Raw genomic sequence first — 139290 nt, 5'->3', positions numbered from 1 at the left:
TTTACTACTGCTTCTTCTCATTCAATATTCTTCTCTGAAATCAATTTTTATTTCTAATTCTTTCCCAAGTTCCGTGATTTCATTTCTGAGTTTTTCTTATTCTGATTTTCTGCTTCATGTCTTATATCGTTTTATTAATATCTCTCCAGTTTTGATATGATTTTTTTCAATGCTGACACTACAAGTTTTGCATCTGTGGTTTGACCCCACCCTCTTTTATTTGGGGTTTGTGAAGTTATGTGTCATCTACTTTTGTTGTAAATGTTGTTGCATGCATTTTTGGTTTCTTTAGCTACTCTGTTGTTATGTGGGGATTCATGGAGATTCAAAATTCGTGTACTGCCATCTTTCCAGAATCCATTTATATTTTTGACTCATGAATACTCTTTACATCCCTGAGATTTCAATCCTTAGCTGAGTGTGATGGGAAGGGGCTAGGGTTGATCAGTATGTTATTTGGATTGGCAATGGTGCATTATACCACATCCTCATTGTGTGATGATTCACTTGGTTATAACATTCTAGGTTGTCAATAGTTTCTCCACAGTACTACATATATTCCAATATTTTCAGCATATATTTTTATTTTTGCAAATTTAGCTTCCAGTCTAAATGTCATTGCTTTGTTGGTAGGTTATGTTTTAACGGCTCCTATTAAGATCATTAATTTTTTCTCTTTATTTACATTCATCATGATGTATGTTATTTTCTCAAGACTTGATGTGCTTCTTCAATCTAAAGAGTCCTCTTTCTTCAAGTCTAGAAAATTATTGGCCATTATTTCTCTGAACTTTGTCTCTCTTCTCTTTTTTGAAATGCCTATTAGATACCTATTGTTGAACCTTCTTATATAAGGTAGAACCTCTGAACTTGGTTACATAAGGCAAAAATTTTTTTTCTTGCTTAAGCCAGTTAGAATTAAGTTTTTCATCACTGAGACAGAAATACTCTTACTTTTCTCTAAAGCAAGGTCAGAGAAAGAGAAGTGATCCCTGAAGCTATCATTTGATTATATGTAATCAGATATCCTTGAAACCTAAACTAGTCCTGCACTTTTTAGTTAGGCAAGTCAATAAATTCACTTACTTTTATCTCCGTTAAATCAGCTGCAATCGGATTTCTGACAATTGCAACCAAAAGAGTACTGATTAATCTAAATGTCTACTATGTGGATGGCACTGTGCCAGATGCAATATAATCAAGTGTTATTCAAAACAAAGTCCATGTCTCCAATAACAACAGTATTTCACACTCATTCACGCCACCTTCATTTCTTTCTTCCTGCTTCTCCGGCCTCCGCCACCCAAACTTGGAATACTTGTTAGTTTAAAGATTAAAACTTCTTACCAGTTGATTTTAAAAAATCTTTTAATAATTTTTAATTGGGTAATATTGGGGAACAGTGTGTTTTTCCAGGACCCATCAGCTCCAAGTCAAGAGTTTTTTGTTTTTTTTTTTCAATCTTGTTGTGGAGGGTGCACCTCACTGGCCCATGTGGGAATCGAACCTGAGACCTTGGTGTTATGAGCACTGCGCTCTAACCCACTGAGACAACGGGCCTGCCTCCCAGTTGATTTTAAAACCAAATTTGTAAGGGTAACCTTTCTAGCTATAGGCCACCGTGACCTTTCCCTTATTTTGGATTTATATTATCCTCATATTGGTTTAAATAGGTCTTCAAGTGTTTCGTCAAAGTATTTCCCTTTAACCAAATCATTAGTTTTTTTAAGGCTAAAGTTACACTTTTTACATCTCCCAGAGCAAAGTCAATAAAGATGCAAGCTTATTGCATCCTTATTAACAAGTATTCATACGGTACGTACTTGGCCTCTGCAGGTCTTCTGTATGATACTGGGGATACATATTCCTGTCACTTAATCAACTCAAGGACATAGGAAAGTATATTAAAATATAAATATGTAAGAAGTCATATGTAGTTCAGAAAAAGGGGAAATCATGCCTGGGCTTGGGTACGCAGAGAAGGCTCCAAAGTCCTGGGAGATGAACCAGACTTGCCTTAACACAAAATAAATAAAAAGGCACCAAAGGTTGAGACACTGAGTTTGAGAAAAGGCAGTTTTGCTGGAGCAGTAGGCTTGTGTCTACAGCAGTGTAAAGATTTTATGGACACAGGTCTTAGTTCTAAAATTTGGACAGTCTAGCTCGCAAATCAGCATAGTCCCTCCTCCTCTCTTACAATGAAAATCTTCAGCTGAGCCATACTCTCTTATGTCCCCGTTTAGTTTGGTTATTAATTTCTTAACCTCTTAAGGGGATATGTCTTGTATCATCTTCTTGAGTACAAATGGCCAAGGACTAGTTAATTATAATGAACGCAGGCGGAAATAAGCAACAAGCCCTGTGCCCAGGGAGCAAAACAATCGCGGCTCGGTAATAGAAAAGGTGGCGCTGACTCCTGGAACCTTTCTAGGAAACCCTCTTCCACCATTAGCCTTTCTCCCGGTACAGCCTGAGTCCATATCCCATGGGATTATCTGGAGCAGCCTCCGGCCTTAAACTGCATTAAAACCAGGTGAGGACTGGGTAGACCGTGACGGTCTGGGCCCAACGATCTACAACCCAAGGACTTCGAGCAGACTGGCGAGCAGTCCCCCAGGCGGACGCCAAGGCGCACAGCCCCTTCCCTCTGCCCGCCCCCACCACGTCCCACTTCTCCCCTGCCCCCCCTCGCTTCACTTACAGGCCCCCCCCCACGCCCCGCCACGCTCCGCCTAGCCCCGCGAGGCGGGGCTTCCGCTTCCGGTGGTGGATTGTTGACGCCTGTGGATGCTGCGGTGGCGACGGGGCCGTTGGGGAGGGGCCAGTGAGGCTGGTAGACGGTGCAGTGACAAGACAGCAGAGTGGGGCTGAGACGACGATGGCAGAGGGGCCGGATGAGGCCCAAGGCCGCCCTCCCGGGCAGGGCGACGGTGGAGGGGACCAAGAGCCCGTCGCTTCTCTGACAGGCCCTCCTGCCGCCGCACCGCATCCCTGGGACGAGCCGCAGGCCGAACCACAGTCCCCGGGCCAGCCCCCAGCCGCGGGCCTCGCCTCCACCGCGGCCGCCGCCGAGGAGTCGGAGCCACAGCGCGAGCCTGTGAAGCGCGGGGACGCGATATGCAACTCCGGTGCAGGGCTGCCCGAGCCGGCGGGCTGCGAGTCGCCGGAGGCCGCGGCGCCGCGGGAGAAACCCGCGCGGCTGAGCGCCCGCGAGTACTCCCGGCAGGTGCACGAGTGGTTGTGGCAGTCTTACTGCGGCTACCTCACCTGGCACAGCGGCCTGGCCGCCTTCCCAGCTTACTGTGGCCCCCAGCCGTCCCCGCTCAGCTACCCCTTAGGTGGCGGCACCAACGCCCCCCAGACGGCGGCGCCGTCGCCCCTCCAGCTGGGCTATTACAACCCCTTCTACTTCCTGAGCGCCGCGGCCGCGGGACCTGACCCAGGAGCGGCTCCAGGCATCTCCACCCCTTCTGCAGTCACGGGCCTGGGACCCCGGGCTCCTCACGTGCAGGGATCCGTCCGGGCAACCCCGGTGACGAGGGTAGGATCCGCCGCCCCTTCGCGAACCCCGAGCGAGAATGGGCGCCAGGCAGGTGAGAAGCGCGATCGGGAGGTGGGGCGGAGCAGAAGGGTCTTCAGGGAACTAACTACCTGGAGGGGGTAGAGCAGGCACGCTTTTTTACGCGTGTAACTGCTGCCGCTGCCACTGTTCCGACTGCTGTGTCTCCGTGTGCTTCAGCTATGGTTTGCCCAGGCCTTAAATTCACACAAAAGTGTATACAGAAAGGCTATACAGTTTCTTCTTCCTTTAGACCTGGCATTCCAAACTGATTCCCGTACTCCTCAGACTAATCATTTCCGCATGTAAAGAAATCTCTGCCCTTCAAACCATCCTCATGATTTCCACGCTCCCAAATGGCAAACCTACATGGTGGGGTGGGGGGGAGGGTGGTTGACTGGTAATGCTGGAAATAATCCAGACGTGGATTTATTATATATTGTCTACATATTGTAGGATATATAATATAGATAACAGAATATAATTATATATTACCCATACATTAGGAACAGTGAAACTGATGGATATTTACATGAATACAAATGGAGTTTTGAACTTTTGTCTGGACCGTGGTTGAATGATCCTTGTGTATTTTGTTTACTTCTCTATGGGAATTAGAATATTTTGCATTACACTTATTATTTAGAATTTTTGTTTATTCAGCCAGATGTGGGGAACAGGAATTAGTTGTTCCTGAATTTGATCCCACTCAGAATTTAGGATGACAGATTTATTCAATAGAAAGCAAGAGAAACTAAATAGGAGGTAAAATGAGTAATGGGGATATGCTTTGTACTGATTGTTTATACTTAACCTTGATTTTTACTAAACGTTTAATTTTGTGTCACAGGCTTTTGATCACCTGGATTCTCATGAGTCCCTAGTGAAATGCATTGAGTACCTTAATTAAATTTATCATTGAAATTATTTTTTAAACATTAAGGTGAAAGCAAACTTTAAACTCTTTGTAAATAGTGTAGTATATTTTAATAACATACTGTTGGTGGAGTCAATGCCAGTGATTGTTGCAAAATTATAAATTTTTTTCGTATTAGCATCTTGTACCTTGACTTTACATTCCCCATTAATTTACTTAGCTTGGGTTCTCAAGCCTATGTGAAATGATTAGTGTTCCTAACCTTTTTTTTTTAATTTACAGGCAGAGAGTATGTTATTCCATCCTTGGTCCACAGATTTATGGCAGAGATGGTGGATTTCTTTATCCTCTTTTTTATAAAAGCAACCATTGTCTTAAGCATTATGCACCTCAGTGGAATAAAGTAAGTAAAGGCCATTTGCGGAGAGGTTTTAATGTCTAATGTCTACATATCTTGTGTTTCGTTCTCTTTATGCCTGCAAGTTACTATATGAATAATTGATGGCCAGTCTCATGATTTCTTTATAGGAGCTTTGTCAGTTTTTTTTTCCTTGTTGGTAAGAGAAAAAAGTTAATAAATACTGCAAAATCTGTGGGAATCTCACCTATTAAAAATAGGTAAAAGGAGCCTCCAAACCTAGTTTGATTTTTTTCAACTATTAAGCCAGGAATTCACTTCCCTCTTGCTAGGAATAAAGAGCTTTTGGTAGATGAACTATTAATAATCAGCTAGATGGCATTTCCAAATGGGATTACTTATATTATCAAGGAAGTCCCAAATGAACTGCAAGGTGACCCATTTATTTGAATAATCCTTTCAGATTAATAATCATAATAGCAATTGTCACTTGCTAAGTACTTTCTACATGCTAGGCATTGAGCTCACCTCTTTACATGGATTCTTATTCAGTATTACCACTACTATGAGCTGTAGAGGTTAATACCTCCATTTTACAAAGATTGAAATTTGGATTTACAAGAAATTAAGCCCAGAATTTACGAAGTTACAAAGGTTATAAGTGAAATACAAGATAGTCAAGATACAAACCCTTGTAGTCAAATTTCAGGGCCCTTGCCAGGAACCAGAGTGTTCCTGTGATCCTTTCCTGTCCTCCTTTTCCTACCCCTACATTTCCAATCAAGTACCAATTTCTTTCTGTTGAATATGGTGTATAGCCTTCAACCCAGACCATTTCCTCTTCACTGTCAGATCATTTTTCATCATCGTTTCTCCTTAGTCCAACTACTGTCATCTCTTGCCTGGATTATAGCAAAACTCTTCTAACTGGTATTTCAGTCTCCTGTCTTATCTCAGTCCAGTCTCTGATATAAAACTAGAGATCATAAATTGACTCTGCTCCTCTCCTGCCTTGAATCCCTTCAGTGGTTTCTTATTGCTATCAGGATAGTCTTGTCTTCATGAGGTTGAACAGATGCCTCTATTTCTTAATCATGGTCACCTGTCATACTATTTGAGCCATACCAAACTGCTTACAGCTTCCATCGTACTCTTTCTCTCATTAGTCCCTCCAAGGCTTTCTCTCGTTAGTCCCTCTCTGAAACTTCTCCCTTAACTAGTCTGGCCAACTTCTCTTCATCCTTTAAATCTAAGCTTAAATATCATTTCTGGGAAGCCTTCACAAGTTAAATGTACCTGGTGTGTGTTTGCTTAGTATACTATGGTTTCCTGTCACATACCCCAGTCTCCTATTTCATATCCCACTTTATTACTTATTGTTCTGCTTTCCCTGATTAGTTATAATCTCCATGAAAGCAGAGACCATGTTGAATTCACTCACCATTATATCTATCTCCAGGGCTCTAGAAGAGTGCTTGCTTATGATAGTGCTACTTATTTGTTGCATAAGCTGGTGAATGTTTTATGAAATTAGATGATTGGAAACCTAAAGATCAGTTTAGAATTTCAATTAAAGTTATGACTTACACTAATGGAAAAAAAAAAAATCAATGCAATTGCTCTGATAACTAATTCTTTATAACCCCGGACTATTCTTTTGTGTAGGGATATCTCTAAGTTTGCTATGCATTATATAATAGAAGAAATAGATGAAGATACATCAATGGAAGACTTGCAAAAAATGATGGTTGTGGCTCTTATATACAGATTATTAGTTTGTTTCTATGAGGTAAGCTACTGACTTCAGCAAATATTAATATTTAATTATCTAATTTTAGATTATCAGCCCAAGATAAAAAGTTAACAGAAATTTATTTTTCAAATATTTGTCAAATGTCTGTTTTACTAGTTTTTTCCAAATTTTCTTTAATTAACAATACTTTTCAAGTTAAAAAAAACTTTCCAAGTTGAGATGTTATAATTTCTTTGTAATATATTTCAGTCTTGTCCAAAAATATACTTGTAAATTGGTTGTGGAACTTGAAATGTATTTTTCCATAGAAACAACTTGCTAAATAATATAATGGGTCATAGAAAAATATTACAGTAGACATTTGGTGGTGTTAGAAACTTGCAGAAATGCATTAAACCATTAACTTTTGAATATTTTGTAAAATTCTTTCAACTTGAAATGTTTAAAACATGAATAATATGGCAGGAAAACTTACCTTTACAATTGGCATAGTTGAGCTAGTAAGTTATTTCTAAATTATCCACTTTCTTTAGATAATTTGCATTTGGGGAGCAGGCGGAGCTACCCCAGGGAAGTTCCTGCTGGGGCTTCGAGTTGTGACGTGTGATACATCAGTGCTTATTGCACCAAGTCGGGTTTTAGTAATTCCTTCCTCAAATGTTAGCATCACAACGTAAGTTCTTTTCTTAGCTTAAATCCACTATGTACTTAAGAAAATAATAAATTTTAAGTAATCAATATAATTCATGTTATATATACCATTTGACATTGTATTTTTAGAATGTTGGTATTTTTTTCTTCATGGCATATAGTGAATAGGCTTACATTTATTAAGTTTAAAATAAAGTTTATTACTGTTTTTCAATTATTATGATTGTAGACCCCTTTCCAGTATACATTTTCAAGAGAATGACTATGAAATATGAGTCACGATAATGAGTGATTTGGGTGTTGATGCTGTCTATCTACGTCAGTGCTCCATGCCTGGCTTTACTAATTCTCTAGATCTGTGGATATCAGTTCCTGATCTGCTGTGAGCCTCCATTTGTTAGTACCTGTCATTATCCCATCTTGATTGGCAATAAGGGTTTTAATAACTATGCATGCATGCATCCTGCTGTCTCCTCCCCGCCCCCCACCCCCCCCAATACAGCTTGTAATACTCCCACTACTTATGGCTAGCTGTTGGCATCTGGCTCTGGGGGAAGGTACAAATAGGGGCAATGGATGTTGTAGAGGTGACTAAGTGATAATTAGTTGAGCCATATTAAGATACTGGTAGAATTGCTGCAACAAGAATGATTCAGAGCTATATTATTAATAAAGAAATATGAACAAGAGATTCTAGAAGCCTTGATTTTGCTGACATCCTTAAAATTTCCTTACAATTTTGTGCTTATAATAATCCTGGCTACTACTTTTAATGAGTTCATAATGGCTAATGTTTATTGACCACCTCTTATAAACTATTAAAAACACTGCAAGTGTATTTACCAATTAAATCCTAACCTTTAAAGATAGGTACTGTAGGTACCATTCATTCCCTTTTCACAGTTGTGGAATACAACTAGTGATTGATAGGAAATGGTTCTAAAATCAACTAGTCTGGATTTGTTGTCCACACTTTTAGCCACTGTGCTTTTTCTATAGCCTCTCAGTGCACTAAAAGGCAGAAATCTAACATTAGTAGGATAATTCTCCATTTTAAGCTATTGTTGAAAGCTTTTTTAAAAGCTTTTTTAAATCACAGGATCCCGCAAAGAAAGAGAGATAAAAGAATATATAGTAATTTACAATGCTAGTGCTTCATGAAAGGTAGAAAATGGTAGTGCAATAAACATACTCAGTTTAGATACTTAAAACACAGGAATGAGTGACTGTAGAAAAGGTAAGAGAATATTTTCTCATGGTAAAATACTAGAAAATACTGTAAACTTTAGTTCACATATTACAGCTTTTCACATGAAAGTTCCAGTCTTACTTTTATGTTCATGAAGTCTTTAGAGCTAGCTGAGATGGTTTGATCATATTTGAAAATAACTCAGCTATCAAAGGTAAAACAATCTCTCAAGTATACCTTGAATGTTTTAAATACATGTTTTGAACTTGATAGAATACGATTCATCTATATGTGGTTGGCATACAATTTATCTCATACTTTTTGCTTTTTTATTTTTAGGTCCACTATCCGAGCTTTGATCAAGAATTTTTCTATTGCTTCTTTTTTCCCTGCTTTCATCACACTGCTGTTTTTTCAGCATAATCGAACAGCCTATGACATTGTAGCAGGAACCATTGTGGTAAAAAGAAATGGGGTCAGATGATGCCCTCAAAATCCTGAATTCCATACTCTCTGGAATAATGACAAGACTATATGTATCAAGGCCATCAGTATCCCTGGGTTACATTAATTGATGATTTAGAAATTAAAGCAGTCTCTCCAGTGTGATACAGGTGACTATTCTGAAAGTATTGATTTTACTTGAATGCCAAAGAACTTTTCAAGAAAAACCTGTTAAATTCAAGTGTTAAAGTTTTAGATCAAAAAGAAGGCAAGTGGTTTCATAATCAACAATGGACAATATTATGCTAAGGTCTAAGGCATTAGAATTTGCTGAAAGCATTTTCAGCTTTGAAATCTCCAAATGAAACTTTAAAAATTTATTTTGGTTTACCCAAAATGATGGAAAATGTCCAGTTGTGTTTTGTAAACACATTATTCATCTTTTAGTTAACACATCTTGTGAAAATTCTTGTGTTTGCTTTTTGGGGGAATGGGGACACAAATTTAATAATCAGCTTATCTCTCATCCCAGGAGCTAGTGAGTTAGCTGCTAGAGAAAAGGGGCAAGTGAGACAGGCCTGGCAATTCCCTTACCTGAAGTTTTAAAATCTGTATTGCAGTTTACTGGGGGAATGATGTAACTTTACAACTGTTCTTAATGCTTAATATGTATTTTGGGGCAAGTATTGCATGATGATAAGGTATTGTCATTGCTATATTAACATTGATTTTCTTAAAGAAATGGTAAGTTAGTGTTTGCTTTTCATATGGGGGGGAAGTAAATTTTCATTGTAAATTTAACTTAAAATTTATGTGCAAGTATTTTCAGTGCCCTAAATCAAACTATAAATATGTGGGGGGAAATTATTTCCATCAAACTGTTGCATATTTACTGTAAAACAATATTCCCAGTATGTGTGTGCATGAAGAAAAGTATTAGTGCTTTTCAGTGTTCTGAATATTCTTTTTATACACAGGATATTCACATACTAGTTTCCTTTTATATTTTAGTTCCATAACTTGAAACATCAAGGCATTAAATAATCTTAGTATTTCATGATTAAATACTACTGGTAGCCTGTGAAATATTAGGAATTTTTCCAGTATGAACTGTTCTCTCTAAAACAAGAAAGAGTAGCATTTCCAGACATTATTCTAAGTTCTTTGGTTCTGTGGGCCAAAAGCTTATATTTGGGGCCTGCCAAGGATGTTTTGAGGGAAACATTAAGCAAAGTTAACACTTTATGTATTGCTACTTTAATTCTTTTATGAAGCAAAGTTGTGGTGTTTCAAGTGTGTGCGTGCTTTTGTTAAATGGCCCAGTTAGCTGTGTTGAGATATACCCGAACTAAACGTTTTGTTTCTTAGGCATTTTCTCCAACTCTGATATTAATTTCCAAAAAAACAAACAACACTAAATTGTGTTGGAAAGTTCATAATTACATTGCTTAAAGGATCAATCTAGGCTTTACTTTTGGTCTTAAGTTTATTAGCAAATGCAAGACACAGCTGTTATCACTGTATTAATTTTTAAAGTGGGTTTTTCTTTGATATTTTAAAACTGAAAATATTCACATTTGATGGTTATAGAGACCTTAACAGTGTCCTTATTAATTCAAAATAATTTTATATTAAATCTAACATCACAGAAAGCCTGTTGAGAGTGTCAAAGGATTAAACATATCATTCACTTGTAGCCTCTGGGAAGACATTTGAAGTGTTACGATCCTTCAAAGTCAAAATAAATAAAACTAAATTTTTATTAGACTAGAAATTAGGAAATGTTACATAAGCTTACCACTTAGTAGTATATACATTAATGTATACATTATTTTCGCCACTGATTGGGAATTCAAGTTGAAATGTCCGTTAGTCATTTCATTCTGAAATTTATCTTTAATGTATAATTTCGTCTGAGATAATTGGATGGTTTACCATTTAGGCTATTTTTATTTATATACTAAAACAAAAGCAAACAAGTCATCTAGTTTAATGTTATACTTAAAATAATGTAAATTTTCTATAATAAGTCATTCAGATTAATACCTATGTAGGTTCATTGAGATCCATCTCAGGATTCAAGTTATACTATATTGCTCTGTAAAACAAACATTAAGTATTATTAATTTGTCTGCTTTTATAACAGAAAATCGAAGTCTTATTTATGAATTCAGCCCTAGGAAGATTTTAATTCCAAAATTATTGGGGGGAAAAATGACATATCAACAGGGAAGAAAATGGAGCCATATTTTTTTCTCTTGAGGTTGTGGGGAATAGAGAGAGAATCCCTCTCTTCATATCACTTTTCTATTTAGTATATGTCATTTACAGAAATGCTCATTTTCTGTGTCAAAGTATAATTCTATGTTGAAGCTCTAGCCTAAAAATTTAGGCAAAAAGAAAGTTGTCTTCATAGTACAAACATTATTCATCACTTTTACAACATCAGGGAACACAAATTAGGAATCAAGCTAAGTGAGAATACTATTTCAATGAACAAGCCCTAAATAAAACCACAAAACAAGCAGTTAACTTAGGCATGTAGAAAATCTCAGTACCCATTACTAAAGGGCCTGAGTGGCAGTGCACCTTGAGAAAGTCTGACATACTAATATTCCTGTTGGGCCTAGGGTCGGTAAGTGTCGGTAAGCGTAAGTGATGGCAAGGCAAACCTTGCTTTTAGACTAATCTGTGACTACAGAAATCAAGCCAACACTTTTTGGGATAGTAAGCCTTTACTTTAAAATACTGCCCAACTGATACTTGCGTTAGACTGGTTCAGAAGTTACTTCTACCTAAACAGTTACCTTCCAGTTTTACCCAAATGTTTAAGATTTTGGGAAAAAAGTATTAGAGGACCACTTTGTCTAAATTGTATTTTATTATCTCAAATGGTAGTAAAAATTGTTTTGACGCTAAGATTTGTTCCCTTAAAGTGACTTGTTTGGGTGTTTCATTTATGCGTATTTCCAGCAAAAATAAGGTAGAAATGAGTTGAAAATTAAACTATTTGCTACTTAGGAAGAAAGGGCTTTTTAAGAGAATAGCATTAAATATTTTCATTCCATACGTATCCCTATTAAAACAGGCTATTGTTTATTTTAAAGAATATTTCTAAATAACAGTATTCCTAAAATCTGACCAGTACCATTTCACTTACTTGCCATTCCCCACCCCTCCATACGTAAGGTCAAAATCTTTACAATATGTACTTGCCTAGGTGAAGTTCCTCATTTCAAACTGTACATGTGTATTTCCTTGCAGTTCATTATAGTAGGGCTTGACCCACAAACAGTATTTGATGGCCTGCCTATAAATAAATTCAGCATTCTATTTTTAGTAATTTGTATGCCACCAATTTGTATTTGTCTCAAATAAATACTTGGTCACCAAGGATTTTGTGTTTTGCTCGTTTCTTTAAGAAAGTTTGCTCTAGAATTTCCTAAAGGAAACCTTGCTTCTGAATATAGCTTTTCTAGCATTCTCTGCCTTCAGGAGAATGGCTAAAGCAGTCAACTCGAGTGCTTTCAGAAACAGAGGTCCACCAAAACAATCATCCACTTTTTGAGATATGTTCTTTTAGCAAGTCACTCAAAATTTACCCATGATGACTAAGCTTATGTTAAACTAATCCTGTCCTTAAAGTTGTTAACCCATCACAACTATCATGCAAGCTATCAAGGACTTGAATTATACACAAGGAATCAGAAATTCAAAGTCTCATAACTAGTAAATGACTCAACTGGACAATTTAAACCTAGTTCTGATCTTTGAAGCTTTTCCTATTCTAACTTTTACAGACAAATACAGAGGAGTGGATACAACACAGGCCCTCAAAAAGGACAAAGATAATACTTAAATGTGGTTAAACGATGGCCTGGTCTGAGTCTTGCAGACGATGTGCTATTAGGAGCCCAGCCACAAACTACACATTGTGGAACTACAGTGGACTTTTGAGATAAGTTTATAATGGAAATAAAGGATCTGACAATGTCATACAGCTGATATGTATAGCTAGACCCAACACACCCATTTCCTCTATAACAAATTAGTTTCCATTAAACACACAGACTAACCTTTGTAAAATTTCCATTGAGTTTCAAACAGGCCCAGGAAATGACACAGTCATGTGTTGCAGAATGATGTTAAAGTCAACAATGGACCACATATACAAGGATGGTCCCATAAGATTATAATGGAGCTTAAAAATTCCTGTCACCTTAGTGACGTCCTAGCCGTTGTAATGTCATAGCACGATGCATTACAATTTTCTACATATTCAGTACAGTAATAGGCCATACAGGCTTGTAGCCTCGGAGCAACAGGCTACACCATACAGCCTAGGTGTGTAGTAGGCTACACCATCTTGGCTTGTGTAAGGGCACTATGATTGCATGACGATGAAACTGCCTAACGACACACTGCTCAGTACCACCATCAAGCGACGCATGACTGTACTAATACAATTAAAGCAAATACAAATTCTTTCTAGACTAAATCAGGAAGTTCAAGGACTGGTTATAAATGGTTAAAATTAGTCCAACACTTTTATTTGAAATAATAAAATCCTAATTACATAAACAATTTCAGGAGAGAATTTACGACAACTGTGTTTCCCTGAAACTAAGATCGGGGGAATATTAATTTTTGCTCCAAAAGATGCATTAGGGCTTATTTTTTATTATGAGCATCCTGAAAAATCATGCAAGGGCTTCTTTTCTGGTTAGGTCTTATTTTCAGGGAAATACAGAAGTATTAGTAAGCAGCTAGCTTAAAAACAAATTTCTCCATGGCCAGAATTGTACTTTATCTTTCTTAATGCCTGGAATCATAAATTACTCAAAACAACCTAGCACTTAGTGGCAAGTTCTCCAGATGCTTATTTACAGGTGCAGATTTTCTGAACCCTATCCAGGCCCAGTGAATGAATCTCAAATGAAGTCCTAGAATATACATTTGACATATCTCACTAAGTTATATTGCTGTACATTCAGTGATGACTACTGACCCTCTTGTCTATTGGACCAAATTATATAAACATACCTATTATTCAATAGTTCTGCATATGGCTTTCTTCCCTTCAGAGCTTTTCAGTTAAAAACAATTCCTCATCAGTCCATTATGAGAAGTAGGCTTTGACTGTTTTCCCCTCATGTTTCCCCTTCTTCCACGAAGAGCCCTCAATTTTCACTTGCGTATAGAGCATATAACCCTGGTCTGCCCAAGCCTGCTATCACAGCTACAGGGAGATCAGAAGTGGGTCTGTAGCCTCTGCCAGTCCAATAAGAAGATACCTCTGACAGGTTTCAGTAGGGACAGGTTGGATGTTAGAGCTGCTACTGTACGTGTATTCTAGCATTGCCATGTGCAGCCTGAGAATTACAGCCATTGAGATGGAAAAAACAAGTCCGACCTCCTGAATACAACCCTATTGACTTCAGTTTTTGGGGCCAGAAGATTTCATTTTTCGGAATAGCCACCTTAAAGAAGGAAGTCACTCGTTAGGGGGGAAAAAAAAAGTACTAAATAGTTAAAACATTTCTAGCATATTTCTTATGAAGAATCTTTCCCAGAGTATAAAGGCCTGCTATTTCCACCCATATGGGCCTAGAGAATAGCTCAGAATGAACAAACCTGCATTTAGGTAGGCATTGACTTCACAGCATTAAAACATTTTCCACAGGAAATCCAAGATGGTGGAGTAGATAAACACTGAGACTGTTTCCTTCGGTAAACAAAATTACAACTAAATTATAGAACACTCAACCTGGAGAGAACCATCTGGCTGAACAGAAGTTTTATAACTTTAGAATATAAAGAAGCCATGTCGAGACTGGTAGGAGGGGCAGAGATGAGGAACTGCATAACCCCAAACCTCCATGTGGCGGTTGATAACCAAGGGATATCTTAGCCATGGAGTTTCCCCCCGAGGACTGAGGGACCCCATCCCCACACACCAGGCTCTCCAGCCTGGAGTACTAGTGATGGCGAAGAGGAGCCCCATAACCTGGTTGTGAAAAACAGTGGTACAGAAGATGGCAGGAAACCCAAGCATCCTCTTAAAAGGGCCTGCACAGACTCTCTCACTCCCAGGCACTTACTATGGGCTCCAGTGGAGGGACAGTAAGTCAGGGTGTGTCAGAGTCATAAGGGGGACAGACTGAGTTGTGTGGCTATGGGAGGAGGGTTGGAGGACTGTCGGTGTTATCCTTGCAAGGGGTCCTGCTCCTGTGCAGCCTGTAGGCTGGCGCCATCTGTCCTATGTTGAGCCCTCCCCCTATGTTTACAGCCGCATCTGACTCTGATTGGTCTGGTGAGCTTTGCTGCTCCACTCTGCTGACTCACTGAGACCCTGCCCAACCCAACTCCCCCAATGCAGGAGGCACTTTTTCTAAGAGCAGCTAGCCCCACCCAAATGGCACTCTTTCTTGGAAAACTATAAGAGTCCCAGGGTCCCAAATGGGTGGCGACTGGCCTGTGTGCTCTGGGACTTTAGGTGAATGAATAGCTCAGCACTGGCACCAAACCAGAATTTACATTAACCTGGTGACCACAATACTTCCTACTCTAGTGACTCCCTGCGGCCCTGCCTTACCCAACTTGCATATTGCACGAGGCTTTATCAGTGGTTGAACCTTGAGGGTGCTGGCACGTGGCAACAAGCCTGGTAGTGTCCTGGCATTTTGCAGAGCTCCCCCAGGCCTTGGCAGGTGTCCTTGTAGCATGGCTTCTCCTACGTGCCTCCAGGGTTAGCACAGCCAGAGAACAATGGTGGATTGTCTTGTAGCTCTTAACAGGTAGTCCCTGGCCGGTCACAGGCAGCGGGTGACCTGGGCCTGCACTGGAACCCCTGGCAAGAGGCCCCAGAACCAACATACTTGAATGTTGGCTTCAGACCACAGCAGAGTACCATCTAATTAGCCCCACAAGTGGCACACCCAAAGGGGAGTCTCAACAAGCACCAGAGCCCGCTGGGGCAAATCCCGCTCGGTGGGGTAAGGCCCCGCACAGCAGGCTGTAAGCTGTGGACGTGGCAAAATCCCATAGCAAATCAATCAGAGGGTCAATTCCACCCACTGAAGTGCCAACAACAACCAAGGCTCAACTATAACAGAAGGGAAAATACAATCCACACAAGGGACACTCCTGGAGCACCTGGTACAGGTGACCAGGGAGACTGCGCCACTAGACAGCACAGGACACCTATTACATAGGCCACCTGCCAAGCTTAGGGGGTGTAGCAGATTTACCTAATACAACGAAACAGAGAGGCAGCAAAATGAGGAAACAAAGAACTACATCCCAAATGAAAACACAGGAGAAAACTCCAGAAAAGGAACTAAACAAAATGGAAGCAGGCAACCTACCAGATACAGAGTTCAAAACAATGGTTATAAGGATGCTCAGGGTACTTAGAACTTCAACAAAGAAATAGCAAGCATAAAAAAAGACATAGAAACCATAAAAAAGAATCAGTCAGAAGTGAAGAATAACTGAAATGAATAATCCACTAGAAGAAATCACCAGCAGACTAGATCAAGCAAAAGATCGAATAAATGATTTGGAAGCCAATGTAACAGAAAACACCTAATCAGAACAGCAAAAAGAAAACAGACTCCAAAAAAAAAATGAGGACAGCTTAACACACCTCTGGGACAACATCAAGTGTAACAACATTTGCATCACAGGGGTACCAGAAGGAGAAGAGAGAAAGCAAGGGATTGAGAACCTATTTGAAGAAATAATGACTGAAAAGTTTCCTAACCTGGTGAAGGAAATAGCCATACAAATCCAGGAAGCACAGAGAGTCTCAAACAAGATGAACGCAAACAGGCCCACACCAAGATACATTATAATTAAAATGGCAAAGGTTAAAGAAAAACAAGAGAATTCTAAAAGCAGCAATAGAAAAGCAATTAGTCACCTACAAGGGAGCTCTCCTAAGTCTATCAGCTGATTTCTCAACAGAAACTTTGCAGGCCAGGAGGAACTGGCACAAAATATTCAACCTACAACCAAGACTGCTCTGCCCAGCAAAATTATGAATAAAATGGCATTAGCTACATATTTATCCATAATTGCTTTCAATGTAAGTTGATTAAATGCTCCAATCAAGACATAGGAGGTCTGAATAGATAAGAAAACAAGAGCCTTACTGCCTACAAGAGAATCACTTCAGATTGGAAGACACACCAATTGAAAGTGAGGGGATGGAAAAACGTATTTCATGAAAATGGGGGAAAAAAAAAAAAAAAAAGCTAGGGTAGCAATACTTATACCAGACAAAACAGACTTTAAAACAAAGGGTATAATAAACAAGAGACAAAGAGGAACTCAGTAATCCCACTTTGGGGTATTTATCTGAAGAAACCGAAACACTACTTCAAGGGGACGTGTGCATCCTTATGTTTGTTGCAGCATTATTTACAATGGCCAAAATGTGGAAGCAGCCTAGCGTTGATGGAAGAATGGATAAAGAGGTGGTATGTATATACAATAGAATATTGCTTGGCCGGGGAAGGGATTGGGTTCTTGCCATCTACGGTGGCATGGATGGACCAGGAGGGAACTGTACTAGTGGAGTATGTTAGACAGAGAAAGACAGTGAGATTTTGCTTGTATGTGAATCTAAGGAAATAAACAAACAAAACAGAAACAGACTAAAAGATACAGAGAACATTTTGATGCTTGCCAGATGGGAGGGGGGTTCGGGATGGGTAAAAAATGGGAAGAGATTAAGAAGTACAAATTGGTTGTTACACAGTAATCATGTGGATGTAGGGTATGGCATAAGGAATATAGTCAATAATGTTGTAATAACTATGTATGGTATCAAGTGGGTACTAGATTTGTTGGGGTGATAGATGGGAGGGGGTTGGGGACAGGGTGTAAAAGGTAAAGGGAGTAAGAACTACAAACTGATAGTTACAAAATAGTCATGGGGATGTAAAGCACAGGGAATATAGTCAATAACATGGTAGCAACTATGCATAGTGCCAGGTGGGTACTACAGTCATCAGAGGGATCACTTCTTAAATTATATAAATGTCTAATCACTATGCTGTACACCTGAAATAAACACAAAATAATACTGAATGTCAACTGTAATTGAAAAACTAAAAAGGGGGGGGGGAGGTTAAGGGGAATAAGAGGTTTAAACTCCTGGTATAAAACAAAGAAATTATGGGGATGTAATGTACAGCATGGGGAATACAGTTAGTAATACTGTGATAACGTGGAATGGTATCAGATGTTGCTGGACTTATCATGTTAATCACATCTTTAAGTATATAAATGTTGAATAACTATGGTGTACACCTGAAACAAATGTAATGTTGCATTTTAACTATACTTTTAATAAAAATCTTAAAAAACAAATAAAACCACAAATTTCCAGTTTACTTCTAACATTCACCATCACGGTTTGCCCCTCAACAGATCCATGTGCTATGTGTCTTATTAATAAAGTCTTACGAATACAAAATTTTTACCCGAAAACCATCATTTTATAATGGCCCAAAATATTTTTAATAAGAAAAATATCTTTTCATTGTAAACACACAAAACAGCTCCTAAACACATAAAAGTTCTGAATTTAAACTCCAACCAGAAGAAGTTTAGTGAAAGAAAAGTCAGCACAACATTATTACGCCTTCAAACTGAGGAATAAAACTACCACCTCTGATCCCACAAGAGCTCTTTTACGGACCAAAGTAAATCTAGTTTATCAAAAACTTGGTAGAATAATCTAAAAGAAATTACACAAAGGAACACTGATGTTTTTGTGAGCTACTCTGGGCACGTGTCTCCAAGAACTTGATCAACAACCAGTGTCTAGTCTCCTATCAAGGAAGATACAAGTACAAACCAAAATGGTTGTGTGTATTTAGTCTCAACTTTTAAAAAGGTCTGTCAATTTATACGCGAAGTAGGCATGATTCCTAGCACCAGACAAAAGCAGGGTACCTTCTGTATGTTGTATATTCAGCCACTTTCCCCTTCTCTTAGGAGCCATCCAAATCACTTAAAAGCATTCTTTGGAATTTCTCTTCTAACTGACCATTATTAACCTTTATAAAAAGATTCCTTTCCACAGTTAACTAGAACCAAAAGTATTTCATAATTTTTTATTGATGGCATTTATCCCATGGTTTAACATGTTAATTATACTGTAATAAACATGGCTTAATATTAAACTTTTCCTTATTATCCAAAGTCACCACAGTCCATTTCAGTAAATATAAAAATATATGCTTAATACTTTGTACAATACTGGTTTTTGGTCCAAACAAAACTGGATCAGAAAAGCCAATAAATTCACTTTAAGAATCTCCAATTTTTTTTTAAAGATTTCCAAATGGATTTAGGTAACTTTGAATAATGGGATTTACATAAAATCTGAGACAAGACTAAACAAACAAAAAAAAAATCTAACACAAAATTAAAATTTCAAGTTCACAGATTTATATGTTATGCCAAAAAGGTACAGAAACAAAATTGTATTTACACACGTTTCGTAATAAAATAATGAAAAAGGCAAGACAGGTGATAGTCAGAAGAATGAAAATATAGAAATAGCATAGAATTATTAAATGGAGAAGGAACTAGATCTAACAAGTCCTTAGCATGGATCATTCTTTAATCAGGCTTCCTCTATCAGAAAATTTTACTGCACAATACACCCAACTCACTCACTTCACACATACACCAGCACAAGCTTGGCATGGAAATCATTCATTTCAGTATCCTCTAATCTATACAGAATTCCTCAGCTATAATTACAATTCCAATGCGTTCCATAAACGCATACCAACGCACATAGTGGTGCAGACGAAGAGGTTCTATACAAAGCCATTCGCTGAGCAGGCTCTATTCCTAGAATCAGCCAGCCTAAGCCAAATCAGTAAATAATTTGCTGGATCATAAAATATTTTTGCTGAAGAATCAGTCATCAGTCTAGCTATTGTTTTTTAAAAGGAGGCTGGCGGGAGGTGAGGGTGGGGCTTCCGCAAAGAAAGAAAAAGGAGTAAAATTCCAAAATCAAAGAAGTTCTTAGACTTCAGATAACCCCAGGATGTAGTACAATCCAGTATCTGAAAGCAGGACACCAACTATTAAAACTGTTGTGTATAACACCATTGTGATCTTTATTTCCTGCGTCTAACAGCAGTCTTTATCTTGCGACCAGGAACTGAAGTTCCAGGAGAAGAGAACATATTTTTCCCATTTGACCTGTGAAAAATAAAAACTTCAAAATGTGACATGATGATAAGACAAAATTTTAGAATCACAATATAATGCTAAATGTGACCAGTGATGGGGTGGGGGCAGAGGGACACTGTTAAACGCATTTTCTATTGTCACACACACACACACAACACACCCTCTGCTATTTTTCTCAGGCTAAGATCCTCTAAAATTGTAACATGGTAACTGATATTGGAGAATATACTTGATTTTACCTGAACTATACCATACCTTGGTGATCTTAAAACAAAACACATACACACATTCATGCACCTTCAAGCCCCCTTACCCTGTTAAACTCTCCATTTTAACAAGAAGAGTGCTTACCCCACTGTAAATGCTGCTGATGGCTGATTGAATGGAAAGCCCCCTGAACTGGAAGGCTGGGCCGAGGCTGCAGGTGTGCTAGGATTTGCACCAAATGTGAATACTCCTGATGGATTGTTGTTGGTGAAGTTAAAATTTGTAGTGCTGCTGCCAAACTGGAAAACTGAACCTATAATAGTTGAAGCAGAAAAACTTCATTAAGGCGAAAAAAAACGATAGCTTTTCCAGAAATGACTCTGACCCTTTACATACAAAACATAGTCAAGAGTTAAGCTCTCTTATGGTCACTTAATTTAAAGAAAATTACAAGTAAGTATTTTCTCTTTTGACACACAGAACATACTTGACACCCTCCAAGAAATGACCCAACTTACCCATGACCAAAGGAAAAAGGGCACAGTGGACTTGTGGTTAGACAGTGGAATCAACAAACACATTTAGCTTCATCTTCTTCAAAAAATACATTAAAATACCAGTACAGGGATTTTTACAAAGACGGGGAGAGGAGACAACAGCAACAAAATGTAGAGGCTGGAAGGCTGACTGACTACTGACTACTGAACTAGCAGCAGGGAAAGGACAGAAGCAGCTCCATGTACACTGAACATACCGAAAAGGTTTAGGTTGCAGATATCTCTGACAGTGAAAATGAAGGTGTGACTTAAAAAAAAGAAGGATGGTAGAATATCTGCTTAAGAAGCGGATGTCCAGCTCAATCCCTCCTCAACACCAAACAAGACAGTCATTCTCCTCCAGGGGTACCCAGCAGAAAAACAGTTTTATTCTCTGGAGAGGTCTCTGGATTGGGGTGCCATCAAGAACAGTTAAAGACAAGGACATTATATTGAAAATAGAAGGATTAAGAAAGAACAGGCTGATATAATGAATATTAAGAACTGCAGCCGTCCTCTCTGACTCAGCTCCCACAAAACTTGTAATTAGGAAAAAAACACCCTCCAGGAAAGAACTTAGGAAGAATTTTCTCTTAGGAATCTGAAAAGACCTAAAGATACTAAAGTCCAGGTCATCCCAAGTAAACAGGACAGTCAGATAAATCTGCAATGAAATTAAAGATCTCATACATGTCATATCCATGTACCACAAATTATACAGTGGTATTTAGGTGTCCAACACTCATGAAATGAGAGAAATTATTTGCAAACCAAGTATCTGATAAGAGGTTGATATCCAAAATAAATAAGGAACTGCTATAACTCAACAGTCAAAAAAACCCAAATAACCAAATTTAAAAATAAGCAAAGAACTTGAATAGACTTCTCTTCAAAGATGACATACAAATGGCCAACGGGTATAAGAAATGATGATCAACATCACTAATCATCTGGGAAATGCAAATAAAAACCACCAAATATCAACTCTTACACCTGTTAGAATGACTATTATCAAAAAGATAAGAAATAACAAGTGTTGGCGAGGATGGAGAAAGGGAACCCTGGGACACTGTTGGTGGGAATGTAAACTGATATAGAATTATGGAAAACAGTATGGACGCTCCTCAAAAAGTGAAAAATAAGAACTGCCACATAATTCAGCAATCACATTCTGGTTATATATTCAAAAGATTTGAAGTCAGAATCAAAGAGATATTTGGACTTTCATGTTAACTGCAGCATTATTCGTAATACCAAAATAGCCAAGATGTAAAAACAAACTAAATGTCTATTGGCAGGTGAACAGATAATGAAAACGATACACACACACACAAACACACACACAAAATGAAATAATATTCAACATTTGAAAAAGGAAATCTTGCAATATGCAAAAACATGGATGAATCTGGAGGACATTATGCTAAGTAAAATAAGCCAGTTACAGGAAGATTAAGTTACTTCACAATTTTACTATATAAGGTACCTAAGATAGCCAAACTCATAGAAACAGAGAGAAGAATAGTGGCAGCTGGAAGTGGGGGCGGTGAGGGACGGGGAATTGATATTCAATGGGTATAAACTTTCAGTTATGCAAGGTAAGTTCTAGAGATCTACTGTACGTTATCCCTAAGTTAAAAAATGCTATACATTTAATTTGTTGAAAGGGTAGAGCTAGTGTTAAATATTCTTACTACAATTTTAAAAAACTCGAATAATTATGAGTAGACAGATAAGAAGCACCATTCATCTGAGCAAAGTATTTCATAAGAAACACTAACACTAAAATAAGAGATAAACAATTTGAAGAAAACTGACTAAGCAAAAGCTTTAAGGAAACAAAACACCCTCATCAATAATGACTTCAAGAGATTATTATTATATAACCCTTCCGAAAGGAAGACAGAGGATATAAAAAGGAAACAACCACAGAACAAAAGGAACGCTTGCAAATTAAAAAGTAATACTAGTGGAAATAAAATCCCAACAGGTAGTGAAAGATAAATTTAAGAAATCTTCCCAGGAAGTACAACAAAGATAAAAAGTGGAAAAAAAGGGAAGAGAAGTTTTAAAAAAATAAGGGACAAAATATTCAAAAGAATTATTCAAGAATATTCCCCCAAATAGAAGTTCACAAAAAGGGACACACTAAATTCCTTACACAATCAATGGATAAAAGTGGATCCAGACCAAGGAACATCCTTCTAGTAAGTCAGGAAAGTGTCAAAAAGAAGAGATTCTAATGAGATTCCAGAAGGAAGAAATAGATCCAAAAACAAAGATCGAGAAAGGTTTCTAGAGCAACTCTGGGTGCCATTAAGTCCACAATGAAGAAATGCCTTCAAAATCTTGAAACTAATTTCCAATCCAAATCTATATTCAACCAAACATGGGGGCAAAATAAAGATCCTGTGATGAAGGACTGACTTTGGGTGGTGAACACACATTGTGATACATAGATGATGTATTACAGAATTGTACACTTGAAACCTATGTAACTTTACTAAACACTGTCAACCCAATAAACTTAAAAAAAAAAAAAAAAAATCCTTCCAGAAATGAAAGGTCTCAAAATTTTCTTCCCTAAGTCCTTAAGAAATCATGGGAAGAGTGGCTCTATCAAACCAAGGAAGTAAGAGGAAAGAAGAAATGACATCCAGGAAAGAGAGATTTCTTTAAGAGGAAGCTAAAAAATAATCTCCAAGATAAATGGTAAAAAGAGACCCCAAGATCCCAGTTAAACAACAGGTCTCTGAACAAAGCCTGGTGGGAGGAGCAGTTTAGAAGATTCTGTGAGAAACTTCAGATACTGAAAAATAAACCACCGATGTATTAGAAAATATTGAGATCTATGCAAATGGAAGAAGTCATTATTAAGGATAAATACAAATAAACTGTTAACAAAGAGAGGGAATCAATGCCACAGAAAACAATATTTTGTGTAGGAAAGAAAATCACAGTATACCACACAGCATTTGCATATTCACTATAATGATCTAACTGGACAGTGTCAATATGTTAGGAGAAATGAGAAAAATGTCACCTATGTGAAAGACAGCAAAACTCTCCAATTCATATTGGGAGAAAAAAAAATATTGATAAATTCCTATTTAAAATGGTTAATGTGTCACAAAATTGGACACATTTTCCTACATGGATTGACATGGTACACATACCCAGAATACATAAAGAACTCCTAAAAATCAATAAGCAAAAGGAAAACAACTGAGAAGAAAAATGACTTGAAAAACTTACAAAGGTTCACAAAAAATGAAATCACGCAGAAGCCAAATATGAGAGACCTCATTCATATACAATTCTGGTAAGATATGAACAATAATCAGGAAAAGTTGTGTTCTCTTCTCAAATATGAAATACGTGTGCATAATTTTCAATTCAGCAATTCCTCTCCTAGGTATATATACTGTAGAAAAATATACTATTTGCCTTGCATTTCCTAATAGCTGAAAACAACTCAAACATTCATCAACAGTATTAAAAAAACTGGTATATTCATAAATCAATTTACAGCAATGAAAATGAACAAACTGTATGTAATAACCTGGATGAACCTTACAAATAAAGGTAGTCAAAGAAGCAAGAATCAAAAGACTGAATAAAGACTCCACTTATACCTGGTAATCAATCTATGGTGAATGTTAAAACAAACCAAAAAAAATGTATTACAGTAAAAGACACATTACCCTAAATCCCCCTCAAAATACTCCCCGTCGCTTCGAACACATTTACCCATCATTCTTGCCACTTTATGAAACAGTTCTGGAAGTCCTCTTAAGTGAGTGTGTTTAGTTGCACTGCTGTGAGTGCCTTGATGTCCTCGATGTTCAAAACGTTTACCTTTCGGGGCGCCGGATGGCTCAGTTAGTTAGAGCGCAAGCTCTGAGCAACAGGGTTGCCAGCTTGATTCCCACATGGGCCAGTAAGCTGTGTCCTCCACAATTAGATTGAAGACAATGAGCTGCAGCTGAGCTGCCAGAGAGGAGGCCAGATGGCTCAGTTGGTTAGAGCATAAGCTCTTCAACAACAAGGTTGCTGGTTCAATTCCCACATGGGATGGAGGGCGGTGCCCCCTGCAACTAAAGACTGAAAACAGCGACTGGACTTGGAGCTGGGCTGCGCCCTTCACAACTAGATTGAAGGACGACAACTTGGAACTGATGGGACCTAGAGAAACACACTGTCCCCCAATATCTCACAACACCCCCAAAAAAATTTTTTTTAATGAAAAAAACACACAAAAACAAACCAAACCAAACAAATAAAACATTTACCTTTCATGGTCATTTTGACTTTGGGGAAGAGCCAGAAGTTGTACGGTGCCAGATTTGGTCAATAAGGTGAGTGGGGACACACCATAATGTTTTTATTTGACAAAAATTGCCATATACCAGAAATGTGTGACATGCGGCATTGTCATGGAGTATGATTTACGGCATACTTTAAAACACACCTTCTCTCAACCGTAGCTCACACCAGACTGACTACACTGAACAAGTTGATACTTGTCACATACTGTTACAAGGGAGCCATGTACTGGTTCCCATATTGAAGATCCCTGCCTTTCCACTGGGTGGCACTAGGCAGCAGCAGTCACCGTATTTTGTGATCACAATGAAAAAGGCTCCATGTCACACATCATTTCTGGTACGGCAATTTTTGTCCAATACAAACATTATGGTGCATCCTCCACCTTATTCAACGGATCTGGCACCATGCGACTTCTGGCTCTTCCCCAGTCAAATGACCATGAAAGGTAAACGTTTTCAATCAATTCAGGCCATCAAGGTGGACACAACAGTCCAACTAAAGAAACTCAGGAAAGAAGACTTCCAGCACTGCTTCAGAAAGTGGCAAGAACTATGTGATAAGTGTGTTGGAAGCGAGCGAGAGTATGTTGAAGGGGATTAATGGCAATGCATCTTTTACTGTAACACATTTTTTAAAATTTAAATATTCACTGTATTTTTATCACACCTTGTATGATTAAAAATCAAGCAAAATTTGATTTTCTAAAGATGCATGTATCACTACATTTTCAGTAACACCCAAGAAAAGTGATTACCATAAAAATAAGGAAAGAAAGAAATGTGACTAAAAAGGGATACAGGAGGGGCTCCTGGGTGGTGGTTAAATAAGCACTTGCTTCAACACTGTACTTTTCATTTGTTTCATGCTCTTCTATATGAGATTATAACTCACAATTAGAAATATTTAAACAGTAAAATTTTGAGGAAATATGTCATTATAGCAATGTGACTGACCATGTTAAAAAACACACACAGAAACATTTGTTTAAATATGCAGGTCAGATGAAAAGGCTAGTATCATCAAATAGAAGAAAAGTGTCATGATAAAACGCGGCTGGACTGTCCCAGCACGAGAACTAGAACTGGGGTGTAAATTCCACAGGTAAATCCAAGCACAGAAAGGAACAGAAAACACGACGGTTGAAATCTAGGCTAGAGTACCCCTCAAGTCAGGTGGGAAAAATGGGATGAAATAAATCCAGGACCTAAACCAGAGTTAAGAAATAACTACATTTTAATGAAATGCTTTAATACCTTAAAAATGCTTAAAATTGTGTCAAACTTGGGATTGTGGTTTACAGGTAAGACTAAACACATAGCTCTCTTTTCTGCCAAGTACAAGACAATAAAAAAAAGGACATGAATGGTTTCAAAATTCAAAGAAAAAGATTGTATTTAAGACATACAGAACCTGAGTATGGCTACAAACCACATCACTACTACACACTCACTGGAATTAGGAGCTGCTCCGGAGCCAAATGCAGACTGACCAGGCTGTTGTCCAAACACGGGAGGGTGGCTACTGCTAGACACTGTCCCAAAAGTAGGTGGTGCGGGCTGAGAACCAGCAGAAAACAATGCTCCAGAAGATGATAGAGATCCAAAGCCTGGGGGATTTGGCTGGCTGGCACCTTGACTTTGTCCAAATGTTGGAGTCTGGTTCACACCAAATGATGGACTAGCAGATGGTGCTGAAGGTCCAGTGCCAAATACAAAGGAGGATCCTAGAGAACAAAAGAAACACTTAAATCACCATGACAGCTAAAGGGAGATAATCCTCAAGAAATCTCCATAAATTCAAAAGCAAATTATAAGCTTCTTTTCAGACACTTACCTTGTGGAACAAATGCCCCAAGCTTTGAATGATGATTCTAAGAATTGTAGGACTACAACTGTCTCTACCACTGTTAAGTAAAACTACATAGAATCCATAGAAAAAAAAAAACTTTCTATTAACAAGACTCCTGACTTTCGCAGTCAAAATTTTTCAGTGAAGGCAATATATCTAAGAAAATAGCTGACCTCTTACAGAAATTTAACACGTAGCAGGAATCAGCTAATGCTGTAATCATGACTATACTGCATAATGAGATCAAATGTCTAATAAAATAAACCCCAGTGTCTTGTTCCTTAGACTTACATCTCAGAAAGAACTCTTGGAAAAATGAAAGGTAACATTTTTGCTGAGGTTAGAAAAACTGCTTCCAACAGTTAATTATATTAAACTTGAACAAAAATGTACATTGTACCACATGGCAAATAACTCCAACATCGTGGGTATGGATGACTTAAGGGCATCCATGCTGCTTTGTGATAACTTGCTGCATTATTTCCTAGAGTTGATATAATTAAAGGCAATCCAAACACAACATGCATGAGTTTGTTTTTTCTTTTGTAAAAGTACCTGCTGCGCTAGATGTGGTTGTAGCTCCAAAGTTGAAACCAGACGTTGGTGTATTATTACTACTGGCTCCAGGACCAAAGACAAATGGGGTAACAGTAGTAGTACCCGTGCTGGATGTGGTTGCTGGTTTGCTCTCTTCAGAGAACAGCAAAGACTGAGACGTACTGGATCCGGCAGAGTTACCAAAGGCCGAGCTGCTCACAGTGCTGGCCTGTCCGTACACAGTGGGAGCGACAGCTGCCCTGGAGGAGGACGTGGAACTGCCAAATAGGCTGCCAGTAGCTGAAGTGGCTGGTGGACCTGAATTAGTGGAACTGTTGTTCAAGAAACTAAAAACGGGCTTTGCAGAACCTTGATCTGGATGACAGAAATTAAGAAACAACAAAAATCTTTAAGAAGAAGTAATCAGAGAAAGCATTTTTTCTTACCCTACAATTGAAGAATTCATTAGAAAACAGAATTGTTTTTCATACAGATTCATCAAATGGTCATCTGTTCTATTCAATGTGGGTGTAATCACACACATCCATCTCTTCATTTATTGTTTAAGGATTCTCTGTTCTACAAAGGAAAACCTTCAGCTTTCAGATTAATAAAAATAAACATATGCCTTAAGTGCAAACCTAACTGGATACTGTGTTTGGATAACAAGTTCACATAGTGGGAGATAGTTGCACTTTAGTCAACCTGATTTTGCAATTTCTGCTGGCAGACTCATGAGTTCAACTGGTCCAAATGAGAGCCAATTTTCTCTGCAGCATTCAGTGACAGCTGCATCCTCTGCTCTCTAATTAGTAACTCTACCTTCAGGACATACTAAATTTCTAAATATATGTGCATGTATTTCCTCTACAGTTATTGTTACTGAACTATTTTAATTATTGTAGCGTTATAGTATGGTTTGCTACTTACTAACGCAAATCGGTCTGTGTGCCTGCCCTTTCCCCAAGATTTCCTGTACATTTTCCCTTCCATATGAATTTTAGAAGTAGCTCTGCTTGCCAAGCTTCATAAAAATCCTAAAAACTGAAATTATATTGGGGGAGGGCCTGGGAGGCAGAAGAATGTTCTCACTCAGGAACAAGTGTTAAATATGTCTTTTATGTTAGCATGTAACAGGCGCTATCGTTATTACAAAATAGCAATGAAAAATGATAGAAAATACAAATGGGAATTGTTGCCTAACTCTACTGCCGATTTGCAGGAAAGCTACTGATTGTTATATGATGATCCTGTATCCATCCGCCTACTTGAAGACTTTTTAAAAAGCTCTTCCATAATGTCTGAGTTCCAGTATGGTCACATTATGGTGTGGGTCACAATGACATGACTGACAGAAAACGGAGCACGCTGGCTCACTCGCAAGTCACTATATGGGAGGTGAAGAGCATCTGTTACAATGGAAACAGCATAGAGAGACCGTGGTTAAATTTATCAAGTTACTACCTCACTTTTATTCCTTTCCAAATTATACAGTTTTCATTTTCTTTCAAGTAAAGTTCAATAGATTAAAAACTACTCATACCTATTTGCTGAATTCATACTATTCTTTCTTCAGGTGTATTCATTTCTTTGTGTTTATACATTGTTATTTACCAGTGATCATGGGTGTTCAACTTTTGATTCTTCGCCTGTCTGAAAACATCTGTATTTTGCCCTTATGATGGATGAAATTTGGCTAGTGATAGAATTCTAGCTTCAAAGCCATTTTCATTTTGAGGACACTGCTCTACTGTTTTGAGCATTTGATGTTGCAAACTAAAAGTCGGGATGTAATCTAATCACTGTTCATGTGTGGCCAACAGCTCTTCTCTCTCTGAAAGCGTTCCGATTTTGGCTTTGGTGCCCTAAAATTTCAGTAATCTTTAGCAATGACTGCACTACTTCTATGTTTAAGACCAATGTCTTTCTGTACCTCTAGAAAATTTTCTGCTGTCACTTCTGTGACATTTCCTCCATAGTGCTCTCATCTTCTAAACACTCTTAGCCCAATGGAACTTGTGGATCTAGCTTAGATCAACCTCTCTGTACTTTTGCAGTGTGTTCTGCAAACTTCCTGTTCACTAATCTGATCATCAGCTATGGTTTTTCTGCTACTTGGTCCACAGACTGCTTTTGTTTCAGCAACCAGGTTTTTAACTTTGAAATGTGCTATTTCATTTTTTCTTCTGGATTTCAGTTTTCAAAACCACCTCTAGTTCTCAGGGATTAATTATATTTGTTGTCTAAGTTCCTTAAATGTCTGATGACTACTGTTTATCTCTATTTGTGAATGAAGACCTGTACATAAAGATTCATTAGTTAGCAAATATTTCATGAAGACTCCTATTTTCCCGAATGATATATGCCAATTCTAATAATAAAACCCTGAACAAAAGGGACTAGGACACAGACAAATGCCCAATATTATGGACTGTCCATTAGCGCTGTATTTCTCAAAATGAGATCTGGAGATAACTTCCTCAAAATCATGGGGATTTGGAGCAGTTAAAACTGACAATAATTCCAGATAATCCCAGGCTCCTCCTAGAAAGTTCTGTTACTGGTCTCTCGCAATTATGTTCAGTGTAAACCAATCCTAGATTTGCTGCATTTGTCAAGATAGCAAAGATGCCTTGTAAAAAAAATGTTTAATACTTACCAGCTGTAGTAGTGGTTTGAGCTCCAAAAGCGAAAATGGCCTGTGTTGGTTGTTCAGATTCCTTTTCAGATGGTTTTGCCGCATTGAAACTAAAGGTCGACTTTGAAGAACTCTCATCTTTGGTTTGCTCTGAATTCCCAAAGGAAAACACTGGTTGACTCTTTGGTTCTTCATTGTCAGCCTTCTTCCCAAACACTACAGAAGTAGAAGTGACAGGCTCTGGCTGTTTCTCTTCTGTCCTTCCCAAAACAAAGAATGAAGCCGATGGTACAGGGGCAGGGTCCACATTGCCAAAAGGGAACCGTCCTTTGGCAGTAGGCATTTCTTCCTTTTTTGCTTCTGACGTCTTACATGGGAAAGGAGCCACTGAGGCACCCTTGGTTTCTGTGGTTCCAAAGTTGAAGCTGCCCTTGTCCTCAGAGGTCACTGCAGAGCAGGTAGCAGCAGGGGTGGGGTTAATAACTCCCGTACCAAAGCTAAAGCCTACAGATGAAGCTTTGGGTCCTTCCTCCTTCTTTTCTTGCTGTCCAAGATTAGACACCCCAAACTGAAATGGAGCTAAAGGAGATGGATGGCTTAAAGCAGAAGAAAGTCCAAACTTAAAATTATTATCATTCTTACTGTCCTTTTTAACTTCTTCAGGTTTAGAATCAGATGAAACTCCAAATTTAAAATCTCCTGTTGGTTTAGAAAACTTAAAGCCTTCACTCACGGGGTTTAAAGACCCAGAATCTGATGACACGTCTATTTTCAAGCCTCCCTGACTTCCAAATTGAACATTTCCAAAACTTGTTAAAGTCTGCGAGGGCGCAGATGAGGATGACGAAATACCAAATTTGAATGATGGGGCTGTTGGGTTTGAAGATGAGGAACTTGTGCCAAAACCTTCAAAAATATGAAAGACAATGAATTAATGTTATCCCCTCAAACAAAATGTTAAACCTTACAAATCAAAGGGGCAGAGGAATAACTCTGAAAAGGCCTACTTTGAGGAATATTAGCAATGGTAGGAAACAAACTAAATTGCCCAATACTCAGCATGAGAACTATACCAATCCTCACAATTGTACAAACATACCACTGTTCATCTGTGAGACTGGGAGAGGTCACACAAGTGTGATAAACTTGTTGGACGATGAGACTAGGCATCACAGACACTTTATACATAACAGGTGGGTGTGTAAAATTAGCACAAAATGCCAGAAGGCATTTTGTCAATATATATAAAAAATTACAAACATATATACCCTCTGAGCAATTCTACCACTGAATCTTTTCTTTTCGGGATAAACTGGGACGGTCCGGTGGCTCAGGTGGTTGGAGTACTGCGCTCCTAACAATGAGGTCGCTGGTTCGATTCCCACATGGGCCACTGAGCTGCGCTCTCTACAGCTGAGACTGTGAACAATGGCTCTCCCTGGAGCTGGGCTCCGATTAGTAGCCGGAGGTTGGCGTGAGCTGCCAGTGGGCTACTGTGTGCTGCCATAAGCGGCCAGTAGCCGGCGAGAACGGCCATGAGCTGCTGTGAGCAGCCAACCAACAATGGGCAACTGACTGCGGGGGGGGGGGGGGGAGGTAAACTGGGAGACATGGAAAATGCCATATACCATCCAGGTAGCCATAAGTGAAGACTGAAGAATATGTGTCCACGGTAATCCATGATAAAACCAAGGGATAGAAAGGCAACAATATACACAACCTTCACTCACAAGGTAGAGGGAAATAACAATATACAGAGTAAGAGCATATTTGCTTATGATGTCCACAGAGAAACTTTGAAACAGTTGTGAGAAAATCACCACAGCTATGGCTGTTGTTTGATAGGGGAGGAAGGAGGGAAAATGAGCCAATGGGGACAAGAGGTAGACTTTTCACTATGAATCTTCTCATAATTTGATTTTTATGTCTTGTGAATGTGTTATTTACCCAAGCATTTTAAAAAAAATCTATTTTAGTGTCAAAGAACCAAAGAAGTACAGGAGTGGAAGGAATGCTTAAAAAGATAAAGAACACTATACTGATAAGACAAAAGTCTTGGTTTCATGCTTTTCTATAGCTCATTGAATAGAAATAAAGCACTTGACTGAGTGCCTCAAAACAGAAATTATTAAAGGGTCCACGATATTCATCCTGAGCTCTGCTAACCTGTGTATAAATAAAGACAAATGACAGACAAGCTTTCCAAGCCCTCATCTTCAGAAATCCCTCTTTAATGATTACACACCCTACTTTCTTACCCTAAGAAAATTAATTGAAAACCTGCATCAGATTTTCAGGAACTAATGACAATCCACCTGGACTCTAAAATACCTCAGGTGATATTACACAGAAAGGTACAAATACAGGTGCCAAAGACACCTCTGCCACAAAGGGACACATTTAAAGGTATGGCAATTACTGTGCTACAGGTACAGAATATGGGAACGGGACCATGAGGTAACAGCTACAGAAAGAATTACAATGGACCAAAAAGCAGTGATCTTCCGAAAGACTTTCAAAATTTTGACTGTGGAGTGTGTCTCATATGAAATATGAAGTAATTCATACAGGAATAAGAACACGTGAATATTCTGGCCTCCAGATACTTTAGAATGAATTACTTTGAGAGGTTCTTCCTATATGTTTATATAATAAAATAATAAGAAAATTATTATTCTGGGACATACTCTGGGAAATGAAAGCCCAAGTCTAGATTACTTATAATAAAGTTCTAGGGGTATAAATTTCAGTCCCATAAAAGAAAGGAAATCCATCTAGATGCCAAAGGATTGTTAAAAGTTAAAATTAAAAACCTAAAACTCTCTCAGACTCAGTAACAGAAGACACAATAGTTCTTTACCTAGCTGCAGAAAAGATACCTCACTGCTGACCACCAAATAAGGCAATTTCACACCATTTCAGAGGTAAGTATGAACTAAAAGACGAGGACATTGCCCCATTTTACATAACATTTCAATAGAGAATGAATAATTTTAAAACTGAAGCTTTTTGCAAACATGTCACTTTAAAATGGCAATACCAGAAGGCTTTTTACGAACTCCTCACCTTTAAACTCAGAATTTGTGCCTGGCTTTTCACTTTTACAGGTTACACATTCAATTGCATTTGCTTTATTCTGCACTAGGCAAACTTCACAGGACCAGCCTCCCTCGGGTTTCTTGAACTTATCCAATCCTAGGCAGCTTCCCGAGGAGAGAAACGCAGGGACAGTGCTGTTGATTGAAGAACGTACTGAATGGCCTAAAAAACAGTGGGGAAACACAGGAAAATTCTAATTTACTTTATGTCAATATCTTACTGACACCACTAAGTCTAAATGTTCAATTTTTATTAGTGTTTTTGATTAGGATAGAGACAATGCCAGAATATAAACATTACATTGTGAAAAACACCATAGCCATCTTAGAGTTCTTTGAATCTTATGAATCAGCAGCGCACACTCACCTTGCTTCGTGATAAGCACCGTTTTTACCCCAAGTTGGAATAATAGCCACAAATTAGGAAAAAAAATCATATTCACGAATCAGAGTCTAAAAGACAATTTTCTTAAAACATTTTTGTCAAATTTCTTCAAACAGTATAGCATTACAAAACATTAAGATATAAATTGTAGGCACTATCGTTAACACAGAAACTACATAGCCACAGGCCATATTAAGGTCAAGATTTCAAAGAACAGGCCTCTTTGCCTTTGAAACCATCAATTTTGAATTGAAGTGTTCAATTGTCTAGTTTGCAGTTCAATTTGACACCACCTACTGTGTTCGTGGCATTTCTGTTATAAGCTAGCCATTTAACAGACATTTATTAAGCACCAAAACGTACTTAGGCTCTAGGGACTTAAAGATGAATAGTGTCGCTTAACTTTTAAAGGTGTTCATGGCCTAAAAAGGGGAAAGTGAAACAAATGCACAGTAGCACCATCACCCACATGGAAATAAATAAATGATCTAACACAAGAGTACAAGGAAGAAAGAAATGACGAAAGGCAGGAAGAGGATCCACAAAGGTCAGATTTAAATCTTTAAGCAGAACTAGCAAGTAAGTGCGGAAAGGTGGCAGTACAGGAAGAATGGCTCAACAAAGCACATGTATGAAGAAATAGTGTTAAGAGTGGAGCCTTTTGTTCTGGAACCTTCCACTTCTCTAAACAGTCTCCAGTTTATGTCACTTCTCCCAGTGACCTGAGCTCTCTGTTTTATTGATATATTCTCTTCCACCTGGCCAATAAAATTGCTTCTCGAGGTTCCATCTTCAATTCACTACCCATCTCACAAGCTCTCATCCACTCGGATGGTTTTAATCACCAAAAAAACAGTTTCCTGACTTGTACCTGCAATCCACACTTCTGAGCTTCATCCTCATGGTCTGCCCACCATCCACCTGATTCGCTCGCCTAGATGGCTCGTCTTCCCTGACATATTTCTCGAACCTTCTTCATTCTGTTTCCTGACTAGCCATCTGCTGATATTCTAATTCAAACTCCCCTTATTTCTTGAATAAGAGCCTTCTCATTGAGACTTCTGGTCTTGGTCCCTTAAATCCATCCTTCCAAGAAGCAACCACTGCCATGATTTTCCTGTGTGGTTTTTCTTTTAAAAAATGAACTGCTCCGAAGTTTTATTGCTGCCATTTCCTGAAGTTTGCAGACCTCAGTTTTAAGCTGTCTTCTCATTTCACTCTGTTCACTCACTTTCTTTCCCTTTTATTCCAGTGACGTATGTGAAAACTGTTGGATAAAACTCCCAAGTTCGTACATTTAGCCAAGAAAGTCCATTATCAGTATATCCAAAGGCCTCACATGTATCTGAAAGTCAATGTCAGCAGCTTGAATCAACATGTCTTCCACTGCACCTTATTCTACATCCTCACCCTTATGTGATTTCCTTCGAGCACATCACCATTATCGTTGCCTGTATCATCCACACAACTTCCTAAACTGTGCCCTGGTCTCCAAATTTTGTCACCTCCAAATGTGGCCTTCATAAAGCTATCAAGTGATTTATTAAAATACAAGACTGACCATATCTCTCCTCTACTTAAAAAGATGGCTCATCTTTCACAGGATGAGTTCAAAGTTCATTAATACATGTATGAGCTTCCTTTGCTTGTATCTCACAATTCACTGCTTGACTTAAAGTTTTATTCTTCCTTCAACTCACAATTAATTTCAATTCCCTGCATGCATCAGGGTTTCCTTATTATGTTTTATTTTTTAGGGGAAGAGGGTTTCAGGTGGGAAGAAAAAGATAATTCAGAATGAAGATTCTGAAATCTCATTGTAATGGAGATGTCCTGTAGGAATTAGAAATATGCCTCAGCCCTTGTATTTAGATAGGGGTCTAGGTTAATAACGCAAAGAGCTTGTCATTGTAGAGATTAAACTATACATATAAGTCCCGGGATGCTTTCATTTACTATCCATGTCACCATATATTTGTAACAAATAATTATATAACAGTACTACAAAAACAGCACAGTCATTTCCTGATGTGAATCTTTAGTAACTCTAAAATTTGAACAGAGCAACAGGAAAAAAATCAAACCTAACTCCATTTTTCTCGCTACCTAAGTTCACCTCTTTACAGTGATGATTCAGTAACTGACTGTCAAGGCAGGCTCTTTGGCAGATAGCATACAGATACAGGTATCACCATTACTATGCAGCCACAGCCTTTATGTAAAGCAATTTGTCTACCTCTTCATGAAAACCTTCCCTCCAGCCATCCTCAGTTGTACTTAGAGAAAAACAGACAATGTACTAGTTTATTCTGTATAATAGTTTCAGAAAGATTGTCCCGTTCTAAGACTTTCAGCACCTATAGTATCAACTTTGAAAATGATCATGAACAGTAACAAGTTTCCAATAAAAATGCATACAAAGATGAGAGTAAAGCATATACTAGGCTGATTAACACACGGCCTGTCCTAAATTAGCATACACATCTTGCGCCAAGCAAATCATTTTAACCTCAAGAAAGCTTAGAAAACTTAAGATACATGATGTAATGCTCATTCCAAAACATATAAAATATTCACGTTGTTCTTAGTGGTTTGACAGAGAATAAAGTAAAATGTTCTACTGACATAAGCAAAATCCTTCCAAACAGCCATAAACTTACCTGGTTTCTCCGACATACAGGACACACACTTTTTGTCTTCTGCATTATTATACACACAGCATACTGGACACTCCCAAGATCCCACGGGCCTTTTGAATTTATCTCCAAATCCTAAGGCACCAGTGGTCACAGTGCAGCCTGAAGATGAAGAGGCCACGGTTACAGCACTTTCTGAAGCCACTGGCAATGTAAGGACTCGCTTAAAACCAGTTCCAGGTTTTGGTGTTTCACAAGCTACACATTTTATCGCTTCCGGTTTATTTTGCACTAAACAGGTATCACACTCCCAAGTTCCTACTGCTGGTTTAAATTTCTCTCCAAAACCTGTCCCAGATGCACAAAGAGTTGGTCTGCCACTTTTACTTGGTGTTCCAATTCCAGTCTGTTTAGCAGTATCGCTTGGTGGCAATTTTGTTGCTTGACAGGCGACGCACTTGTTGTCTGTAACTTTGTTCAGGAGTAGACAAGTATCACACTGCCATGACGATCCAGCTTTTAAACTTTCCTCACACCCAATTCCACTAGAAGAAAAGCTACTTATTGCTGGTCTTGTGTACACTACTGGGCCTGTGGTGGTAGGCTGAGCCGCGAGAGAATCTGTCTTCAGTGTTGTGAAACCTACCGTGGGGGAAAAGAGGAGTGAAAAGAGTAAGGTAGGAAAGCTTTGCAATCAAAACATTAATGAAATGTGATTACTGGGAGAAAACATATCAACCTTATTGATGAGTTACTACAATCCAAGGTGGACTACTTAAGAGGCGATTTTCACCTGAGCACTATTTATTCACCACAATTAGTGACACTTAGACGTAGTTAAAATCTATGACATAAGTTAAAATAAGTAGTTAAAGACATAAGTAGTTAAAAGACATAAGTTAAACTTAAAAATAACGTTAAAGTTTATTAATAAAGTTATTAATAAAGTTAAAAATAAAGTAGTTAAAAGACATAAGTTAAAGACATAAGTAGTTAAAATCTATGACATAAAATCTTTATTTATAAGATACCACTTTTTCTTCTAGAAGTTGTACTCATTGTAATTCAACCAATATCTATGTTTAGGCTTTAATTTTTAGTAATTTAATGACCTATGCTATTATATATTTTTGCTACACTATGTTTTACCTTCCTGATGTCTGATCTACATACAGTGTATTTATAGGTTTTCCTCTCTCATCTGTCTCTCCTTTCAAGTGTGCCCTTGTCTATACCAAACGACTTTAACGTCTATCTTTGAGTTTCATCCAGTTATAATCCACTATTGTGGTATCCTCTACTTTCAGTCAAAACCAGCTGAGTTGTATACTCACAGCCACTGTACAGATGACCCTCCAAAATACAACAGAGTGAGAAGAATGATTTTAAATTGTACTAAACTCTATAGAGCTTTAAAATAGAAACAGTTTAGTGACAAACATGATAACAAATTCCAATAAACATGTCACAACCCAACTGGTAAATCATAGAAATAGGAGGTGTGACACAAAAATACAGTGAATATTTCAATTAAAAAAAATTATTACAGTAAAACACACTCTGCCATTAATCCACTTCAAAATACTCCCCCTTGCTTCAAACACACTTATCCCATCATTTCTACAACTTTCTGAAGCTGTTCAGAAAGTCCTCTTTAGTGTCTTTATCTTCTATCATGACAAGGCTCCACGTCACACATCGCTTCTGGTAGAGAAATAAAAATATTATGGTATTTCTTCATGTACCTTATTCACCGATGTGAAACTGTACGACTTCTGGCTCTTTCCCGAAGTCAACATTATCATGAAAGGAAAACATTTTCAATCATTTCAGGACATCGAGGCAGCCACGGCGGCATAACTAAAGAAACTCACGATAGAGGACTTCCAGAATGGCTTTCAGAAAGTGGCAAGAACTATGGGATTAAGTGTGTTCAAAGGGAGCAGGAGTATTTTGAGGTAGATTAATGGCAATTTTCTTTTACTGGAATACATTTCTTTTTAATTTAAAAATTCGCTGTATTTTTTAATCACACTTCGCACAAAAATTATTAAGACCTAGTCAATCCTAATGGAGCACAAGCTCACGCTACTCAAATACATTCCTACACACCGTGACAAAACAGTGATTCTAACAAAATTGCCTCAAATGACTCTACAAGTATAATCTCAGAGCCTTTCACATTGTTACACATTTTGTAACCACCGAAGGTGTATTTAGACAAGGTATTCATGTAGAACCATGTAACAGGAGGAAATAACAGGAATAACAGGAGGAAAAAAGTTTATGTCCCACCGAAACCGCTACCATTGAATTGATTCACTGAAATTACATTTTATTTGTGGGAATGACCTTTCAATCCTTTACTTTGGACCAATTAACTTTTATTTTACTCATACCAACAAACTCAGAGATCTGTTTCTCCAGCCTTTAGCATCAAAGGAAAACAAAATCGGAGGGGAAGAAGATATAGAAAGTTGTTAGAGATGCTTTTTTTTTTTTTTTTGGTAATTGTTTATTGGAGTCAAACTAATGACATATGCAGGGGAGCAGGAGCTCAAAGGCTCCTTTTAAGAGAGTTTTTAGTGCTACCAAGAAATAATTCAATCTAGAGCTATATTTAGCACAATGGCAAAACAATTCCACACACCTCAGTTACTCCCAGTGGTCAACAATGTACTATTTTGTTAACGTGTAATTTGAGTACCTAAGGTTAGCAAAATGTTAACAATAACCATCTCAAGGTATAACAAATTTCTATTCTTTCCACTTTTTCAGATTTTCCTAATTTTTAATATTTACAACTCAACCAAATTTTTAACATTTAAAAAAGATAAAATGGGAGAATGGGCATTATGAATGCAAAGTATAACTTATTTGAAGGTAAACTGTATGAATTTGACGGCCTACCTACCACTTGGTTCATTCTGGTATGGTCATTCAGGAGTTCTACAGTATCTGCATAATTTCATCTAAATTACTGAGACTCCTACAGGCAGTATACTCATCTATAAAATGAGAGAGCTAGACCAAAAAAGTCTAATTCTTCTAAATCACATTGTAAAAACCAACTTTACTTTGAAATTCCTGTTCTATTATACATGAACACATCTACTGGGTCTAAATTCTTTCTGAGCTACTAGATTATCTTATAAACACTGGCACAGTTTTATATTATATATCACAATGGAACTTGTGACCAACCTCTTTCATTTCTGGACTGAAAGTTTATTCCTATTTGATGACTTCTAGTCATTACCTTCAAATTGTTCCCTACTAGCCTTTACATCTTGTTTCATGTAAGTACTGTCCCTATTATATGTTTTGGAATTAGCCAATTTTTGTTAGCCTTGATATATACATATAGGTGCATGTGCAAGCGCACACACAAACACACACACACACCACAAACAGAATAATCAGAGTAGAACAAGGCAGTTCATGTCTTTCTCATGAGAAATACACATCTAAGCATATCATCAGGTTATTTACTTTTATTCTATATTAGGTTGTCTCTATTAACAGGTAATTCATTTTCTCATTCTATACTTGCTTCAGATTCTCCTTCTATACTTACCTCTCAGAGATTTCATTATAGTACAAAGTCCTTGATTTCTAAAGAAAAAGTTTCTAAGATATTTCCCCCAAAAGAATTACATCTGACTACATCTACATTCAGAAGTCAATCACCTATCAAATTAGCCATAATTGTTCAAAAGCCTAATGTACACCACAAATGACATTAAAATAAGATCATGAGTTCATAATTAAGATTTCAAACTATCTCAAAGGTAGCCATTATCTTACCAGGGTTTTTCAAAACATCTAGGACACTTCCTTCTTTCAAGATTATAGCAGGTCTCAAAGGGCTCTCACAATCTTCATCTAACTGTTTCTTACAGCTTGAACTCTTCACTGCAGGGGTATCTTGAGCTGTAATTTTTTTCAATTAAAAAAATATATTATGCCAAGAATAAAAATCACTGTACTCCAGTTAAATGAATTAAGAAGATCTTGGAAAAACTCACTGTAATTCAAAGATAGTAAACAAATTTAAAAGTGCAGGGTTAACCTGCCAATTCAAGGAAGTAAAAATACTATTTCCCACACTGTACATCTGTCCTCCAAAAAGGCAAAAAATAGAAACTATAATTATTACACAAATAATTGTATTGGTAATTAAGAAAATCAAGCTGAAACACTGAAGACGGTAAAGCAACCACATAAAACTGATGATACATTTCTTGAAATATATAATCAGTAACAGAAATTTACAGAATTGATCAAAAAACCTTAAAAAGAGTCAAATGATCGAGTCATTTCATTTCTAGTAATTCACCCTGTGACTGAAAATATCTTTTAGTTATATTGATAGCCTAAATGATAAATACTCAATAAGGGGATGGTTATATAAATTACAGAATGCTGACATGATGGAATGCTGTGCAGTACAAAAGTCCTTCTTAAAAGCATGGTTAAGGTGGGTCAAAGATGGCGATTTAGGCAAATAAACGTTATGCCTACTAAATCCCACAATCACACCAAAATTAGAAATACAGAACCATCAACTTCAACATCATCTGAAGACTAGCTGAACAGAAATCCTGTAACTAAGGATATAAAAAGGCCACATTGAGGCTGGTACAAGGAGCGGATACAAGAAATGGGCTGACCCCAAACCCACAGACAATGGTTGAACACTGGAAGAGAAACCTCACTGGACAAGGTCCCCCAGAAAGAGGTCGGTGTCCCAAGCCCACAATAGACTCCCCAGCTGAGGAGTCTTGTGTTGGGAAGAAGAGTTCCCACAATATCTGAAAGTGAAAATCAGCCAGGATTCTTTCTGTCCATCCCAATGAAACGGTAGCAGCTGGAAACCCAGAAGCCCTCTTAAAGGGCTGGCACACAGACTCACTTACTCGGTCTCCGGTGAAGAGACAGCAACTCAAGAGGCGCCAGAGACATACAGGGATGTGGAACAAGGGCTGGAGGGATATCAGCTATATTTTTGAGTGGAGCCTCCCTCACATATAGCCTCCACAAGGACACCATCTTTTCTATGTTGAACCCTTGGCAAAGGACCAAATCTCAGACCACACTGATCTGGTAGAATCCAGCCCCGCCCAGCTACTGCTGTATCACCAAAGGTACTCTCATACCGGGGACACCAACCTGGCCCACACAACACACCTAAGGAGGCTGTCTCAAACGCTGAGCCTTAGGGGCAGCTGGCAGCGGGCAATATGCTTAGGGGACCCTGAGCCTTTTGCTGAGATGCTCCAGGCCCAATACTGGGGCAGCCGACCTTGGCTCACAGCGAGACCATGGCCACATGCCACCAGGTCAGTACAAGTAGGAGCCAATCATATATAGCTTTGTGGCTCTCACCAGGTAACTGCGGGCGGTAACAGGCAAGGCTGAAATTGGCCAACACACGAGGCAATGCCAAGAGACACCACAACAACATACCCTGGGGCCAGCCTCAGACACACCAGAGCACTACCTCGTTAGCCCAACAAGCGGCACACTCTAAAGGGGGGGGGTCCCAAGAGACACAGAGCCCACAGCAACGAATACCCCTTTCAGGGGTCAACTACCACACAGCAGTGGTCATAGCCAATTCTCACAGTCAGCCAACCTGGGAGTCGATCCCACCTACTGAACCACCAAAACAATCCAGGCTAACCTACAACAGGAGAAGATACTCAAGGGAAACCCCTGGAACACACACACACACACACACACACACACACAGGTGATCCGGGAGCTAGTGCCATGGACACACAAGACACACTACATAGGCCATCAGAAAAGACTGAGAGACATAACACATCTACCTAATACACAGCATCAAACAGAGACACAGAGATGCAGCCAGAATGAGGAAGCAAAGAAACATGTCACAAATAAAACAAAAGGAGAAACTTCCAGAAATAGAACTAAATAATATGAAAGAAACCAGAGCAGAGTTTAAAACACTGGTTATAATAATGCTTAAGGGGCTGGCCCAGTGGCTCAGGTGGTTGGAGCTCCGTACTCCAAATTAGGGAACACTGTCGGTTCAATTCCCGCATGGGCCGGTGGGCTCTCAACCACAAGGCTGTTGGTTCAACTCCTCAACTCCCACAAGGGATGGTGGGCTCTGACCCTGCAACTAAGATTGAACACGGCACCTTGAGCTGACCTGCCGTTGAGCTCCCAGATGGCTCAGTTGGTTGGAGTGTGTCCTCTCAACCACAAGGTTGCCGGTTCGACTCTCACAATGGGTGGTGGGCTGCGCCCCCTGCAACAAACAATGGCAACTGGACCTGGAGCTGAACTGCACCCTCTACAACTACGATTGAAAGGACAACTTGACTTGGAAAAAAATCCTGGAAGCACACACTGTTCCCCAGTAAAGTCCTGTTCCCCTTCCCCAATAAAATCTTTTAAAAAAAGGGAATGCTTAAGGAACATAGTGAGAAATTTAACACAAAGATAGTAAGCATAAAGATGGCTATATAAACCATAAAGAAGAACCACTCAGAAATAAAAAACACAGTAAGTGAAGTGAAAAATACACTACTAGGATTCAACACCAGATCAGATGAAGCCGAGGACTGAATCAACAATTTTGAACACAAGGTAGCACAAAACAGCCAATCAGAACAACAACAAAAAGACAGTTTAAGAGACCTGTAGGGTAACACCAAGCATAACAACATTCTCATCATAGGAGTACCAGGAAAAAAAGAGGGAAGAATGGATTGAGAATCTATTTGAAAAAACAATAATGACTAAAACCTTCCCTAAATTGATGAAGGAAATAGACATACAAGCCCAGAAAGCATAGTCCCAAAAAAGATTAACCCAAACAGGCCAACACCAAGACAGATCATAATTAAAAAGGCAAAGGTTAAAGATAAAGAAAGAAATAAAAAGCAGCAAGTGAAAGACAACTAGTTCCTTACAAGGGAGCTCCCACAGGCTGTCAGTTGATTTCTCAACACAAGCTTTGCAGACCAGGAGAGAGTGCAAGGAAATATTCAAAGTAACGATTTTCCAGACAGAAAATCAACAAGGAGACAGAGACTCTCAATGACACCCTAGACCAGTTGGATTTAATTGTTATTTTTAGAGTATTTCAACTCAAAGCAGCAGAATGTACATTCTTTTCAGGTACACATGGAATACTTTCCAAGATAGTCCACAATAGACCATGAAACAATTCTCAGTAAATTTAAGAACACAGAACTCATATCAAGCGTCTTCACTGACCACAATGGTATCCAACTAGACCTCAATTACAAGGAAAAACGAAAAACACACAAACACGTGGAGGCTAAATAACATGCTACTAAACAGTGAATGGGTCAACAATGACATCAAGGAATAAATCAAAAGATACCTTGAGACAAACAAAAACGAAAACTCAACCATACAGCAAAAGCAGTACTAAGAGGAAAATTCATAGCAATGTAGGACTGTGTGAAGAAACAAGAAAAATCACGAAGAAACAGTCTCACCTTACACCTGAAGAAACTAGAAAAGGAACAGCAAATAAAACCCAAAGCGAGAAGGAGGAGGAAATAATAAAGATGAGAGTGGAAATATTAATAAATTGTTGCCACGCAGCAGCCTACCCGTCTGTCTCCTTGTATTTGCCCCCAAAGAAAGGAGAGTCTGTGAGACGGATCCTTTCAGGGACATTGCTTCACCTTTGTGTTTGCACCTTATGTCTCCCTGTTTGGTCCTAAAAAGATGGCTGGTCAGCCAATGACGAGTAAGATTCCCCACAGGGGGGACAACTCAAGCCAGGTGCAGTCAAGTGGGGACCAACAGGAGAACCCACGGTGTTTGTAGAGGTGGGCACAGCCCCCCACCATCCCCAGGCTAAGGAGAGCCTCTGCCTCTGTGGCTGCATTCCTTCCCACAACCTGCAAGGGAAGTGATTCAATGATGTGCTCTCCATTTATTCATATGCATATAGGTTTTGTCCCTTGGGGAAATACAAACATCCTGAGACTTATGGTTCTGTTGCCTGCAGGCAAGGGTGATTGGCTTGAATCAGTTTCCTATTATGATGTGTGGGATTCACAGATCTTGAGATTGACAAGCTTTATATCCTTTGCTTCCCCACCTAAAAAAATAAAAGCTAATTCTTAGGCCCAATTCGGGGCATCCAGTCCTTGAGACTGGGGGTCCCTTGACCCTGCTTTAATCTATTATTGACTACTGTCTTTTCTTAACCCTGCGCCGCCCTCCTCGCTCCCCACAACTCTCGTCGTGTGGGACGTGACAATAAATGAAATAGTCTAAGAAAAATGACAAAAGATCAATGAAACAAGAGCTGTTTTATTGAAAACATAAACAAAATTAACAAACCCTTAACCAGATTCATAAAAAAAAAAGAGAGAGAGTACCCAAATATAAAATCACAAATGAAAGAGGAGAAGTAACGAGACACCATTAAAATACAAAAAGAATTTCAGAAAATACTACGAGCAGCTATATGCCAACAAAGTGGACAATCTGGAAGAAATGGATAAATGCCTACCAGCATACAATCTTCCAAGGCTGAATCAAGAATTAAAAAATCTGAACAGACTGATTACTACCAACAAAATCAAATGAGTAATCAACAAGCTCCCAACAAACAAAATTCCTGGACCAAATATCTTCACAGGTGAATTTCACCAAACATACAAAAAAGAATTAAAACCTATTCTCCTCAAACTACTCCAAAAACTTCAAGAGGATAGAAGGCTCCCCAGGACATTTTAAGATGTCACCATTAACACGATACCAAAACCAGACAAATGCATGACCAAAAAGAAAAAAAAGAAAGAAAGAAAGAAAGAAGAAACAAAAGCAAAACCCACTATAGGTCAATATCCCAAATGAACATAGATGCCAAAATCCTCAACAAAAATTAGCAAACCGAACTGAGAAATACGTTAAAATCGATGATACACCACAATCAAGTGGAATTCATTCCTGGTATGCAAGATTGGTTCAATATCTGCAAATCAACTAACGTTACACGGCACATAAACAAAACGAAAAATAAGAAATCATGTGGTCATATCAATAGGTGCAGAAAAAGCATCTTACAAAATTGAGCATCCATTTACGATAAAAACTTTCAGCAGAGGTGGACTAGAGGGAACTTATCTCAACATAAGAAAGGCCATAGATGGCTAACCCACAGTTCATATCATACTCATTGGGGAAAAGTTAAAAGCATTCTCCTTAAGATCAGGAACAAAACAAGGACTCCCACTTTCACCACTTTTATACAACATAGTACTGGAAGTCCTAGCCAGAGCAGGCAGACAAGAAAAACAAATAAAAGGCATCTAAACAGGAAAGGATGAAGTAAAACTGTCATAATTTGCAGATGACATACCATAGAGAACCCCAAAGATTCCACCAAAAAACTATTAGAACTGATTAATGAATTTAGTAAAGTACCAGGATACAAAATTAACATTCAGAAATTGGTTGCATTTTTATACACGAATTACAAACTATTAAGGAGAAAGTTAGGGGGAAAAAAATCCCATTGGAGTTCCAGTCAAGATAAATGCTGTCCTTACCTTCTCTCACATCAAAATTACAACTAAACTACGAAACAACAAAGCAAACATCATTTAGAATTGCCTAAACTCTTGTTGACCCGAAGTGCTACAACTAAGGACATGCAGAAGAAGCCACCTTGAGACTGGTAGAAGGTGCAGACACGGGGAACAGGCTGGTCCCACACCTGCATGACATCATTAAAAATCGGGAGTGATACCTTAGTTGCGGAGATCCCTCCTGGAGGAGTGAGGGTTCCCAGCTCCTGCCCAGCCCAGGGTTCCAGTGCCAAGGAAAGAAGTCCGCATAATTTCTGGTTGTGAAAACCAGCAGAGATTGTGATTGAGTGAGACGGAGGACAGCTGCACTCCAAGGTACTCTTCTTAAAAGGACTGCACATGGACTTACTCACCAACAAAATCACTGACTCTGAGCTTCAGTGCTGAGGCAGCAGCTGGAGGGATGGCAGGGACATATGGTGGGGAACTCAGTTTTCTGGTCTCGGGACAGGGATTGCAGGGGCAGCTTTCTCTCAGATGAAGATGGTGAAGGTCATTTTTTCTTTGTTGAGACCTTGCCTTTCCCAGCCTGCATTCGCATACTGCAGCCATCTCTGAGTTTCCAGCAAGCTGACTAATGCTGTTCCTTCACCATGCCCTTCTGATTTTGAGACCCCGCCCAATTTTTGAGCACACCCAAACCACTTCCACTGGCTTTTTTGTACAAACCACCTGCCTTGGCTCATGCTGTAGACTTTCCTAGGGTCTCTCAAAGGTTCATGGAATGCAGACAAGCAGCATCTGGCTTCAGCATGTCCCATACCTCTGGCTGAGCAGCCCTAAGCATGGCACTAGCGGCAGTCTGCCTTGGTTCATGGTCTGGCAACTCGAGTTACATCCAAGCACAGCATGGGTGGTGGCCATCTGCAGATTGCTTTGTGGATCCTGCTGGGTGGCCCTGGGTGGAGCATGGATTGCAACTGAGCTAAACTCGACTTGCAGTCGATTCCCCTCCCAGGTGGCCCTGGGGCTGGTGTGCCCAAAGGCCAGCCTCAAAACAAGTATCACCTGGCCTCCTCTAAGGATAACACACACAAGGGGTGGACTGCACAGGCCCCAGAGTCCTGCTGAGGCACATCATGCTCTGTAGGGTCAGTCCCTGCACAACAACTCTCCCACAGTAGTCAGGGCCAGTCCTCACAACCAATCAGCCTGAGGGTCAGTCCCTCCCACTGATGTGCAAACCGCAACCAAAGCTCAACTGCAAGAGGAGGGAACACACAACTCACCCATGAGACACACCTAAAATGCGTGGTTCATGTGACCAGAAAGACTGCACCACTGAGCCCCACAGCACAATGACTACATAAGGCCACTCTACACAGACCGGGAGACATAGAAGCCCTACCTAATAAATAGAAACAAACACGGGGAGGCAGCCAAAATGGGGAGACAAAGAAACATGTCCCAAATAAAACAGAAGAAAGCTCCAGAATAACATGGTAATAGCTTAGTGCGAGGTAGCTGCTAGTCAGGGGCATAACTTCAAAAATTATGTATAGTCACAGGATGTAAAGTACAGCATACGGAATATAGTCAATGTTATTGTCATAGCTATGTATGATATCAGATGATGGTAGACTAGTTGGGGACATCACTTTTTGAGGAGTGTAAATGTCTACTCATTATGGTGTTTTATACACCAGAAAATAATAATAAAAAAAGAACCACAGTTATGGGTAAAAGCAGGTTAAAAAGTATAATTTTGAATGTTTATATATAAAGAGTAATGATAGCTGCTAATGATGAGTGATTTTTAATAGTGCTTTTGCTTATTAGATTTTATATTTTACAAACTTTCCAAAATTAACATATACTTTTACTTGAAAGAAGAAATCTATATTTTGAGTACAATAATGACTTGATGCTCATATTTTGAAAGGGGAAGTTTCTGTTTACAGATTAAAAATATGTGGCATTATTTCAAAATAACCTCATAGGAGTGCCCCTATATGTGAAAAGGAAAGAAGGAAGAAAGGGAGGGAAAGGAGGAGGGACAAGACTGGTCATAAATGGTAAATGTTGAGGCTGAGTAAAGAGTATTGGGGATTCAGTCTATCATGACACTTCTCAGAATGTTTGAAATTGTCTATAATAAAATATAAATAACCTGGTTTTTCTTCCCAAGTGATGCCAATTAAAAAGTAGTTTCAAAAAAATCCTGCCTACCCCTCCACCTCACACCATGAACAAAAGTTAGCTGAAAATGGATAACTGATCTAAATATAAGGGCTAAAGAGTAACACTCTTAAAAGAAAACTTAGGAGGCATATCTTCACGATGATGGATTTTGAATATGGATTCTTAGATACGACACCAAACAGAAAAGGAAAAAAAATTGAACTTCACTAAAATTAAAAACCTTTGTGAATGTAAGGCAATTATCAAGAAAGAATGAAGTATCAAGAAAGTACGAAGACATTATCAAGACAATCCACTGCATTGGAGAAATTACTTACAAGTCATATGTCTGACAAGGATATAGTACCCACACTATCAAAAATGCTTGCATCTCATCAGCAAAGAGACAAACTAATTTAAAAAGGGGCAAAAAACTTGAACACACATTTCTCCCAAGAAGATACATAAAGGGCCAACAAGCACATGGAAAACAGGCTCATCACCACTGATCACTAGGGGAATGAGAATCAAAACCACAATGAAGCATCACTTCACAACCACTAGGAGAGTTATAATCCAAAAAAAATAAATAAATAATGTGGTGAGAAGGTGAAAAAATTAGAACCTGCATATGTTCATAGGGGAATGTAAATAAGCCAGCTGCTGAGAAAACCAGTTTTGTGGTGCCTCAGAGAGTTACATATACAACTACCATCTGACTTTAACTGCATCCCTAGATATACACCCAAAGTACTGGGACCAGTATTCAAACAAACATGTACATGCATATTCACAGCAGCGCTGTCCACAACAGCCCAAAGGTGGAAATAGCCCAAATGTCCATCAATGGATGCACAGAGGAGTTTTAGTATATCCATACAATGGAGTATCGTTTAGCCATAATCGGAATGAAGGACTGATACATAATACAAAGTGGGTGAGCCAGAAGCAAAAAATGACACTGTATACCTCCAAAACAGGCAAATGCACAGAAACAAAACACAGATGGGTGGTTGACAGGATTTGTGGGGAAGGGGAAATGGAAAGCAACTGTTGAATGGATAAAAGTTTCCCCTGGGAAAAGGTTATATGTAAAAAGGTTATAAAAAGGTTTGGATTTAGAGAGGTAGTAGTTGCACAAAATTGAGAACATACTTAACCACACTGAATTGGTCCTTTGAAGTGATTAATTGTATCTTATGTCCATTTCACCTCAATAACAAAAATATTCAAAACACCGAACTTACCTCTTATAACAATGTGAAAGGAAAACACATACTTTTATCACTTTATCATATTCTATCTTCCTTTATAATAAGAATTAAATTGCTTTTTGTAATTTAAGGTAAATTTTAAGGATTTCCTGAAGTGTACTCAAAATGATGGAAGAAGATAATGGAAAATTTAGCTGCTGTCACAAAGTAGTCAATCATGGCTTCCACATTTTCAATCAGCTTCTTAATGACAGAAGTGGTAACAATCAGGGGTTGACATGAGAATATACAATTATCACCATTGTATATATGCCACTCCTAATAAACTCCCTACAAATCTGGGAATTTCTCCAGATGCATTGAAACATAAAACTTGTTTGACAAATTGTTATTCATTAGGTATCATTAGTAAAGCGTTAATAGAAATTGGGGGGTGGCCGGTTGGCTCAATTGGTTAGAGCGTAGTGCTCATAACACCAATGTCGCCAGTTTGATTTCTACATGGACCAGGGAACTGCACCCTCCACAAATAGACTGAAAACAACGACTTGACTTGGATCTGATGGGTCCTGGAAAAACAGACTGTTCCCCAATAGTCCCTAATAGTAAAAAAAAAAAAAAAAAACTGGAAAGGATTTCTAAGGCCTTTTCTCAGAACGAGGCATGAAATAACTGAATACATTCAATCCTCTTGAATTTACAGTAACCCTAAAGAAAAAATCTTTAAGAATTATACCTGAAACGTACTTGTTACTTTCTCTTACACAGGGCAGTTGCATTCCATGAAAAAATAGGATTGCAAACACACCAGTAAAATTCTCACTTTGTGCCACTCTCGGAATCTATGCTATCTTCCACATCATCCAAAGACAAACACCCCACAATTCAACACATAGTCAAATAAAAACTTCTGGGTGAGGCAAAACAACTTACCTGATGTGAAATACAAAGCCTTTAATACCCACTCCCTCACACAACAACACATTGCTGTCACTCCAACTACCTCACACACCATGAAAAATCACTTCATGTTTTCCTACTATATTCAGGTTAACATCCAATTCTTTAGCATAGCATTCAAGAATTTTCAGAATTTAAAGTTACCTTTCAACCTCATGACACACTATTTGCAATTTTCAAACTATGTCATGCTTTTTCTCTTTTCTTTACTGTTGCATTTGCTGTTTATTTTGTGGGAAAAACGCTCAAAAATTCATTACCTGTGTAACTCACCACAGGTGGTTTGTCATTTCCTAAACACCAAACACTTGAAAGAAAACCACTATTACTTTAAAAACTCCTATTATTTCATTATTGGATTATTCATTTATTTCCCTCAACTATGCTCATTTCTTGAGTCCAAAATTCTGAACAGAGGCCTACTTGTAGAGGCCAACATAACTCTGACACCAAAAAACGGTTGTGAACCAAGCAGTAAACCTAGAGATGGAATACCTGCAATTATCAGGTAGACAACCCTTGAGTTTCCTATAATCAGATTTTATTTATAATAAACTGTTACTTTATTTTGACTAGTCAAAGACAATGGATGAATCTGCTGATGTCACTATCCCCCGCACAACCAAACTGTAACACTGACATTTAGGGAGTTAAGAATCTCTGAGGATAATTACTAAAAAGCACTGTCAAAAAGTTGACATTAGCTCCTGTTTGCTTTTCTGAGCTAATTTCATACAAGTAAAGGCATTTGTGGGTATTGCCCAAGGTGAAAAGAACTTGAAATGCTAGTCTAATATATGCAACTATTTTTATGCAAAAGATTATGAGAAATTTTTACTCACCTGAACTATTTGTAATTGGTTCTGAAATAATACTAGAGCCAGAAAATTCTGCTGTTTTTGTAACAGGCAAACTAAATGTAAATCCAATCTGTAAAGAAAAAAAGTGATTCTTTAAGTGTCAAATTAGTGTTAAATAAATCTCTAATATAGAGCTGTTCATTCCAAGTCAAAAAATTACATTTAATTTCATTTATTCTATAAAATTCAGTTTTTCATATTTTACAGTCTCTAAAATTGGGATGCCTCTTATAAAGAATTGCATGTCATAGTTTAACAGCAGTGTTTTTAATTTCTTAGGCATCCACTTCCAAAGTAGTAGACAGAATAAAATAATGTGTTGCTAATGCTCAATTCTGGATTTCGAAATGTCATTTTCTAATAAAAAATATGAGAGATTTTGGACAACAGACAGGTTTCAGGCAGGCAGCGTAGAAACTACAAAATGATCTGTAACATTTAGTGGTGACAGAAAATAAGAACACAGTGAAACACAAAGGATAACATGTCAAACTGATAAACATGCCAAATAACGGTGTGGCAAACTGAACACTAAACTAATTATTTTTACTGGAAATATTTATTTTTTAATTATAAATAAATAAAAAATACATAGTTTATAAAAACCCTAAACTTTTCTAGGTTACAGGCAGTTCAAAAAACATGGTAACTAAATGCATTATGATTGAGTTGATTAGGTCCTTATCTTAATTGGATTGAGGACCAAGAGAAATAAAACAGCAATTAAAGCATAGTATGGCTGCTAAGGAAATACGGAGTATAATTATATCATGTTAAATTTTATGGGTATCATAACGGTATTGTGGGTATGCAAAGGAATGTCCTTTTACTTAGGGGACACATGGCAAAGTACCAGGGGTATTAAGATGTTTGCACTTAACTATCAAATGGCACAGAACAAAATACTTATGCTTACATGTGTTTGTCTATATACATGTATACTCGTATGTACACATGTACATATATATATAGGAAACAGTATATAGGTGTTCACTCATTCAACTTTTCTGTACATATGTTCTTTTTAACTTTAAAGAATAATAATGGTATTTTGTACCACCAATGGTATCTTGGATTTCAAAAAACACAGTATAGCTTTAAAATCAATAAACATGACATATTGCTTGGTTACTACTTACAGATGATGGAGGTAGTACATCCGTCTCAGTAGATTTTACAATTGGAGATGAAAATCTGAATATAGGATGGCCAGTGTTGTTTGAAGAGGTCATTTGTACCTGTGTTTCCAATTTATTAAAGAAATACAAAAAGAGCTTTTTAGAAAAAGAAATTTACTCCCAATTTGGATGCCTTTTATTTCTTTCTCTTGCCTGATTGTTCTGGCTAGGACTTCCAATGCTATGCTGAATAGCAGTGGTGATAGGGTCAGCCCTGTCTCATTCCTGAACGTAGAGCAAAGGGCTTCAGTTTTTCACCGTTAATGAGCGGAGGATTTGTCATATATGGCCTTTATTATGTTCAAGTATTTTCCTTCTATACCCAGTTTATTAAGTGTTTTAATCATAAATGGATATTGTATCTTGTCAAAGGCTTTTTCTGCATCTGTTGATATAATTGTAAGATTTTTGTCTTTTCTTTTGTTTATGTGGTATAGCACATTGATCGATTGGCATATGTTGAACCATCCTTGTGCCCCTGGGATGAACCCCACTTGATAGTGATGTATGATCTTTTTAATGCATTGTTGTATTCGATTTGCTAGAATTTTATCATTTTTGCATCTCTATTAGAGAGATTGGTCTGTAATTTTCTGTTTTTGTATTTTCCTTATCAGGTTTTGGTATCGGGGCAATGTTGGCCTCATAAAATGAATTAGGAAGTATGCCTCTTCAATTTTTTTAAACAGTGAGGAGGACAGGTGTTAGATCCTCTTTGAATGTTTGGTAGAATTTACCAGTGAAGGCATCTGGTCCTGGACTTTTGCTTTTGGGAAGGTTTTGGGTGACTGATTCAATTTAAATTTACAGATTGTTGATTGGTCTATTTATATCCCATAGGGGCAGGGCGACAGTAGAGGGTAAAGGGGGTCAATATATGGTGATGGAAGGAGAACTGACTCTGGGTGGTGAACACACAATGTGATATATAGATGACGTATTACAGAACTGTACACTTGAAACCTATGTAATTACTAACCATTGTCACCCCAATAAAGTTAATTAAAAATAAATTAAAATAAAGAGAGAAAAATCTTTAATACGTACTTTAAAAAAACGAGATTTACGATAAAATAGACCTTAAGTAGATTAATTTTTCCAAAAAACGCTCAAAGCAAATATTTTCCCTTTTAGATTTAAATACCACTTTTTAACTTCTGAAAAATAAGTTCCTGCTATAAAATCTTGGAAGAGGCTTCCTCTTACAAGAGAAGTATACATTCTTTTGGAAATGGATACTTGTCTAAAGGAGAACAATAACATCTATAACCATACAAAAAAAAGTAAAAGCCAAGAAAAAAAGCACAAAAATTTCAGGAGCAGATTAAATCTACTGATTCCACTTGAGAAATAAAAACATGAATCTATTCTTTTAGGAGAAAAAAAAAGTATCTTCATTGAAAACATTGTTTGGGAAAAAATGTACAATCACCACTTTAATGCACTGCATAAGAATTGACAAACATTCCCATTGTAACGTATCCCATAATAATGTACATTAAAGAAAAGGAAAACATCATTTCCATTTTTCTCCTCTTACCCTAAGTTATTGGTTTCCATTAGCGAAAATTTATCACTGCTTTAAACTGAATATTAGATTTTTAAAAATAAACAATAAGAACAAAAATCACCTCTACCGTATAATGGTTTGGTACCTTGCTTGTTAATGACTGTGCAGGACTAATTGGTGATGGTGAAGAAGTCATCACAGATGAACTGAAATTGAAGGAAGGCAGTGAAGAACTGGAGATGGGTAGACTGATTCTCGGTAATACTGGTACTTGCATTTCCTAGAACACAGTATGTTTTATAATGATATAGTTCAGCTTTTCTGTCATTCTTTGATCTTTATAAACATTTTCAGGTAGAATTTATATACTTAGAGGTAAATTTAGAACATGAGAGGGCAGCACCAAGCAGTGTTGATTATAACGTGAGCTCTTGAATCAAAAAAACTAAAAATCTGAATCCCATCTGTGCCACCAGCCAGCCATATGACAGTGACTCTTCACCAATTTCCTAACTGGTGAAAATGTGGGAAAAAATAATATCACCACAGTTATGGACGGAATTAACATGAAATACAAAATTATATGCGGTCTCGGCATAAAGCAAGCAATAAATACATGTCAGTTCTCATGAGTTTGGAGAACTGCCTTGCTTTTCAACCCAATATAGTAAAGGCCACCCCCAAGTATCAAATGACCCAGATTAAGAACAAAAAGAGTTCCACTTCTGCTAATAGTGGGACAGCTCGTATCTGACCAATGCTCTGACATAATAATTACAAACTCTGGCCAAAATATTGAAAACAAACATCTGAAAATGTTAAAGTATAATTCACAACAAGAAGAAACTGGAGGGGAACCATCTGGAAGAAAAGAAAAGCATTGAGTGAGCTTCCTATTCTCTTTATGAGTTGGGGCCACTGGACACTTGAAATGCACAGAGAAAACAGCAAATGTGTTGGTTGAAGAATCAGAGGACACACTAAGTGACCACAGCAGCTAGAAAATGACAGGAGATGCATGACTGAAGAGCCACAGAAGGGGAGTCCCGATCTGCATGGCAGCTGCCCAAATACCTGGCAGACCTGTAACTACATGAGTGGAAGATGGACGGACACCCAACAGCCAACTCAGACTAAAGAGTCTCGGCTGCTGCCCACCACAGAGGAGACAGGGTTTGAGTTCAGGTAAGTTCACTGCCACCAAAGCAATCTGAATAACATCAAATGGATGCAGTTTATTATACATAAACCACACCTCAGTAAAGTCAACCTCCCCTCAAAAAAGGAAAATAAAGACAGTTTCAGATAAAAGAAATCTAAGAGAATCTGTTTCCATGAAACCTGCTCTACGAGGTCTCTGGGGTGAAAGGAAATGATACCAAACAGAAACTCAGATTTCTGGAAAAAGTCAACATGAGAGAAAAACTTTAAAACATTTTATTCTCCTTATTTTTTTTTTTAAAATGTAACTGTATAAAGCAAAAAGTATATGCTGTGGGTTTATAGTCTATCTAAATGTAATACAAATCACAAGTACAGTATTAACTGCAAAGGAAGAAGGGTGGTAAATCAAACTAGAAAGTTGCAAAATTCTTAAATTTATACAAGTGGCACATTATTAACATAAAAAAAAGTATGAAAGTTAAGGACATACATCCTAATCTCAAGGCCTTTATCCAACTATATCAATAATTACATTAATTATAAACATTCCAAATAAAAGGCAGAAATATATAAAAAGGGAAGACTCAACTATATGCTGTATAAAAGAGACTTACTTTAAATATAAAGACACAGGTTGAAAGTAAATGGATGGAAAAGATAGAACCTGCAATTAGTAAGCCTAAGAAGATGAATGCTTGGCTATATAAATACCACATAAAGCAGATTTCAAGAAAAATTATTATTTCAAAAGATTAAAAAAATACATTTAGTAATACTAATGGGCACATCTCTAAGGAGCCACAGTAGATGTTAGGTGCAGGGACTCAAAATACGTGAATTGAAAGTTGATAATATAAGGGGAAAAGAAATTTATACCAAACGAAAATTGACAATTTTAATTCATATCTCAACACTTTTAAGACTAACCAGACACCAATCCTCCAAAAAACAGATTCAGCAAGAACATTTCTTGTGTTGATCTTTCTGATCAAAAAAATACTATCAGTCATATTAACTGACTTTTATAGGACACTACAACACCCAACAACTACAGAATATACCTTCTTCAAAATTCATAAAGCAAACCATACACTGAGCTATAAAACAAGTCTGGATGCATTTTAAAGCATTAAAGTCATGATTAAACAGTGCTAAATAATCCACGTGTCACATGAGAAATCAAAAAGGAAAAACATAAGCACTATTGTAATCTTCTACAAGGTAACAGGATAATTTCTTTGCAACTTGGTAAGAGGCAAAGAGTCTTAGGATACAAAGAACAGTATAAGTAATGGGAAAAATATATCTAAAATTCAGACTGCACAAAATTTAGAACATCTGCTGATCAAAAGTTAATGGTAAGAAAATGAAAGGCAGGCCAGACTAGGAAAAAAATATCTGTAAGGCCTGTATCAGACAAAGTACTTGTGTCCAGAATTTATAAACAGCTCCTATAGTTCTATAATAAAAAGATAACCCAAATTTTTAAAGGGCAAACGTTCTAAAGAGAGACCTCACAATGGAGGACATGCACGTGGCCAAGAAGCACATAAACAAGAACACATTACTAGTCATGAGGGAAACGCACAGTAAAATTACAATGCCACAGCAGCATACACATAGCAGAATGGCTACAGTTTAAAAGAGGACAACCAACTACTGATAAGGATGTAGAGTGACAGAAAGGTTCACATACTGTTGGGGGGACTTTAAACTATTACTCGCACCTTCACTTGCAGGTATTTACCCAAGAGAAATAAACACATATCTACAAACAGATACAAGAATGTTCACAGCAGCTTTTCATAAGAGTCAGGCAGAAAACACGACACACTGAGTAACTGTACTGATATGAACGTTTAGAACAAGCGAACCCAATAGATGGTGAGAAAAATGAGAATACTGACTGCCCTGGGGCAGGAGGCAATAAGTATTGACTGGGAAGGAACATGAATGAATTCTCTGCAGGACTGGAAATATTCCACAGCTCGGCAGGCTTTGGGTTACACAGGTGTAAACATCTGTCCAAGTCATTCAATGGTACACCTAAGAGTTTTACAATTCACTAATGTAAATTCTTCCTTAATTAAAAAACAATGCATATATAACTGTAGTGTGTGCAATGTATGCCTAAGAATTTGGGGATAAAGTATATTCATGTCTTAAATTAAATGTGCAATGCATCCAGAACATAATAAGATGGATATTTATTTGATAAAGCAAATAAAATATTACAATCTTAGTGCTTGGAATATGTGTGTCCATTGCACAATTCTTTCAACATTTCTTCTGTGTGAAACTTATAATCAAATCTGGGAGCTGGGGCAGAAAAACAAAAGACACATTTAGGTATTTCTGTGGGGATGTTTCTTCCCATCTCCAACCTGTAGCCTTATTTTCTTCCCTTTAGACCCTTATAACACCTGGACACATCAACTAAATAATCTCGGACATACTGCTTCTTTATATATTGACCTTGAACCAACTCTAAATTTGATTCCGAGTCTCCATAATTTTAATTGGTTGATCAGAAGTGGGTCCCACAAATCTGGGAAAAAGAAAGTCAAGAATTGTAACTGGATGCTTACAGATACCTCAACTGGAACACAACCACTATCAAATATGGGACTTACTATATATTAACTTTATACCTTTACTTGGGTTATTTCACATGAGGTAAACACTATTGCTGTGGATAAGGAAACTGAGGCATGGAGATATATGGCACAATATCAGATAGCTATTAAATAGCAGGTGTCCTACAGACACAAGGTAAATACATTATTCTTATCTCCACTTTAAAAGAGTAAGAAATTGGGCCGGCCCGGTGGCTTAGGCGGTTGGAGCTCCGAGCTAACTCCGAAGGCTGCTGGTTTGATTCCCACATTGGCCAGTGGGCTCTCAACCACAAGGTTGCTGGTTCAATTCCTCGAGTCCTGCAAGGGATGGTGGGCTCCACGCCCTGGCAACTAAGATTGAACATGGCACCTTGAGCTGAGCTGCCTCCCGGATGGCTCAGTTGGTTGGAGCACATCCTCTCAACCACAAGGTTGCAAGTTCGATTCCTCCACTCCCGCAAGGGATGGTGGGCAGCGCCCCCTGCAACTAAGATTGAACAATGCACCTTGAGCTGACCTCCCGGATGGCTCAGTTGGTTGGAGCGCGTCCTCTCAACCACAAGGTTGCCAGTTCAACTCCCGCAACGGATGGTGGGCTGTGCCCCCTGCAACTAGCAACGGCAACTGGACCTGGAGCTGAGCTGCGCCCTCCACAACTAAGACTGAAAGGACAACTTGAAGCTGAATGGCACCCTCCACAACTAAGATTGAAAGGACAACAACTTGACTTGGAAAAAAGTCCTGGAAGTATACACTGTTCCTCAATAAAATCTAGGGGAAAAAAAAGAGTAAGAAGTTGAAATACAAATAGGTAAACTGTACCTGATATGGTAATATAAAGCAATTAAATTCCCCAAATTCAGTCTTATTATATACTACTTATCTTCTCTGAATCAATGAACTTTTTCATTATGAAAACCAGACTGGTATCACAGCAGAGGCACAATGCCAACATTTAGTGACTACCACTCAATCCTTATAAATTCTGGAATCTAAAATAACGTGATAACTAAAATACACGTTTACTACCTCCTATTTCAAAGGGTTATCTTCAATATAGAATTTTATTCATCTGATACGCGTAGTGAGTCAAAAGTCAATACCTATTAAGTATAAATAAGATCTGAAAGTAGCATAATTTGCTTATATTCCGTTAAAAATATCGTCTATTTGACCTTTCCCTAAAGACCATTAAAATACCCACAAAAATTAGTCTTCGATCTCTTATCAAACATTACCACTAACTATAAATGAATTAAGAAACCAGTGACATAAACATATTTGACATCTGAAACAAATACGCACAAAAAATAGCACTGGGTACAAACTAAGTAAGGAAGTACTATCCAAACCTATTCTATCCAGACAAAACAACACAGGGTAGGCAGAAACATTAGGGTAGCCACCCATTTAGTACCTCTTTCCTCAGAAATGTGGAAAGTGTAACTCCAGGGTGGAACACAGCTAGGTACAGAAGTAGCTGAGGCATCCTGGGAAGCGCAATTGGCAGTTGGCCATAATGGACAGAGGGGAGCCCAGACAAGGGAGGAGGTGAATCAAGGTCTGGGGAGCTAATTTTCATAAAACTCCTAACTCTATACCAGTTAATAAGAGCGTGTATAAACAAACAAAGAATTGTATACTTAACCAAAATCACACCCAAAATGTCTCAATACAGCAAAATCACATGAAACACAAATCTGCGAAAGGGCTAAAATTGAGCTACAGGTGTCAACCTGAGTGTGATTCAGTGAAAGACCTTAGAAATTACATCTTTAAAAACTGACACTGTAGGGAAATAAACAAAATTCACAAATGTGTCATCAGGCAAACACCAAACCAAGCTTATGTTTTTCTCATACAGAGACAAACTTTAAAAATTTACGGCCACTAATTTACTGAGAAATGTATAAACTTGTCTAAACAGCAAGCTCATGCTACATAACTCGATATTAATTTCCATATGTAAAAAAGGCAAGACAAATAACTTGTTTCTTAAATGTAACTATGTCTACACAGAGCTTTAATGACAAAAGAAAAGTGATTTAATAACTACAAAATTTTATACAACTTATAACCAATACCATTCAGACATCTTCTGTCAAGATGTTATAATACATTGATACATTCATTCCCTCCCTTTGCAACACTCCAGCCCAGCAACAAGTAGAAACTAAGGGAAAAAAAGACCCTCAAGACCAGTAACTGAGCCAAGGCCTCCAACATAAATATCACAAGAGGGCCCTATGGTAGAAAGTCCAAACTGCCAAACCAATCATGACTCTGTTCAGTCAGAGTTCCAATGACAAAGGTGCTAAATAGGAAAAGAGGAGATGAAGAAAATAAAAAACAAAGACCTCCAACTAAAAGTAAGCCAGCAAAGGAAAATACCAATAGATATGAAGAAAATCAGTACTAATACATGCCACAATTTGAATCTAAACATGAGTTTACCTTCAACAGAAACTGTTACAAGATTTCCTACTTAAGGTCTAAAAATTTACTTCTAAAAACCTCACACGTTAATGAGGAAGTCACAAATGAAACTTAATTAGACACAAATGACACATAAAAGCACTATGAACCAAAACTTAAATGACCCAGCTAAGCTGAAATTCATTTATAAAAAGACTGAAACGAGACCTGGGTTCACCTGAAATTAGGGAGAAAACAAACACAGCTACCTATAGAAAGAACAATTAAATTAAACAATCTTCAGTTAGTCTGTATCTTTTCCAAACTTTTATGTTCAAAATGTACAAATGACTCTTACCTCATGAGAAAAAAACACATAAAAAGAAAACCGACATGGCTAAGAAACTCACAAAAAGATGTCCCGTTTCCTAGTAAACAACACAACGCAAAATGAAACTCCACTGGTGTGCCGCTTCACTGACATCACAGCGGCAAAAGTTTAGAAATAAACAAAATCAGTACTTTATGGACAAGGAACAGCAGAGCTACGCACCGTCATGTGGAAGTGGGAAGCTGTAAAACTACCTTGAAGAGCAATGAGGCAACACATCACAGATCCGAAGGTGTGTATGACCCCCTATAATCCAACCCCATTCCTAGATAAAGAGCCTACAGAACAGACGGCATTTTTGCCCAGGGAGACGTTCCCCTCACTACGTATTAGGAATGGACCCAAATGTACCCTGCAGAACGAATTGTGGAAATCTTCTTACCGGATAAATATGTAACACTAAAATTCAATAACTTCAAGTTACCTTTCACGACACTGATAAATTTCATAATATAAAGAAAAAGGCAAGTGAGATGAATACACACAATATTAATCCATTTAAAGACATTTCAGAAATAAGCAAAACCTAATTATGTAATAATATTCTGAGGGTCAAATAGTTTCAGTTGCAATTCTGTTTGGACGAATTATGGCTTTTTGATGATACTCATAATTATAGGTGCTAGGTTAGGTTTTCTGTGTTGTCACAGTGAACATGACTTAAAATTTAAAAGCCTGGTAGTTTAAAACACACACACACACACACAATTTGAAGGGACTGTTTCAGTGGCAGGTTAATCTTGTGCTGGGTCACCCCAAAGCCCACCCCTCCACACCTCCCATCCCCACCACAGCGCACCAAGGCCTTTAATAAACATCAACAGTATTGACTATATAACCTACCTCCTCCTCTGGGGGTTTAGTTACCACAATGTGTGTTCTCTCCCATTTCATCTTGCCACCTCCACTATCTACTCCAGAAGATAAACCATTGGTTGCAGATATACTGAAATTTGGGGGAGAAAAACCACTAGGCAAAAAGAAAAATTAAAAAAAAGAAAGGAAAAGAAAAGAAAAGAATAAAGAAAAAAAAGAAAGGAAAGAAAGAAAATTAAAACAGATGATATATTACTCTGGTACATAATTTGTTAACTAACTGATAACTGAAAAATTAGAGAACTGCTAACAATTAAGAAAACAAATATATAGCTGAATGTGATTTTAAAAGTTGACAAGTGGGGGCCGGCCCGGTGGCTCAGGTGGCTAGAGCTCCATGCTCCTAACTCTGAAGGCTGCCAGTTCGATTCCCACATGGGCCAGTGGGCTCTCAAACCAGTGGGTTGCCGGTTCAATTCCTGGAGTCAGGCAAGGGATGGTGGGCTCCGCCCCCTTGAGCTGAGCTGCCCCGCCCCCTTGAGCTGAGCTGCCTGGATGGCTCAGTTGGTTGGAGTGTGTACTCTTAACCACAAGGTTGCTGGTTCGACTCCCGCAAAAGGGATGGTGGCTGTGCCCCCTGCAACTAGCAAGGGCAACTGGACCTGGAGCTGAGCTGCGTCCTCCACAACTAAGACTGAAAGGACAACAACTTGACTTGGAAAAAAGGCCGGGAAGTACACACTGTTCCCCAATAAAGTCCTGTTCCCCTTCCCCAATAAAATCTTTTAAAAAAAAGTTGACAAGTTTTCTCTCTACCTATAACCTCATTGTGTGCCTCCTGGTGTTTCTTGTACCCTCCAGGGACTATATTCAGAGTGTCACAGGGTTAGCCATGGATTGGGTCTCACGTAATTTATACAGGATTGGTTCAGAATTTGATGAAACATAAATTAATGTGGCAGATAGATGGCTCTTTGAAAATAGCTCAATTATCCGTGGAATCAGTAAGCCACAGGGTCTCGCAACTCACCCAGTCAGAGGGAAACTCTACTAGACAAATGGAAACACAAATAACATGGCAAACATGGGTGGCAGTTATGACAGGAGTGTCTTTCAGAATCATACATAACTAGAGATGCTGTACGGATAGACTATGTGGAAAATAAGCTTTATTGGAGCAATTCCCGAAATGGAACCTTAAATACATAAAACCTAGATGGCAGTAATTTTAAGATAATGAAAGAAGAATTAAGCAAGGCTACAGCCCTAACCATAATGGGCATACTTCAAAGATATTCCAGGTTCAGTTTTAGACCACAGCAATAAACCAAATGTTGCAATACAGTGAATCACGCTAATTTTTTGGTTTCTCAGTCTGTATAAAAGTTATATTTACACTATACTATAGCCTATTAAATGTGTAATAGCATGGTCTAAAACAATATACATACCCTAATTTGAAAATGCTTTGTTGCGAAAAAAGGATAACCACGAAAAAAAGGCTAACAGATTATTTTTTGTGTAGTGTTTTTATTTTTCAACCTTCCTAACCTTCAAAAACACTTACGTGAATCAAATACAGGCCTTACAAATTAAATACAAAGTTCAGTTATAAAGATGACATTACCTTTCTTGTTCTCTGTTTTGTCCTGGTGTCATATATTTTTTCATTTCCAGTCTAGAAAAAAATGAACACACCATATTTAAATGCTTGCTTATTTGTTTTCTTTTCCTTCTGTCTGTGAGATTTAATATTTGGAATCAGGAATTTCATGGTTTAAAGTTAACGAATCCTGAAACTTGTAACTTATATGCTACCTTCTGAACAGTAAACAAGACTAAGAATAATTCACATAAACATAAAATATCCATGAGCTAAACTGTGCTTTGAACAAAATGGTAGTATACAAACACAATACCTACTTACCTACCACAAAAATACATTTATTTATCTCTTGCTAGGGCCCATTAAACAAGAAAGCAAATTTAGAAGGATATTCCTTTTGAAATGATTCTCTGAAACTTAAAAATTCCTCCACTTGAAGGAATCAGAATTTCTTGTAGAAATGGCTGTACAAGGTAGGGCCAGAAATTCACAAGAGCCTGGATTACTTTAAAATATCAAAAAGCAACTGCATGTTCAAAATTAATGGGGAAATATCAAAAGGACATGAGAGTCAGTTTGAAGGCCAAATACAGAACAATGTGAGCGTATCAAAGTTATGAATGAAGGAATAAAACCTCTTGAATGTAAGAATTCAAACTGACTTTAAAAATAAATGCATAAATACAGAAAAGGAAATTATTCCTACAGAAGAGAGCCAACTAATAAATGTAGAAGGAACAGTAGAATTAGAAAATGACACTGTGGGAATTGACATAATAGACTCAGGCAAAAATCATCAATAATGCTAACACGAGTGGGTGAAAAGGACATTTATGTGCTCAAAGTTATCTCCCCACAAGAAAGTTACTAATAATAAAAGGTAAAATAGTCACTTCACAGTGGACAAATCCCACTGACACCACCTTCGGTTATGATCACACTGCCGCAAATTGGATGAACTGACAGCATGTGCCTCCTACATGATACACTGAGAAGAGCTCAGCATCCATTCTGGGGTATTACTACCAAAAGTACACAACTGGAATCTAATCAGGAGGAACATCAGCCATCCCCAAATCGCAGGACTAGCTACACCGTAACTTGTACTCTTCAGTAGTATGTATGTTGTGAAATATCAAAATAAAAAACAAACCCCCACAAAATCTCTAAGGGACTGTTGTAGACTAAAACATCATCTTGGATTCTTTGCCTTTTGGCTAACTGGCAACATCTAAATAAAACCTGAAGATTTACTTACAGGTTTACAATGTAAAGTTTATTTACAATGAATATTTACAAAGTTTATTTACTATGTAAAGTTTCTGATTTGATAATTGTTCTATAGTTATATAAAAAATTACCTTGTTTGTAAAAAAAACACAGAAAAACATAAAGCAAATGCAGGAAAAGGTAGAGTTCTTAAAATTTTTCTTAAAAGTCGAAATCCAAAATTATTTTCAAAATACTCTTTAAACTTTGATAAAGCAAATGTGACAAAATGGTAATTACGACAGTTGAATCCAGATAAAAGAGTAAATGGGTAAGCATTGTATTATTCTTTCAACTTTACTTTGAAAAATTTCAAGAAATGTGGTTCTTATGAAGATCAAATCAGATTCACTACATGGAAGTAAAGGCAAAAATAGTAAAATGCTATGTAAAACCAAAAAATATACTATAGTTAATGTCACAAGAAAACCAACAAACCCAGAATATGGAACATTTTATAGGATAACTGGTCTCTTCAAAAACAAATGTGTCTAGTAATTCCACTCCTAGATATAGAACTTAAGGGAAATGAAAGAATATGTCCACAATAAACAAAAACACAACTTGTACACAAAGTTCATACATTACACTGAAAAAGTGAAAATAACCTAAATATTCCTCAAATCATGACTAGAGAAACAAAATTTGGTATATGCAAAAAATGACATTATTCAAGCATAAAAAGGAATGAAGTTCACATACTTGCTATGACATGGATGAACCTTGAAACTATTATGCTAAGTGAAATGAGCCTGTCACAATTAACCCGAAATTTTATGAATCCATTTATATGAAATGTCCAAAATAATCTACAGAGACAGGTCAGTGGTTGCCTAGGGCTGGAGAGATACGAGTGAGGGATCAAGACAAATGGGTATGGGCTTCTGGGGGGTCGGGAAAATGGAGATGGAAATGTTCTAAAACTGATTGTGGTGATGGCTGAACAACTCTGAATACACTAAAACCACAGAACCATATACTTCAAGTAAGTAAATGTTTGGGAATCTGAATCGTATTCCAACAAACCAATTATTTAAAAATACAAACAGTGTGCTGAGGGGTAAGGTTTCAGGTCTAGAAAGGCAAAACCGAAAGTAATGTGCAAAATTTGCTTGGATTTGGTTAAAAAATGCAGCTATAACCACCTTCTGAACGTGCACGAGATATTAGATAATATTAGAAAGGAACTGGCACTAGTTTCTTACATGTGATAATACAGTAGAAATCACTTAGAAAATGCATGCCAAAGCACTCAGAGATGAAAGATGTGATATTGGGAAATTTACTTGAGGATAGTCCAACAACATACACATAATACGCAGAGAAAGCCAATCTGGGGAAATTATTTAGTCTAAACCATGAGTACATACTAGTGCTTACTAGCAAATGCTAATTTGGGATTTGGTTAAGGTGCCAGCCATTTTAAAGCCATACCCATTCGTAATCATCACTAATTCACAAACTGTACGCATTGTCTACTTGGTAGACTGCAATGGTACAGTGCTTGTATTTTACATTATTCTTGTTCATTTTCATCAATACTTGAAGACAAGTGAAAATAAATACATACTCACACTGAGTTTTTTATCTATTCTTTGATTAGTCTTCTTTAATTCACCCGATGGGGTCAGAGATGGTTTAAAATAAATAATTCGATTTGCTGCTATGGAGACTGGCTTTGGGATCATTAGTCTCTGAACAGGAGGATAATGAGAATCCACCTTATAGGTAAAGAGAAATCAAAAATGAACTTTTATGTTCACATATATAAGTGGTGCTCAGCTAAAAATTATTTGACAATAGCGAATGTGACCTAGAGACTGAGTGCTTCCTATAGAAACACTCAGGGGATGCAAAGAAATACTAAGAGGAAAACTGATAGTAAAAGAACCAAGGGGTGTGTGTGTATTTTTATATATATATATATATATACATACACATACATAAAATTCCAGAATGGTTTTATTAGGCTATTTTATTCCATACGTAATAATTTGTGACATGCTTGTGCACATACATAAAATGGGAATAATATTTAAAACGATTCCATAATTCTAATCTTTTCTAGGATGAATTTCAACTATAGAAACTAAATATAGAATCTAAAATTGATTTTCAAACATTTCCCCCCAAATTACTATCTAAATTTTCTGCAGCTGCAAACAGAAAGCTTTACACTAGGTAGGAAAATATTTTAATGGCTAAAAATGTGAGCAAATCTCTCTCCAATTTAATGTTCCTCTGCTGTGATTAAAAACCAAACCAAAAGTCTTACAACTAAAATCTTATTAGTAAAGCAGTGAGAATTCCAAAGCTTAGCATGAATTGGCTTTATTATCTAGGTTCACAAGTGTTTTGTCAACGGTCTCTTGCTACACGGAATCACAATAAAATCCTGTAGGTTTGAGTCTGAAGCCAAGTGCTTCTCCTCTGTCCACAGACTGTAATACTAGGACTATGGGCCTTTCCCTCAGCAGCAGCTGTGAACATCACTGGTTTCAGGGCAAAGACTCTGAGGGTAACTGGCCTTTCCCTAAATCCTCACCACCAGTGTGATCCTACAACTCAGTGACACAGTCTGTTTTGCAGACTCTTCTGATTATATCTGTGAACCATGAACTACAATGTTGTGTTTTGGCTCTAAAACTTCCTAACACCCATTAATAAAATTTTATTGGTACTACATACAAACAATAAAATTTTTATTTAGAAGAACATCTATTATGGCACGATTTTTTAAATTTACTTCTTTTTGAGCAATCTGATATAAAATAGGAGTCTGAGAAAAGCAGCTAATAGGGTTATATTCATCCCATCACAGCACCTAATAATGAATTAATTCCCTATTGCCTGATTACAAACATCCAGATAATTCTAAAAATTGAGAATTATCTCAAGGAAAAAACTCAAATTTTTCTGCTCAGAATTTCAGTAAAAATAATTATAATTCATCAGTTTGTTGAATATGGTCCCCAAATTAATTCAGAGATTTATAATAATTTTATTCAATTACTCCTTAGTGAACTAACTAGGTGTTGTAATAAATGCTTCCACAAGTAGGGATCTGGGAATCTGTTTCCCCTGAAGGACACTTTACTAGCCCCAAATATAACAGACAAAAAATATACCTTTTTAACCCTAGCTATAGAGCATTTTATTTTTTCCCACAAAGATAATTTTAATGAAATAAAATACAATAACAAAAAGTATTATTAAGATTATAATGTATATTCTACTTTTTATTAGCTGTTATGTTGGAACAGTATTTTGAGCTGACTGATGGAAGATAACTATAATACATTCAGCGAGCACTGAACATCTAGTTACAAAACATTTCAAGCTCTGCTCACTCGCTCTTTATCCAAAGGTGACAGTTACTCATAAAGACTGCTGAGATGCTGAAGATGGGAGTGCCAAATACCCCCAAAATACTGAATGAGCATCTACTACATATACAGCAATATGCTAAGTTAGGCGCTCACAAGAGGAACAAAGTCAAGGAAAAAAATCTTATTTTTCATACATGTTCCCTAATGACTATCAAGTAAATTCAATTTGTGTATTTATTGACTTAATAATAAATAATGCAAAATTTCTGATACTTTACATAAATAAATGCTGAAAAAGTCATACCTTTTCCCTTTTGGCCCAAAAGTCTGTGGTGGTAACTATTCCAGTCCTATCAACAGGCTGATAAAACAAAATACTATTAGAATAGATGGCAAGAGTTGAGAAATAAAACTTTCATCACCAATATATAAAAATAAATCTGATTTAAAAAGTTTAAAAATCAACTTACAGAATTCAGTGGAGAAGAAACAGATGGAATTCTTTTTGCATCCTGTAAATATTGAAATGATAACAAAATTAAGATTTTCCACTAAACTCAAATTTTAGAACTGTTGCATTTAATTGTGATTTTAAAAATTTACCGCTAGAGGACTTGACATCTTCTCTAAAGACTGTAATATTCGCCGAGCTGTTGAACTAGTCACACCATAGGACTGTGCATTGAGTTGCTTAGCTTTCATCTGTCTTCTGACTGGTGCCTAGAAAGTAAACTTTGTATTATCTGTTGGAAATGTGAACTCTACGGCACATATTTTAGACTATCAAAATATTTACAACACAGAACGGATGTCTGAAGTGAAATAGGATCAATGTGTTAACAGCAACTTCTCTCGGGGTGGTGTCATTAATCATATAGTCAACCTTTTTTCTTTATGCCTTTACTGAAAATCCATCTGTCTAGCTGAGATATCACTTTTACAATCAGAAAAACGTGGTAAGACAGCATGCACCACTCTACAGATCTGTCAGCTACGAGTATATTAAATGGGAAAAATGAGATAACTGGTAGAACATTCTAGCATTACCTTCATCTGCTTATCCCTGATATTTAAACCAAAGAACACTAAATTAAGGAGAGAGGTATTAAAATATTAGTTATTTCGGGTATTGAATGGTATTGAATTACAGTAAATTCCAAGATAACTAAACAAAGAGACTGTAGACTCTACTGAAATGTAAATTAAAAATTTAAACATATTTCATGTTTCTCCAATTTTAATAGAAGAAAAAATTTAAATACACAGGCTTTCTTAATAAATGGCATTTTAATTTTCTAAAATTTGAGTTAAGGATGCAACCTTGTCAAGAATAGACAAGCACCCTTTAATACAGAAACAATGTTTACAAACTCCAATAGAAACACTTCCTTTTCTCCAGAATGCATTACAACCTTTCAATAACCAAGTGACTACCATGAGTCAAAGTACTTTGGTAATGCTCAATATACAAAAGATATAGTATCATAATCAAATTACAACCCAGTTTCTATAAATAGCTGATAACATCTGAAAAACTGAACCATAACTACTTTAAATAATGTTTCTCTATATGATACCAAACATTCATTATATTTTCAGAGTACCTGCAATATTCTACATCAGTTTTACTAAGAATTTTGTGACCGTTAACAATTTCTGTTTAGGCCAGTGTTTTTAGCAAACACGAAGCAACGTTAAAATTCTCCAGGAAAACCTTCTTCCCAGGTCCCGCGCCCCACCCAGTCAGCTGAGCTGAGGCATTGGACATGGAGCAGCTGAGCACAGCAAACACGAGGTTTGCTCTGGACCTCTTCTACACCTTGGATAAAAACAATTCTACTGGCAACATCGTCTCTCTTATTGGCATTTCATCAGCACTACCCATGATCTTTTTGGGGACCAGAGACGCTACTGCAGCACAGGTGTCCAGATTCTTTATTCTGATACCATTGAGGAGATTCATTCAAGACTTCAGTCTTAATACTGATGTCAACAAGGGTGGAAGCTGTCTATATTCTCAAACTTGCTAATAGGTTATACAGAGAGAAGACCTATAATTTCCTCCCTCAGTTCTTAACTTCAACTCAGAAAAAATATGGTGCTGAAATGGCCAGTGTGGATTTTCAACACACCTCTGAAGATGCAAAAAAGGTGATAAATAAGTGGGTCAAAAGGCAGACAGAAAGGAAAATTCCACAACTGTTGGCTGCAGGTATGGTTGATAACGTGACTAAACTTGTGCTAGTGAATTCTATTTCTAAGGAAATTGGCAAGAGAAATTCATGAAAAAGGTCACAAGCAATGCACCATTCAGACTGAATAGGAAAGACACAAAAATAGTGAAAATGATGTACAGAAAAAGAAATTTCCATATGGCTACATCCAGGACCTGAAGTGCTGTGTGCTAGAACTACCTTACCAAGGCAAGGAGCTCAGTATGATTACTGTGCAGCCAAATGACATTGAGGACGAGTACACAGGTCTAAAGATGGAAGAACAACTGACTTTGGAAAAACCGTGGTGAGTGCACCAAACCTGAGAATCTGGATCTCACTGAAGTCAATGTCTGCTTGCTCAGGTTCAAGCTGTAAGAGAGCTACAACCTTAACTCTCACCTAGCCCACCTGGGATCTCTTTAAGAGCAAAGATGATCTGTCTGGCATGTCAGGAGCTAGAGATCTTTTCATATCAAAAATCATCCACAGATCTTTTGTGGCAGTGAATGAGGACGGCACACAGGCAGCTGCCGCCACAGCAGGCATCACCATTTTCTGCATGCTGATGATGTCAGAAGAAAATTTTGTGGTCGACCATCCATTCATTTTCTTCATTCGACACAATCCCTAAACTAACATCCTGTTATTAGGCAATTTTCTTCCCCTTAGGGACTATAGAAATACAAGGCCAACCTCAGAGCTTTATTACCTACACTTTCGATGATGACCATTTTCATATATCTTTACCAATAAAACTACCTTCTGAAACCAAATCTTTAATTTCCTTTGTAAGGTCAGCTCTGTTGGCTGTTTAAACCCATTAACTTTGGTATGAGTATCTTTTTCCTTTTTTTATATAGAAAAATTTCAGTGATTATTTCTGAATGCATCAATCACATCTACATTCTTGACAATGTAATAATCTGTGGAACTGCTATACTCTGACAGCCTTGAGAAGCATTATAATAATGTAATTTATTTCAAAGATAGATTTTTGGAAGCTACAATAGAGAGACACTGATTGTGGAAGGGAGACTTCAAAAAGATATTCAATTGAAATATAGGATAGGGCCCCAGTTATAAAGACAAATTTGTCTTAGCTAGTGTTTCTGACACTTTGTTTATAGGTTAATATTCTATTACAGCCCTTCAGTTTTAAAACTATCAAAAAGCCATCTAGTGATAACCTGCCTTCCCTTTTTGTATTCTCCTTTATCCTACCAGATCGGCAGTTTGTGTGGGGGCACAAGGAGTCAAGAGGTGGGTATCTTACCATAAAGATGCCAAGAAACTACAAAAGGAAAAATGTAGTAGGAGAAACCATTAAGCAAACAGGGGATGCAAAGATCTCACTGTTAACCAACTTCTTATATGTTTTCTTTTCTTTTTTTTTTTGGCTGTCGGCTGCTCACGCTGGCTGCCAGCCACTCACGGCAGCACGCCACTCACGGCAGCACATGGTAGCCCACAGCAGCTCTCACCAACCTCCAGCTGCTCACAGCAGCCCAGCTCCAGGAAGAGCTGTTGTTCACAATCTTAGCTGTAGAGGGTGCAGCAGTCACTGGCCCATGTGGGAATCGAACCGGCGACCTTGGCGTTAGGAGCACAGCGCCCCAACCACTTGAGCCACGGGCCGGCCCCTTATGTGTTTTCTGATAAAGGCTCCTGACTTCCATCAACTGATACAGGTTGTTATGGTAATGGGACATCTTTATAGAATGCTATCCCATTTAAACAAGCATCAGTGGTGGGAGATTGGGATGAAGGGGAGCTTTTTGATTAATATAAAACTTTGTCAAATATACTTCTTGGTATGGGGCTTAAAATGCTGCATTTTTTTGTTCCCACAAAGCTTGTGGGCTGGATAATAAAGTTTCCTAAGATTTTGACAGCCAAAAACAAAAAAAAATCCTCTAGGCCAATATGACAGTCTTTCCTGTCACTAGATTCTACTGACCACGGGCCTATCAGGGCCTTACTTCACTAATCCATAAAATGGAAATGAATCAGAGTATCTTTCACGTACCTTCCAACTCTCACTCTCTAGGAAAGAAGGAAAAGCAAATAGATTCATCCCAAATGTCAACAATAAACATCTGCAAACTTGTGTTGAGAATGATTCTTATGCTGTCTCAGGACTCAGTATTAGAAAGTCTAGGATTCGATATATGAAACAGAGGAGGAAGTAGCAGGAATAGACTCTGACTTGGGACTAGTCTATGAAACATAGGATTGCATCATCTTATCTTGTACTAACATGCTCAACTATTTTAACTGTAAAAAAATAAAAGTATAATAGTATTACAATCCAGTGTAAGCTTTAGAAAAAGCTACATGTGTGACTCCAAGATCTGTTAACACTTTTTGAAATAAAATACTGCCCTTCATGAACACTCAGAAATAAGACTCAAATTACTGTTAACTATTTATGAAAGTATCCTCTATTCAGGAAAACAAGAAACTACTCTAAGGACAGGACAGATCTTCAAATATACATTTTTCTATGCAATTTCTACATCTGTCATAGATTGTCATCTTCACACGATGACCTTCACAAAAGTCTACATGTTTAACAGCATTAATATTCCTCCAGCTTTAAAATGCCAAACTCTGGAACAAAATAAGCACCATTAACAACATATACACAAAACAGAATTTTTATGAGCTTCAATAAACTCTTAGGACACAACATAGAATGCTACAATTTACCTTAAGTTGGTATTATTTAAAAAGCTAGCAAATCAATTTCCAATTTTTCTCTGCTAATATATATGTAAATGTAATTCATTTTATATATGACCTTGCTAAACTCGTTTATAAGTTTTCTTGTAGTTTCTTCAGATTTTCTATGTAGATAGCATGTTGTCTATGACTAGGAATAATTTCATTTCTTCCTTCCCAATATGTACACCCTGTATTTCTTTTTTCTGGCATTAGCTAGGACCTGCAGTACATTTAACAGCAGCAGTTGAGAGCAGACATTCTTGTTCTCTTCTTAATCTTAGGAATAAGTAGTCAGTTTTTCACCACTAGTATGATACTAGCTGAAGATTTTCTGTAGACACAATTTATCAGGTTCAGAAGGTTCCCATCTGTTCCTAGGTCTGTTGAAAGTTTTTAATCACGAACTGATGTTGGATTTTGTCAAATGTGTTTTATTCATTTATGGAGACATTCATGTAGTTTTTATTCCTTGTTTTAGTTGCATGGTAAATAACGTTAATTTTCAAATGCTGAACCAACCTTACATTCCCACGATGTACCCTGTGTAATTATGATGTAATATCCTTTTAATGTATGCTGTAATCAATTTGCAAATATTTGTGGAGAATGTTTGTTTCTATAAGTCATGAGAAAAACTGGTCAGTACCTTTCTTATAATGTTTTTGGTTTTAGTTACCAGGGTAATGTTGGTTCCTGAATGTGCTGAGAAGTGTATGGTAAAGTTTGTGGAGAATTGGTATTATTTCTGTCCTAAATGTTTGGTAGAATCTCCAGGGAAGTTATCTGGGCCTGAAGTTTTCTTTCCTAAAAGGTATTTTAACTATGAATTCAATTTATTGAATAGGCTACATATAGGTATAAAACTAACAAAATATGTGCAAGGCCTGTGTGATGACTGTTACAAAACACTGATAAAAATTTTAAAAGACCTAAATAAATGGAGAAACATATTGACTTTATGGATTAGAAGACTCAATTTCGTTAAGATGTATATTCTTCCCAAATTGGTCTTCAGATTCAATACAACCCATCAAAATCCCTGTAAACTTTGCAGAAAACTGACAGGGTGATTATAAGATTATGAAAAAGCAAAGGAACTGGGAAAGCCAAAAGAAGCCTGAACAAGAACAAAGTTTAAGGACTCACAGGACCTGATTTCAAGACTTTACTGTAAAGCTATAGTAATCAAGACAGTTCAGAGTTGGTGAAAGGATCAATTCACAGATCAATAGAAAAGAATGGGAAGTCCAGAAATAGAGCCACAATATGGTCGACCGATGTTTTAAAGGTGCAAAGGCAATTCAATGGAGAAAGTATAGTCTTCTCGACAAATGGTACTAGAAAAATTGAACATTCATATGTTAAAAAAATAAATCTGGATCCACACCTCATGCCACTTACAAAAATTATCTCAAAAGAAGCACAGGCCTAAATTAAAACCAAAAATGATAAAGTTTCTACAAGAAAACAGGAGAAAATCTCTGTGACCTTGGGTCAGGCTAAAATGTCTTTGATACTACATTAAAAGCATCAATCATAAAAGGAAAAAAAAAACAATATAATGAATCTTATCAAAGAGTAATTACCTTCAAAAGACACTGTTAACATAAGCCAGAGAAAGGGGTAAAATATTTGCAAAATATTTTATACTTATCTAGTAAAGGACTTATACCCTGAGTATAGAACTCTCAAAACTCAATAAAAGAACAACCCTATTAAAAAATGAGCAAAATATCTGAACAGATATTTCACCAATGAACATCTATGATGACAAATAAGCTCACGAAAATACTTTCATTGTCATTAGGGAAATGCATATAAAAAGAAGAGCAAGTTGGAATGGCTACTCAATACCTATGAGAATGGCTAAAATAACAAACAGAAAACAAAAAACTGACAACCACCCAGTGCTGACCAGAACAATGACATTACCATTGAGAATACAAAGAGGCACCAGCCAGTTTGGAAAACAGTTTGGCAGTTCATTATAAAGGTTAATGTATACTTATCATATGACCCTGCAGTCTAACTTCTAGGTATTTACCCAAATAAATGAACATCAATGTTCACACCAGATGTCAATAGCAGGGCCGGCCCGGTGGCTCAGTTGGTTGGAGCACGGGCTCTCAACCACAAGGTTGCCAGTTCAATTCCTCGAGTCTCGCAAGGGATGGTGGGCAGTGCCCCCTGCAACTAAGATTGAACACGGCACCTTGAGCTGAGCTGCCACTAAGCTCCCGGATGGCTCAGTTGGTTGGAGCGCGTCCTCTCAACCACAAGGTTGCCGGTTTGGCTCCCGCAAAGGAGGGTGGGCTGTGCCCCCTGCACCTAGCAACGGCAACTGGACCTGGAGCTGAGCTGCGCGCTCCACAACTAAGACTGAAAGGACAACAACCTGAAGCTGAACGGCACCCCCCACAACTAAGATTGAAAGGACAACAACTTGACTTGGAAAAAAGTCCTGGAAATACACACTGTTCCCCAATAGAGTCCTGTTCCCCCGCCCCAATAAAATCTTAAAAGAAAAAAAAATGTCAATAGCAGCTTTATTCACAATTGCCAAAAATTAGAAACAACCCAAGTGTTCTTCTCACTGGGAAATGGATAAACAAACTGATTATGGCTCAGCTATAAGAAGGAACTAACTGTTCATATATGCAAAAATATAGATTGATCTCAAATACAGTATACTAAGTAGAATAATCCAGATTCAAAAGACTACAGACTATTATTAAATTTATATGACATTCTGGAAAAACTGAAAATACAGGGAAATACAACACACCAGTGGTTGCCACAGGGTAGATGTAGAAAGAGAGGCTGACTACAGACTGAGATACAGAAGGCAAAATTTGCGGATGATGAAAAAGTTTAATTATTTTGACTGCAAAAGTGGTTAAACAATTATATGTGTTTTGTGAAAATACACTCTAATCAAGAATAAATTTTACTACATGTAATATATACTTCCATTTTTTAAAGGAATTAATCATCACACTTCTTAAACATAAACACACACAAATCTAATGTATAACATGTTCACTTAGGTCTAAAATGATATACATATAGTCTATAAATGAAAACAATATTAGTATTAGGTTGGTGAAAAAGTAATTGTGGTTTAAAAGGTTAAAAATAATTGCAAAAACTGCAATTACTTTTGCACCGACCTATATTACCAACTTTTATCATCATACCACATAACTGAACAAAAATCCTATCTGACTGCCAATAGATACTCATCAGATTTAAAAAAAAAAAAAGCAAAAAACACTTTATCAGTTCCATTCAAACCAACCTGATATGGTGTGTTTCGTACTTTAGGCTGTCTGACAGCTGCAGCTGCCCCACCATACATTGTTTTTCCAGGATAAAAAGGAGAATCTCCAAGCTGACTTGTTTTAAGGATCGAAGAATTCCCAATTGACTGCACAAAAACACAATGGTAAATTATAAGAAATAAATACTCAAAATTGATGTGACTGAATCAACTCGAATTAGTACTCACAGAGGAAAGTGTTCCAAAGGCTGATACGTTAAATGCTGGTTTTTTGGAGCTGGTGGCAGTGTGCTGTGAAAATGAATGAGAACGTTCAGCCTCTGGGGACCACAGATGTGGCACTGAAGTGTTCTTTGAAACAGCTATATCTGAAACAAAAATATGTAATGCATAGTATTAGCACTAATTACAAGACCCTAGATTTTTCAAAATAGAAAATGAAAATTACAGCTAAGTACAGAAATAAGTTATCCCATGAAATTTAATTTTATTACCAAAATTATTTACAACCAAATGCCAAGAATACCTTTATCAGAAGCTCTTGAGGAAAAACCACTGGTAGTTGAGATGTTGTCATCATCATGCTGAGAGGTAGAATCTTTCATTTCCTTTACAAGGGAAAATCCAGAACTGCCAATTGGGAATGCAGAGGATGTGGAGGGCTGACAGTGTAATGCAGGAGATTCCAACAGGGAGAAATTCAGATGGCTCCGATGAAGAGAAGGCCTCGTTAATACATGTGGACAATTTGAAGCAGTACTAGTTGTTGAGGGTTCTTTTAAAAAAAAAAGTATTAATATTATGAATATATAACTTTAAAAAAGCAATACACTATCATGACAAAATGCTGTTTATACTTTGAGAAAACATGCTACACAGTGGATATAGCTTCAATTCAAGTCACTAAGCCTCCCTTAAGGCCAATTTAAGATATTCTTTAGCCAAACTAGGTTTCAACTATCTGAAATTAACTTACCTAACTTAGTGTCAAAATACATTTCCGTGAAAACATAACAACCACAGTTCGTGATTTTCTGTGAATTGGTATCAGTATAACCCATTCATCAAAAACAAAATCAAAGCTAAGTCATAAAACAAAGTCTATCCCTCTAGAAACAACCATAATTAAATTCATATAGCCTCCCCGAGAATTTACGTTAGTCCCCCTTTTATCCTTGAGTCACAAATTCCACGACTCCCTAGTGGACGCCTGAAACTGCAGGTAGTGCCAAACCCAATATATTATGTTTCTTCTTATACATACATACAAACCTATGAAAAAGCTTATTTTATAAATTAGGCACAGAAGAGATGGACAGTGACTAATAAAATAGAACAATTATAACAATATACTGTCATAAAAGATATGTGAATGGGGACCCCTCACTGAACTCTTCCTATAGGCTCAGGGCTTTCTGGGACAAAACGCAGCCGTCACTTGGAACACGGTTTCTGTTCATGTCTTCCACCCACAAAATGAATGATTTTCCATCTTAACTGAGCACTTATCATGCACTGTGGCCGTAACTTTTGCAGTCTGAGGTGCAATAGCACAACTAGCACAAATTTGTTTTTCTTTCTTCACAATTTCATGGGTAGAAATTCCCTCTTACTGTACATCTTATCAACTTCAGTATATGATTTTTTTCTTTCCCTATTAAGTCAAGAAATGTTACCTTTGACCTAAAAAAAAAACCACTTTCCAGCTTCTCTTTGGCATATCCGAACTGCCAGCATCACTGCTCTTGGGCTCTGGGGCCATTATTACGTAAAATTAGTTATGTGGACACTAGGACTGAGATACCAAGACAGTCGATCTGAAAACCAACCTGACACTTAGCGACTAAAGGGCAGGGAGGATCTACAGCCTGGAGACCTTGGACAAAGGGATGATTCAGCTCCCGTCAGGACAGAGCAGCACTGCACGATATTTCATCATGCTACGCAGAACAGTGAGTAATTGAAAACTTAAACATTGTTTATTTCTGGTATTTATCACTTAATATTTTCCCACCACAACTGACTGCAGGTAACTGAAACCACAGAAAGTGAAATTGCGGTTAAGGGGGGAGTACTGTATATGCGTACAAAAATATACGTTTTACCTAATTACATAATCATGCTTATGCATCCTGTTCTCTGGCGTGGTTTTCCATTTACCAATATAATTTTGTTTCTACATACACAGCATTCATTCCCTTTATACCATTCTGTATTTAGCATACTAATTTACTCTACTTTTGGGATAATTTCCCAATACGACATCCAATTCGCATGCACTAATATTTACATACTTCTAAAGGTATTCTTATTGACAAATCCATGATTCTTTAAGTTTGAAATATGAGAGAAATGAGGCGACATTACTAATCAAATATTCCTAAACCACCACAAAAACTCTGATTCTCTAAGTCTAAACTTGTACTCATAAAAAAGCCTAAGTAGTCAGAGGTCTCCAGAGAATCAGTGAGAAAACAATTTTATGTGGAATTGCTCTGACACAGTGGATCAGAGCACAAGCTCATTTTTGCCTATGAGAGATACTGTGATCCAAAGATTTCCTGTCATTATACGCCCACAAAGAGCAAATGACAATGTACACTGCCCCCATGTTCTCACTGCGTATGAACCCTTTCTGATTTCTGTTAATATAATATGACAAATGGCATCACTATATGATTTGCACTTACTTTAACGACAGGGATATTGAGTATCCTTGCCTAAATTCATTGGTCATTCATATTTCTTCTCCTGTTAGTTGTTTATTGATGTAATCTCTCTTAAGATTACTGAGATCTAATTTCTTTTTCAGTAAATCAGTGTGAGATGATCTAAAGTATCGAAACTTTCACTATCAGTTGTATCCCTTCATTTCTTTTGATGGTGTCTTTTGTAATCAGAAAATAACTTCTACCTTGTTTACAGAGACTTGATAGTATTCAAAGACTCTAAAAAATGAAAAATTTTACTCCCTTTACATAGAGATGCTGCTGGACATACAATGGATGGGTTTACCCACAGAAAACACCATTAGGTCGAAAATGCATTTAATACACCTGACCTACCAAACATTGTACCTTTACCCAGCCTATTTTACACCTACTCAGAACACAATATCCAAAAACGTTGGCGACACAGTACACTGCAGAGTATCAGCTGTTTCGTGATCTCATACCTGACTGGGAGCTGTGGCTCATGGCCATGGCCCAGCATCCCAAGAGTATCTTACCACAGGTCACTAGCTTGGGGAAAGATCAAAATTCAAAATTTAAACTACAATTTCTATGTACTGTGTATCACTTTCACACTATAGCAAGGTCAAAAAATCATAAGTTGAATGAATGTTAGTTATGTCGGGGTCCTTCTATGCTAAATTCCAAGAGGCTTCCCCCCCTTCCCACTTTATATATCTGTATATTTCTGTACCAGTTCCATAATGGTTTAAATACTGTAGCTTTAGGACACATTGAATAACTCTAAAAGAGCCTCCAACCTACCCCACATCCCCCTTATTCTTTTTCAGAATTTTTCTATTCATCTTCAGTTGTATTTTCAAGAACTTTAGAATCATTTGACAACTTTCCAAAAGACTCTTCCAGTTAGGGTAAAACAACTGGGCCCCAGATTAGCTTGTCTAATGTAAATAATTATAAAACTGGACAAACTATGTGAAGGACAGCTTTCAGGCAATAAAACACAGCACACAAAAACCTGACACAGTGAGCCCTAGCTCTCTGTCTAGGACATTTCACACCTGTTGCAGAGCTGGAGTCTAAGCAAAGCACAGCAGGCAGAAATCAGAATTAAGGGCATTGGACTAGAAAACTGTGCCAGAAGGGGCCTCCAGGTGGCCCCACGGGAGTATCCAGAGTCTATTTACTGCAGACTCATCCCCAAAACGCACAGGGGGGACAGGGCTTGGAAGCTAAGTCCCACCACTTTACGGGACTTAAGAAACACCCTGGAATTTCCGTAGATACAACTACCAAAGTGTGAAACTAAGTCTATAAAGCTAAAAATGATCATTCAGTAACAACTGCCTGCTAAAACATGAATATCTACCCAAAAAGACAATATTTAGTGAAAAAAATCCCTTGATACACATACATACACACAAAAAAAATGTGATCCGCAGTGGGAAAAAGAAGTAATCAACAGAAACTGAATCCAAGATAGCCAAGGTGCTACACTTAACACAGTCTTTAAAAAGGTATTAAACTATGACCAAAGTTCCTAACACACCTGTTAAAATTACCTGACTGGGATCACGCTCACCGGGGAATTCATTGAGGGATGCAAGGAATCATTCATCATCAGGGAATTGTTAATACCATGTTTCCCCAAAAGTAAGACCTAGCCAGACCATCAGCTCTAATGCATCTTTTGGAGGAAAAATTAATATAGGACCCGGTCTTATTTTAATATAAGACCAGGTCTTATATAACAAAACATAACATAACACCGGATCTTACATTAATTTTTGCTCCAAAAGACGCATCAGAGCTGATGGTCTGGCTGGGTCATATTTTCAGGGAAACCTGGTATAACTGAGCACGTTAATAGATTAAATGGAATAAAATAAACAGCTGAAAAATAAATTCTCTCATCAGTCATCAAATGATCTTCGACATGGGTACCAAGACCACCACTCAATGGGAAAAGGACTCTGTCTTCAACAAAATGGTTTTGGGAAACCTGGATATACACACGCAAAAGAATGAAAGGGGACCCTTACCTTACACAACATGTAATACAAACATTAACTCAAAATGGATTGAAGACCTAAACAGAAGACCCAAAACTATAAAACTCCAAGAAGAAAACAAAGGGGAGAAGCTTTACGACACTGGACTGGACATGACAGGCAACCAAAAAAACAGCAGACATAAGGGATTATATCAAACTTAAGTTTTGTGCACTAAAACACACAATCAACCGAGTGGAAAGCAAATCACAGAATGGTAGAAAATATTTGCAAATCACATGTCTGACAAGGGGTTAATATCAGAAAATATAAAGAACTCTTACTACTCACAAAACAGAAAACTCAAATAGCCTGATTAAATATTGGGCAAAGGACTTGAACAGACATCTCTCGAAAGCTTATACACAAGTGGCCAACAAGCATATAAAAAAATGCTCAACATCACTAATCAGGAGAGAAATGCAAATCGAAACCACAGTGAGATACCACTTCATACCCATTAGGACAGCTATTATCAGAAAAGCAGAAAATAAATGTTGGCAGGATGTGGAGAACCGGGAACCTGTATGCACTCTTGGTAGAAAAAGATGTTCAACATCATGAGTCGTGTAAAATGGCACTGCCTCTGTGCAAAACAGTATGTCAGTTCCTCACAAAGATATTTGTACAACCATGTTCCTAACAGCATTATTCACAATAGCCAAAAAAGTAGAAGCAACTTAATTGTCCACTGACAAACGAATAAATGTGGTATATACATACAGTGCAATATTACACAGCCTTCAAAAAGAAGTAAATTCTGGTACATGCTACAGCATAGATGAGTCTTAAAGACATTAGGCTAAGTGAAAAAGCCAGTCACAAAAGGACAAATACTGTATGACTTCTCCTCATCGATCCAGTCCACTGCTCCTGCAGAACACACTAGACACTCCATGGCTCCCCCTCACTAAGACAGGCAGCACACAGAGGTACATCAGCGGAAAGCTGCAGACAACAGGTTTGAAATGGGCCACAGATTCTGTAACTGTTCTTCCTGCACTATTTGTGCTATTTGAAGACGGTACAGTGCCCTCCAGCTCCAGGTACTGTTAATGGAAAAGCCACACTGGTAAAATTAACCTTCACTAAACAACATTCAGGACTGTTATATCTGAATTATTTTAAGCTTCCAATGATGTGGCGTTATTTTAAGAGCAGACATGTCTAAGTTGTTTTGAGAACGCATCGACAAACTCAAATGTAATAATGGTGAACAGAGGAAACAAATTGCGAAGTGTTATGTGTAGTGAGATCTACATGCAACATATTGGGGAGTTATTAAGTGGTACTTTAAATCAATGTTATGTGGTTACAAGTACTGAATAAACACTGAGAGAGGTCCACACTGACAGTTGAGAGAGAACTCTCTGGAACTTAAAAGTTTAAGACTGGAGCAGGATTCAGACTAAGACAGGGAGTAAACGCTAACAGTCTTTGAAATTAATTATCAAAAAGCTGCTCACAATTCGTTACCAAATAACCAAGGGAATCAGAGTGGGAAGGTGGGTGAATAGGCGTGTGATCAGAGCCAAGGAGATCAACAGCAAGTCGGCTGTCTTTGAAGCTGGAGGATGGGGACAATGGGGTTCACTGCACCATCCTCCTTACTGTTGTGAGAACTTTTTCTAGTTTGACACTTTGCATATTTTAAGTTTAGAAGTTATTCACAAAGGTGTGTATAATATACATACATGCAGCAGAAAAGCTCCTTATAACCTCAGTAATATAATGAATAAAATCCAAGTTGGAATTGACCACGGTGACCACTGAATTAATTCCATTATTTCAAGGAAAATACAAGCACACCTAAATGGAATTTACAGATGTGAAATGACAAACTCTCCGTTCATCTGACACCTACATTAAATTCTTCAAGTTAGTAAATCCTCACAAGCAAGCACACGAGGATGGAAAAGAAGCTGTCAGTCCCTGGGGATACACACTGTTTACATACGAGAAGTCTCTAATCCAGAGAAAGAGAGAGCCTGGGGGCCCATTTGAGGCCCAGGGAAGAAAGTGACAAGGAAGCAGTCAGCTTAGAGGTCTACCAGAGAAAGGCTCAATATATTTCAAAAAAATGGTAATATATTTCAAAAAAATGTCGAAAAGTACCGAGCTGTACACCTTAAATGCATTACCTCAAGCCTATGTGACATGGATCTCAATAGAGGTGTAAAAAGTATTTAATGTGAAATGACAAAGTAGCATTTCCAAATATGCCACATGCATGGGTTACACTGAAGCTATTTACTATTTGTAAACCCCCCACCACCACCACACACACACAAATGCTGGAAGTGGATCCAAAACCGGTCAAGCCTTAACATGCATGGTCACTCAATGACCAAATGAATGAAATGCCCTGTTGGCGCGCTGCAGAGGACAGAAGCCAACTGCAGTTCCGCCATACACAAATTCCTGTGCTGTGGGAGCCAGTACCACAGTGTCAGTGTAAGAGTTGACATCTACACAGCGCTCCTTTAGCGCCAGGGCCTACTCTGAGGGCTTTGCATGTACTACTGTTTTCAAAAGTATTTATGAGGCTACACAAGAGAAAGGAGACTGTCTTCCCCAAGCCACGTGTCTAACGATTGCTGGTGTGAAAATTCAAACCCAAAGTCTAACATCAGAGCTTGCCCTCTTACCTGATATAGTGTATCTGCCTCCCTTAATTATAACCAGAAAGCCGATAAATGAGAAAGTTATCTAATTGGAATCTGATCACTACCCTCCTCCTACTTCCCAGTTAGATTTACCACATCAGACAATATAAAAATATTTAAAATTCAGGCACGAAACCCAGCATTCAGAACATAATACCCACGCCCTATTTACCTTCCGTGTTACTGACTGTTGGCTCAGGAGTGATTCTGCCATCGTGAATATTAGCGCTCTCCTCATCAGCACATATCAGATGGTCATCTTCTCTATTTTCCGGCCCCTGCTGTGCCTCTCTTCTGTCTGTTGAACAGGTGCATACATCTTCATTCCTGCTGAAGTAGCTTTGTAGCCATCTTGGAACAATATTCTTAACAGATTCTGTAAATCTGCTAAGAATGCCCTGTTGGGGGAAAAAGCACATAAGGCAGTTTGAGAAATGTTATCTTTTTAAATAAGTACCAACTTACAGAAAGCCACACCAAGAAAAACACAACTGTTTCCAACAAAGTTTCCTAAATATCAGTTTCTTGAGTTAATGCTGACATACCAGTATTTCACAAATTGTAGAGACATTATGAAATTCCTGCTTTTTTCTTTCTTCCATAGCATGTATTCATGAGCCAATAATTACCCCCAAATGGCCATATTATTCGAATCCTTAAAAATCTCCAATAGTCCTTCCCATGAGACATAAACTTTAAATTTAGTAATGAAGCATGCACTAAAATGTCATAATCCCAGAGAAAAGGCATCCATTTTGATCTCAGCATATTAAAGAAGCAATATAAACAATACCTTCAATAGCTGCCTCAAGCAATTATTTTATTGCAAAGTCTTTTAAAAGAACAAAAATCGAGACAAAACTAGGAGACTTTTTTTTTTAAAGACAAGACAATAGACGACTGACAGCATAATAAATTCAAGAAATAATCTCCCATTTTTTTTTATGGTAAAATTTCGTTATACCAAGTGTTGCCTGAAAATTTGAGGATATAATTTTATTACGGTAACTTGTAATAGGAGTGAAAAAATGTGTCGTAACAACTATCAGTATTAATATTTATTGCAGCTTTCTATGCTCCAGGCACTAACTATTCTAAGCGGTTTATAAATCTTATTCAATTCACTCCTCACAATAATTTTATTAAGTTGGTATTAACTGGGTCACTTTACAGATGGAGACTTAAAATGAACGCCATACTTAACCAAAGGTCACTTCTGGGGCAGCGTTAGATTTCTGTGGAAAATAATCAGCACACAAAACTGAACAGTCAAAATGGACATAATAAAGCTCATTACCTAAAGCTCATGAACTTTGCTTGCAGACCTTCCCTTTACTTAACTAAAATCTAACCAATGTACTGTGTTTCCCTGAAAATAAGATCTAGCCGAACCATCAACTCTAATGCATCTTTTGGTGCAAAACTTAATATATTGGAACCTGATCACTACCCTCCTCCTACTTCCCAATTATATATTATGCAGGTCTTACATAATACAATATAATAATAATATAATATAATATAATGAGTTTTACATTAATTTTTGCACGAAAAGGCGCATTAGAGCTGATGATCCGGCTAGGTCTTATTTTCGAGGAAACACGGTATCAACATCGCCTCAGGCCCTATCCCAGCCCTACCACACTCAGCAGGTAGGCTCACCTGATTTAACAAAAGCCCCCAAGGGATTCTGATGGGTGCTCAAGTTTCAGAACCACCATTCTCGTTAAAGAGATGAGGAAATTAGATACATTTAATGAAATTACAATACATTTATTTCAGGGAAAAAGTCCCTCTACAAGAGGTGAATAAAATTATGTGTACTTACAAGTCTTAACATCCTATTATCTGGAAAACACATAACGTGGAGCACTAGTCAACAGTCGTTAAAATATACAATAAAAAATTCTAAAATGAATGAGAAAAACAAATCGTCCAGTGGACTGTACAGAACACAGTGCGGCTTACAGAACAGTCTCCCCAGTGTTTCTCAAACTTTAGCCATGATTTTCACCTGTACTATTACTTACTGATTTTTCTTTCTATCCACTCACTTCTCTTCATAAATTTAGCTTTTTCTACACAATAAAATCTACCAAATCACAGATTGATGTTGTATTGGGCTTCACGTGCCCATCCTCATTCTATTCTTGAGAAGTTGTCCCACCAAACTGGCTTCTAAAAGGGTTGGCCTATGACAGACACCAGATATTTGAGGATGGGAGGAAAGAGGTCTTTCTTCCTGTGCTCCCTCTGATTAAGTGCCCGCCCCATCTCTAAAACCACAGCTCTAGACAGGTGGTCCCTCCTCCACTCCTGACACCATTTCTTCCCTTTATCCTTCCAGTCTGAGGGATGATGGCAGCTTCTGCTATTGCTAGTCTCTGGGCCTCCTGCCACGCCGTAGTTATTCCTTAACCACCAGCATATCTCTAAGTAGACTCTCTTAAAAGACATCTCCATTCAATCATCCAGAGTGTCTGTTTCTTGATGGGCCCCTAAGGTATTGATATAGCAGTGCTACTTGTCAGAGTTTTTTGTATGATTAAAATGAAAATTAAACAGTCAGTCCATGTATCAGTTTGACTCATCTACTTTATCACCAATGGGACAAATGTACCACGCTTAGGGCAGCACTCATAGTACCCAAAAGTTACATCCAACCTTTATCTCTTAAAGAAGTCCATAAATAGGCCACAGAGAAGCTTTATTTGGGGACTATTTTGGAATCTTATTTAACTCATAGATGTAACAGCAGACATTGCTTTCCTTCACTCAGCTCATTCAGTCAGTACTTACTGGTCGCATGCTACATGTCAGACACAGAACACTGGGAGACGGCAGGGAACGAGTTCCTGCCTTCTTGGAGCTTATATTCTAAGTTAGGGGGACAAATAAATATAATATGTAACATATAACATCATCATTCGGTGATACGGGCAAGAATAAGGCAGGGAAGCCAAATGGGGTAGCTATTTTATATAAGCAAAAACCTGAAAAAGGTGAGGCATGAGCCATGCAAATTTCTAGTGAAGTTTTCTAAACTGAGGGAACAAAAAGTGCCAAGACTCAAATACAGCAGTGTCCTTGGTACATGCTGACGAAGCTTATGGTAACCATTTAATGACTGCAAAATCTAATAAACATTAAATAACTACTGAAGTTCTTCAAAATTCCCCTTTAATCACGTGCATGTGTATGTGTGAGAACCTATGTGTAATCTTTTATTCTATAGCATATATACATATGTACATACATATACAGAGAGACAGTAACTGTAAAAGGACTAACACAGTGGTCCTCATACTGGAGTCTTTAGATCAGCAGCTTTGGTGTCACCCTGACCATGTTAGAAATGGAAATCTGTCTGTTTTAAAAAACTCTTGATATGATTCTTATGCAAATTAAAGTTGGAGAACCAGTGTACTAAAATCCTCTACAAACTCAGTGACTATTATCCCAATTAAGGCCAGAGTAAACATAACCCTGAGTATAAGCTTAACTACAACAAAGTTTTACCTAAATGATCACCCTATTTCCATGAGAATCAAATACATCAGACCATTACACCAACTTTTATAAACAGCTACTTCATAATATCAACTTTGAAATTCACACCACAAGTAAATATAAAAGATTATCTTTGAAACATTTTATTTCTAGTTGTAAAGAATTAACAACTTATAGTAAATAACCAACTACCAAGTATTCAATGTTTTAAAACTGCTGGAAAAAGAAATCTGATTATGCACAGATTTGCGTGGAGACTATAAAGTTGTAAGGGACCCTGTATATCAAATAAATTTGGAGAAGTACTTCCCTGCCTGACAAAGGGGAAAAACCGTTTCGTTATAGAAGTAAAGGTTCCTTTGACTGTATAACCAAAGAACATCTAATCTTTGTCTCCTAAGCAGTGCACACTCATGTCCTGCTTTACCAGATCAGCTTCCTTCCTGCTGTCAGAGGCTTCAGAGGGAAGCATAATGGCCACCATGTAACTCCATGGAAGGTTTCCTACAGAAAACCTTCTCTGATCCTCCAAGTCTGGGCAGTCCCCCCCTTATATGCTCCAACAGTGCCCCGTACTTCTTACAGGACGGCAATTTGTCAAACAGGATGTAATCAGTCTGTCCATCACCTGCACTAACATTGGCTCTGTGAGCGCAGACACCAGGTCTGTTCACGCACAGATTAGCTGGTGCGTGGTTTGAATTTTCCTACGACTGCACTGCTCAACCAACCTCTTATTCCTACACATGAATATTCCATGACACGTTTCGAAAAAGAACATCAGTGATTCTAGAACTTAAAAATAAATAATAAATTTGCTCAGTGTAATAGTTGTACCTCAACCAAATAATATTTCTGTCACTACACTAATAATCCTTTCTTCAAAAAACCAATGTGTGAAGCTATCCAAGACCATGGGAAAATTGAAACCATCCTCTGGAATGATAAATAATACAAAACCAACTAAATGAAAAGAAGCAGAAAGTCAGGCCCCCAAAAAGCTAAATTAATGAAGGGCTTAGAAAAATCAACAAAGAAACGGAGCATTAAAATCTTAAAAATACTCCTTGTAAGCCTAACAACATAATCACAACTAATGAGCTAAATTCAAGGATTAAAGGCGTGAATCTTCAAACTCAGACTGGTTAAACTCATCGAGTCCATTCTTTCCAAGGTTCTGCACTTGGCAAAACACGTTAAAAAATGCCATTGAGATTAGAGTACTCAGTTTAGGGGCCAGAAGTAAAATCAAGTAAATGACTCACATATCAAGCACAATCTATGTCTAAGGTGCGGTGAGGACACTAGCTTTACAAATTCCATTTTACCTGATTTCAAGGATTAAAGAAAGAAGGCTGAGGTGGGGAAAGGCTCTTCTACAATACAAACTCACAACTCGTTTCTAATAAAAAAGGTCTTTTTTTCCTATGTATCTTTTCGCCAATTGGAAATCTCAGAACAACCAGAGACATCTCTTCAACATGACTAATTCCTTCCTTATCACTACTATACAACCTTTGTTCTTCTTACATAGCACTCTATTCCTAGTACTTTTCTTGACTTCAGTTCTGTGCAACTCTCTTCTTACAATATCCTCTATTAAACAGTAGTACTCAGACTATAAAATCTCCTTTACCAAATAACTTCACTCCCTCTCTAACTATACATATCAAACATAATCCATCATCATCTTTCAGGGTCTGGAGCCCCATTCCCCCAGAATACACCGCTGTTTTGATTTCTAGCTGCTCTTTCAGCGGCCGTTATTTCCTAGGGGACTGTCACTACCCTTAGTTCTCGTCCATGGTTCTGTGCACATTCTCCTTACCTACTGAACTCCCATGCCACCAGACTCTCCTTCCCAAACTTTTTTGAAACTCTTATTTCATATAGTCTGTTTAATCAGTGTTTCCCCTTGCTGCCTCCAAGCCCAAGTAAAGAACAAGAACTAAGAACACAAGACTTCACATGAGACTTAAAAAATATCTATTATAAAAACACTAAATTAGAGCGAAAACCTAGATGCCATTGTAATCTACCAGGTATTGCCAGTTTTTCAATATATCCATTCTAACATTACTTGTTTAAAAATATGTCTCTATTCTGACTTTAACACTCAGTTATTTCCATGAGGGAAAAACATAATGAAGTATTCAAATTCTAATACAGTTACATTGAATCTAGTTTAAAGTAGTGTGAATCTACCCTAGGAATCTAAGCTATTAGTTGTCATATTTTACAACCCAGACAGGCAGTCAACAGCCAAGCTTTCCCAGTCTACCCCGTCCAAATCCTTCTAGCCACTAAAAATTCACTTTTCATTTTCCTTCTCAACTTCAAGAGATCAAGCCAAAAAACATGAGCAGAAGATTTACATTACTCTGGCTAAAAAATTAGAAACTACAGTGGGCCACACATTTCCCCTTCCTTCAATACTCTGTCACTAACACATGAAGGAGAAACATGGCCTGGCTTAGTCTCTTATTTTCAGTTATCCATATCACAGAGGTGGTGAATGGATAATTAACAGGAATCAAACAACAAGGACAAGAAAAGGAGTCCCTAAAAGACCTGTAAGCTAGCCACAGGAGACCCACTAAAAGGCCAAAGCAGTGTAACCCAAAGTTCCCTATAAGATATTGCCACTTTTCGTCCACAATCTGTTTGACACAGGATGTAAGAATTTATTTCTGAAATCATACTATGGAAAAGATCAGTGAAATCAAGCAAACTGACACACACACTGGAATATCTCCTCGCACAGACAGAAAAGGCACTGTCCTGTCCTGTTCTGACAGTAAACACAGTAAATTGTACCTGGTGGCGAGACTTTAAACTGGGCTTCCCAACACAGAAGACCCTTCTCAAACTCTGCTACCGCCATGACCATTAACTAAGTAGCTACAAAGAAAACATTTCTGAGAATAAAAGATCAACATATTTTTCCAATAATACACTGTGCCTAATGAAAATGGTTTAAATTAGGGTCATCAGACCAAAGTCTTCATTTTACTTAAAACTAACAGATACCTGCCTCATCAGGGAACTTTCCAGGAAATGGAAACAACACCTGGGCCCTTTTGTCACTCATGAGAAAATGTGGTAAAATCATAAACTACACAAGGGCCTCTCATCATGAACCAAAATATGACCTTTCTTCAAACAACTCAATACTTGGATTTATTTCCCTATATATCTAAATGACTGGCATTTCTACAAAGAAAATATGTTAAAAGTAAGCACTTAGGAGAGTAGCAATAATTTAAGGTTTGGCCTCATCACTCAGCAAACAAGTCCTTAAATCCAATATGAGCCTATAAAAGATTGAGCGTGGGTATATAAAGGAAAAACCACTAGAAAGAGGCAGCAGAATTCATAGGCAGTTAAAACATTTAAATCAAAAGTTTCTAGTTAATCACAGTAATTACAAATGAGTCCTTACTTTATATGCCAGGCCCTGATTTAAGAGCTTTACTTCTGTTATCTCATTTAACTCTCAGAACAATTTCTGCTCTACAAATGTGTAAATTAAGCACAGAGTACTTAAATAACTTGTATTTATTTACAAGTTGATTACAAGTCCTGGCAGACAGGCATTCAAACCCAAGTGCTTGACTTGATTAGAGTACTCTTTCCATTCCTACCGTGTTTCCCCGAAAATAAGACCTAGCCGGACAATCAGCTCTAATGTCTCATTTAGAGCAAACCCCGGTCTTATTTTACTATACTATAAGACCGGGTCTGATACTATACTATACTGTACTGTACTATACTATCCTATAATATCGGGTCTTATATTAATTTTTGCTCCAAAAGATGCATTAAAGCTGATTGTCCAGCTAGGTCTTATTTTTGGGGAAACAGGGTACTACCATGGATAGAATTAAACATCTAGGACAAAGCAAATAAAGATAAAATAAGTCAAAACTTCTTAGTGACTTCTGGAATGAGTTCAGTATTCAACCTCTAAATATCCCTCGTTTTCAAAACTGAGAACACTCTTTAGTCATCAGATACCAAGTAGGACATACTTATTTGGAACAAAGTATTATATAGAAGGTAGCAATACAACAAAACACCACCACCACCAAAAACCCACACTAACATATAAGGGAGTGTTATTTAGGCAACTTATGGTGTGTGGGCCAAATTCGGCCCTTGGCTGGCTTTTACACTGGCCTCAGGCTAAGAATGATTTTACATTTTTTAAAGGGTTGTGAAAACAAAGGAAAGAACTTTCAGCAACAAACCTAAAATATTTACTATCTGGCCCTTTACAGAAAACATTTGCAGACTCCTGGTCTAAGTTACTGAATAGAAATGGAGTTTCCTCCCCTTCTTTTTCAAATAGGCTAATGCAGGAACTGACTTGTAAGACAAACTACAACCAAGGAAGATAAAATTAATGGATTCCCTTAGCTCCAAACCAGAAGATAAAACCTCTGAAGCACACCCCCCAAAAAGCGCAACAATAAGTAGTTCCCTTGCACTAGGAGGTGGCAGTAAGTTCTACCAGAGCCATGGTTCTCGTTTGTCCATGGGCTCAATGAGTTTTTTGGGGTGGCTCCTAAGAAAAGCAGCTTGACCTCTCCAGAGCTGACTTTCTGGGCCTGACAATCTGCACAAAAGGAAATCGGAAAGGGGACTGAACAGGTGACATGAACTAACCACATCCTCTTCAGTGACTGGTTCACTCCCAACTAGAGAAATGACAGCATTTCCTAAATGTATGTGGGCTAAGAATTGGGGGCGGGGGGGGGGGGGGGCAGGGATGTGGGAGAGAAGGCAAGTGAAAATAGTCAACTTACATTATTCGGGGATGTTATTCATTTTTGCCTCTACCATTCTTAAGTTCCTAACCTTCAGTTAATTAAGACAATGGATTTCTGTCGCCACAACTTCAAGATGGCATTTTAATGATCAGAAGTTAAAAAGAAAAAACGTAAACTTCAGATATATCTCAGCAGAGCTAATCCAGAAGAAGTCAAAACAGGAAATTACAAGTCAGTGGAACACATGCAAAAGTCGCAGGTAATGCGTGACAGCACAAGCCAGTTGGCCTGACAGGCAATGGCAAACCTCCATTAGCTAACAGTGCCAGATCTCTCATTCTTATTCCAACCCTCTACTACACAACCAAAAACCCCAGTTTTGCCCAGAAACCCTTGGACACTTAAATCAAATAACATTCGTATAAAACATGCCATGTCATGAAATTGCTTGCTATTCATGATGACTCAGCAGCTGCTGCAAAACAGAGGTGGTAGCCTAGGGTAGTAGACAGCAAGCAGGTAGTCGGTAAGTCCACAAAAGTCCCAGTAAGGAGTAAAGGAAGTCCTTATTTTCAGATTTAAAACTCGATAATATTACATATAATATTCTTTTATATATTCCTGGATACTTTTATGTGCTATTTTCTGCCAATACTAAGTAACACCTAGTGTTGATGTAAAAATCACCAAACATCTTTAAACCTGAATCCAAAGCGAGAAATATATTTTCTTTTCCAATTAAACGGCTGAGGCAAGAAGCTGAAAGTATTTTGGATGAGGGAAATGATAAATTATGAAGCTGTAAAACAGAACTGCACAACCTAAAATCATAGCAGCTCTAAGAGAGTTTGGATCTTAGTGTTATCTTGTTAAGGCATCACCCCCCAAATTTAGATTTTTTACCTAAGAGCATTAAAAAGAAGCTGTGATTATAACTTTTGCCACCCAGAATATATTAGTTCCTTTCTAAAATGCCCAGAGACCATCCAATGATCTGTATTTAAAACACTTCATTTTCTTATGTAGTAACTTTAAGGAGATCTAAAAAAGCAAAGTTTTTCTTCACGAGAAACAAAAAGCATGTGTCTAACTTCCATTCTACAAAAGGATTAGGTTAAATGGCCAGGCTTGTGACCTGAATTCTAATCTTAAATCTGCCTGCAAGTCCCTGTTCCTCAAAAAGAAATCTGAAAACCAAGCACTTTCTTTATATATATCTGAGAGAAAACTGGTGGGATTTCATAGTAATGCCAAGACTTCTAACCATTAGTAGGAAAATACTTAAAATTATAAACCACAATTTTACTATTAAAAATTTCCAAGTCTTTACTTTCAAAATGCTGTTTTTAATGATACAATTTAACACCAGCAAACATATATTCATTATCCAGAATAAAGCAATCTAGGAAGTCTACCTTTAAGATGCAACAAGTTATCAGACCCTTTTGCTCTACTTTTGTTTTTTAACAAGTTTAAGACACACTTACTTCGCACCTTAATATCACTGAGAAGTTTTATAAATAACTTTTATTAGGATAAATTCCTTTTCATAATTTCAAACACCCCTGAGTGTACAAGGTGCTTAAATTATAAGCGCACCAACATTCCTGGAGAGTCAAAAGTACCTAAACTTCTAGAATACGCCCCATAATATTAAAATATTTTGTGCATGAGATCAGAAGTGGCGTCCTGGTCAACTGTGCATAATGGCCAATTCTAACCTCCAAAACATAAGGTGGGGGAGGGGCATAAGGGGCGAGAAAAAGTGTCTCGCAGCGCAGAAAAGACGTAAGGGTGGAGAGGGACTTTCAAAATGCCCCACTACTACCGTAACTATAACCCCGCTAAGAAAAAAAAAAAATCTAAGCTAGTGCTCTCAGACCAGGGAGGGACAAGGGTAGGGGAGAGGGAGAATTAATTACTAGGCTGAGACTAGGTTATTCCACTTTTAGGGTAACAGCACCCCGGTCAATCCCGTGCCCCGGAGGCAGAAGCCTCGCGGCAGGCCCCTTCTACACACTGAAACGCGGGAGACTAAGAAAACAAGTGTAGGGGCCTCCAGTCACATCGTTTTCCTTTCTCCCTCGAAAGGACGTTGAGTAATACCCTCAAACCCCGCAATCCCCGCCAAAAACGAAAGAAACGCGCGCATTATGGGCCTAGAATTTCTGTTCCCGCCCTGTGCCTGTTGGGGGAAGCCCATGGCCGGGAGGGTTGGGAAGAGGCGGCCGGAACCACACGTGTTTGCTGCAAGGATCGGCCTGTCTTAGACCACTTCCCATCGCCATCCCAGCGGCCTGAGCTCCTGCCGCCTCGCTCGAGCCTTTCGTCAAGCCCTCGGGTCCCCTCCACGTGGGGCACCAGGGCCCTCACCTCCAGTTCCCTCCCGCCGAGTTACCGACCCGCTAAACCACCCAAGAGTCGGGGTCTCGTACCTGGTGCTTTTGTCGCCCTTGCTGGTAAGGCTTAATTGGCCCCTGATGGCAACGCCGCGACCGTATCTTGCCGCCACCGCCCCCTCCTATTCCTCCGGCTCCCGAGGCCATGGCTGAGCCTCGGCTGCTTCCCGCTCCGGGGCGGGTAAGGGGGCGGGAGAGGCAGAGGCGGCCGCCTTAGAGCCACCACCCCGCCCAGCCCCAACCCAAAAGTCCGTCCGCGCTGCCCACTCCGTGAGGCACAGGCACACCAGGAACCGCGAGGTTGCGAGCAGAGTAAAGAGAAAATGCGCGCTGGCAGCTGGGAAGGCCGTGGCGGCGACAGAGGCCCAGTAACTGGCTCCGTTCCGGCGGACTCCCGCGGACCACCTCCTCTGTGTGTGTCACGGTCTCTATGGAGATCCCCCGCAGAGGACACCAGAGCGGCTACTCTCGCTGCTAGGCCTAACTAGACCGCCAGCTCATGGCGATTCTTCTTCCGCCGCCCTAGCCGTGACTGCCGCAGTTGAAGCCGCCGGCGCCGCCCGCCTACCCCTCCCCTCTGCGCACAGCGCCCGCCCCGGCGTCGTCGTCGTCGTCGTCCCTGCAGTCGCCGCTGCTGTTGTGCCTATTGCGGCAGCTACGGCCGCCGCCGCGGTCGCGAGCCAGAGCTCCGTCACTCGTCAGCGCCCGACTCAATTGCATCATCACTCTGCGACCGGGTGATTGGAGAGGAGGAAGGAAGGGCCGGTTAAGCCCGCGCGCTCTCGGCCGCGGGGCACGCTGGGCAACGTAGTTCAACGGAAGTAAGCGACTTCTCGGAAAGGAAGAAGCGGAAGAAGATGAGCGGGTTGCCGCAGAGGCACAAAGCCAGGGGTTCCGTTCCTTTTACTGCTCTTGGCTGTAAACTTACTTTGAAAATGGCATGTAATATCAAAGCAATAACCTCCTTCCCACTCTACTTCTCCCCATTGATAAGCGGGCAGAAAGTAAACGATAATAAAATCAAAGCAGCTAATAATATAAAAAGAAAAAGAGGGGTTGAAAAAACAGTGTCCGTGATCTTTAATCCTCAAACAGAATTAGAAAATATATACAGTTTCATTAATGTTCCATTAAAAATATAGGGGCTTTGTTATCAAACACAAGGCTTGGAATTCTGGCTCTGCCACTCTAGCTTGACCTTGGATAAGTCAAAACCTGAGCCTTGGATTCCTCCTTTATGAATTGGAAACTTTAAAATCCACTTTATAGAGCTGTTGTGATCATCTATGTAGAGCACTTAGTATCTGTTATCTGGTATACAAGAAATGCAATAAATGGTTACAATTATTACCTACATGTCGATTCACATTAGAGGTAAGTAGTATATCATCAGTAATAAAAGTACAAAGTATTAACCCCAAATAGAAGGCGTTATATTTAGGAAAGTGCATAAGTGAACTTGGCTCAAAGCCTGAATCCACAAAATGTACAAATTGTAGGAGCTGACCCTTAGAAAGGCTTTGGTCCAGCCCTCATTCAACGGACCAGACAGGAGTCCAGAGAATTCAAAAAGCACATTTGTTTGATCGAGCTAGGCAGGACTATAACCCAACTTCTCTGTTAAGATTTGAGACAACCAAATAATTAGGGAGAAAAACAAAACAAAACAAAAAAACAGACTTTATATTCCATTGGAGACAATTGACTTCAAAACTTATAAATAGCTTTGGAGTCCCAAATTAATAATTTCAAGTCTATCACTTACTAGGTGCGTAGCATTGTGGAATTTTAAATCACTGCGTAAATCATACAAGTCAAACTGTAAAACCAAACTTACAGCACCTCAGAATTTGTAATACCTTTCAGCACCTAAGGAATCTTGCTGCATCAGACATAGGTTTACAGAGCAAATAATTTTCAGTGGCATCTCTGACCATAAGCACCAAGACTATTAAAAATTGCCAAATATGACAGACAAAATTAATCTACTTCCTCTTCTGCTCCCGTGTTCTAGCTTCATGCCCGTCTCTACTCCCTTACCACTAGACTTTTCCACCTGAAGTACCTCATCCTTCTTAAACATAATTGTTTCTCTTTCACAATTCCTAGCTAGGTATTTGACAAGTAGAATAAAATAATTCCAAATAAGTTAACTCACAGGGAAGATATGTTACCTGAATCTTTAACTAGGCCACATATATAGGAGATGGAACTATAGCCACATCCTTTTCCCTTTCACCCTACCAGACTCAGAATTTCCAGCATAGCAGAGTATACTGGCTGTAACTCAAAATCATCCCTTTTGGGGACTGTAAATTAATGTGTGGGACAGCCTTCATAGCCAAGGTTTGAAAGGAAAGGACATGCAAAAGAGCTAGGACAAACAAGACGAAATTTCAGAATAGAAAATTGGTGGGATTTTTAGAAATGTGATGAAATCCACATCCCCTGTTAGTCTTGATCTCAATTGTTTACCCCACCTTTCAGTTATTTCTTTGAAATAAAACAATATTTGAAGGAACAATAAATAATACGTTAGTCCCACATTCATATGACTTGAGTTATTGCAAACTTTACCAGTATTGACAACAGAGAAGGAAAAAGAGGCAAGAAGAAATTTGCATTCAAAATTTACCACTGCCTAACTGAACCCTGAAATAGTACTCAGCCTCACTATGGGATGCCTTAACTTCTGTGCAAAGCTTGGGATTCTAAAAAAAACATTGTTCCTCTGTTGAAATTCAGTTTGAAGTTACAAGTCCAATTGTCATAGCCATTGGAAAGACCAGACTCAAATAGCTGGCTTCAGATCACCTGGGACTGCAAGGACCAAGTACCCCCCATCATGGCATGGGGATATAAAGTTACGGTGTAAGATGGGAGTGAAGAGTACATCACTCTTCCAGGAAAGGAAGAAGCAGAAGAAGATACGCAGTATTTGGGTACAATGGATATTGTACATTAGGTCTCCAAGTCTGAGAGAGAAGCCACATTAGCAATATCAACAGAATTCTATGTATATCATAGAAACAAAAGAATGCTGTGAAGGATGAGAAAAACTAACAGCTATTTATATTCAAACCAAGTAGCAGAACATGACACAAAACACAGAAGGACAGGAATTCCTTCCCAATAATCAAGTTGGAAACAAAGATTAACCCAACTTCACTTTTCTTAATCCTGGATCCAATTTTTTCAGCCAAAACAGACGGTGTATTGGGAGAGATCTCAATTTATGAAAAGTCTATTGTTACTAAGGTCCCTCTCCTCCACAAAACTTTTTAATTTTTTCCTCATATAATATGGTAACTGCCAATTATAAATTAGCAAATAGAGAGGCTGCTGACCCTTCTCTAAGAGAAAAGGAGTAGTCACTAATTACAAATAAAATACAATTTCATCTAAACCCAACCTGGGTTGAAAAACAACCTTTATAGGTATATTCTTCAAAAGATAAGACAATTCTGGTCAAAGAAGTATTTAAAGCTGACAATTACAAGAAGTTAGAAAATTATGTATTTATCTCACCCTATCAACATAAAGTGAGGTATCTGCTACGATGTCTATTGAAGCAAATTATTATTATATTGAGAGTAGTTTTAGAAAGATCTCCACAGTCTTCCACACATAGTTTTCATAGACAACTATTACCAAGTGTTTCCTTAGATAGAAACATACGATGAAAGTAATAGATTTTTTTAAAAATTTCGTTATATTATACATTTCAATCTCAACTGTAGAAATGCAAAGTGGGGTTGAGATTTTAGGAAGTGGGACCACAGCACTGGAAAGATATTTAAAGATGTACATCATACTACTCTTAACTGTTTTGTCTTTTGGGAATAAAGTAATACTTAAGACTAAATGAATTAACTAATAATCAAATTTTAATTAACTACATATATCACTTAATTCCAACATGCCATATAAGATTGTTTCTCTTTCTAACTACGTATGTCAGTGCATACTAGCCATTGGCATACATGTATTTATGTACATTCCATTATAGTTTAAGACACATTTCTAAACTCATCAATTCTAAAAACTCAGTTTTTACTGGATGAAATAATATACCCAAATTTGGGAAGACCAGTCCTAGCCTAGCATTAAAACAGTTAACGAATCAAGTAGGATTAGATATTTTGTGCTATAGGTCAGATATAAACTAGGATAAACAAACAATTGAGATCAAGGTGAAAGGAGGATTGGGATACTTACAATTTATAACCATAATCTAAACATTCAAAAAAATTATAGAGAACCTAATATGTGTTGGTTTCTAATCTCAGCATTTAGTATGTGTCAGTATACAATACAAGAATCTCTTTCTACCTAGTACATTATATTTTAAAGTTGACTGTGTTATGATGTATTAAATGCTAGCACTTAACATTGATAATTCACCCCCCAAATTCTACACATACTATTGGATTTATCCCATACAATAAATCTGTTGGCTTAGTTTAGTTTTCTTAATATAACTCATCAGTTACATTAGAACACTGGACTCATCATTAAGGTTGCAAGCTATGTAAAACTATACATAATGCTTGCAAAGCTCAATTTGCTTACACTGGGTACCAAGCTTTTTTTTTTTTTAAAGCATTTTTAAAGAATGCTCAAATTTATCAGACCCTAACTTAAGACTTTTCTTTTCAAGAGCATTCTACTAATTAACATGTTAACAACCAACAACCTTAATGTACACGTCCACCACCACCACTAGAAAGGCATAACCGACCCAGTTTAAATGGTGTCTTTTGGCCCCTTGCTACTTACAGACTATCCGCACAGTCTCTGGGAGCTGGTTAGAATAAAGGATCTCTGCCTGTCCCAGGCCTACTCAATCAGAATCTGCATTTTAACAAGATTGCCGGGTGACTCTTATGCACATGACAATTGAGAAGCAGTGTTTTAAACATTAACCGTGCCAACAGAATTTAAAAAGCACATGTAAAATGTCAGAAGTCTGAAACTAAACATTAGTTATGAAATATACATGAGCACAGGTATTTAACAAATGCTCTAATCCCCAAATATCCTTCTTTATTTGTGCAATTTTTTTTCTTCTTTTAGAATTGACTCATGAGAAACAAAAAGCACAGATATAGAGTAAACCACCTCATAATCCAAGAAGCTATGAGCACGGAGAAATTCTCAAAAGAAATACCAGACTACTTCCTTAGAATTTCTGACTTTTCTCTTTCCAAAGCACTCACAAAATTATTTTTAAGGTAAAAAAAAGCAAGCAGGAACTCAACGAGGAAATAGTCTTGGTACTGGGATAGCATCTAATAGCTAAAATGCTAGATAAGAAGTTAGGCAACTTGGAGTAAAATCTATAGACTTCACATTCCTAACTGTAAGGACAGGAGTGATAGCAGCTTTCTACTTGGCAAGTCATAAAAGTAATTAAACAGATTACTTACGTCTAATGACTTGATCTCTTAAGTAGGTGCCATGAGGTCAAGAAAGTATTCAGACATAGTATTTTCTCCAGAAGTTACTTCTGGGGAAAAAAATTAGTAATAATGGATTATTTAGTCTACAGAGTCCCTGGATTTGGTCATCCAAAGTATTCTTTCCATAACACACCTAGAGTTCTCCTACAACAGAGAAGGCCTAAAAAGTTGTGAAATACAGGAAATCAAAAATCATTTTTAAAAGGCTCATACACCTCCCTTCTTATAGGCCAAATATAAACTCGTTTGTTCATATGAACACTTCAGATCCAGGCATCGAGGCAATGAGTTAACCAAAGTTTCTGTAAAGAACAAGCTCAGGAATTCCTGTTCTTCATTTATCTACAACAACCAACAATTTATGTAAGAGTTGAAGAACAAGCGGCTTATAGAGCATGTAGATTTTTTCCCCCTTATTTAATAGCTGATACATTTAAACTTTACCACAAAGTGAGCAGAAATGAGATTAAACATTTTAATTTAATTAAAAACATTTTTTTTCCTTTTTGTTTTCATTCGCTTCTTTTTCCAAAGGAAGTTCACTATTACCCGAAATGAAATTCTGGATTTAGTAACCCTTATTCTCTATTACCATAGGTAGCAGAATTGGTTTAGCAGAACAATTAACCAGACATGATGGTTAGTTAACAAGATGTTTTAAGCCAGTACCTATAACCCAGGGCCTACGTGCTCAACATAACTCACCTTGTTTGGGTCCATTGTAAGGACTATAAAATATTGTGAGCAACCAAACATGTGGTTCTTCAAAAAACAAAAAGAACTCTTCAAATATTCTCCACAGCAAACATGAGTGGTTATACTATTCAACATTTGATATTAAATAGGCAGTTCTGCAGACATTTAGAAAAGCCTACTAAAACACACCACACCCCCAGTTACGGAAAAGGACCTTGACACAGGAAGGTTTCAGTTCCACCACTTACACCACGCATAAAATTAAAACATCGAAGTAGACCATAAGTTTCCACAAAGGCCCTAACCAAACAAAAACCAGCTTCTACTAGCCACAATTACATCCAAGCCACAACTTAGATGCTTTAAATTGGTAATAGTTAAACCAGCTCTTTTTTGCTTGCTTGGTCATAAAATTTTACACCTCCTGTGAGTCAGCTATAACTAATAAGCACTTCCTACAAGAATCACCTGCTTTTAAGCCCATCCCTTTTAGATGAAGTGCTAAGATCAGTGAGTGATTTTAGCTTCATGCTTGCTGACAGTTGAGTATAATCCCTTGTCTTTCTCAAACTAGATAGTCCCATGTAGAACTGCAGTCATTCTGCAAACAGGTAGTGGTCTACCTCTGGGTGTGTGAAGAGACAAATCTACAAAAGGGCACCGGGAGTAGACAATTGGGAGGAAAAGCAATTTTTTCTGTTTTCACTGTTGGCCATTGTGCACACTCCTCTCCCTTAATTCCTCATCACATATGGGCCCACACTTTGCAGCTATGCTTTCTCAGATACTAGCGTCATTCCTCTCCCATGGTTCAGTTTGGCTTTCCCAACAAAAGACAGCTGACTTTTCCCTTTCACTTGCTCCATCACTAATGTTAGAGCAGAATCCTTTGGAAAATACTGAAAACTGAGGGAGGGAAAAATTCAATAGTTCTGAAACATTTTCAGCCCCAATCTCAAACTAAGGAAAAGAAAATGCAGTGGCTGGTGCCATACGAGATCTGAACAAGACAGTCAGATCATTTGTTAGATTAAAAAAAAATTTTTTAGCAACTTTCACTGAAAACTTCCTATCCACGCAAGCAATGTAGAAAAGAAAGGGGAAATGCTTAAGGAGTGATAGAAGAGAGACGGAAGGAGGGCTGAGATGAGAAAAGAGAGAGCAAATTTTAAATTCCGACCAATTGTCACGACGAGCCATTTCTGAAAACACTGCTAAAAATTCTGTGAGGTTCACGGTTAATCTGAACTCACCTTTCATGTATTTCCTCTCCATAAGTCAGTCTTCTGAGTCCATATTGGCTCCTTATTGACCCAAATTCAAAAGCTGTAAAATATACAAAGGGAAGAAGAGTGGTACTTTGAAGGAATAGTGCTACAGAAGTGCAGAGTATCACTTACTAGTGTCGTAAATAATGAAGGACTAATAAATAATACATTAGAAAGAAAAGACCCCAGTTCATGGATTCCTAACAATTTATATCCAGAGTACCAGGCACAAACTGGATAATGTTTATTGAATGGATGAATGCATACTCATAGAAGGTTTTGCAATTTGTTATTTCCCTCGATAACTTTTATGTCGTGTAATTTTTGCAGTGTATTTCAAAAATACTTTAAAACAAAATTTGTTAAAATAATATTTTATTGTTAAAACACCTTTAATCTTCCCTTTCCTTTTAAACACAATTTACTTCAGACCACATACTAATTGTAGTGTCAGAAATAAATAGAAAAAAATAACTTTTATGTAATCAGATTAAGACAGTGTTTTTCCTGAGGGAATATACCAAAATAGGACCTGTGAACTGAAGAGAGAAGGATATATATTTTCTAACAGACCTTTGGAATACTACTCAACACATATTTCCTGTATTCTGGGCCATATGTTCTGCAGATAGAAACGTGATGATGACATAGGTTCTGCCATTTAGGGACATGTAGAAATGGTTGTATTGTAACTTTATTTTTAAGTATTTTGAGTAAACACTTATTCAAATAGACTTCCTTTTGGAAATATGTATTGCATAAATGGCTTTATGTTTACATTCTCCCTTTTAAACAATTGATCAGGCAGACAGAAAAAAGCTTCACATAACTCAGCATTGTCCCCACTCCCCAGGGTGGAATTGGAATCAGGACACTCAACTAGGGTACCTGAGCATAATTTCAGGGTGCCATTCCTTTCTTTAGATGTAAATAAACTCTTCAGTATGAAAGACCAGGTTAAAAGAAGATACTGTAAAATGTATGCTATAGACAGAAATACATAGACCTAGGATTACAACAGGACAAATTGTATCCCCAAATAATTGCAATATCTAAGCAGGATCTTCCAGAAGCAAGGAAGAGACCAAGGAATATGATTTGAAGTCTCCTACACTCTTCCTTAGTAAAAAATGTATGAAATGATAGCACCATGGAGAACCCACGGCATACCACATACCTCACCAGGCGTTTCACATGCATTATTTTTCATCTTTACAATCTTTCAGGAACCAATCTAAAAGAGAAGGGCATTAGGTTGGTGCAAATGTAATTGTGGTTTTTGCATTGTTGAAATTTGGCATTTGATATTGGAATATATTCCTAAATAAATGTGGTTATGTTATACATCATTTTAATGCATATTTATCAGTTTATGGTTTTGTACTAATGACTTATTACTTGCTGTTTATTTTATATTTATTTTAGACTCTGGAAATGATGTTAGACAAAAAACAAATTTGAGCGATTTTCTTATTCGATTTCAAAGTGGGTCGTAAAGCAGCAGAGACAACTCGGAACATCAACAACACCTTTGGCCCAAGAAGTGCTAACGAACGCCCAATGCAGTGGTGGTTCAAGAAGTTTTGCAAAGGAGAGGAGAGCCTAAAAATGAACGTAGTGGCCAGCCATCGGAAGTTGACAACCAATTGTGAGCAATCATCGAAGCAGATCCTCTTAAAACTGCACGAGAAGTTGCCGAAGAACTCAACGGTGACCATTCTATGGTCATTCAGCATTGGAAGCAAATTGGAAGGGTGAAAAAGCTCCATAAGTGGGTGCCTCATGAGCTGATGGCAAATCAAGAAACGAAATCGTCATTTTGAAGTGTCGTCTTCTCTTATTCTACGCAAAACGATGAACAATTTCTCGATCGGCTTGTGACGTGCGATGAGAAGTGGATTTTATACACTGGTGATGACCACCTCAGTAGTTGGATTGAGAAGAAGCTCCAAAGCACTTACCAAGCCAAACTTGCACCAGAAAAAAAAAAAAAAAAAAGGTCACGGTCACTGTTTGGTGGTATGCTTCTTGTCTGAGCCACTATAGCTTTCTGAATCCTGGCAAAATCATTACATCTGAGAAGTATGCTCAGCGAATCGATGAGATGCACCGAAAACTGCAGTGCCTGCAGCCAGCATTGGTCAACAGAAAGGGCCCAATTCTTCTCCATGACAACGCCCGACCGCACGTGGCACAACCAATGCTACAAAAGTTGATCGAGTTGGGCTACGAAGTTTTGCCTCATCTGCCATATTTACCTGACCTCTTGCCAACCGACTACCATTTCTTCGAGCATCTGGACAACTTTTTGCAGGGAAAATGCTTCCACAACCACAGGATGCAGAAAATGCTTTCCAAGAGTTCGTTGAATCCCGAAGTATGGATTTTTATGCTACAGGAATAAACAAACTTATTTCTCATTGGCAAAAATGTGTTGATTGTAATGGTTCCTATTTTGATTAATAAAGATATGTTTGAATGATTATAATGATTCAAATGATTTAAAATTCACAGTCCAAAACTGCAATTACTTTTGCACTAACCTAATAGTTCAGTCAAACTCATACACTTGGTAGTTCACATGGATGGGCCCTGAACACGTACTCAATTCATTACTCCAGGAGGCATTCTAGAACCTCTTACAGCCAGTGGGGCAGATGGAGAGAATGGAGCCTGAGATGTTTATGAGGCTGCTGAGCCCACTGACATTCCTGCCTCTTCTCACTGAGGTATGTCTAGCAGCCTCTCAGCGAGGGCCGTGGCAGGATTTCTGGGGTACAGGAGGGCTTCTGGTAACCAGAGCAGCATACACTGGGGGATGTCTTATTGGACATGTATAAATGAGTTCCCTTCTTTGCCAGATAACATAAGACACCCTTTTAAATTTCAACTGCAGATAAACAATTAATACTTTTTTGGTGTAAGTGTATTTCCAAGATCACAAATATTGCATGGGACAATTTATTTGCTAAATCTGGCAACCCAACTTCTTTGCCCTACTTCCAAATGTCTTATTAGAATTAGAGAGACTACATGTATGCTGAAATGATTTTCAACTCTATACCTGACCTTTGGCTTGGAATGAATATATCAGGACTATTGACTGGAATTTTGAGAAACTTATCTGCAAGGCCGTCACCCTCCCACCTACTCCAAGCTGTTAATGGTCTGTCATGGGATGCCACCATAATTCATTTATTAGTTTCTAGTGCAGAAGACGTGGATCTTGTGTCCACAACTCAGGTATGTGAGAAACAGAAATTTAGATATCTTTAACTCAGTAGAATTTCTGTTTCAAAACCCCATTTTTTCAAAGGTAGGTGACATAAATGGTCATGTCTGTCTCACCCTTTTCCCAGGGTTGTTCCCAGGGCTCACGTTGTGCTGTGGGGGGACCACTTGTTTCTCGATGTCTTCTGTCAAATTGTTGCCAAGGCCCTTCTCATTCATTCCTGGCCTTCTGGCCCTTTCATTCCATGTGTTTCTGTCCCTTCCCTGTTGTACTGATGCACAGGCAGCATCCTGCAGCTTCTATACCACACTCAGGCTCCAAGCCCTTTCTGAAGCCCTTTGAAACTCTGCCTGTCTAGATGCACAGTGTAGCCATTCCGTCTCTAGGTTCTTATTGTCTTGCTGGGCTTCTGCCTTTGGAAATTGAAGCACGTCGCTCTTTCTCATTAAACTTACAGATACTCTTTCTCATTAAACCTACAAACTGTCTCAGGCTCTTCCCCCACAGAAGAGCACATATCGTGTTTCCCCAAAAATAAGACCTAACCGGAAAATAAGCCCTAGCATGATTATTCAGGAGGACATCCCCTGAACATAAGCCCTAATGCGTCTTTTGGAGCAAAAGTTAATATAAGACCTGGTCTTATTTTCAGAGAAGCACGGTAGTTCCTCCAGACACAAGGGCACCTGTGTCTTCCCCTCTCTAAATTCTCTCTGCCAAGAAAATTTTTCTCAATCTTTTTCTTATTTTTCAATCTTTTTTTCCCCCCAATCTTCTTCTAGGGATGGCCCACCCTCCTCAACACCCTCACCCTCCAGCTAATTCTAATTTCTGTAAGGATTTTAGGTTTTTAGAAGAGAGTAGAGGTTATTGTTAGGTCACATTTAGGAGAGGAACAGGAACCTTCTTATCATAAAAGTCATCTTGTTTTGCTTCATACCTTGTACCTGCCAGCTTGTGTTTGCCTTAGGCCTGGAGAAGCCACCTGGAATGTAGAAGCCACCTTATCCTGTCTTGCTTAGTACTTTGTTTGTCTCCTAGGGGCTTGTGATCAGCAGGACTGGGTGGGCCTGGGCAGTTGGACAGAAGCCTGGGGGCCAGAGTGTGGAGCTGGAGGGCTTGGTCATACCCCAAAACCCTTTGTTGTTAAAGACAAAAGAGTTAGCCCCTTGAAAGGCAAAGAGAGAATAGACATAAGTATTCTAACCAACTAACTTTAAATATCCTCAGGCTTTTATTTTCAAAGCCAGAGTTAAAAATTAGATCCCGATTTGTTTAAGTACAAGCTGCACAGTAGTCCACAAATCTGGCATAAGCATCAGATGGGAAACATCTAAAACATGGATTGTCAGGCCCCACCCCAGACCTATAGAATCTCTGCAGTTGAACGTGGAAATACGTGTTTTACAAATTGTCAACGTTTTTCTTACACACTCAGTTGCACTCATCCTCTGACCTGCTTTTGGGAATGGCTCCCTTTTCTTTCCCACATCTTCTGCCTTTTCCCCATTTCTTTCTTAACCCTAGAGGGGCAGCATCCAGTCATAGGTTCCTTGCCCAGAACCAAAATCTAATGAAGAGCTTTGTATCCATCTGTTAGGTAGAAGTTAGAAAATGTAGGAGAAGAAGGAGGGGTGGGAGAGGGTCCGTAGTACCTATAGAAAAGCTCATAACCAGCTTTGATTAACTGCCTCCAGCCACATATCTGTTTTTACAACAGATGACAAGAGGTGGTCTGGAACAAGATAAGGATTTGAGTTAATGGACCTCCACCCATCTTAGGAGGTCACACGCTCAGGTGGAAGAGCATGCACCATCTTTACGGCCAAATCAATATGTAACTCCCTCACCCCACCAGCAAACTATAAATCCTCAGGACAAGGGCTTTCTACCTCCCTTTCTCTCTTTTTCTCTCTCTCCCTCCCTCCCTCCCTCCCTCCTTCTGTCTTCCTCTCCCCCACCTTGACTAGACCCATTCTCTTCCCTGAGAATGTATCACTAATAAATCCTGCCTGCATATTAATCAGCTTGCTCACCTTTGATTCCTACCGCATCTGCAAGTGAGACTCTGGTAACATTTTGGTGCTGTGACTCAGATTGCACGCTTCTCTCCCACCGTTTGGAACACAGTGAGTATGGATCCAAGCTTTTCTTGCCTTTCCCACCTTGAGAGGAGATTCTCAGCCTTTTCAGGCCTTTCTTTTACCTCTCAAATTTGCCTCTCCAGCCCCTTAAGGTCATGTTCTTTTTGAACACTATTGCCCTTTGTTGAGCACTTTGAACAAGGGGTAACGCTAATACCAGCAGATTGGTAGGTGGAGGAACAAAAGGACAACTGCTTGCAGGAGGGCTTGAGTACTTCCTTCTGGGTGGAATAATCAAAATCATACCCTGGACTTTTCCCATTAGCTCCCTATAATTTCCCGCTCCTGACTGAGCCGTTTTCGACTCCCAGAAGAATGCGGGAACTACCAGGACCCTTTCTCAACCCCCAGAAATCCAGAAAGGGGACAGGGCAGTCTTGCTACTGCCCATCCCCCAGGGCAACTTGCCTCACCCCAGCCAATTTTTCCCTTTTCTAGATGGGGAATCAAGTGTTTATTCCCGCCAGTATCCCCTTGAGATGTATCCTTTCTAATTGGTTGCAATTTGATCCTCAAAATTTAAAAAAGCCAACTGATCATTTTTTGTAACATAGTTTGACTCCAATACCAACCAGGGGAAGGGGAGGTTTGGCCCCTGCTTCTCCTGCCCCTAAAGCTGCTCCCACAACTAAGCTCTTGCCACCGATAGAAAACGCAGGAGAATTCAGCCCCCAATGAATACACAGACCGTTCTCAACCCTTGAGCTCAGGCAAATTAAAGCTGACTTTGAGAACTATTCAGGCAATCAGTCAAACATATAGATGCTTTCCAATACCTTACTTTAACATATGAACTGACCTGGAAATATGTGACAAATTCTGGGACAAACTTTGTCAGACATTGAACAGGAAAAGGTAATTAAGGAGGCCACAAAATTTACCAACAATTTATACCTGTCTGACAACAAATATCCTGTAGGAGAAACAGCAATCCCACCAGTGGACCCTGAATGGAATTATAATAGCAATTCTCAAAAGTGGGAGAGACACCACTTCTTACTCTGTATTAAGATAGGACTCAAAGTGGGCCTTCAAAAGGCCATTTATTACTTAAGGTGTCTGCCATTAGCCAGGGCCCGGATGAAAATCCTATTACCTTCTTGGAAAAGCTGAGGGAAGCTCTCATTAAACATACTAACCTAGATCTACAGTCTTATGAAGGACAAGTAAATTAAAGGACAAATATCTAACCCAATCTACTTCTGACACTAGGAGAAAGTTACAAAAGCTTCTCCAAAGACCTGGGGCTTCCTTGGACGGCCAATGTGGCCTTTGACAACTGCGACCAGGAGAGGGAGGCCAGGGCTCAGGAAAACGAGAAACGGAAGGTCAGCATGCCCAAGTTTTAGTCCTACTTGCAGGACGTTTACAGTCACATCCTGCAGGCCCTGCACAACTTACTCCAAAAGACACTGAGTGTCATGTGTGCTGAGTGGCAGGTCATTAGGCAAAGGAGTATCCTAATTGTAATAAGCCTCCTTAAATGCCCTGCTGCAAATGCAGGAGTGCAGGCCATTGGGCAGCCCTCTATCCCTCGGGCCTAAGAGCCCATAGACCTGAGACCGCAACTGCCTTGCAGATGGTAGCTCAGGGCTAAAGCTGCCCCCCAAGTCAGCCCCACCTCAAGAGGTCACCATTAATGGACTGGAACCTAGGGTATGCATGGATGTGGCATGTGGGACAATAACCTTTTTTATTGGATACTGGGGCCACCTACTCTGTCCTTATTGCCTTCTCCGGACCGCTTTCCTCCCAAAATTGCACTGTCCTGGGTGTGGTGGGAAAGATCACCACTAAGAACTTCACTCCTCCTTTGGGCTGTCTCTGGGACAAATATGTCATTCATTACTTTCTTTTGGTCCCAGAATGCCCAACTCCCCTTCTTGGAAGGGATCTTCTCAAAATAGGAGACAATCCTGTCCTAAGACCACCCTTCCAAATATTAGTTATGCAAACTTAAGACCATCTGAATACTCACCCCTACCCGGGAAAGTCAAATTGACCCAGAAGTCTGGGACACTGGGATTCCTGGCTGGGCTAAAAACGTTACCCTAGTCTTTATTAGTCTTGAGGATCCCTCACAGTTCCGCCCGCCCCCCCGCCCCTGCCCCACACCCACAGAAGCAGTACTCTCTAAGGCCTGAGTCAAGGGCTGGGCTTCAGCCTATAATTTCTAAGTTTCTTTCTCATAGGTTACTTGTTAGGCATAGGCTAGGAATGAGTAGAGGAGACCAAAATTGGTCTACTAGAATTTATTTGGCATGTTTGAGCTGTGGCAGGTCAGGCTTGAAAAGACCATAACCTCCCTGAGCAAAAAGGGGTATGGAGTTTTATAAGAAGGGGTAAACGAGGTTGTTCCCCTTTCAATGCTTCAGGGGGTTTTCGTTGCATTGTCTCCCGCTGATCACAAGCCCCTAGGAGATAAACAAGTACTAAGCAAGACAGAATAAGATGGTTTCTACATTCCAGGTGGCTTCTCCAGGCCTAAGGCAAACAAGCTGGCAGGTACAAGGTACAAAGCAAGACAAGATGGCTTTTAAGATAAGAAGGTTCCTGTTACCATCTTAAACATGGCCTAACAAATTCCCCCTCTGGGTTTGGTAACTATTCTTAGGAAAAGGGGTGGTGGTCAGTCTTCTGTAACTGCTTCCTGCTGAGTGGGGGTGTTGATCAGGGCCCCTATTAGAGTTTTGGGTGAGGGTGCTGTAATGGCGCTCATGTAAGAGCATGGAGAGAGCAATTTGCCTGCCAGTAACTGCGACTATGGTTTTTTGTATAAAGTTCATTTTGACAGGCCGGAATAAAGGGTTTGGGGATTACAGCTCAGTTAGTGTATAGTCCATAAAGTCTCCCTGTCAAAGGCCAGTTCCCAGAAACTTGTTCAGCACGTACCTGTGAGGTCTTATTACTCAGGTGGTCTGTTGCTTCCGTAATGTCACCTTAGTGTCCCCATCCAAGTGCAGGTATAAATGTCTGGTGGGGTGTCTGGCTGGGGTCCCTCTGGCTTGTCCATCTTCTGTTGTTTTTATTGGTCTATGTCTGGGGTTGCTGGCTCCAGAGCCCTTTTAAGCCTAGATAGGTGAATCCAATAGTTTGGCTGCTGTGGGGGCTGTTAGGATGACCTGATAAGGTCCTTCCCATTTGGGATGGAGGGGGCAGACTTGGTCTGGGTGAACCTTCAAGAGGACCCAATCTCCCAGTTCTAGAGGAGTTGATGGAATTTCAATTCCATCCTGAGGTTTGGGGAGGAAGGTATCAGCATGGTAGTGGAGGAGGTGCTGGGTGAAAGAAAGGGTAGGAAGATAATCACCCAGGAGAGGTGAAGAGGAAGGGGGTATGTTACCAATGGGGAAAGGGTGACCATACATAAGTTCAAATGGGCTAAGGAAAGTTGGAACACAGCGGGCAGCATGGAGGCAGGAAAGGAATAGGGAGGCGGGAAATCCACTGATGGAGTTCTAAGGACAGCTTGGTTAATTGAGTTTTGAGGGTAAGGTGAGCCCTTTCTATCTTTCCAGAAGATTCGGGATGATACGGGATTTGCAGTTGCCATTGAATACCAAGAGAGGTGGCAACTTGTTGGGAGATTTGGGAAATAAAACTAGGACCATTTTCACTCTGGATGGTTAAAGGGAGGCCAAAACAGGGGATAATGTGGTGGAGAAGGGCATGTGTGACTGTGGAAAGGCATATTTGGAATCTGTATAAATGTTGACAGAGTATCCTTTCGCTAGGGTTAGAGCACAGGTAAGGGCAATAAGTTCAGCCTTCTGAGCAGAAGTATTGGAAGGGAGAGGGGAACGTTCTATGAGTTCATAGGCAGAGGTAACAGCATAGCCTGAATAGCGCTCTCCTTTATGAATGTAACTGGACCTGTCAACAAACCAGGTGTAGTTGGGTTCAGGAAGGGAGTTGTCAGAAAGGTCAGGGCAAAGAAGCCAGGAAGATTCAAGTTGCAGGAATGAGATACAGAGGTGGAAGTAGGAAGAAGTGTGGAGGGATTAAGGGCAGGGGACTGGAGAAGAGTAACGTGGGGAGAGGTCAGAAGAAGTTGATAATGAGTAAGACGAGAAGAGCTAAAAAAGGAAGGGGCCTTATTATTAAGAAGATTAAGGGGTGAGAAAACAGTGATAGGTTGAGAATAAGTAAGTTTGGAAGCCTCTAAAGTGAGGAGGGCAGAGGCAGTGAGGGCACGGAGGCAGGGGGGCCAGCCCCGGGCAGTGGGGTCTAGTTGTTTGGATAGGTAAGCTACGGCTTTGAGATCGGGGCCTGATTTCTGACCCAAGAGACCTAGAGTGAGCCCCCGAGATTCAGGGGTGTATAGTAAGAAAGGTTTAGTCATGTCAGGTAAAGCAAGAGCAGGGGCAGAAATGAGAGCCATCTGGAGTTGAGAGAAAGCTGAGGTGGTCTCTGAAGTAGGCAGGAGAGGTTCCTGGAGGGGGCCAGTGGTGGCCTGGTAAAGGGGTTTGGCAATGAGGCCAAAATTGGGGATCCAGATGTGAAAATATCCAACCAAGCCAAGGAAAGAGAGAAGATCCCGTTTAGTGGAAGGGAATGGGATAGAGCAAATGAACATTTTGTGTTGTGTAGTGATTTCCCAATGACCTGGGGAAAGGCGGAATCCTAGGTAGGTGATGGTTGAGGTGGAGAATTGGGCCTTATGGCAGGAGACACGATAACCTAGGGAAGTCAGATAATTAAGGAGCAGGTGGGTATGGGAAGTGGAGATATTAGGTGTAGGGCTATGAAGGAGGAGATCATCAACGTATTGGAGAATCGTAGAGCCAGGAAGGGAAAGTGAGGTTAGGTCTTGAGCTAAGGCTTGGCTAAAAAGATGGGGGCTATCCCTAAAGCCCTGAGGGAGGAGTGTACAGGTTAATTGTTGAGAAAACTTGGTGTCAGGATCAGTCCAGGTAAAGGCGAACAAGTCCTGGGAATCAGGGTATAAAGGAATAGAAAAGAAAGCATCCTTAAGGTGAAGGACAGTAAAATATTGAGTGTCAGGAGGTATGAGGGATAAAAGGGCATATGGATTGGGAACTACAGGGTGTGGAGGGGAACAACTGCCTCATTTATAATTCGAAGGTCCTGAACAAAGCGGTATGTCCTGTTCGGCTCCTTGACTGGGAGAATGGGAGTGTTGTAGGGGGAAGAAGTGGGGTGGAGAATCTTCGACTGGAGGAACTTAAATATTAAAGGTTTGAGTCCAAGGAGGCCTTGTTGAAGAAAAGGATATTGAGCTTTAGCAGGAAAGTGAGTGGGATCTCTGAGTGAGACAATAAGAGGTGGGTGGTGAGTGGCGATAATTGGGTTGGGAGGTATCCTATATTGAGGGGTCAATGTCAGGTGGGTTAGAAGGGAAAGAAGGGAGATTTCTGGGGGTGATTCTGCTAGCAAACCAAGAAAAGTGGTAGTGGAAGAAGGGGTATATAGAGTAATGATGGAATGAGACTTAGGGGGAAAGTCCCTCCCTAAAATAGGAGTGGGACGAGGCAGGACTAGGAAGGAATGAGTAAAAGGGTGTCCCTCTAGGGAACATAAAAGGGGTGGGGTAGCCGTGAGATGAGAAAGTATCCCATTGACCCCCACAATAGAGACAAGAGAGGGAGAGAGCTTGCCCGAAAATTTGGGGAGTGCTGAGTAAGTGGCCCCCATGTCTAGAAGGAAAGAAATGACCTTACCGGCAACTAGGAGAGTTACCCGTGGTTTCGTCATGCGTTTGGTGGAGGTGGAGGCCTGTGACGGGACCGGGCCCCTTGAATCTTCATAGGTGCCGTGGATCCCCAGGAGGGAAAGATTATTCCCATCTGCTGGTGCTGTGGCAGGTGTGGTGTTTGGCCGGGGCCAGGAAGTGGATGCTCCTGAGCCTTGAGGGGCTGGAGGGCAATCCGACTTCCAGTGGCCGCCAAGGCCGCATAGCGGGCAAGGCTTAGTAGGAGGCCTTGGGTTAGGGCAAGGAGGCCACATTTAAAGCAGACACCTGGTTGATTAGGCTGCACAGAGGATTGGGGTCCCAGTTCTTTCCTTTGGGGCCGGCCGGGCCTAACGGCCAGGGAAACTGCTGCGGCAACCATCTGTAAGACCTGTGTATGGGCCTGTCTACTGTCTTCATCTCGATTGTTGAAGACCTCAAAGACCAGTTCTAAAAGATTTGTTTGGGGGGTGTGAGGACCCTACTCTAGTTTCTGAAGCTTCCTGCGACTGTCAGGGGCCGACTGGGAAATGAAATTCATGGCTAAGACAGCTGTGTCATCCGGAGAGTCAGGACTAATGTTAGTGTAGATTTATAGGACCTCTGAAACGCGGGAGAGAAAAACAGCTGGGTTCTCATGGTGGTCCTGGTACATTTCCCTAACTTTTTCATAATTGACAGCTTTCTGAATGTCTGCCTTCACTCCCTGAAGGAGACAATTAACCATATGGTCTCTCTTTAGGCAGTCAGGATTGTGCTGGGATTGAGTCTGATAATTTCTGTTAGGATCCTGGGTAGGAATGACTGTCTCCCAGGGGGATTGGTGTTACTATTTTGGTGATGCATGGACTCTGCTATTTTCCTAGCTTTTCGAATGATATGATCCTTTTCATCAGAGTTACTACAGGTGGAGAGAATAACATAGATGTCCTGCCAAGTAAGGTCATAGCTAAGGGTAGGTATTCGAACTCTTTAGTAAAGCGGGAGGGATCAAAAGAAAAGGAGCCTAGCTTAGATTCAATCTGACTCACGGCCTTCAGCACCTGCCACTTCCCTGAGAGGCATCTGGGTGGCTGGGGGTGCATAAAGTTGCCCGGATCGGGTATGAGAAGGGGAAGAGAGGTTGGGAGCAGGTGGGGCAGCAGAGGAAGAAGAGGAAGTATCAGGTGGTGATGTGGAAGCAGCAGGTTGATATGGTGGGGGGATTTGAACTAGCAGAGGTCGGGGAGGAGAGGAAAAATCAGGGGGATCAAAAGGACCTTGATCAGGATTTCAGGGGATAGGGCTCTGGAACAGAGGGAGAAGAGGGAGAAGAGGCTGAAGTTAAACCTAAGAGGCGTGATTTGCCCTTAGGTGGGAAATGGAACAAGTCCCCTCGCAGTTCAAAGAAAGCCAGGAGGTAGGGGACCTCACTCCATTTACCCTGCCAGAGGAGAAGGTCGTCTAAATCTTGGAGAACATCAAGGTCAAGAGTTCCGGTAGGCGGCCAGCATTCACCATTATCAAGCTTATAATGTGGCCAGGCCTCTAAGGTGTTTAGCCTCTAAAGCAGGGTAAAGTCCCCTCTAACTGCGGTCCAAATGGATCTCCAAAGGGGAGTCCCTGGAGTAAGAGGAGGAGCCGGAGCCCATAGTAATGAAGGAAGGCATTAGGGGTCTAGACCCTCTTAAACACCCGGAGGACAAGGGTAAACAGCAGGGCGTCCCACTGTCAGTTTCCTCAGGTCTGGCGGAGGGGAAAGGTGCAGACCGGGGCAGGCATCCCTGCCAATGGCTGACCCAGGGGCCCGGCCCCAGGACATGATCAGGCCTAGCGCTAGGTCTTGTACCAGATGGCAAATCTGACCAAGTCAGAGGGTGAAAGAGGGAAGACTTACCTAAGTCATCAGCCGAAAGGTAGACAAAGGCAGCTCCCTGTACAGGCCACCAAATTGTTAGGCACGGCCAGAGGAATGAGTCGTGGGGGACCAAAATTGGACTATTAGAATTTATTTGGCATGTTTGAGCTATGGGAGTTCAAGCTGGAAAAGACCATAACCTCCCCAAGCAAAAAGGGGTATGCAGTTTTATAGGAGGGGGTAAACGAGGTTGTTCCCCTTTCAATTCTTCAGGGGGTTTTCGTTGCATTGTCTCTAGCAACAAAGGGTTTTGGGGCATGACCAAGCCCTCCAGCTCCACACTCTGGCCCCCAGGCTTCTGTCCAACTGCCCAGGCCTGCCCAGTCCCGCTGATCACAAGCCCCTAGGAGACAAACAAAGTACTAAGCAAGATACGATAAGGTGGCTTCTACATTCCAGGTGGCTTCTCCAGGCCTAAGGCAAACAGAAGCTGGCAGGTACAAGGTACAAAGCAAGAAAAGATGGCTTTTACGATAAGAAGGTTCCTGTTCCTGGCCTAAATATGGTCTAACATTACTTAAACCCATTATTTTCCCTTGTAACACTCTTCTATTCAAGACAGGAAAAGGGACAACTCCTATAGACTAGTAATACACCACCGCCTATCACAGTAAATGGTTGAATCGTTAACCAAAACAGTGGAAATAACTCCAAGAATAACTGGACTCATTAGCTGGAGACACCCTCCAAAATTGAAGGGCATTAGACCTCCTTACAGCCTCAGCTGGGGGAACATGCCTATATATTAAGGAACAGTATTGCTTCTATGTTAACAAATCAGGACAAGTCTTACAGAACATTCAGAGCATCCTTGAATCTGCACTTAGGATCAAGACCTTAACCTTATTCTGGGGTTCAAATTCATGGCTCATGTCTTTACTTCTTCCCTATGCAGACCCATTATTAATTATACTAATGTTATTATGATAATCACCTTTCTAACTAAATTTATCTCTTCTAGAATAGAGGCTATAAAGCTACAAATGATTGTCATGAATAACTATCAACCCTTGAAACCCCAAACTCCAGACACCTATCATGGGCCAATGGATGGACACTTCCCTCCACCTCCTCCCATCAATAGTTAGCAAGCAAATGGAACCCAAAGAAGGCTCAATGTCCCTTTACAGCAGGAAGCAGCCAGAGTGCTTGAGGGGGGAAATGATAGGTAGAAGTTAGAAAATGTAGGAGAAGGAGGAGGGGTGCAATGGGGTGCATAGTGCCTACAGAGAAAGCTCATAACTAGCTTTGATTAACTGCCTCCAGCCACATATCTGTTTTTACAAAATAGATGACAAGAGGTTGACAAGAGGTGGTCTGGAACAAGATAAGGATATGAGTCAAGGGATCTCCACCCATCTTAGGAGGTCATGCCCTACCATCGAAGAGAATGTGCCACTTTTCCCACCAAATCAATGTGTAACTCCCTCACCCCACCCAGCAAACTATAAATCCTCAGGATAAGAGCTCTCTCTCTCTCTCTCTCTCTCTCTCTCTCTCTCTCTCTCTCTCTCTCGCTCTCTCCCCTTCCCTCCCACTCTTCCTGTCCCTCCTCCCCCTCTCCCTCACTTCAGCTAGGGCCGTTCTCTTTCCTGAGAACATATCACTAATACTGGGGACCTAGGTTTCTCCCACTCCCTCTCCCTCTCCTTTCCTTCTCCCTTTCCCTCTCCTTCTCCCTCTTTCCCACCTCAGCTAGACCCATTCTCTTCCCTGAGAATGTATTACTAATAAACCTGCTTGCATATTAATCAACTTGCTGACTTTTTATTCTTCACTGCATTGGCAAGAAGAACTGAGACTCCTGTAACACATCTTAGAGGGAAGATAACCTGGAGGCCAAGATGGTGTTCATGTATCTTGTCTCCTCTTATTTATCTCCTCTCCCATTTTTCTCATCCTTGATGCCCTGTCCAAGTTCCAAGAAGAAACTCTGAGTCTAACTTACCAAACAAGACTATTCCAACAATAAATCTCCATCCTATGTCAAATGCAAAACTATTATAGTTCACAGAGACCTAAGTGCTGTTTGGATTTTAGGGAGAATCATCAGCATATTTAAGCATTCCAGTTTTTCAAGGTTTAGGGATACTTCTGGAGGGAAGGGCTTAAGCAATTAAGATAGATTCCCAAAGTTGATAAATTACAAAGTAACGTTTTTTAATTGCTTGCATTGATTTATTTAAATTGTTTTTTTTCATACCCTTTTAATTTATTTGGAGTTCACCTTTTTTTTTTTTTTTTTTTAATAAAGTGATATGGCTAGATAGGACATGTCAGGCTGGCAATATCACTGGGCTGTTTTATTCCAAAATGAGGTTAGGAGTGCTGCGCTAAATTGGAACTCTTAAAAGAATATGTCCTAGGGAGTAATAATAAATACACTAACTGAAAATCATTCACAAGTAATGATGGGAAAGACTCATCCCCTGAGATGGTAGTTGATGTTTATGAAAGTCAGCTATGTTTGACTTGACTCAAGAAAAAGTCATGTACTTTTATTATGACATCAGAATACTACTGCATTATTACATGACAGAGCAAAGGGCCTGAAATATGAGGGAGGTGGGCCGGATGAATGGGAGATAAAGAAGTGAACATAGCCTAAACAGGTTCCAATAATTCTTTTATTTCAGGAAAATAAATTTATCTCACTCCAGGTTTAAATTATTGAGAAATATATTTTTGCCTTTAAAGTTGATTAAGCAGCAGTAGCTCCTCAAAGCTGATTGATCAGGAATTATACCAGATGCCAACTGTCTGCAGAGCACTCTGCTGGATGCTATAAATAAAGGAAACTAGTTTTGCTGCACAGGATGTCCTTTTTTCCCCCCCGAAAGGTTGATACAGGGATGGAGTTGGGGACCAAAGAAAGCAGACTTCACAGTTTGAAAGCAGCTATAATGTTCTGCTGGGCCATACCCACAGCTGATGGGTATGTTATTATCTAGTCAGACTCCCATTCGGGACTGATGGGGCCCCGGGCTTCTACCAGTGGCTCCCATGTCCCACCTAGCCATCGGGACTCCTGAGCCCTGGGTAACCCTAGAAGTGGAAGGAAAACCTATTGATTTCCTTCTAGACACAGGAGCCACCTTCTCCGTCCTCCTTTCCAATCTAGGGACCCTCTCCAATCAACATGTTACTGTCTGTGGAGTAACAGGCAAGCCAGTTACTAAATATTTTTCTCAGCCTTTAGGTTGTACAAGGGGCGACCTAATGTTCTCCCATTAATTCTTAATCATGCCAGAAAGCCCTACACCACTGTTAGGAAGAGACATTAGGACTGAGATGGGAACTATTATTCTCCTAGCCCGTGGATGTATTTCTAGCTGCCTCCTGATGATAGAAGCCGACATCAACTCTGACGTTTGGACCACATGGCAGATAATTGGTCGTGCCTTAACAGCCACCCAGTACACATTCATCTTAAGGATCCCATTCTTATTTTCCTTGCCAGAAACAATACCCTCTAAAACCCAAGGCATGGAAAGGACTGATACCAATCACTAACAATCTCAAATGATAAGGCCTTCTTAGAGAATGCAGTAGTCCTTGTAACACCCCCATCTTAGGAATTCCCAAACCGAATGGGGAATAGGGTTAGTTCAAGACCTCCGGGCCATCAATGAGGCAGTTATTCCTCTACACCCTATAATTCTACATCCTTACACGCTTTTAGCCCAAATATCTGAGACTGCCAGATGGTTCACAGTTTTAGACTTAAAATATGCTGTTTTCTGCATACCTGTACACCCTGACTCACAATATCTCTTTGCCTTTGAGGATCCTGAAAGCCAGACTTCACGGCTCACCTGGACGGTCCTTTCTAAGGGGTTTAGAGATAGTCCCCACCTTTTTGGACAGGTCCTCTCTAGGGACTTATCAGAATTTTCTTATGACAGTTGTATGCTCTTACAATATGTCAATGACCTCCTTCAATGTGCTCCATCCAAAGACTTCATCAGCTGAGGCACCACTGCTCTCCTAAAATTTTTTAGCCTCTTAAGGCTACAAGATTCCCAAGGCTAAGGCCCAAATGTGTCAAACTTCTGTCAAATACCTTGGGCTAATGATATCTGAAGGAACTAGAGCCCTAGAGGAAGACAGAATTTGTCCTATCTTCATGTGTCCCCTACCTAAGACCCTGAAACAAGGGGCTCCTAGGCCTTATAGGCTACTGCCACCTATGGATTCCGCAATACGGAGAAATGGCCTGTCCCCTCTACCAATTAATTAAAAATACTCAAACTGCAAATACTCATCTGTTACTTTGGAGCTCAGAGGCAGAACAAGCTTTTAGCCTTTTAAAACAAGCACTGTTAAGTGCCCCAGCCTTAAGCCTTCCTACAGGAAAATCCTTTCACTTATATATAACAGAGAGAAAGAAAATGGCTTTGGGAGTCCTAACACAACCCAGGGGACATTTACAACAACCAGTAGGCTATTTAAGTAAGGAACTAGACCTAGTAGCACACGGCTGGCCAGCTTGCCTCTGGGCCATAGCTGTAGCTGCCCTCCTAGTTCCCAAAGCCACCGAGCTCACAATGGGGCAAGACTTAACTGTTTACACCCCACACCGCATTCAAGGGCTTTTAAATGCTGATAATAGTCACTGGCTCACTGATTTCCACCTCCTGTGGTGTCAGGCTCTCTTATTAGAAGGTCCTGTAATCCAAATACGGACCTGCTCCATCCTTAATCCTGACGCATTCCTCCCAGAGATGGAGGAAGAATTACTGCCAATTAGTTTTAATGCAACCCTACACTGCTAGAGCAGAAACACCCCTAGACAACCCAGATTGGACGCTCTTCACTGATAACTCTTTCATAGAAAATGACACATAAAAGGCTGGATATGCTGTAGTTAGCTCTGCATAATATCTTAGAGCATACAAGCCTTCCCTCTGGGGCCAGCACGCAACTGGCTGAGCTAATAGCTCTCACCCAAACACTAGAACTGAGTAAAGGAAAAAGAGCCACAACTCCGGCTAATCAATAGCTGCTCCAACCAGTGCTTTAATCTCTCACACGGTAACAGTTTAAACTGTAGCTCTACCACCTCTATGAGTTCTAATGCATATGTCAAATTGTCGGCCAGATGGTTTCTCATTTGTGGGAAGGCAAGCTCCCAGCTTACAGCACCAGGAGACCCTGCTGTCTCGGGAGATAGTTAATAACTGTCTTCTTACCCCAAAAGCCTTATCAGGTTAAACATCACAATACACTTACTCTGGACTCCACCTGTAACAGTGATACACATTTATTCAGCCTTGCTGGGTGTGTATCCTTATCTTTTTGTAGTGCCTGCTATAACCATCGCCTTAAATGTAAAGATTAGTCAAATAGCTGCCTCAATAACAAAGGCCCTCCACGCCATGAAACAAGTTAGGACAAGTCAGAGAAACAGTTCTCAAAAACAGAGCTGCCATAGATTATCTACTTCTCAAACACAATCAAGGATGTAAAAAGTTTAAAGGGTTATACTGTTTCAATCTCTCTGATAATTCACAGTTAATTAAAGTTCACCAAATTTGTGATATAGTTTCCAATATTACACTAAAAACAAGATTCTTCGGCCTACATGTTTCCTTCCTTACTTTCTGGTTTCCCAGTTTAGCGGGACTTCAGGAAACTTTTCTCATTTTTCTTTTATCCGTTATTATAGATATTACCTCGGTCTCTTGCCTACAATTTGTCTCAGCTTACAGACTACCCATTGGTTGGCTCTGATGGCCTAGAAGACAACATCCTCATTTGGATTTGTTCATCTACTGGGGACCCTTAGACGCACAGCAGAGATTTACTATTCTTTGAGCAGAGGATCTCACTCATTTGTCTATAGGGAGTACGGGAGAAATGAGAGGTCAGAGGCAGGGAGATCAGCTGTTTATTTTTTTGTCAGATTCATTGAGACATAATTTATATATATAACCTTGTATAAGTTTAAGGTGTACAACAGGATTTGATATCTGTAAATATTTCAAAATGATTTCCACAAGAAGTTTACTTAACATGTCTGTCACCTGGCACGTAAAATTTTTAGGGGCCTAGTTTCATTCTTTTGCATGTGGATATCCAATTTCCCCATCATCATTCATTAGACTCTCTTTTCTCCAATGAGCATCCTTGGCTTTCTTGTCAAGTGTTAGTGGACCACATATGCATGGGTTTATTTCTGAGCTCTCAATTCTGGTCCATTGGTCTGTGTGTTTGTTTTTATGCTAGTACCATACTGTTTTGATTACTATAGCTTTGAAATATAGCTTGAAATCAGAAAGTGTGATGCATCCACTTTTGTTCCCTTCTCAGGATTGCTTTGGCTGTTCAGTGTCTTTTGTGGTTCCACATGAATTTTAGGATGTTTTTTATTTCTGTAAGAAATGCCATTGGAATCTTGATAGAGATTGCATAGAATCTACACATGGTTTGGAGTTGTATGGACATGTTAACAACATTAATTCTTCCAATCCATGAACACAGGATATCTTCCCATTTATTTGTGTCTTCTTTAATTTCCTTCATCAATACCTTTAATTTCCTTCATCAATACTCTTCAGTGCATACATCTTTCACCGCCTTGGTTAAAATTATTCCTACATATTTTATTGAGGGAGATCAGCTTTGAGCCTATGATAATAAAGTTGGCTATTAATGAAAATGAATTATAAAAATATATTTAAGCTGTACTTTTTAAATCAGTTTCAGGTGTACAAAACACCATAGTGATTAGACATTTATATATCTCACAAAGTGACAACCTCAATAAGTCCATTACCCATCTGACACTGCACATAGTTATTACAGTATTATTGACTTTATTTTTTAAGCTGTGCTTTATAGTCCCATGACTACTTATTTAATTATAGTTGACATTCAGTATTATTTTATATTAGTTTCAGGTGTATAGCATTGTGGTTAGACATTTGTATAATTTATGAAGTAATCCCCCTGGTAAGTCTAGTAACCATTTGACACTATACACAGTTTTTACAATATTATTGACTGTATCCTGTACTTTATATCCTTGTGACTCTTTTGTAACTACTAATTTGTACTTCTTAAATCCTTTACCTTTCTCACCCAGCCCTAATCCTTCCCATCTAGTAAACATCAGTTTGTTCTCTTTACGTTGTCTGTTTCTTTTTTGTTGGTTCATTAATTTTGTTCTTTAGATTCCACATATAAGTGAGATCATATAGTATTTGTCTCTTTATGTCTCACTTATTTCACTTAGCATATACATTCTAGGTCCATCCATGTCATCGCGAATGGTAAGATTTCATTTTATTATGGTAGAATAATATTCCATTGTATACATGTAGCATAATTTCTTTATCCAATCCTTGATTGGTGGGCATTTTGGTTGTTTCCATATCTTGGCTACTGTCAACAGTGCTGCAATGAACATAGGGGTGCATATATCTTTTGGAATTAGTGTTTTGCCATTTCTTTGGGAAAATATCCAGGAGTTGAATTGTTGGGTCATAGGTAGTTCTATTTTTAACTTTTTGAGGAACCTCCAATCTGTTTTCCATACTGACTGCACCAATTTGCAATCCCAACAGTGCACAAGGATTCTCTTTTCTCCACATCCTTGCCAACACTTGTTGTTTGTTGAGTTATTGATGATGGCCATTCTGACCCGTGTGAGGTGATATCTCATTGTGGTTTTTATTTGCATTTCTATGTTGATTAGTGACATTGAGCACTTTCTTGCATGTCTATTGACCATCTGTATGTCCTCTTTGGAGAAATGTCTGTTCACGTCCTCTGCCCATTTGTAAATTGAATGGGCATTGTGTGCTTTTTTTGGTGTTGAGTTGTATGAGGTTTTTTGTTGTTGTTGTTTTGTTTTTTTTTAACAAACTTTGGCTATTAACCCCTTATCAGATGTATCATTGGCAAATATCTTCTCCTGTACAGTAGGCTGTCTTTTCATTTTGTTGATGATTTACTTTGCTGTGCAAAAAAATTTCAGTTTCATATAGTCCCATTTGTTTAATTTTCTTCTGATTCCCTTGCCTGAGGAGACATATCAGTAAAAATATTACCACAGATAACGTCTGAGAGTTTACTACCTATGTTTTCTTCTAGCAGTTTTATGGTTTCAGGCTTTGCATTTAGGTCTTTAATCTATTTTCAATGTATCCCTGTATATGGAGTAAGAAGGTTGTCCATTTGCATTTTTTTGCATGCATCTCTCCAGTTTTCCCAGCACCATTTATTGAACAGACCGTTTTTACTCCAGTATAAATTCTTGCTTCATTTGTAGATTAAATGACCATATCGGCATGGGTTTATTTCTGGGCTCTCTAGTCTGTTCCATTGATGTCTGTGTTTATGCCGATGCCATGCTGTTTTGATTACTATGGGTTTGTAGTATAATTTGATATTAGGTAGTGTGATGCCTCTAATTGTGTTCTTTTTCAAGATTGCTATTTGGGATCTTTTATTGTTCCATATAAATTTTAGGATTATTTGTTCCAGTTCTGTGAAAAATGCCATTGGTATTTTGATAGGGATTGCACTGTATCTGTAGATTGCTTTGGGTAATATGGACATTTTAACTATATTAATTCTTCCTATCCATGAGCATGGTATGTGCTTTTATTTATTTGTATCTTCTTTAATTTCTCTCTGTAATGTCATAATTTTCTGAGTACAGGTGTTTTACTTCCTTGGTTGAATTTGTTTGTATTTTTTTGATGCAATTGTAAATAGGATTTTTTCTAAATTTCTCTGATAATTTGTTATTAGTATAGCAAGTGCAAATGATTCCTGAGTATTAATTTTGTATCCTGCTACTTTGTTAAATTCATTTGTCAGTTCTAATAGTTTTCTGGTGAAATTGTTGGGGTTCTCTACATATAGTATCATGTCATCCACAAGAAATGACAGTATTACTTCTTCCTGTCCAATTTGGATGCCTTTGACTTCTTTTCCTTGTCTGATTGTTGTGAGTAGGACTTCCAGTGTTATGTTGAATAAAACTAGTGAAAGTGGACATCCTTTTCTGGTCCCTAATCTTAAGGGGAATGCTTATGGCTTTCCCTGTTGAGTATTCTATTAGGTGTGGGTTTACGGCCTTTATTATGTTGAGGTATACCTGTATTCTCCCTTTGCTGAGAATTTTATTATAAATGGATGCTGGATTTTGTCAAACACTTTTCTTGAATCTATTGATATGATCATCTGATTTTTATTTTTATTTCTATCTATGAGGTGTTTCACGTTAAGTGATTTGTGAATATGGAACCAACCTTGCATCCCAGGAATAAATCCCACTTCATCGTGGTGCGTGATCTTTCTATGTACTGCTGAATTTGGTTTTTCTAATTTTCTTTTTTTAAAGATTTTACTGGGGAAAGGGAAGGGGAACAGGACTTCATTGGGGAACAGTGTGTACTTCCAGGACTTTTTTCCAAGTCAAGTTGTTCTCCTTTCAATCTTAGTTGTGGAGGGTGCCATTCAGCTTCAAGTTGTTGTCCTTTCAGTCTTAGTTGTGGAGGGCGCAGCTCAGCTCCAGGTCCAGTTGCTGTTGCTAGTTGCAGGGGGTGCAGCCCACCATCCCTTGCAGGAGTTGAACTGGCAACTTTGTGGTTGAGAAGATGCGCTCCAACCAACTGAGACATCCGGGAGCTCAGTGGCAGCTCAGCTCAGGTGCCATGTTCAATCTTAGTTGCAGGAGGCGCTGCCCACCATCCCTTTCCGGAGTCAAGGAATCGAACTGGCAACCTTGTAGTTGAGACAATGTGCTCCAACCAACTGAGCCATCCGGGAGGCAGCTCAGCTCAGGGTGCCGTGTTCAATCTTGGTTGCAGGGGGCGGAGCCCACAATCCCTTGTGGGACGCGAGGAATTGAACTGGCAACCTTGTGGTTGAGAGCCCACTGGCCCATGTGGGAATCGAACCAGCAGCCTTTGGAGTTAGGAGCATGGCGCTCTAACCGCATGAGCCACCGGGCCGGCCTGGTTTGCTAATATTTTGTTGAGAATTTTGGCATCTATATTCATCAGGGATATCAACCTATAATTTTCTTTTTTTGTAATGTCTTTGTCGGGTTTTGGAATCAGGTTAATGGTGGCCTTGAAGAAAGAGTTTGGGAGGCTTCCCTCCTCTTGAATTTTACAGAATAGTTTGAAAAAAATAGATATTAATTCGTCTTTTGAATTTTTGGTAAAATTCACTTGTGAAGCCATCTGGTCCAGCACTTTTGTTTGTTGGGAGCTTGTTGACTACCGATTCAAATTTCTTAGTAGTAATCCGTCAGTTCAGATTTTCTGTTTTTCCTTGATTCAGCCTTGGAAAATGTTATGCTTCTAGGAATTTACCCATTTCTTCCTACTGGCCAGTTAGTTAGAGTATAATTTCCTGTAGTATATTCTGAAAATTGTGTGCATTTCTGTCCAGTGTGTTGTAACTTCCCCTCCTTCATATGTGCTTTTATTTATTTGGGCCCTCTCTATTTTTCTTGATTAGCCTGGTTAAAGTTCTGTCAATTTTGTTTATCTCTTCAAAGAAGGAGCTCTTGGTTTCGTTTATGTTTTGTATAGTTTTTTAGCCTCTATTTTGTTTGTTTCCTCATGATTTTTATTATTTCCTTCCTTCTACTCACTTTGGACTTTGTTTGCTGTTCCTATTCCCGTTCCCATAGATGTAAAGTTAGATTCTTTATTTGAGATTTTTCTTGTTTCTTGAGGTAAGCCTTCATGGCTACAATTAGCCCTCTTAGGTCTGCTTTTGCTGGGTCCCACAGATTTTTGTCAGTGTCCTTTCATTTTCATTTGTCTCAAGATATATTTTGATTTCTTCCTTGCTCTCGTTGTTAACCTCTTCATTGTTTAGTAGCATGTTATTCCTTGTGTTTGTGTATTTTTCACTGTTTTACTTTTGGAATTAATTTCTTTTTTTTCTCTCTCTCTTTTTTTTTTAATTCAAACCTATATTTGTAATTTCTAAAATGTTGTTGATCCACAGACCACTTTCTTATTACACATGTACCAATGAAAACAAAAGGCAAAGAGAATCACTGCCATCCCTACAAAAGAAATGGCTCCTTTTCTAACATTCTTTAAAAATATACATTGTACAGTCCTCATGCCTCACCAAAGGTGGTGATGTAATAAATACACTGGCTTAGTTCTCCTCACTGTTCAGCGAGGTCCACCAACTGCCTGTTATAAGCTCTCTCCTTTTTGGATTTCTCCAGGGCTTTATCTGTGGTTTTCTTATTCTCCCCTCGACATTTGGGACAGTACCACTTGCCCTTTGGTTTCTGATTCAGTCCTACACAGGAGAAGTGGAACCACTCGATTGGGCACTCATCATTGTCACAGCCGATCATTTCTCCATAGGAGACCTGATTGCACAGACAGTACGTTGGCTCCTTTGGGTCGATGGGAAGGTCTGCGGGAGATGCTTCCCTCTCTGCTTTGGCCTTGGAGCGTTTCTTCTTCTTAGAGGCCTTTGCTTTCTTTTCCTTAGGCGTTCCTGAGGTGATGTCATCGTGGTCGTGATTATTATTAGCTGCATTCTCCCGATTTTCGTTGTTGCGCTGCCGCCGGGACCTCTTGTTATTGGGTTTTTCTGCCTGCGTGATTGTCTCATTCTTGGAATTATCCTGGCCAGCTTTGCCACTGTGGCCAGTGGTATCATTGACCTCTTGATGTGCCTCAAAGAGTTCCACGTGACTGTCCACCTGCCTGGTCCGGTTCTCCACCAACTCTACCATCTGACTCACAATCTGGATCTTCTCATCGCCCAGCTCCTGGCTCCGAATCAGGGCTCTCTGAATGCAGTGCAACACTCTCCTCTTCTGGGTGCCATCCGTCTCACGTTTAAATTTCTCGTAATACTCATCCAGTTCCTTCAGGATTTCTTGGTATTTCGTGTCGATCTCCCGCATTAGCGAGACGTTTCTCTGTAGGTCGAAAGGCAGAGACTCAATGGAGTCCAGGTAGTCTTCCACATAGTTCACCAGGTGGATCTGCTCCCCGTTGGCAGGGCTCAACATGGTTCATCAAGGTCCCCGGCAACTCGGCGCGGCTTTCCGCTTCCTCCAGCCCCCGCCCCCTCGGAGCCCAGCGCTGCAAAATGCAAAGCTCCCGCCCGCCGGCGCCCCCTCTCCGGCCAGCCCCGCGCCGCTACATCTGCGAGCCTCACCGCCTGGGCCCCGGGACCGGGCGCTGGCGGGCCGGGCCAGCGCTCGGCGGCCTTGGGCGCGGGCCGGACGCGCGGGCGCGCACCCCGGCGCAGGGGCCAGGCCGGGGCCTAGCGAGCGCGGGAAGGGACGCGCGCCGCCAGCCGCGCCGCACTTGTCCAACGTGGAAAACCTAAATCTGGAATTAACTTCTAGTTTCATACCACTGTGGTCAGAGAAGTCACTTGATATGATTTCAATTGTTTTGAAATATTGAAACTTATTTTGTGGTCTATCTTGAAAAATGTTCCATGTGCACCTGAAAAGAATGTATATTCTACTGCTTTGGGATAAAATACTCTAAAAATATCAAGTAAATCCATCTGGTCTAGTGTGTCATTTAGAGATGCTGTTTTCTTGTTGATTTTCTGTCTCAGAGATCTGTCCATCGGTGACAATGTGGTGTTCAAGTCCCCTATTCTGATTGTATTACTGTCTATGTCTACCTTTATGCTGGTCAATATGTGTTTTAAATATTTAGGTGCTCTTATGTAGGGTGCATAGATGTTCACTAGGTTTATGTCCCCTTATTGGATTGATTCCTTTATCATTAGGTAATGTTCTTCATTGTCTTTTATTACAACCTTTGTTTTAAAGTCTATCTTGTCTGAAATAAATATCTTTACCCCAGCTGTTTTTCCATTTTCACTCATGTGGAATATCTTTTTCCTTCCCTTTACTTTCAGTTTATTGTGTCTTTTGATCTGAGGTTGGTCTATTGTAGACAGCATATGTAAGGGTCTTGTTTTCTTATCCATTTACTTCCCTCTATTTTTTAATTGATTTATTTACCATTTATATTTAAAGTGATCATTGATAGTGACATAGATTGCCATTTTATGATTTATAATTTTGATCTTTACTTTGTTTGTTTCTCCTTCTCCTTCTCCTTCTCCTTCTCCTTCTCCTTCTCCTTCTCCTTCTCCTTCTCCTTCTCCTTCTCCTTCTCCTTCTCCTTCTCCTTCTTTCTTGAAGTCTCTTTAACATTTGTAATACTGGTGTAGTGGTAATGAATTCCTTTAGCTTTTTCTTGTCTGGCAAGCTCTATATCTCTACGTTAATTTTGAATGATAGCTTTCTGTGTAGTCTTGGTTGTAGATCCTTGCTTCTCATCAGTTTGAACATTTCCTGCTGTTCCCTTCTGGTCAGCAATTTTTTGTTGAGAAATTAGCTGACAGTCTTATGGGGGTTCCCTTGGAGGAAACTAGTTGCCTTTTCTTGCTGGTTTTAGGATTCTTTCCTTGTGTTTAAACTTTTCCATTTAAATTATAATGTGTTTTGGTGGGCATGTTTGGTTTCATCTTGTGTGGTACTGACTCCACTTCCTAGCCTTGCATGTCTCTTTCCTTCTCCAGGTTAGGGAAGTTTTCCATCATTATTTCTTCAAATAGGTTCTTGATGTCTTGCTCCCTCTCTTTTCCTGGTACTCCTATGATATCAATGTTGTTATGCTGAATGTTGTCCCAGATGCCCCATAAGCTATCTTAGTTTTTAACATTCTTTATTCATTTTGTTGTTCTGATTGCGTCTTTTCTGCTACCTTGTCTTCTACATCGCTGATTCAATCCTCTGCTTCCTCAAATCTGCTACTGATTCCTTCTAGTGTTTTTGTTGTTGTTGTTCATATCTATTATTGTATTATTTCAGACTGTCCTTCTTTATACTTATCTTCTTTGTTGAAGTTCTCACTGAAGCATTCTTATAACCTGTGTTTTAAACTCTTTTTCTGGTCGGTGTTGTCTCCATTTCATTTAGTTCTGCTTCTAGAGCTTCCTCCTGTTCTTTTATTTGGGACATTTTTCTTTGTTTCCTAATTCTGGCTTCCTTTCTGTGTTTGCTTCTATGTCCTGTATCTCAGTCTTTGTAAGGTCGTCTTATGTAGGTGTTTCAAGTTGTCCAGTGGTGCAGTCTACCTGATCACCTGTGCATGTGTTACAGGAGTGTCCCTTGTGTATTGTGTGTATTCTCTTGTTTCAGTTGAGCCTTGAGTGCTTTTGGCACATCAGGGGTTGGGATTGACTCTCAGCTGACTGGCTGTGAGGATTGGCTACACCAACAGTGTATGAGCTATGGTGTGAAGGCTGATTAGACCAAGCAGGCCCTTGTGCTCATTGAGACCACTATTTGGGTGTCCCACTTGTGGGGCTAAGCGAGTTGTGTTCTAGTGTGTTCTGAGGCCAGCCTCTGGGTGTGTTGTTTCTGGTGCCTCTTACGAGGGACTCTCATGCAGGCCAATTTTAGTCTGCCTGAGATGGGCCTGGGGCTACCTTGTAGGAGCTACAAAGCTATATGCAGTTGTTTGCTGCCTGTGCTGGACCTGGAGGCATGTTGAGGTGATCTCGCAGTGAACTGATCCCACCAGTATTGGGCCTGGGGAAGCACAGCAAAAGGCCCAAAGCCCCGCTAGGCCTGTTGCCATCTGTCAGCTACCAGGAAGGCTTAACCACTGAAAGAGCTTCCTTCAGTGTGCAGGCTGGGCTCACTGACCTGGTATTGAGAGTGTCCCACTGATGCCGCCTGAGTTGGGCGGGGCAAGGTTCCAGGCAGTCACCAAGGTGGTTCACGCATGTGTACAAATTTTATCAGACCAATGTGTTCTCAGATTTGGCACTGTAGGGAAGGATTCAACAGAGTCAAGTTGGTATCCTCCTGTAGGTTTTACTTGAGGTGAGTTCCACACAGGTATAATGGCAGCCTTTCCTCTAGCCATTGCCCTGAGTCATACAACTCAGTATTTCCTTGTATGTCTCTGGCAACTCTTGAGTTGCCGCTTCTCTGCTGGAGCCCAGCATGAGCGCTTGCGAGAATGTGCACGGGCCCTTTAAAAGGACATCTGGGTTTCCATCTGCCTTCAGTTTTGCCAGGATGGATGGATGGAATCCTTGCTGATTTTCACTGCCAGATGTTATGAGGACTCCTCTTGCCGGCTCAGGACCCCTGGGCTGGGGAGCCTGGTGTGGGGTTGGGACACCTCAATCTTCAGGGTGGACCTCCACCGCTGTCCCCTCCCAGTGCTCAACCATAACCTGTGGGTTTAGACTCAGCCAGTTTTGTGTCTCAGCCCCTCCTACCAGTCTTGATTTGACCTCTTCTTTATATCCTTAATTATAGGGGTTCTGTTCAGCTAGTCTTCAAATGACTCTTGAGGTTGACTATTGTACAATTTAGTTGTAATTTAATGTGATCATAGGAGGTGGCAGGCGGAGTGTTTGCCTATTCTGCCATCTTAAACCTTTTAGTAAGTGGTCTTTTTTTTACAGCATAGAAAAAGAAGATGGAAGAAATGGAGGAAGAGAACGGTGGAATTGAAGCAATGTAGGGGCATAAAATTTCTCTCTGAGAGAAAAGAAGTATACCTTTATTGAGTACCTGTCCAAAAGAATCCATCAATCATTTTATCACTCAAAGATGTTCTTTCCTCTGTATTCCTCACATCAGCCTTAAGGGCATTAGCCATAAACCCAACCCCTTAAGCTCATATTCATCCCACACATTCTAATAGTCATTTAAAAATGTATCTCCAACACATCACTTCCATTCTTCCTTTAACTTACCTAACTCAAATCTTATCTTCTTAGTTATTCTGAGATCTTTAAAACTGGTCTCCCCATCTGGACTCCAGTTGTCTTCTCTTCACCAGGCCAATGCCTAATTATACTTTAGGTCTTAACTCAAACATAAATTCCTTACAAAAAGCCTTTGATAATTCCTCAGATTAGATTGGCTTCTTGTTCATGATCACAATACACTATACTTCCCCTTTGTACCACTTGTAAATGGTATAAATAATTGTGTGTATGTATGTATGTATGTATGTATGTATTTATATATGTATGTATCATCTATTATGTATCATATTTATATTTATTTGTTACCTTCCTTGCCAAAGGATCTACTCTATGAGGGCAGGACCAATGTCTACATTATTCAGCACAGTACTCCCATTGCTTACTGCAGTGCCCAGTACATACTAGGCTCTCAGAAGTTTTGCTAAATGGAATATATATGATGGAACATATATATGAAATAGAATATATGTGTGTATATATGTGTGTGTGTACACGAGGTCAGAAAATTAAGTTCATGAACATGTTGCACCTATGTTGCTAATTTTTTTGACATCAGAGGGATCACTCATTATGAATTTGTACCAACTGGACAAACAGTTATCCAAGTTTACTATTTGGAAGTGCTGAAAAGGCTGCGTGAAAAAGTTAGACAACCTGAACTTTTTGCCAAAAATTCATGGCTCTTGCGTCACGACAATGCACCAGCTCACATGGCACTGTCTGTGAGGGAGTTTTTAGTCAGTAAACAAATAAGTGTATTGGAACACCCTCCCTACTCACCTGATCTGGCCCTCAATGACTTCTTTACCTGAAGATAAAGGGAATATTGAAAGGAAGACATTTTGATGACATTTAGGACATCAAGGGTAATACGATGAGAACTCTGATGGTCATTCCAGAAAAGAGTTTCAAAATTGCTTTGAAGGGTGGACGAGGTGCTGGTGCCAGTGCATCGCTTCCCACGGGGTGTCCTTTGAAGGTGACCGCAGTGATATTCAGTAATAGGGTACACAGTACTTTTTCTAGGATGAGTTTGTGAACTTGTCAGACCTTGTATACATACTTGTCAGACTTGACATACATATATATGTATATACACATATGTATATACATATATTTATACACACATGAGTCGTGTGTGTGTGTATATATACATATATGTGTAATTTTTTAAACACAATTTGCTTTTCTGTTCCAGAATCACATCTAGGTTATCACATTACGTTACATTTAGTTGTGTCTCCTTAGGCTCCTGTTGGTCATGACAGTATCTCAAACTTTACTTGTTTTTGATGTCTGACAGTTTTAAGTAATATAGTAAGGTATAGTATAGGGTGCCCCTTCATAGGAATTTGTCTGAAGTTCCTCTCATGATTAGACTGGCATTGTGGAATTATGGGAGGAAGACCACAGAGGTAAAGTGCCATTTTCATCATATCATGTCAAGGGTACAGACCATCAACATGATTTATCATTGTTGATGTTGATCTTGATCATCTGGATGTGGTATTTCTCAGTGTTCTCCTCTACAAAGTTTCTCTTTTCTCCCCCTTCCCATACTCTTTAGAATAAAGTCATTGCACAGCTCACACTTATGAGTCGGGAGTTACGGTCCCCATTATTCTTACCTCATTTTTAATTGGAATAACTGTATTGTTTCAATAATCTTGAAAAAGAATGGTCTATCTATCTCTTTACAGAGTCTGTGTCAGGGATGCCCCAACCTTTAGTTAAGAGCTACATTTCATATCCTTAATGGCTGAAGACCACCAAATGAAGTAGGTACAGAAAGCAAAGTATCTGAGCTAAGAGAAAGGAAGAATGCCATTGCCTACACTTTTCCCTTCTCTGCTGGAAATACAAACAGCTAAGAGTCAAGAACAGTGGTGGCAACCACTATACAGTTCTTCTGAATAAGATTTTGAGACTGAAAAAGTGTGACTGAGACAGTCTTCCTGGATTTGAAGCTCAGCTCCACCATTTTCTGGCCTTTGTGACCCTCACAAATCCTTAACTTCTTTAAGACTCAGTTTCCCCAACTACAAAATGGGTGTAATGTCAGTATCTATCTAACTAGGTTGTTGAAATTATTTTGGGAGACAAACAATATAAAGCCTTTTACACTTAATAAACACATAACAACGCAATGGGGATATTAGTTAATATTAAAAAGATGTATCTTTCCTGCCTAGAAATCATGTTACCCTCTCATTGTCCTCTCTGTGCCACTGGCATACCTTATGCCTTCAAGGGGTGGTTGGTGCTGTCTTGAACACAGGTTGGCTTTCAGTCCTCATCAAAGTAATACCATGTTTCCCCCAAAATAAGACCTAGCAGGACAATCAGCTCTAATGTGTCTTTTGGAGCAAAAATTAATATAAGACCTGGTCTTATTTTACTATAATATAAGACCAGGTCAATAATATACTATAATATTTATATAATATAATATAATAATTAATATAATATAATATAATATAATATAATATAATATAATATAATATAATATATAATATATAATATAAAATATAATATAAAATACAATATAAAATATGATATAATACCGGGTTTAATATTAATTTTTGCTCCAAAAGATGCATTTTGTCTGGCTAGGTCTTATTTTCAGGGAAACATGGTAAGTAATCTTGAGAGCCATGTTTTGTTGAATGAGAAGAGTTTTCTTAATTCTAAAAGCCTTCATTTACGTGTTCACAGCAAAGCCTAGAGGTCATTGTGTTATAAGCCACAGTGTGGAGTCAATGGCTCTATGATATAAAGGTGGTTCCTGTGAGATGGCAATGGAAGGACAAGGGAGGAATCAGGAAAGGGAATGAGAGAAGAGACACTGAGATTCAGAGTTTCTTACCTGTGTCAAGGATTGTTCCTGATCTGTAAGAGACGATCAGTCCCCATGTCTTGGTCTTGGGTGATGAATAAGACATTAGTTTAAAAGCTAAGACAGCTTGAGAGAGAATCTGAGTCTGCCTAGGCTGATGCTCTGCTTCTCCCCATTGGCGCCCTACCAGGCTTGCTCTGTAACAAAATCCAGTACTTTATGATTTTCTACGAAGCACTTTTATCTTCATTTTAATGCACAGTCTTGTCTGTCTCCGAAAGGACATAGTATAGACACATTTTTCATATACACAACATATATTATTTATTAAAAACACAAACTAGGGCATCGACTCCAGATTCTACAGTAGGAACTGATGAAAACTGTGTAAGTTTGTTTGAATCTGTGGAGGTTTCTACACAATGGGGTTTATTATAAGGGAAAAGAAAAATACCGCAATTTCATTAATCTAGGATTTTTGGTTCTATGGCTTTCTGGAAAAATCAGAAGCTGTAGATTTACCGAGGTGACAATGCACCTTGCTACTTCTTGCTCAGGAGGGGAAAGGAGGCGGCCCAGGAAGCACATGGCATCTGCACACTGGTCTGAGGTCCTGCTGGGCTGCAGCATGTTTGAAAGATGAGACTGGTGCTGTCTCAGGGCGACCTGGCAGAAAGGTGCTGGGTCCTGTGGATAGAGTGCTGGCTGCCTTTCACGGAGTGGTCGTGGTTCTGCTTCCCTGGAATGCAGAGGCCAGTGAGTTCAAGCTCCTGTCCGCCCCCCCACCCACAGAGACCACCCTCAGAATGACTGAGGGGACCCCACCCTGGGGCTCTTCCTAAAGGGACTCACAGGATCTGGTTTATTATGGAATCCAGTCCTGGAAATGACACTGTACAAGGGAGAAAGCTGGCCCCCAGGAGAAGCTTCTAGGAAAAGTAAAGCACAGCAAGACCCAAAGTTAAAGTAAAAACTTATTATTTCTGGGCCCACATGCTAACTTATATCAGGGTGAGAACAAAACTCAAACTTTACTGTTTAAAAAGTTTTCACACTGTAACAGAGTCAAAAAACTTACTAAAACCAAAATAACAAAAACACTAAAGAAATTTCTAAATAAATCACCATAATTACACCTTACTCTAATGCAACAAATACTTTTCTATTATAAATTTCACTTTTTATAAAAGATCATTGGCAGGGACACACTATTCTGGAGACTTACAAAAAAGCAAAAACCAAGTTTTCTTCCTGTTTGTTGGGTTCTCAATAGCTCAGGCAATGAAATGAGTGGGGTGGTTGCCCCTCTTTCTAACCCCATCCCACTTTTACTCGAAGTGAAGCGAAATCTTAGGTGTCTCAGGCAGTGAAGCTGGGAATGGAAATGTGAAGAGGCACCTCCCTGACAGACACCCCCGGGAGTTTAGTGCACATTTAGGTTTGGGAGCACAGTCCCAGGATGGAGAATAATCCTGTGGACTTCTGGCCCGAGTCCTTCCTGGACTTGTTAGAAGAGGGACCGAAAAGCTGATGTCGGCCAGCAATGCAGATTCTGCTTGAAGATCAGTGCAGAGGAAGTTAAAGCCTTTTAAACAAATGGGTGCTTGGTTTGTAAGAACAGTTATGAGTAAGGATGACCTTATCCTCCACATAGCTGCTTTCTAGTTCAGTCAGCTCTTTGTTTTGCTAACTGCTGGCACTCCCACCCCCTGCCACAGCTGTCCTTGGGGTGCTGGACCAAAACAGTGACCCTCAATTTAAGGGAAGAAATGGTGGCACTCAGGAGCAGAGGTCTCAGAAGTGGGTAATCTCTTCTTTATATATAGAATTCACTATCTTCCTTAGGAATAAGAGCAAAATTCCATTTTGTTCCAATATGAAAGTTAAACATAATAAACTGACCTGGGTAACTTCCAAAGCCCAAACTCCAACTGCTTTAGGAATTCACGTATACTTTCCCAATGCACCTTTAATCCTATGGGCACTTAATGATTGTACGCTATCAATTCTATGATGCATGTTATACCCCCTCATATATTAATACCTCTGAAACTGTGTTGTGTCTTAAAATTACTGATATGATATAGTTTAATTGAAAGTATTTTTTCTTAATAATACCTAAAATAATGGTGTATATAATAAGCCAAGAAATCATTGATTTGATGAAACAGGATAGATGCTACCAAGGGAATGAAAGAGTTTGATGGATTGTTAAGCACGTGAATGTATGTGAATGCTTAATTCAAAGAACCCATATGCAGTTTAACAGATACTGCTTCTATATACTTCATGTTTCCACTCTGACACCACACAAGCAGACTTGTAGACTAGCTCTCCACAGGCAGCTGGGTAACCATATTAATATGTATCACAGCCTTTGCTAAAGCAAATAATGTCTACCTCGTCATGAAACCTTCCCTGGGAATGACCATGCATGTGCTGTGTATACGAGATGCACCTCAGATTGAATGACACAAGTGAAGAGGCGAGCGCATCACATATAAAGTGTCATGAGACAACGCGGTTGAACTGTCCCAGCACGAGAAGTAGACAGGGGAGTAAATTCCAGAGGTAAATCCAATCAAAGATGATCAGAAGACACTATAGTTGAAATCTAGGCCAGAGCGCCCCAAAGTCGGGTGTAGAAAAGTGGAATTAAATGAATCTAGGACCTAAATTAGAGTTAAGAAGTAACTGCATTTTAATCAAATGCCTTAATACCTTAAAAATGCTAAAAATTGTGTCAAAGTTGAGCTTGTGGTTTATACGCAAGACTAAACACACACGTCTCCATTTTGCCAAGTACAAGTGACAATTTAAAAACAGAAAGATGTGAATGGTCTCAAAGTTCTAGAATAAAATTGTACACGAGGCACACACACCTGAGTACGGATACAAACCACATCACTACTACACACTCACTGGAATCAGGAGCTGTTCCACAGCCAAATGCTGACTGACCAGGCTGTTGTCCTAACACAGGAGGGTGGCCACTGCTTGATGTTCCCCCAATAGCAGGTGGTATGGGCTGAGAACCAGCAGAAAACAATGCTCTAAGATGATAGAAATCGAAAGCCTGGGGGATTCCACTGGCAGGCAGCTTGACTTTGTCCAAATGTTGGCGTCTGGTTCACACTAAATGCTAGATTAGCAAATGGTGCTGAAGGTCCAATGCCAAATACAAAGGAGGATCCTAGAAGCCCAAAGAAACACTTGAATCTCCATGACAGCTAAAATGAGATAATGCTCAGAAACTCTCCACAAACTCAGAAGTAAATTCCAAGCTTTGTTTCAGACTCTTACCTTGTGGAACAAATGCCACCAGCTTTGAATGATGATTCTAGGAATTTTAGGAATACAATTCTCTCTACCACTGCTTAATAAAACAAACTCCATATAAACAAAACCTTCTGTTAACAAGACCCAACCTTCCTAGTCAAAATTGGTATGTGAAGGGAATATATCTGAGAAAACAGCTGACCTCTTATCAGAAAGTTAACACATTGCAAAAATCAGCTAATGTAATCATGAATATACCGCATAATGAGGTCTAATGTCTAATGAAAGTACCCAGTGTCTGGTTACTTACAACTTACATTTGAAAAACAATTCTTGGAAAAACGAAAGGTAACATTCTTGCTGAGGTTAGAAAACCTGCTTCCAACAGTTAATTATATTAAACTTGAACAAAATTGTACATTGTACCACATGGCAAATAACTCCAACATTGTGGTATGGATGACCTAATGGCATCCATGCTGCTTTGTGATAACTTGCTGCATTATTTCCTAGAGTTGATGGACTTATAATTAAAGGCAATCCAAGCACAACATGCCTGGTATGTTTTTTCTTTTTACTATGCCTGCGCTAGATGTGGCTGTAGCTCCAAAGTTGAAACCAGACCTTGCGGTATTAATACTGCAGACTCCTGCACCAGAGACACATGGGGTAACAGCTGTACCCGTGCTAGATGTGGTTGCTGGCTTTCTTTCTTTAGAAAACACCAAAAACTGAGATGTACTGGATCCAGCATGACCAAAGGCCGAGCTGCTCACAGTGCTGGCCTGTCCGTACACAGAGGCAGTCACAGCCGCCCTGGAGGAGGATGTGGAACTGCCAAATATGCTGCAAGTAGCTCAAGTGGCTGGTGGACCTGAATTAGAGGAACTGTTGTTCAAGGAACTAAAATTGGGCTTTGACAGAAATTAAGAAACAAAAATCTTTAAGAAGTAATCAGAGAAAGCGGTTTTTCCTACCTTACAATCGAAGAAGTCATTAGAAAACAGAATTGTTTTTTATGCACATTTATCAACTGGGCATCTATTCTATTAAATGGGGGTGTAATCACCCACATCCATCTCTTTGTTTATGACTTATGGATTTTCTGACTTACATAGGAAAACCTTCAGCTTTCAGATTAATAAATAAAAACAAACATGTGCCTTAAATGCAAATTAACTAGATACCGTATTTGGATAACAAGTTAACATAGTGGGAGGTAGTTTTATTTTGGTCAACTTGATTTTGCAATTTCTGCTGGCAGCCTTATGACTTCAATTAATCCAAATGAGAGCCAATTTTCTCTGCAGCATTCATTGGCTAGTGCATCCTCTGCGTACTAATTTATAACTCTACCTTCATGACATATTAAATTTCTAAATACATGTGCATTTGTTTCCTCTACAGTTATTGTGAATAGACTGTTTTACTTATTGTAGCTTTATAGTATGGTTTGCTAATTACTAAGGTAAATATGTCTGTGTGCCTGCCCCTCTTCCTAAGATTTCCTGTAAATTTTCCCTTCTATATGAATTTTAGAAGTAGGTTAGCTTGTCAAGTTCCATAAAAATCCTTCTAAGAACCAAAATTATATTAGGGGTGGGACTGGGAGGGAGAGGAATGTTCTCACTCAGGAAACAGTGTTAAATATGTCTTTTATGTTAGCATGTAACAGGTTCTATAGCTATTACAAAATACAAATGAGAAATGTTAGAAAATCCAAATGAGATATGTTGTCTATTTAGTGTCTATTTGGAGGAAGGCTACTGATTGTTATATGATAATCCTGAATCCATCCGCCTTCCTGAAGACTTTGGAAAAGCTCTTCCAATAATGTATCAGTTCCAGTACTGTGTAGAGACAGGGCTTGTCACATTACAGGGTGGGTCACATGGCATGATTGACAGAAAACAGAGCACGCTGGCTCACTCTCAGGTCACTATACGGGAGTCATTCATTTTGGAACCCCCACTTATATAAATTATCTCTAGCTGTTGTCACTTCTTCCCATTACCTGAGTTCTCGGTTTTGTTGGTACGTTCTCTTCCATCTCGCCAATAAAATTGCTCCCTGAGGTTCCATCCTTAGTCCACTACCCATCTCATCAGCTATCATCCACTCAGATGGTTTTAATCACCAACAAAACAGTTTCCTGACTTGTACCTGCAATCCACACTTCTGAGCTTCATCCCCATGGTCTCTTTCCACTATTCACCTGATTATCTCGGCTAGATGGCTCATTTTCCCTGATATATTTCTCAAACCTTCTTCATTCTCTTTTCCTGACTAGCTGTCTGCTGCTATTCTAGTTCAAACTCCCCTTATTTCTTTAACAAGAGCCTTCTTATTGAGACCTCTATGTGGTCCCTTAAATCCATCCTTCCAAGAAGCAACCAGTACCATGATTCCTCTATGGTTATTCCTTGAGAAAATTAACTGTTGTAAAGTTTTATTGCTGCCTCTCACTTAAGTTAGCAGATCTCAGTTTAGCCTGTCTTCTCTATTCACTCTGCTCTCTCACTTCCAGTCACTTTTATTACCATGACGTATTCGAAAAGTGTGGGCTAATGACTCACAAATCTGTACCTCTAGCCCAGAGGGTCCATTATCAGTATATCCAAAGGCCTCACATGTATCTGAAAGTCAATGTCAGCAGCTTGAATCAACATGTCTTCAACTACACCTCATTCTACATCCCCACCCTTATGTGATTTCCTTAGTGCACATCACCATTATCTTTGCCTGTATCATCCACACAACTTCCTAATCTGTCCACTGGTCTCCAAATTTTGTCACCTCCAAATCTATCTTTTATAAAGCTACCAACTGATTTATCAAAATACAAGATTGACCATATCACTTCTATACTTAAAAAGATGGCTCATCTTTCACAGGATGAATTCAAAGTTTATTAATACAGGCACGAGCTTCCTTTACTTTTCTCTAACAATTCACTGCCTGACTCAAAGTTTTATTCTCCCTTCAACTCAGCATTAATTTCACTTTCCAGAATGCATCAGGGCTTCCTTATTATTATTTTTTATGGGTGGAAGAGTGTCAGGTGGGAAGAGAAAGATAATTCAGAATGAAGATTCTGAAATCTCATTCTCATGGAGATGTTCTATAGGAATTAGAAATATGCCTCGGCCCATTTATTTAGACAGGGGTCTAGGCTAATAACTCGAGAGCTTGTCATTGCAGACACATAACTATACATATAGGTCCCAGGATGCTCATATCATGTTTTTTTAGCATCCATGTCACCATATATCTGTACCAAATAATTATATAACAGTATTACAAAAACAGCACAGAGCCATTTCCAGAGGTGAATCTTTAGTAACTCTAAAATTTGACCAGAGAAAC

At 39.1% G+C, this 139290-nt stretch overlaps 4 protein-coding genes and 2 pseudogenes across 4 annotated transcripts in view; 3 read left to right on the top strand and 3 right to left on the bottom strand.

The window, feature by feature from the left end:
- Nucleotides 1–2754: 2754 nt before the first annotated feature.
- Nucleotides 2755–12225, top strand: FAM8A1 (family with sequence similarity 8 member A1). Its single transcript, XM_019743003.2, has 5 exons — nucleotides 2755–3593; nucleotides 4719–4839; nucleotides 6460–6583; nucleotides 7081–7220; nucleotides 8727–12225. Exons 1-5 carry the CDS (start codon nucleotides 2879–2881, stop codon nucleotides 8869–8871), a joined length of 1245 nt encoding a protein of 414 aa, XP_019598562.1. The 5' UTR covers nucleotides 2755–2878; the 3' UTR covers nucleotides 8872–12225.
- A 6707-nt stretch (nucleotides 12226–18932) lies between these two features.
- On the bottom strand, nucleotides 18933–94348 carry LOC109453333 (nuclear pore complex protein Nup153). Its single transcript, XM_074335192.1, has 22 exons — nucleotides 93684–94348; nucleotides 83139–83364; nucleotides 76083–76331; nucleotides 75785–75924; nucleotides 75575–75703; nucleotides 67940–68056; nucleotides 67807–67848; nucleotides 67641–67697; nucleotides 65574–65728; nucleotides 62760–62810; nucleotides 61160–61286; nucleotides 53874–54008; nucleotides 52180–52278; nucleotides 51023–51110; nucleotides 40076–40201; nucleotides 36293–36910; nucleotides 33216–33410; nucleotides 30171–31055; nucleotides 27530–27886; nucleotides 26577–26849; nucleotides 20406–20574; nucleotides 18933–20063 (listed from the first exon to the last, which is right to left on the bottom strand). The coding sequence occupies exons 1-22, from the start codon at nucleotides 93792–93794 to the stop codon at nucleotides 19979–19981; spliced, it is 4434 nt and encodes a 1477-aa protein (XP_074191293.1). The 5' UTR covers nucleotides 93795–94348; the 3' UTR covers nucleotides 18933–19978.
- On the top strand, nucleotides 69103–70276 carry LOC141572488 (leukocyte elastase inhibitor pseudogene; annotated as a pseudogene).
- On the top strand, nucleotides 93793–103536 carry LOC141572324 (histone-lysine N-methyltransferase SETMAR-like; annotated as a pseudogene).
- Nucleotides 103537–124962: 21426 nt separating this feature from the next.
- Nucleotides 124963–126142, bottom strand: LOC141572140 (inhibitor of growth protein 1). Its single transcript, XM_074335178.1, has one exon. The coding sequence runs from the start codon at nucleotides 126052–126054 to the stop codon at nucleotides 125188–125190; it is 867 nt and encodes a 288-aa protein (XP_074191279.1). The 5' UTR covers nucleotides 126055–126142; the 3' UTR covers nucleotides 124963–125187.
- A 9556-nt stretch (nucleotides 126143–135698) lies between these two features.
- LOC109453332 (nuclear pore complex protein Nup153) overlaps nucleotides 135699–139290 on the bottom strand; it is a 215911-nt gene continuing 212319 nt past the window's right edge. Inside the window, exon 18 of the mRNA XM_074337062.1 lies at nucleotides 135699–135838. Coding sequence (XP_074193163.1) covers nucleotides 135699–135838 — 140 coding nt within the window. The remainder of the gene's footprint in view (nucleotides 135839–139290) is intronic.

This window comes from Rhinolophus sinicus, linkage group LG06 (genome assembly GCF_036562045.2).
Source record: "Rhinolophus sinicus isolate RSC01 linkage group LG06, ASM3656204v1, whole genome shotgun sequence".
NCBI classification, from domain to species: Eukaryota; Metazoa; Chordata; class Mammalia; order Chiroptera; family Rhinolophidae; genus Rhinolophus; species Rhinolophus sinicus.
Note: the sequence above shows the minus strand (reverse complement) of the source record. Positions and strands in the feature narration are given on the sequence as shown.

Excerpts from the sequence above, each read along its gene's own strand:
- FAM8A1 (XM_019743003.2), top strand. The coding sequence starts at position 2,879 with ATGGCAGAGGGGCCGGATGAGGCCCAAGGCCGCCCTCCCGGGCAGGGC. Across the intron at positions 4,840-6,459 it reads ATGCACCTCAGTGGAATAAA|GGATATCTCTAAGTTTGCTA; the intron begins GTAAGTAAAGGC and ends TCTTTTGTGTAG. Across the intron at positions 6,584-7,080 it reads TATTAGTTTGTTTCTATGAG|ATAATTTGCATTTGGGGAGC; the intron begins GTAAGCTACTGA and ends CACTTTCTTTAG.
- LOC109453333 (XM_074335192.1), bottom strand. The coding sequence starts at position 93,794 with ATGGCCTCGGGAGCCGGAGGAATAGGAGGGGGCGGTGGCGGCAAGATA. Across the intron at positions 52,279-53,873 it reads CACAGTCATTAACAAGCAAG|GTACAAATGACCTCTTCAAA; the intron begins GTACCAAACCAT and ends TTGGAAACACAG. Across the intron at positions 31,056-33,215 it reads CACAAATTCTGAGTTTAAAG|GTTTTGGCACAAGTTCCTCA; the intron begins GTGAGGAGTTCG and ends ATATTTTTGAAG.
- LOC141572140 (XM_074335178.1), bottom strand. The coding sequence starts at position 126,054 with ATGTTGAGCCCTGCCAACGGGGAGCAGATCCACCTGGTGAACTATGTG.